General features: G+C 42.0%; 3 protein-coding genes and 1 long non-coding RNA gene across 8 annotated transcripts; 3 read left to right on the forward strand and 1 right to left on the reverse strand.

Annotated features, from left to right (window-relative positions):
• Window positions 1–35,734: 35,734 nt before the first annotated feature.
• On the forward strand, window positions 35,735–76,457 carry EFCAB14 (EF-hand calcium binding domain 14). Its single transcript, XM_020877148.2, has 11 exons — window positions 35,735–36,924; window positions 38,541–38,689; window positions 47,334–47,479; window positions 57,249–57,347; window positions 60,614–60,724; window positions 62,825–62,929; window positions 63,963–64,154; window positions 65,934–66,020; window positions 68,303–68,414; window positions 69,340–69,465; window positions 72,996–76,457. The coding sequence occupies exons 1-11, from the start codon at window positions 36,743–36,745 to the stop codon at window positions 73,169–73,171; spliced, it is 1,485 nt and encodes a 494-aa protein (XP_020732807.1). The 5' UTR covers window positions 35,735–36,742; the 3' UTR covers window positions 73,172–76,457.
• Window positions 76,458–78,073: 1,616 nt separating this feature from the next.
• Window positions 78,074–83,113, reverse strand: TEX38 (testis expressed 38). Of its 5 annotated transcripts, none has more exons than XM_070468205.1 (2): window positions 82,553–83,113; window positions 78,074–78,818 (listed from the first exon to the last, which is right to left on the reverse strand). In XM_070468205.1, exons 1-2 carry the CDS (start codon window positions 82,566–82,568, stop codon window positions 78,208–78,210), a joined length of 627 nt encoding a protein of 208 aa, XP_070324306.1. In that variant the 5' UTR covers window positions 82,569–83,113; the 3' UTR covers window positions 78,074–78,207. The 5 variants fall into 5 exon arrangements, with proteins under 5 accessions (XP_070324306.1, XP_020732783.1, XP_020732784.1 ...); XM_020877124.2 differs by lacking the exon at window positions 82,553–83,113 and adding an exon at window positions 82,243–82,546; XM_020877125.2 differs by lacking the exon at window positions 82,553–83,113 and adding an exon at window positions 79,846–79,893.
• A 121-nt stretch (window positions 83,114–83,234) lies between these two features.
• ATPAF1 (ATP synthase mitochondrial F1 complex assembly factor 1) lies at window positions 83,235–108,206 on the forward strand. The gene is made up of 9 exons (XM_020877119.2): window positions 83,235–83,657; window positions 86,949–87,057; window positions 90,383–90,427; window positions 91,060–91,122; window positions 94,747–94,797; window positions 95,943–95,990; window positions 99,124–99,219; window positions 100,757–100,864; window positions 107,122–108,206. The coding sequence occupies exons 1-9, from the start codon at window positions 83,329–83,331 to the stop codon at window positions 107,314–107,316; spliced, it is 1,044 nt and encodes a 347-aa protein (XP_020732778.1). The 5' UTR covers window positions 83,235–83,328; the 3' UTR covers window positions 107,317–108,206.
• Window positions 83,736–85,368, forward strand: LOC139035247 (uncharacterized). The gene is made up of 2 exons (XR_011487894.1): window positions 83,736–83,804; window positions 84,816–85,368. It is a non-coding gene; the product is annotated as an uncharacterized lncRNA (long non-coding RNA).
• Window positions 108,207–123,930: the final 15,724 nt, after the last annotated feature.

The raw sequence follows: 123,930 nt of genomic DNA on the forward strand, positions 1-123,930 counted from the left end.
AAGCTATAATAAAGCTAGACAGTGTATTCAAAAGCAAAGATATCACTTTGCCAACAAAGGTTTCTATAGTCAAAGCTATGGTTTTTGCAGTAGTCATGTACAGATGTGAGAGTTGGACCACAAAGAAAGCTGAGCACCAAAGAATTGATGCTTTTGAATTGTGGTGGTGGAGAAGACTCTTCAGAGTCCCTTGTACTACAAGGAGATCAAACCAGTCAATCCTGAAAGAAATCAACCCTGAGTATTCATTGGAAGGACTGATGCTGAAGTTGAAGCTCCAATACTTTGGCCACCTGATGCGAAAACCCAACTCATTTGAAAAGACCCTGATGCTGGGAAATATTGAAGGCAAAAGGAGAAGGGGGCTGAAGATGAGATCATTAGATAGCATCACTGACTCAGTGGACATGAGTCTAAGCAAAGTCCAGGAGATAGTGAAGGACAGGGGAGCCTAGAGTGCTGCGGTCCATGAGGTCACAAAGAATCAGGACTTAGAAACTGAACAACAATAACATATCAGACACAATGGGGCAAAGGCTCTTCAACACGTAGCACTGCTTGGAGATAGGAAAAGGGCAAGAGAACAAGAATTCAGTTATAAAACTCTTACCATGCATGGTCCATTACACAATCAGCCTGCCAGGCAGGTACCTGTGAACCATGAGTGGTGACCTCCTCATCACTGGAAGTGGGCAAGCAAGGCTGAGGTTTAGTAAGTAGGGAAGAGAAAGAAGAACAGTGCCTTCAGAAACTCCCGTCCCTCTAGTTCATAAAACAGGGCTCCACTTCACCAAAGGAGGCAGGATGGTGGACCTATCTCTAGCAAGAACTACCAAGGATCGCTGGGTCAGGGCAGTCAACAGACCAAGTTACCAAATTACCTGGCTCAGGTTTCAGTAATACTGTGGGTCCTGCGTCTGCCCTGTGGCAACTCAGGCAATTAAACAATGCTTGGGTTTAGGACAGCTTCCAAAACCTCGGAGAGAATATGCTAAGTACACTTGTCTCCAGCCCTGCCCTGGGAACAGCTCTCTTTTCCGTGATTAGCAAATACTGCCTAGCCCTCATTCCTGCTGATATGGTTTTAAAAAGGTTTTAAAAAGATGTGGTGCTGAGAAAGGTCCTGTGGATGGAGCAGCGAAGGAAGGGGTGTGGGGTGTTAACGACCAGTCAGGGGATTCATGGTTGTTTATTGCTAAGTCATGTTCAACTCTTTGTGACCTCATGGACTGTAGCCTGCCAGGTTCCTCTGTCCATGGGATTTCCCAGGCAAGAATAATGAAGTAGATTGCCATTTCTTTCTCCAGGGGATCTTTCTGACCCAGGGATCAAACCTGAATCTCCTGCATTGACAGGCAGATTCTTTACTGTGAGCCATAAGGGAAGCCCTAAGATAAGATATCTGAGAATTTTTTAATGCTGAAGGGAAGATACTGGGAGAGAACACAGTTGAGAATGCAGGACAGAGTTGGGGAATAAGAGACAGATCCAGATCCCAAGCAGGCAGGAGACATAAGAACCACGGGGCAGGATAGACAGCACCCAGGGGACAAAGGAGCATGAGGACAGTGTGGTGGGGTGATGATGGGGTTCTGAGGGAACCTAGAAAGACGTGGGATCCTTCGCAGAGCCAGAGGAGAAGGTTTCAGGCAGAAGGGAGGATGCCCTGAGTAAGAAGGATGAGTAGAAGATGATGGACAGCCAGAGAAGCTCGGGAACAGTCTCAGAGAAAGGACACGGGCAGAGCATGAGCTGGGGCCCAGCAAGCTGAGGGGAGCTGAGGGGGAAGAGGCCCTGCCTGGTGCAGAGTGGGCAGAGCCTGTGAGGATGGTGCTCTGACCAGGGAAGGGTGGGCACTAAGGACCTGCCCAGCTGGCTCTGCCCCCGGGGCTGCTCTTTACCCTCAGGACCCAGCATGGTGAGCTTCCCCGGTGCACCTCCACCCCAAGCAGAGAGAACCCACCCTCCTGAGAACCCCCACAAGGCCCCTCTGGAGAATTGTCCTCCCTGAAATAATGGCTAGAGCGCCAAGTTCTTTAGACACGATTCCCCCCCGCCCCCCATTTAACCCTCATCACCCACCTCCACAGGCAGGCATGATCATCCTCATTTTACTGAAGGGGCCCTGAGGCTCAGAGGCATAAAAACATTTGCCCAAGATGACTCAGCAAGTCTTGCCCAGGTCAGTCTGAGCACAAAACCCACCTTTTCCACTTTGCCACTGCATTGGAACCAGCTGAGCATGGGTCTGCCCCACACTGACAATATGCCCCATGAGGGCAGGAACAGGGTCTGCTTCATCTTATCACCAGCAGAGCCCATCCGGTACTGAAGAATACCTACTGAGAAGACCCCAGAGGCAGATCATTTCATCTGATCCTTTCATTTTATAGATGAACAAACTGAGGCTCAGGAGACAGAAAACATTCAGCAGGGTCACACAGCAAATTGGCACTGGCACTGGGTTCAGTTCAGTTCAGTCCCTCAGTCATGTCGGACTCTTTGCAACCCCATGGACTGCAGCACACCAGTCCTCCCTGTCCATCACCAACTCCCGGAGTTTACTCAGACTCATGTCCATTGAGTTGGTGATGCCATCCAACCATCTCATCCTCTGTCATCCCCTTCTCCTCCCACCTTCAATCTTTCCCAGCAATAGGGTCTTTTCAGTGAACTAGTTCTTCACATCAGGTAGCCAAAGGATTGGAGTTTCAGCTTCAACATCAGTCCTTCCAATGAATATTCAGGACTGATTTCCCTTAGAATTGACTGGTTTGATCTCCTTGCAGTCCAAGGGACTCTCAAGTGTCTTCTCCAACACCACAGTTCAAAACCATCAATTCTTCGATGCTCAGCTTTCTTTATTGCCCAATTGTCACATCCATAGATGACTACTGGAAAAACCATAGCCTTGACTAGATGGACCTTTGCTGGCAAAGTAATTTGGCACTGGGTTAGGACACACATTTTCTGATTCTGAAACTAGAGCAAGGCCCATTAAACCCAGCACAAAGTCTGGTTCTTCTCTCTGGTGCCAAAGTCTCACCCTTGTTGCTGCCTAATGATCTGCCCACTAATCCTATTTTACACTATGTGGCCCTGAAGCTTATGTCAGAATCAGTGTCCAGGGCCTGGGAACACTGTCAATCCCACCTCCTTGGAACACTGCTACCAAAGGAAGCCAGGAAGCAACTAAGTTTCACTGCCTAGATGGCCCCAGGCCCAGGTCTGGGGCTGCTGGCCAAGGAGTTAAGCTGGGACCACTTTGGAAAGTAGGGGAGACACAGATCAGAAACACTTGTGGGCAGGGACTTAGATATGATCTGGGGAGACAGCTACAGAAGCAAGACCTAAAGGATGAGTTAGAGGGAGGCAGACAGAAGTAAGGGAAGATGGAGAGAACAGCAAGGACAAAGGCCTAGGGGTAGAAGAGTAAAGGGGATAGTCACAAGTTGCACGTGACCCTGCACATTCACTGTAATGAAGGTACAATGAGATGCAAGTTTCAGTCAAGAGAAAGGAAATAGGATGCAGGCCAGGCCAGGCCAGTTATCTTCCCCATAAAAGGAAGAGAATGGCACTGGCATTTCAAGTAGGGATAGTGGAATGAGGAAACACCAGGAAAGGGTGCAGAGAGAAAACTATTTGAACCATGGCACTCGTTTGTCTGTTTCTACTTTGAGGCAGTGACAAACTTTATTTTCTTGGGCTCCAAAATCACTGCAGATTGTGACTGCAGCCATAAAATTAAAAGATGCTTGCTCCTTGGAAGAAAAGCTATGTCAAATCTGACAGCATACTAAAAAGCAGAGACATCACTTTGCTGACAGTGATCCATCTAATCAAAGCTATGGTTTTTCCAGTAGTCATGTATAGCTGTGAAAGTTGGACCATAAAGAAGGCTGCTGCTGCTGCTTCTGCTAAGTCACTTCAGTCGTGTCCAACTCTGTGCGACCCCATAGACAGCAGCCCACCAGGCTCCACCGTACCTGGGATTCTCCAGGCAAGAACACTGGAGTGGGTTGCCATTTCCTTCTCCAATGCATGAAAGTGAAAAGTGAAAGTGAAGTCGCTCAGTCGAGTCCGACTCTTAGCAACCCCATGGACTGCTGCTCACCAGGCTCCTCCATCCATGGGATTCTCCAGGCAAGAGTATTAGAATGGGGTGCCATTGCCTTCTCCAAAGAAGACTGAGCACAGTAATTAATGCTTTCAAACTGTGGTGTTGGAGAAGACTCTCAAGAGTCCCTTGGACAGCAAGGTAATCAAACCAGTCAATCCTAAAGAAAATCAACTCTAAGTATTCATTGGAAGGACTGATGCGAGATCTGAAGCTCCAATACTTTGGCCACCTGATGCAAAGAACCAACAAATTTGAAAAGATCCTGATGCTAGCAAAGATTGAAGGTGGAGGGAGAAGGACAACAGAGAATGAGATGGTTGGATGTCATCACTGATTCAATAGACATGAGCTTCAGCAAGCTCCGGGAGATGGTGAAGGACACGGACGCCTGGTGTGCTACAGTCCATGGGGTCACAAAGAGTTGGACACTTAGCAACAACTTCCCAGTCTAGAATCTTCTAAAGGGATCACACTTCTTACCTTTGAGATGGAATTCAAACACTTTGCTACCCAGGCCTGGCACAGCTGATTCCTGCAGGTCACTCTGATGTCCTCTCCCCATTGGCACCCTGCAGTTCCCTCCTCCCTCTCCTGCTCCTTGATCCCAGGATAACCTCTGTAGCTCTTCTCCTGCTTTCCGCTCTGCCTGGAATGTTCTTCCAGCTCAAATGTCACTTCCTCCAGGAAGTCAACCATACCTGACCCCTGCAACTCATCTGTCACTACTTTCTGTCTAAAGGTCCCCAGTGCTGGTCTCAATTATAGCTCTGATGACAGTTTTATAATTATGTAACAGTAAGGAGCAAGTGTCCTTTTTTAAAGTCACCTGCCATCTGGGTCAACTGGCTTAGGAAGAAGGTAGAATTGCTTTTAGGCAAAGAATGTTCTTTTGCTTTGGAGATAAATTAAATGAAGTGCCTGGTGGCTCAGATGGTAAAGAATCTGCCTGCAATGCTGGAGAAATGGGTTGGGAAGATCCCCTGGAGGAGGGTGTGGCAACCCACTCCAGTATTCTTGCCTGGAGAATCCCCATAGACAGAGAAGCCTGGCGGACTACAGTCAATAGGGTTGCAAAGAGTTGGACATGACTGAGCAACTAAGAACAGCGAAGCCCCTGGCCACAGGTTAGATGTGAGCTTAATGGACAAAGAGACTTTAAAACACTGTGTAAGATGTTTACTTCCCAGTTCTCTGCAATCTCTCTGCACTGCTCTCCCCATTCCCTTCCTAGTACCCTCTAGGTACTAGCTAGGTCTGAAATTCTTTGCAGAGTAGCATTCTTGACTTGCAGATTCAAAAGGCAAGACCTGGAGTTGCAAAAACCAGGCTTTCAAACTTCAAAAACCTAAGCCCTGAAGGATTCGGAACATGAGCTCTGTAACATAAACAGTAGATTTAAAGGAATAGTTCATGAACAATTGGTACCACCTTCCCATAGCTGAGACCAAATGCATGGGTGCTGCATGTGTTGGGGCCACTGGGAGGAGGGCAAGAGGGCTTGCATCTTGAAGACTGTCAGCTATCTTAAGGCAGGATGTGCACTGGGCCTGAACAGTGTTAACCATCATTTAAGGAAAAGCAGGAAACCCCCTCCTCACAGATGGCAAACAAAGATTGGAAGTAAAGGTCAGATTGTCTCAGTTAGATTAACGATAGCGCCTGCACCTGCATGTTGTAATTGTTAATTCTTCAGCACCTGCATGCTGTAAAACTAACTACTAATGTGTAAACAGTCATGTAGCAGAGGGTATAAAACCGAGTCCTCTGAAATCATCAGGGTCCTTGTTGTGAACCAGTTCCCCTTGGAGTGACAAACAGTCCTCCACTGTCTCGAGTGTCCTCTGAAGTGTGTTTTGGGACTCCAGATTCTACAACATTTCTGGTGCATTGGCCGGGAAACCCTCAGAGAGACAGGCCCACTGAGGCTCCCCTTGTGGCTCGCTGGGATGAGAGCCTCCAGAAGGGGAAGGAGCCTCCTCCCCTGAATCAGCTCTTGTTTAATCAACTCGTCTTTCTAGGTGGATTTCACAGGACTGTAGACAACAGAAGGGAAGCGCACACAGGTACATCCCACTGTAATAGTGGAAGAAGGGGCCTGATCAATCCCTTGGAGCTGGATGAGTCTGCAGCAGCTGTGTCCTCTTAGGCTCAGTGGGGAATTGTTTACTGAAATAAGTAAAACTCTGTTAACTGCATCTGTGCTGGTTGTTTGTCAATGTATTTTCTGGCTTCCAAGGGACCGTCCCCTTTGCCACAACACCCTCCAGTTCTCCTTAGGGATTCGGGGAACTCCTAAACGTTGTTTAGGGCCAGACTGGGAACTGTGGCGCTGGATGCATGTTTGTCTGCACCAACCCATGATAAAACAGACTTGGATTGCTCCAGGATCAGACTTAGGCAAGGAGGAGTACGTGCAAACCTTAATTGCTTGGATTTGCCTGGCTTCTGAGAGAAAAACATGAGAGGTATTACCGCTGAAACACTTAGTAAGTAAGGCCTTTTCCACCCTGGTCATAGACGAGGTAAAGTGGCATTTGTGCTTTGAGTGGAGACATCAACAGTGGCTGGGGTACATGACCGTGGCAAAGGAGCAATGAAACAGAAGTTGGACATTCTGTAAATGATTGAAGAAACGTGAAAAGTAGGATGGGTAGTGGAGAATCCACTTGGACTTGAGCTTAGTAAGCCTAATGCCCAGTATTTTACTTGTTTGGCTTTCTTTTGTATAAAAGTGGCTCCAGTTAGCCAAAGAATTTTTGCCAAGACCCCAGGACAGGTCGGAGAACTCAGCTGACTTGGACTTGGCTGCCACAAAGGATTAAAAAATTCCCCTTTGATATTTGGGGAAGCCCTGGCAACAGATCTCCTCTCCTTCCCATCAGATACTACTAAGTGTCAGGTCCTACAATATGTAGAAGACCTACTCCTGATGGCAGAGACTTGTTTTCTATGCTGGGAAGGAACTAAAACTTTCCTGGGCTTGCTGGACCAGGCTGGATATAAGGTGTCGTGGAAAAAGGCCCAAATCTGCCAGACTGAGGTAAAGTACCTGAGATTTATTATAAAAAAGGGGAAGCGTGCCTTGGGCATCGAACAAAAACAAGTGATCAGTCAGATAAACCAGCCTACTACCAAAAGGCAAGTGAGAGAATCTTTAGGAGCTGTGGGGTTTTGCCAGATCTGGATATCTGGATTTTCACAAAGAGCTAAACCCCCCCTGTATGCTGCCACTACAGATCCCGGGAATGACTCTCTAACTTGAGAGCCAGAGCAGAATCATGCTTTTGAACAATTAAAGAGAGCTGTGACAGAGGACCCCGCACTAGGCCTCCCTGATTTAACCAAACTTTCACTTTGTACGTCCATGAGAAAGAACAAGTAGCACTCGGATTGCTGACACAAGCAATAGGCTCAGGGCAACAAACTGTGGCTTATTTATGAAAGAGGCTGGATCCCATAGCCTCTGGATGGCTCCCATGTCTGAGAGAAGTAGCAGCTGTTGCCATTTTAATAAGAGACTGACAAACTGACTATGGGAGAGCTATTAAAATAAAAGCACTGCATGCCATAGTCATTCTCCTAACAAGGTGTCTGGGACAAAGTGACTTTCCACCTCTCAGATCAAGGACTTTCATGTGAAAATCCCCAAATAAAGGTGGAACACTGTTAAGCTCTAAACCCAGCAACTTATTTGTCAGTAAGCCAAGGGCCTCCCAACCATGACTATGAGGAGATGCTAAAGGAAGTCTTTTCTAGCCAGCTGGACCTCAGAGACATCGCCTTAAGTCAACCAGATTAGACTACACAGATGGGACGAGCCATCTGGATGTGGTAAGCACGAACGATACAGCAGTCGAGGCAGGATGGCCCCCCACACACTAGTCGGCTCAGCTAGCAGAGCTCTTGGCACTTATACAAGCCTTAAAATTGGCTAAAGGTAAATATATATATACTGACTCACAGTATGCCTTTGCTACCTTACATGTACACGGGGCCATATATAATGAAAGAGGGCTATTAACTGCAACGCTAGGGAGATAAAAAAAAAATAGAGGAAATTCTGCTACTGTTGGAAGCAGTGTGGGAACCTGCTGCAGTGGCAGTAATACACTGTCAGTTCAGTTCAGTTGCTCAGTCATGTCGGACTCTTTGGGACCCCATGGACTGCAGCACGCCAGGCTTCCCTGTCCATTACCAACTCCCGGAGCTTGCTCAAACTCAAGTCCATTGAGTCAGTGATGCCATCCAACCATCTCATTCTCTGTTGCCCCCTTCTCCCGCCTTCAATCTTGCCCAGCATCAGGGTCTTTTTCAATAAGTCAGTTCTTCTCATCAGCTGGCCAAAGGATTGGAGTTTCAGCTTCAGCATCTGTCCTTCCAATCAATATTCAGGACTGATTTCCTTTAGGATGGACTGGTTGGATCTCCTTGCTGTCCAAGGGACTCTCAAGAGTCTTCTCCAACACCACAGTTCAAAAGCATCAATTCTTTGGTGCTCAGCTTTCTTGACAGTCCAACCCTCACATCCATACTTGACTACTGGAAAAATCATAGCTTTGACTAGATGGATCTATACAGAGTAATACACTGTAGGGGCCACCAAATAAGGGTGGACACACCTCAGGGAAAAGGGAACTGTTTGGCCGATTGATCAACAAAACAAGCAACCACCCAGGACAATATAGCAAGCAAACTTACTATGATGCCTGTGGTGTCTAGCCTACTAACCATCCAAGCAGCCCCAGACTATAACAAGGAAGAAACCACCTGGGCACAAACTGAGCAAAGAATACAGCGGGAGGATGGATGATGGAAACTCTCAGATGGGAGACTTTTCATCCCTCTAGGGGTGGCATTTCAACTGGTTATGGATTTTCATCAATCCATCCATTTACAAAAAACAAAGACTTGAGAGATTTCAGCCATACCATGTCTAACAGCCTTGTGTGCAGATGCAAACCTATGCGTAACCTGTGCTAAAAATAACCCGGCTTCCAAGGAGACAGAGCCTCCCCAAATACAATTAAAGGGGATCACTCCATTTGAAGATCTAGAGGTGGACTTCACTGAGGTAAAACCATGCCAAGGATGCAAATATTTGCTGGTGATGATATGTACTTCTATGGATTGGGTGGAAGCTTATCCCACCAAGACTAAGAAAGCAAAGGAAGTGGCCCCGTGTATGCTAGGTTTGGGTTCCCTTTGAGAATCAGATCAGATAATGGGCCCACATTTGTGGCTGAGTTACTCCAATTGGTTTGCAAAGCAGTAAATATTAAACGGAAACTACATACAGCATATAGGTCTGTATACGTACATATATACATACAAACTACATACATACAATGTTCAGGAATGGTTGAGAGAATGAACCAGACTATCAAGGTGACTTTGGCAAAATGGGTGGACATGCTGCCATTAGCGTTAATGAGAATCAGAATGACCCCTCAGTTGCATGGATATTCCCCCTGTGAGATAATGTTTGGGAGGCCTCCCCCGGTTACTTGGGAAGTAAAGGGAAATTTACAAAGAGGAAGGATGGAGGTGTCATGGCAAATGAAATAGTTGGGGAAGGTGATCCATGACATCATCCCCTATGTTCAGGAGAGAATTCCATTTTCTCTAGGCACTACTATACACCCATACTCGCCAGGAGATTTAGTATGGGTAAAGGATTGGAAGCAGCAAACATTGCCCCCACCTGGAAAGCACCATACACAATTGTACTAACCCCTCCCACTGCAGTTAAAGTCCCAGGTATCACTCCCTGGATTCACCACACTCAGCTCAAGACAGCAGTGGAGGAAAAGGGACACTGGACTGACCATCCTAACCCAGAAGAACCACTGACCCGACTCATCTTCCGTCAACGACCGGATTCAGGATGGAGCCGCTTCAGATGATTCTGCTGTTCCTGATCGGCATGACAGTCCTGCCAGGACTGCAAGCTCAGGATAATGTGTTCCTGTCCTGGGCCCACTCATATGCGAACTTAACTGGTGGGTTTGTGGGGTCATGCCTTTGTCGGTGATGGATGGACTCTCTTGGAGGAGGGTGTCTCCCTTACACAGAGGGGAATTTAGTCTCCTCTGCTCATTCTTGAGGCAACAATGAGAAACATTTCTTTCTTTAGTAACTCACAACCTGTTGATTCTTTTTTGGTATAATCTGGAATCTAACCAAATTGATCAAGGCCGTGGGTGACATTTAAGGTAAAAGCTAAGCTATGTCTAATGATAATACTCCTTTTTTGGTCATCAGTATTTTCTTGGATCAAAGGTGATTAGTGGAAAAATCTTTTTGTAATCGTTGTATTATTTTTAGGCCTTGAATTCTCCAATGTATAACTCCATGTATAACCTTTAGACTGACAACCTTGCTACAGCTACACGGTCTCCATGTACAATACTTATCCATGAGTGATACCCATCATTAAAGATAAGATGAGCATTAAGAGGAGGGAATGTTGGAGCTACTGGGAGGAGGGCAAAAGGGCTTCCATCTTGAAGACTGTCAGCCATCTTAAGGCAGGATGTGAACACTCTTAACCATCATTAAAGAAATACCAGGAAACCCCCTCCTCACAGATGGCAAACAAAGACTAGAAGTAACAGTCAGGTTGTCTCAGATTAATGATAGTGCCTGCACCTACATGTTGTAATTGTTAATTTTTCAGCACCTGCACGTTGTAAAACTAATCACTAACGTGACATGTAGCAGAGGGTATAAAACCGAGTCCTCTGAAATCATCAGGGTCCTTGTTGTGAGCCAATTCCCCTTGGGATTGATACTGGTGTACCAATATAAACTGGTGGAATAAACTACTCCACTGTCTTGACTGTCCTCCAAGGTGTATTTTGTGACTCCAGATTCTACAACAGAGGGACGGAGAGAGCCAGTGAAGAGTGAAGAAGAGGTGTGACTCTGGCAAGTCCCTGAGAAGGTCCTCGTGTTAGCTGTGTGGGAACTCGGAGAGGGAAAAGGGACACACATCCTCCCAGGGTCAAGCCTAGGAAAGCAGCATGGCCCAGGTGGCTCCGGAAAGGTGCTGAGGAAGGGGCTGCATGGTGCTTCTAGGCTGATGGGTCTTCACAGCCTCACAGCATGGGAGCAGATGCATGCTCTGTTCTCCCAAGTGGGGTCCAGGGGCAACTGGGAGGGAGTTTGACCTGGAAAGACCTTGTGGTTGGACACAAAGGAAGATGCAGTGACCACCTTTGCTAACTGACAGAGTGAGGGTGAGGCAGAACCTTGTACGCTCAGGAGAGAGCAGGCACCCCATAGCCCAGCCTCAGCAGTACTGCAGTGACTACCGGAACTCGATTCACACCCGGAGGAAGGAGTGAGGAGACCCAGGGGTGACTGAGATCCATTTCCGCCACCTGTAGGAAGGGCATTGGGGAAAGAAAATAAGTTTACGTGTAGGGAAATAACTTTTCATGTCTTGCAGCCTTACATTTGTGGACTAACACTGTAAAATGGTTGGATGACTGCCTATGAAAATAAGAATTAATGCAACTGAAGAGGGAGAGGAGGAATGAGAGTGGAAAGAGAGCCCCACAATGAGGGCAGAAGGCCTTGCTTATAGAACCAGCAAAAATCCCCTGTGGAGTACCTGTGAATTTTCCCTAATGGGAGTATAACAGACAAATTCAAGTTCTCATTTGTGCTGATCTTTGCTGCAGCTCCCCTCTGCGGCCCCAAATCTTTGATATCATCCACCATATGTACTAACCTTGCATGAGTGATGCTTTGTGGGGATGAAGGAGAAGGAGCAATGGTGTTTGTGGGCCCAAGCAGCACAGAAAGAGGCTAGTGCTACTATGACACAGCATGGTGGCAGTCAAACTTCCTAGGGCTGGAGTCCTCTCAAAGGCTTCCTCATTCACATAACACTCACATTTGTCACCTGGGGCCCCAGTTAAGGCTGTTGGCCAGAACACCTGCACATGGCCTCTTCGTTGTGGCCTGGGCTTCCTCACAGCATGGCAGCTGGGTTCCAAAAGCAAGTGTGCAGAAAAAGAGCCTATAGATGCTCTATCATCTGGTACAATCTAGCCTCAGGAATCAAACAGCATCACCTTTGCCTCTTTCCAGCTTTTTGGTTTTTACTTTTGCTTTTTTGGCCATGCTGCATAGCATGTGGGATCTTAGCTCCTAACTAGGGATCAAACCCATGCCCCCTGGGGTGGAAGTGTGGAGTCCTAACCACTGGACTGTCAGAGAAGTCCCTCATCTCTTTTTGTTTATGAGAAATAAATCACTGAAGCCAGTCCATCATCAAGGGGAAGGAATTAGACTACGCTTTTCTGATAGGAAAAATTTGTAGACAAGTTTAAGATCACTGTAACAACCAGGAAATCACCAAGAGAAACAGAAGCTTCTGAAAATATTGTGCAGGTCATGCTAGTTTTCCACCATGTGTGGAAATGCATCTCAGATGGTTCTATTTAAGTATCAAGGGTAGTGTCACTGCACAGGCTAGAAGACTTTTGGAAACCCAGGGCAATGCTGCTAGTTGCCTGACACCCCCCAGAAGGTAGTAAGCTCACTACCCTCTGCCCTGGGCATTAACTATGTTGTTGTACATCTGGTACAACTGAAACCATTCATGGCTTGTTTCCATACCATGCACCTGTTTGCTTAAAATTTGGCAAATGTGTAAAATCTGCAGTGCTCACTACAAGCACTGCTACAAGAGAGTACAGCAATTTGCAGACTTGAGAATGAGTATCTGGGATTGACTTTGGGACTGACCAGAACTCTGTTGGACACACCCAGAGGTGGGTGATGATTCTTCTCATGATCAAAACTCGCCAACTAAAGCAGACAGTTAAAATAAGCAGAGATGGATTGAACCCTGAGCCCCTCCACAGCATGGTTAGTGTCTGAAAGTGAAAGTAAAAAAGCAAATTAGACCATAGGTATCACAAACATGTCTGTGAGAAGGAGAGGACAAGGGCAGAAAGTGTGAACCAGGTTCTGCTAAAAGGCAGCAGGCTGGCTCAGATAGCTCTGAGGACCTTCCCTCAGGGGAGACCCTGGGGTTTCTGACACTAAATCATTCATCCCATCCCTGAAAATAGGGTCAAAGAGAAGCTACTTATGCTGAATCAGCACTTGCCCTTCACTGAGAAGATAGAAGCCCTAGAACATCAAGGTATGACTCACCCGCTCTACCTTCACTCCTTCCTATCTCCAACCAAACCTGCTCCTTCTCCCTCTCTCGTGACAAATGACAACAGGGGGTGAGTAATGCCAGCAGGCAACAGGGGGTGTCAATTGCTGCACGGAGACTTACTAGGCTCTTGGCAGACTTTTGGAGAGGGAAGTGGTGGGGAGAGAAGGAAGGAGGGTATGTGTCTCAAAGCTTATGCTCCAGTGTAAGGTCTACCTCTGGCCCTGGTGGGATGTGGTGGAGAATGCTCCCTCATTGTGGAAGGGTGTCCAGAGGAAGGGGGAATCTGACCAGCAGGGACACTGAAGCTGGTTCTTTCTTCATACCACTTTGCACAACTTGAGATCAGAGCAGCAGCAGCCTGAAGTCACAGGCCTGAGCAGGGAAGCCATCTGAGGCTGAGTTCATTCATTCAACAGATACCCAGTAAGCTACTACTATGCTGTGCTACTAATACTAGTGCTAAGGGCTGGAGACACAGAGCTATCTCAGACATGGAGGAACTCCCAGAGGAGGGAGAGAGAAAAGTACAGAACAAATCAGGGAAGTCAAGTGCTTCCTGTTGCTGGAAACATGGTGAGGAATTTGTTACAGCTGGGGTAGAAAGGGAGGTCATGGAAGCATTCCCAGAAGAGGGGTCACTAGAACTGCATCTGGAAAGATAAACAAGCATTCCCTAGCAGAGAAGGTGACATGGATAGCCAAGGCCAAAGAGGCAAGGCACAGTCAACCAGCTGTCAGATAATTCCAGGGGCAAAGGGCATGAAGATTGTTCAGACTGAGGGGAGAGACTGGAGAGGCAGGCCAGACCCAGAGCATCCCCAGCCTTGCAGGTGAGGCTGAGGACCTGGAGCTTGACCCTAGAGGCTGGGGAGGACTGAAGGCCGTAAAGGGAACTGAGGCATTAGTCACTCTGGCTAATGTGGAGATTAATGTGGGGAGGTGGAAAGACTTGGAGGGTAGGAGAGCGGTGAGGAGGGCTGACAAGAGAGAGTGGAGGCTTATACTAGGGCAAAGGCCATTGAGGATCACCTGGATGTAAGACTAGCAGCATAGGTCAGCAGTCCTGTCCTGTCCATTCCAGTGTACCAGATTCTAGCCCCAAGCTTCTGTTTCCTGTCCCAGCTTTGGATGGAAACTAAGTCTTGGAGATAGATTCAGAAAGAAAAGAGCAGGCCTTCCCTGGTGATACAGTAGATAAGAATCCACCTGTCAAAGCAAGGTGCATAAGTTCAATCACTGGTCCGGGAATATTCCCCATGCCACTGAGAAACTAAGCCCATGTGCCTCAACTACTGAGCCTATGCTCCCCAACAAGAGAATACACCACAGTAAGAAGCCATGCACTGCAACGAAGAGTAGCCTCTGCTCAACACAACTAGAGCAAGCCTGTGCACAGCAACAAAGACGCAGCACAACCAAAGAAATAAAACTAAATTAATAAAAGAAAGAAAAAAGACATTATGGAAGACTTTGGGCAGTGACACAATCAGGACAGAGAAGTCAGGGAGCAGAAACATTTCCTCCTCAAGCTGGAGATCTGCTCTCAGCCCTGTGTGGTGTTCACCCCAAGAAGTAGGATGGCTGGGAGGAGTAGGGTGTCTGAGAGGGAGGAGGACCCTGCCTTGACTTCATTCAACAAGTTTGTTCGACAGACATTTGTTCGGGGCTTGTTAACGGAGACACACCAACTTTTTGGAACCAGCACACCTGGTTCACATGCCAGGTATACAATTCACCAGGTCCATGGCCACAGGCAAGCGACTTCATTTCTGAGTCAGTTTCCCCATCCAGAAAATGAAGATGGTCATCCCCTCTATGTGCAGCTGTTTTGAAGGTTCGAAATAATATATAATACTTGTGGCACATAGAAGGTGTTTGGTAAATGGCAGTCACTATTACCTGTCTAGAACTTTGCAGAGGCTCTGACCATGCAAAGGTACGGTGAACCCAGTCCTGGGCTTCAGGAATTTCTGTTTCACTGCTTCCCTCTGCTGATCAAAGGAGGCAGACTCCACTGGGGAGAGAATCGGAGGATGCTGACACCAGACAGAGCTCCCTATCACTCCACCCGGAGGGAGATTCCCCATACACCAAACGCTCTCTAGTGGGAGGACACCAACCTCCCTGCAGATATGGATCCCTCCAGAGACAGCACACATGAAGCAGCATACAGACAGAGAGACACTTAACAGCAGTTTGAAATTGAATTCACGGCTCACCTCTCTACACCTCTTGGCTATAAAATGCATGATGATCTCTGCTATGTTTCACAGAATTGTTGTGACTTTCAGGAGAATAGATTATGCCTGGATGATCTCTGTGGACAGACATGCTCTGAGCCACCACACAAATGTTAATGATCAAGTATTTTCTGATGTCCCTTCCCCACCATTCTGGGTGCTAGGGATCCCAGGAATATAGAAGAAGCTGGCCCTGCCCTTGAAGAGTGCCAGTCTGGTGGGAGAGACAGCCATGTTTCAGGCAGGTGCTGATGGAATGGGGGCTATGCCTGAAAGACCTGCTGTTATGTCAGCTTGTTCCTAGGACCCAGTTTTTCAGCCCTGAAATGGCAGAAGATAAAGCCAAACTCAGGATGACCTACTCCAGTCACTGCATCTCTTGACATAATCCTTTCTGCTCTTCAATCCCCTCCCCCTCAAAGCCATGAAAATGTGGCAGAAGGTCAACAGAGTCAGCCAGACAAAGCCACAGCTGTCTCTGAGTATAAACCCACCTTGCATTCAGGTAAGGCTCTCAAGATCTTGCCTCACTTGGTAACACTTTCACACTGGAATTTCTGGGCCAACTCCTAAAGGAGTTGCCTTCACCTTTAAAGCTTTGTTTTGACTCCACCTCACTAATCTTTGCTAAATCTCCATAGGTGGGTTTCCACCAGGCAAGCTTATCCAGGTTCCCACAACCTATAGAAATTTCTGAGGACATAGATATTGACAAAGAATCACAGGGACAGAAAGAAGTTAAGAAAACATAAAGGGACAAACTGGTAGGGAAACATACCTACTTGGCCCTTCCTTAGAATTTAGTTTCAGAACAGAAAAAAATTTGTATGACAAGGAAGCACAGGGGCTGAGAGAGTGGAAAGGAGAAACTTCAGCCCTAACAGGTGAAAAAGACATCCAGGTATGAATAATTGGAAAAGGAGAAATATAGTTGTCATTAAGTACAGATAATATGATTGCCCACATAAAATGAAATAAAACAAAAAGTTCACAAATTCTTAGAATTATTAACAGAGCAAGGCAATTGGACAAATGTTTGCGTGATTACATTTCTATACACCAGCAGAAAACATTTGCCATAGAGAACAATATTTAAAAGATTCCAACTATAATAGCAACAATATTATAAAGTAGTTAGGCATAATTGTAACCAAAGGTGTATAAGATTTACATGTAATTAAATATAATATATTACCCAGAGATACTTCCTCACCCAAATGATCACATCTAATGTCAGCAATAATTACACTACTGACATTTTACCCTCAGGTGTGATACACTGAGATAGACATATGATGATAAAGTATTCCTCCCACAAACATGTATAACCTGAATCTAATCTTGAGGGAAAAAATCACATGACAATTACAAATACATATGTATATTTATATAACCATTTTGAATCTAAATTGAAGGACATTTTTGCAAAAGATTTGGCCTGTACATTCAAAAACTTCATAAAAGACAAAAAAATCATGGGTCAGTGACAGGCTGGAAACTGATCTAGATTAAAGAGGAAAAAAAGACAAAACAATGAAATATGATGTAAGCTCTTTGCTCCCACTTTTTAAAATCAGTATGAAGGACATGAAGGGGAAAATTGAAGAATTTTTAATAAGAACTTTATTAGAAGATAATAATGCAACAACATCAGATGTCCTGAATATGATCATTACATTGTGCTCATGCAGAAGAACATCTCAGTACTTGGCAGTTATGTGCAGAAATATTTGGGAATACAATTTCATAATTTGAGAATCACTCTCAAATGATTCAAAACAAAAGAACATGCTAGTATTTATATAAATATAGAGCCCTAAAACAAATGTTGCAAGGGTATGTGGGTGTTGCTTTACTGTTTTTGTGGATATTCTATATAGTCCTGATTACTGTTCCAAAATTTAAAACTGGGGGAAAATAAGCAGAGACAATATCAGGACTTCCCTGGTGGTCCAGAGACTAAGACTCCAAGCTCCCAGTGCAAGGAGTCCAGGGAACTAGATCCCACATGCCACAACTAAGAGTTTACACGCTGAAACCAAAGATCCTACCTGCCACAACTAGGACTTGGCACAGCCAAATAAACAAACATTTTTTTTGATTGAGACAATATCTATCCCAGGTCTCCAAAGAAAAATATATATTATGGTCAATTTTAGATTCAATGCAATCTCAATCAAAATCACCATAGAGCTTTTTAAAAATTAAGCCTAACAAACTGATTGTAAATTAATATGGAAGAGGAAAGGGCCAAGAATACCCTAAATATTTCTTTTTTTATTGAAGTATAGTTACTTTACAATATTGTGTTAGTTTCTGCTGTACACAAAGTGAATCAGCTACATGTATGTGTATATATATACACACATACATGTGTATACACATATGTGTACACATATACACATGTATGTACATACACACACACACACACACACACATATATATATATATATATATTTAGGTCACCACAGAGCATTGAGTAGGGTTCCCTGTATTATACAGTCAGTTCTCATCTGTTATCTATTTTATACACACTAGCATATGTATGTTAATCCCAATCTCCCAGTCCATCCCATGTCCACTTCCCCACTTCCATATATTTGTATCCTATGTCTGTGTCTCTATTTCTGCTTTGCAAATATATCCTAGGTATTTCTGAAGAAGAAGAGGGAGGAAAGACTAGCTCTACCAGTTTTTAGAATATATTATGAAATCACTTAATCACAAACTTAAGAGCGTGTGATGGTACAAACCTAGACAGCATATGTAAAAAGCCAGAAACATTACTTTGCCAACAAAGGTCCATCTAGTCAAAGCTACAGTTTTTCCAGTAGTCATGTATGGATGTGAGAGTTGGATCATAAATAAAGCTGAGTGCTGAAGAATTGATGCTTTTGAACTGTGGTGTTGGAGAAGACTCTTGAGAGTCCCTTGGACTTCAAGGAGATTGAATCAGTCCATCCTAAAGGAAATCAATCCTGAATATTCAGTGGAAAGGACTGATGCTGAGGCTAAAACTCCAATCCTTTGGCCACCTGATGTGAAGAACTGATTCATTGGAAAAGACCCTGATGCTGGGAAAGATTGAAGGTGGGAGGAGAAGGGGATGACAGAGGATGAGATATTTGGATGGCATCACCAAATCGATGGACATGAGTTTGAGCAAGCTCTGGGAGTTGGTGGTGAACAGGAAAGCCTGGCGTGCTACAGTCCAAGGGGTCAGAAAGAGTTGGACATGACTGAGTGACTGAACTGAATTGATGGTACAAATTGGGCAATATGGATTAGCAAGATGAAAAATGTGAAATTGGATCCGTATTTTGAGTGAAAGTGAAAGCTCTCAGTCATGTCCGACTCTTTGCGACCCCATGGACTATACAGTCCGTAGGGTTCTCTTGGCCAGAATACTGGAGTGGGTAGCCTTTCCCTTCTCCAGGGGATCTTCCCAACCCAGGGATCGAACCCAGGTCTCCCGCACTACAGGCAGATTCTTTACCGGCTGAACCACAAGGGAAGCCCTCCATATTTCGCCCCATACACAAAATGTGCATTCAAGGTGAACTAAGGATCAAAATGGAAACTCTAAAACCTAAAGCATTTAGTATATACTTTAATATCTTTATAACTTCGACCTGGGAGATAATTTCTTGATAATTTACAAAAAAAGTTGTTTTAGTTGCTAAGTCATAGCCATCTCTTTTGCAACTCCATGGACTGTAGCCTGCCAGGCTCTTCTGTCCATGTGATTTTCCAGGTAAGAATACCGGAGCAGGTTCCATTTCCTTCTTCAGGCGATTTTCGGGACCCAGGGATCAAATCCACATCTCCTGCATTGGCAGGTGGGTTCTTTACCACTGAGCCACCAGAGAAGCCCTTATTTTTTTTTAAAAAAGTTAATCATAAAAGAAAAAGAATAACTTGAACTGTATTAAAATAGTTCTATTCATTAGAAAGACATTTTAAGAAAAGATAAGCAATTATTTACAAACTGGGAAAAATATAGTTGTAACAGATACCAACAAGTGATTTGTATCAAGAATATATAAAGTGCCTCAAATAATTTACAGAGGGGAAAACAATTTAAAAATGAACAAAAGTCACAATTATGCATTTCACAGAAAAGGGAACCAAATTATTAATGAACATTTGCTAAACCTCGTTAGTAATACAGTAAATAAAAATAAAGACCACATGAAATCACAATTACTCCAGTTCAATTTATGAAGATTAAAAAGTCTGACAGTATGGGACAAGAAACTATATTCAATATCTTGTAATAACCTATGAGGGAAAAGAATCTGAAAAAGAATATATATAACTGAATACATACATATATATATATATATATATATATATATATATGTATAGCTAAATCACTTTGCTAACCTGAAGCTAATACAACATTGTAAATTAACTATACTTCAATTAAAAATGGTTAAAAAATAAAGAAGTCTGGCAATAGCAAATGTTAGAGAAAATGTTGGTCAAATATTCTACTATACACTGTGGCTGGGAGTGTAAACTTACACAACCACTTTGATAAGCAATTTAGTATTAACTTATAAATCTGAATTTCCAGATGCTCTACAACTTAGTAATTCCACTTCAAAATATACACAGGTGTGTAAGTAAGTGTAAGTATGCACAAGGAGAGATGCTCCAGTATATAAATACAATAATATTTTTAGCAGTACTGTTGGAAATAGCAAAATAATAGAAACAATACCATTATTATCCATTGACAGGAAGATCAATCAATAAATTGTGATATATTTGCACAAAAGAATATTTAATATACAGCAGCAAATTTGAGTGAACTATAGCCCATGTTACAATTTGGTTGAATATTGATGATATTTACACTGAAAGAAAATAGCTAGTCTCAAAAGATTGTATACAGCATGCTATTCTTTTTGTAAATACCAAAAAAATAACTAAAACAAAACAATGTGTGTGTGTATGTTTTGAAAATCAAGGAAATGACAAATGCAAATTTCAGGATGGTGTTTACGTGGAGATGTGGAAAGAGGTTCAGTTCAGTTCAGTCACTCATTCGTGTCCAATTCTTTGAGACCCCATGGGCTCCATCACACCAGGTTTCCCTGTTCATCACCAACTCCCAGAGCTTGCTCAAACTCATGACCATTTCATCAGTGATGCCATCCAACCATCTCATCCTCTGTCATCCCATTCTCCTCCTGCCTTCAATCTTTCCCAGCATCAGGGTCTTTTCCAATGAGTCAGTTCTTCACATCAGGTGGCCAAAGGACTGGAGTTTCAGCTTCAGCATCAGTCTTTCCAATGAATATTCAAGACTGATTTCCTTTAGGATGGACTGATTTAATCTCCCTGCAGTCCAAGGGACTGTCAAGAGTCTTCAACACCACTGTTCAAAAGCATCAATTCTTCAGCACTCAGCTTTCTTTATGGTCCAACTCTCACATCCATACATGACGACTGGAAAAACAATAGCTTTGACTAGACGGACCTTTGTTGGCAAAGTAATGTCTCTGCTTTTTAATATGCTGTCTAGATTAGTCATAGCTTTTCTTCTAAGGAGCAAGTGTCTTTTAATTTCATGGCTGCAGTCACCATCTGCATTGCAGTGCACCAAGAAAATAAAGTCTGTCATGATTTCCATTGTTTCCCCATCTATTTGCCATGAAGTGAAACTGGATGCCATGATACTAGCTTTCTGAATGTTGAGTTTTAAGCCAGCTTTTTCACTCTCCTCTTTCACTTTCATCAAGAAGCTCTTTAGTTCTTCGCTTTCTGCCATAAGGGTGATGTAGCATTAGTGGTTCAGTGGTAGAATTCTCGCCTGCCATAAGGGTGATGTCATTGGCATATCTGAAGCTATTGATATTTCTTCTGGCATTCTTGATTCCAATTTGTGCTTCATCCAGCCTGGCTGGATGTACATCATTTCATATGATGTACTCTGCATATAAGTTAAATAAGCAGGGTGACAATATACAGGCTTGATGTACTCCTTTCCCAATTTGCAACCAGTCCATTGTTCCATGTCCAGTTTTAACTGTTGCTTCTTTACCTGTGTACAGATTTCTCATGAGGCAGGTAAAGTGATCTGGTATTCCCATCTCTTGAAGAATTTTCCACAGTTTGTTGTAATCCACACCGTCAAAGGCTTTGGAGTAGTCAATAAAGCAGAAGTGGATGTTTTTCTGGAACTCTCTTGCTGTTTCAATGATCCAACAGGTGCTGACAATTTGATCTCTGGTTCCTCTGCCTTTTCTAAATCCAGCTTGGCCATCTGGAAGTTCTCAGTTCACATACTGTTGAAGCCTCTCTTGGAGAATTTTGAGCATTACTTCGCTAGTACATGAGACGAGTGCAATTGTGTGGTAGTTTGATTGTTCTTTGGCATTGCCTTTTTTGGGATTGGAATGAAAACTGACCTTTCCAGTCCTGTGGCCACTGCTGAGTTTTTCAAATTTGCTGGCATATTGAGTGTAGCACTTTAACAGCATCATCTTTTAGGATTGGAAATAGCTCAGCTGGAATTCCATCACCTCCAATAGCTTTGTTCATAGTGATGCTTCCTAAGGCCCTCTTGACTTTGTACTCCAAGATGTCTGGCTCTAGGTTAGTGATCACCTAACCTGTGGTTATCTGTGGTTATCTGTGTCATGAACATCTTTTTTGTATAGTTCTTCCGTGTATTCTTGCCACCTCTTCTTAATATCTTCTGCTTCTCTTAGGTCCATACCATTTCTGTCCTTTATTGTGCCCATTTTTGCATGAAGTGTTCCCTTGGTATTTCTAATTTTCTTGAAGAGATCTCTAGTCTTTCCCATTCTATTGTTTTCTTCTAGTTCTTTGCATTGATCACTTAGAAAGACTCTCTTATCTTGCCTTACTATTCTTTGGAACTCTGCTTAGATGGGTATATGTTTTCTTTTCTCCTTTGCCTCTTTGAGGAAACAGGATGGACACTTACATGTAATTATTGCTGATGTTACTTGCTGGGCTGGTTTGCAAGTTTGTGTGTGAGAGAAAGAGGAAGGGAGACAGGGAAAGGGGTGGGGGAAGGAAAGAGGAAGGAAGGAGGGAAGGAAAAGAGGTCAGTTCAAAGACTAATGATGACAGTGTTATGAGCCAAGATTATAGATAAACTAAATTTGTGCAACTGGTGTCAGTTAAGAAGAAGAGGAAGAGGAGGATAAAGAGACACCTAAGCAACATGGGTGCCAGGGAAGGCTTTCTAGAATAAGGGACCCCTAAGTTGAGCATTGAAGAGCATCTAGGACTTATTCAGATGAAGGAGGCATGAAGAGGCTTTTCAGGGAAAGTCAACATGCAATGATAAAAGGCCAGAGAGTTTGGGCTACAGGTTGCTGATGCTTCAGGTTCTCTGATGCTGAGAACGATTGAAGTCAGGAGAAGAAGGGAGTGACAGAGGATGAGATGGTTGGATAGCATCGCCGACTCAATGGACATGAGTTTGAACAAACTCTAGGAGATAGTGAAGGACAGGGAGGCCTGGAGTGCTGCAGTCCATGGGGTCACAAAGAGTGTGACATGACTTATCAGCTTACAGGTTGCTAAGGATAATTGCTGAGCAGAATGGGAAATGCTAAGGAACTGTGCCTGTAAGAAACAAGACTAGGGAACTATGTAGGTCCAACAACTTCAACCATATGGATGGGGTAGGACCTAGGAAACTGACTGGGTCGGGGCACTCCATTCTCTAGGTATGAAGCCTTTCTTAATCTGTGTGACCAGCAAGACTATCACAGCAACAGTAACCTTGGAAATCTGAATAAAGTTGGAGCCAGGCACACAACCCCAAAAATCTTTTATCAGATCTTAAGGCTCTGAGTCTCTGACCATATGTAGGGTAATGATTGGTTCTGTGATGATTGATTCAGGGCTAGCTGGTTCTGTGCCAGTCCTGAAAGCTGAGGTGGGAGCACAGATGTGCCTTTAAGAGGTGGAGAGAGGAACTTTCAGATCAGCACCATGGACAGAAGACCCAGCCATTCCTGTCTTCTCAAGGTTCAGGGCAAGCCAGGAAGACCTAGCTGGAATCTTTTGCTTTGTTTGGTTTTGTTTTGGCTGTTCTAGGTCTTTCTTGCTGTGCGAGCTTTTCTCCACTTGCAGAGAGTGAGGGCTACTCTCTACTTGCTGTGCCTGAGTTTCTCATTGCAGTGGCTTCTCTCATGAAACACGGGCTTTAGGGCACATAGGCTTCAACAGTTGCACATGTGGGCTCAGTAGTTGCAGCTCCCCAGCTCTAGAATACAGGCTCAGTAGCTGTTGCACACAGGCTTAGTTGCTCTGTGGCATGTGGAATCTTCCCAGACCAGGTATCAAACCCATATCTCCTGCACTGGCAGGCAGATTCTTTGCCACTGAACCACCAGGGAAGCCCCCTGGAACCTTCGGCAGACAAATCCTTGAGCTCCAAGAGCCCAAGGATAGAGAAATCCCAGATCAGGAGACCATCAGTCCTGATCTTCTGATTGGATGACCTCACGATTGCTTTTGCCTCCTCCCTGGCCTTCCCTGGTGACTCAGGCAGAAAAGAATCCATCTGCAATGCAGGAGACTCAGTTCAGTCCCTAGGTTGGGAAGATCCCCTAGAGAAGAGAATGGCTACCCATTCCAGTCTTCTTGTCTGGAGAATCCCATGGACAGAGGAGCCTGGTAGACTATAGTGTCTCAAAAGAGCGTGACACAACTGAGTGACTAAGCATGAATGCACACACTGGTCTTCCTACCTAAAGTCTGACCCCTTCCTAACCTCTGTTTGAATCCCACAGTGCTACCAAAGCAATCTTTCTATGACTTGAATCTGACTGTGACTCTGTCTTTTAAGATTGATATCCCCATCCTGGCATTCAAGACCCTTCAAGACTTCCCCTGCCCATATGTCTGACATTATTGGTCTCCTCTCTTTTCTAACACCTTTGCTCCTAACACAATTTTCCCTCCTATTTCTCAGATGAACCCCTTTAATCCCACAAGTGCTAAATATTGGCGGACCCACAGGGTTCAGTCTTTGGAACTTTTCTTCTATTTCCACTCATCCCATTAGTTGTCTCATCCAATCACATAGCTTTAAATACATCTCTAACCTAGACTTCATATTCAAGGGCCTACCTACTTGATAACCCCACTTGGGTATCCAATAGGCATCTCAAACTTATCATGTCTCTAACAAAATTGTTGGGAAGAAGGATGTTGAATAATATCCTCTAAATTGAGAAGGAAGTTTAAGGCTGAAAAATGCAGCAAGCAACTCCATAAGGTGCAACAATGAAGTCTATTGTGGGTAACTTACATACAGGCAGGACAGTGTGGACCACAGTCCAGACATTGATAGCTATGCTTCACACCATACTGTGGAGGGAGTACAGGAGGATTTAAAGGAGCCAAAGCTAAAAATAGAATCTGACTATCAAGTGGGAAGCATGTCAGCACGAAGGGAAACTGGGCATTTTTCATCTCCCCCGGGGGTCTCATGACCATTAACCATCTGCATCAGCAAAAGGCTTTCTTCCAGTTTTTATATGAGATGAAGGCACAGGTAAAAGTTGATAGAGAACATATATGGCTTGTGCACATTCCTTATGAGTAGGTTAAAGCTCAGTCATGCAGAAAGAGGAGGGGGTGGACTTCAGGCCTAAGATGAAGCTGATAAGATGGAGTCAGTGTGGTTCAGCCACACAAAACACTTCGTCTCATCCTCCTACCAGCTTCCCCACCATAGTAATTAGCATCTCTGTTGTCCAGTTACCCAGACCCAGACTTCTCTTTCTTTCATGCCCTATATCCAGTTCATCAGGAAATTCAGTCAGCTCCACCTTTAAAAATGTGTCCATAAACCAACCACTTCTTACCACTTGGTCCAGATCACCATCATCTCTGTATTACAGCAGTAGCCTCTAAACTACTTTTCTGCTTCTGCCCTTTCCCCTTTTTTTCTGTTCTGAATATGGAAGCCAGAGTGACCTTATTAAGACATTAAGTGGGATCATATAAGTCCCCTTATCAAAATCTTCTAATAGCTCCCTAACTGACTTAGAATGAAATCCATAATCTCTTTGCATCAAACATTCTTCTACAGTCATACAAGTATCCTCACAGTTCCTCAAATGTGCAAACATGCTCCCACCTTGTGGAAAGTTTTAGAATCAAATATTGTAAATCTTCCAACTTTGTTCTTCCTCAAAAAAATCTTTTACTATTATAGGTTTTTGCATTTTTATGTATATTTTAGAATCAGCTTGTCAATTTTTATCCAAAAAAAAAGCCTGCTGGTATTTTTGCTTATGGCTGCATTGAATCTGTAGATGAATCTAGGAATAACTGACATCATAACAATGTTGTCTTTCAATCCATGAACATGAAACATTTATTTATTTAGATCTTACTTTGGTCTCAGCAGTATTTTGTGGTTTTAGTGTACCAGTTTTACACATAATTTGCTGAACTTATCCATAAATATTCCATGTTTTTAAGTCATTGTAAATGGTTCTAAGTTTTTATTTTCCAGTTGTTCAGTTCTAGTATACAAAACTATAAATAACTTTTGTACATTGACCTTTTATCTTGTGATTTTGCTAAATTAATATATTAGTTCTAATAGCTCTTTTATAGATTCCTTAGGACTTTTTATTTATATGATTATATCATCTGATCTGTAAATAAAGACAGTTTACTTCTTCATATCTAAATATGTGACCTTTTTTCTTTTTTACTGTGGCAGTGATTAGGACCTCAGTACAGTATTGAACAGAAATAATGAGAGCAGACATCCCTGTCCTGTTCTTAATGTAAAAGTATTCTCTTTCAGCATTAAGTATGATATTAGCTGTAGAACTTTCATAGATGCTCTTTACCACATTTTACTCTTAATTTTAATAGAGCTTTTCTTATAAATAGATGGTGAATGTTATCAATGCTCTTTTTTGTATATATTGTGACAAATTATGTTTTTCTCCTTTATTTTATAATATGGTGATTTTCAAACATTAAACTAATCCTGCATTTCTAAGATGAAACCCACTTGGTCATGATATATGCTTTTTATTTGGAGTTGTTTATGATTTGGTAACATTTGTTAAATGTTTTTATATCTATTTTCATAAGAGAAAGACAGTTAATTTTCTTTGTACTGTCTTGTTTTCCTTCTCTCAAGGATAATAGTTCTGCGCTAATTGTTGTCCAATGCCTAAAAAGCTATTCCATATATTTGTACAGTTTTCTATTTATTTATGGGCTTCCCCCATGAGACAGCAGTAAAGAATCCATCTGCAATTCAGGAGACTCAGGAGAGGCAGGTGTGGTCCCTGGGCAGGGAAGATCCCCTGGAGGAGGAAATGGCATCCCACTCCAGTATTCTTGCCTGAAAAATTCTCCTCCAGGACAGAGAAGCCTGGTGAGCTACAGTTTGTGGGGTCACAAAAAGTTGGACATGACTTAGTATGCACACACTTACACACACTAGTTAGTTATGCAGGACAGCACAATTTTAATCATGTACAGAAGCTAAAATTCCTCTCCCTTGAATCTTTTTATTCAAATTTCACTTCAAAAGCTGTAATCACTACAACAATACTCTTCCTTTACTGCTTAATTTTTCTCCTTAGTACTCATTATCTAACACAGTATATATTTATCACCTCATTTGTGAATTTTTTCCTTTCATTAGAATGTAAGTTCCATGCAGGCATGGATTTCTGTGTATTTTGTTCCTTGTTATAATTCCAGCACAAAGAATAGGGCTTAGAATACATTAAGTGTTCAATAAATATATGATGGGTGGGTGATTGAATGGGTGAAATCTTACTTCATTTCAAAACCTTTCCCTAATGCCATCCCTACCCTTTCTGCATTTTGTACCATGGTGCTGATCACATCTTTACTGTTCATCTTTATTGTTCTCTGTCTCTGTCTGTTGATCTGTCTCTCTCTCTCTCTCTCTCTCTGTCACGCACACACACACTCACACACACCAGAAGCTCTTACACAGCAGGAGTATGATCTTGTCTATCTTGTGTTTCCCCATCTCCCGACACAGGAGAGTTATTTGCGGTGAAGAGAAATTGTCCCCATCTAAGAGGTGCAGTTGTGCAGGAAACCTGCAGAGGGCAGCATGAGGTAATATATGTCTATTGTCTCCTAGTGCCAGTCTCCGTAAGTAGACTGGTCTCAGATGGAGCTCAACTGTAGTCTCAGGCTGATTTAGACACACAAAGTCAGTGCTATTCCCTTAGAAAAGAACTCAGGATGGCCCAGACAGTCTCTCCATGTTGTCCCCCACTCCTACACCTTGCTGATTCAGCATCACCTGCCATTTACTCCTTTATCCACCGCCAGCATTGATGGAGGGAGCGCATACACACACACACACACACACACACACACACACACACACACACACACACAGCCCTTTCTCAATTAGAGGAGCCTTCCCATCACGACCCCATCACCTTCTTTCCCAGCCTGCGCTAAGTCCCCTGCTCCAAATAGGTATCTCAGAAGTCTGTTTCCTGGTCTCCCTATCCACTTGATGCATTTAACAATTCCCTTGAAGCCCTTTAATGCCCACCATTTAAATTTAATCCTCAAGCACTGCCAGGAGGTACATATAGTTAGTTCCAGTTTACAGAAGAGAAAACAGACTCAGAGAGGAAAAGGAACTCATCTAAGATCACACATTCAGTAGGAGAAGAGGCTGAGACTCAAACACATACAATACTGTACCCAGACTCAGGGCTCCCTCTGATCCAGTCCACTTCCAGCTCAAGCCCCTGGAAAGGAGAGCAAGAACTAGTGGTCTGAAGGCCATTGTATGTTCTTTCCTCCCAGGATTATTGTTCTCATCCTAAAATAAACTCAATCATTCCAGACTTTCTTTTTGTTGCACAGTATAAACCCTGGGGACCACTGCCTGCTTCCTGGGAACTCTGGCAGTGCAGAACCTGGATATTACTGGTGTATTCCAGGGCCACACACAGGACTTGGCACGTGGAAGTAGCTTCCTTAGGGCAGGATTGTTGGATGGATGGATGGATGGATGGATGGATGGATGGATGGAATGAATGGGTGGGACCACCAAGATGAAGAACAATGCCTAGAAATTCTTCCAATAGCTCTCTTCTGCTCTCCCAATAATTTAATTCAGCAAACAGTGCCCAAGGTCCTTCCAGCACTGGATGCTGTTCTGGGTGCTAGGATAGTCAGTAGATGGGGAAACTGAGGCTACTACACAGCCAAGGGGAAAAAGCTTCAGCAACGCAAAGGAGACTGTGCCAGGAATAGAAGAAGGATCCCGGTGGGGGCAGTCCTTACCCCTGCCCACAATAATGCTGGGAACCGGTGCTGCTTCCTGTTGCCTGGGACCCACCAGGAGAAAAATCATTGTTTAGCTTGGAGCTTGGCTCCTCTCCTACCACCCAGTCCTTCCTCTTCCCATTGTCTTTAGGGTACCGGATGCAGCTGCCGACACAGCAGCAAAAAGAATGGGGAAGGGACTGGGAAAGCAGATGAAGCCACCCCGGGAGAGGTAAGATGCTTCAGCTTGTGGTCCCTTTCCAGATGAGCTGCAGACAAAGGCCCAGGCATCAGGTCTGCCAGCATGGCACTGGGCACCAGGGGCAGAACTCAGGCTTCCAAGGCTAAGATCCAGATTCAAGTCCCAGTTTCTGACACTGATGTGCTGTGTGTCCCTGGGCAAGACTCTTGCAATCCCTGGACATCCATTTTCTTCTCAGCTAGAGCAAGGACAAGATGCTTACCTTGGGAGGACTAATTTATCACAATGATGATTAACACAAAAAATGCCTAATACATGAATATTTTTTTTTTAATTTTTATTAGTTGGAGGCTAATTACTTTACATCATTACAGTAGTTTTTGTTATACATTGATATGAATTAGCCATGGATTTACATGTATTCCCCACCCCAGTCCCCCCTCCCACCTCCCTCTCCACCCGATCCCTCTGGGTCTTCCCAGTGCACCAGGCCCGAGCACTTGTCTCATGTACCCAACCTGAGCTGGTTATCCGTTTCACCCTAGACAATATACATGTTTCAATGCTGTTCTCCTGAAACATCCCACCCTCTCCTTCTCCCAGAGTCCACAAGTCTGTTCCATACATCTGAGTCTCTTTTTCTGTTTTGCATATAGGGTTATCGTTACCATCTTTCTAAAGTCCATATATATGTGTTAGTATACTGTAATGGTCTTTATCTTTCTGGCTTACTTCGCTCTGCACAATGGGCTCCAGTTTCATCCATCTCATTAGAACTGATTCAAATGAATTCTTTTTAATGGCTGAGTAGTATTCCATGGTGTATATGTACCACAGCTTCCTCATCCATTCGTCTGCTGATGGGCATCTGGGTTGCTTCCATGTCCTGGCTATTATAAACAGTGCTGCGATGAACATTGGGGTGCATGTGGCTCTTTCAGATCTGGTTTCCTTGGTGTGTATGCCCAGAAGTGGGATTGCTGGGTCATATGGCAGTTCTATTTCCAGCTTTTTAAGAAATCTCCACACTGTTTTCCATAGTGGCTGTACTAATTTGCATTCCCACCAACAGTGTAAGAGGGTTCCCTTTTCTCCACACCCTCTCCAGCATTTATTGCTTGTAGACTTTTGGATAGCAGCCATCCTGACTGGCGTGTAATGGTACCTCATTGTGGTTTTGATTTGCATTTCTCTGATAATGAGTGATGTTGAGCATCTTTACATGAATATTTTTAAAAGTTCATTTCTGTTCCTTCCTTCCAACTTTAACCATAGAAAAACAACAAGAAAAATGATGGGAAAGGGAATTCTTGTAGCAGATGGAAGCAGCATTTTCTATTAGGTAAATGAAAATGAATTATCCAACTGGGTCACCATGAAAATTATACTTAATAAATCACATTGAATAATTAATAATCACATTGATGGAACAGGTACATTTACTGAGCATTTACTATGAGTCAGGCACATTGCTTCTTCACACAGCTATTCTGTGGGTTACATATTATCAGGGTCAGTTTCACAAGTATGTGATGCAGAACCCCCAACTCAGAAGGGTGCCCTACAGCTGGGGCTTAATGCTCTGTGGTTACCATCTTGAAATTCTTAATCATTTTATTTCTGAATTTGTGTTTTGAAAGTGAAGTCTGATAGAGCAAAGGAGCCTACACTGGGGACTTGGAGGCTCTGTTCATACGTAGTCCTGCCTCGCCCCACCTGCCTCTCCCCTTCCCCAGGGTAGGTTCTCAACAGCCTGTTCTCCTGCACCATCTCATCCTTGGCCTGAGTACAGACACAGGGAGGGCTGAGTTGGGGTGCCTGGGGAAGGACCCCTCACCCCTGTGAGTGTCCCCATGCCCAAGGAAGCACAGGGCTAACTAATGAGCAATGAATAGCATGACAAGCTAGGTAAGAAATCATGAGAGAAAGGGGGAAAAAAGCTTTTTTCCTGATTTTTGAACAAGGGATATTGCATTTCCATTTGCACTGACCCCCACATTACATGGCTAGTCCTAGGTACTATTATTACCACCACTTCACAAAAGTGGAGACTCGGAGAAGCTCAGTAATTTGCCCAAGGTCACACAGCTGCCAACTGGCAGAGCTCAGATGTGGACTTAGATCCCGAAGAAGAGAGGATTATGAGATCTTAAATAGGAATCAGAAGTCCTGGATCACATCTGATCATTGGCCCTGAGCCAGTTTGCCCCCACTCTCTGCCTCAGTTTTCCCACTCTCTGCATCAGTTTTCCCAAGTGAAAGCATTCTGTAGGTCTTCTAAGGTAGCACAGCATCTCAAGATGTGACTTCATCACTCACACAGAATGGGATTTTGAGCTTTAGGAACTCAACTTTGCTTACCCTCTGCACATTGTTGTATGAGAATTCAGCCCATATCATTCACCCTATATAAACACTATGATGTTGCTCCCTTCCCAAAAAAGCATGGAGCAGAAAGCTGGGCAGGGAATATGCTTATTCCTGTTGTACACACGGAAAAGCTGGAATACCAGAACTGGAAAGTGACTCCAGTTCAGTTCAGTTCAGTTCAGTTGCTCAGTCATGTCCGACTCTTTGCAACCCCATGGACTGCAGCACGCCAGGCCTCCCCGTCCATCACCAACGAGTTTATTCAAACTCATGTCCATCTAGTCGGTGATGCCATCAAACCATCTTATCCTCTGTTGTCCCCTTCTCCTCCCGCCTTCAATCTTTCCCAGCATCAGGGTCTTTTCCAATGTGTCAGTTTTCATCAGGTGGCCAAAGGATTGGAGTTTCAACTTCAGCATCAGTCCTTTCCACTGAATATTCAGGACTGATTTCCTTTAGGATGGAGTGGTTGGATCTCCTTGCAGTCCAAGGGACTCTCAAGAGTCTTCTCCAACACCACAGTTCAAAAGCGTCAATTCTTCTGTGCTCAGCTTTCTTTATAGTCCAACTCTCACGTTCATACACGACTACTGGAAAAACTGTAGCCTTGACTAGATGGACCTTTATTGGCAAAGTAATGTCTCTGTTTTTTAATATGCTGTCTAGGTTGCTCATAACTTTTCTTCCAAGGAGCAAGCGTCTTTTAATTTCATGGCTGCAGTCACCATCTGCAGTGATTTTGAAGCCCCCCACACACACACATAAAAAATTCTGTCACTGTTTCCACTGTTTCCCCATCTATTTGCCATGAAGTGATGGGATCAGATGCCATGATCTTAGTTCTCTGAATGCTTAGTTTTAAGCCAACTTTTTCACCCTCTTCTTTCACTTTCATCAAGAAACTCTTTAGTTCTTCGCTTTCTGCCATAAGGGTGGTGTCATCTGTATATCTGAGGTTATTGATATTTCTCCCAGCAATCTTGATTCCAGCTTGCACTTCATCCAGCCCAGCATTTCTCATGATGTACTCTGCATATAAGTTAAATAAGCTGGGTCACTTGGGAAAGTGACTTATCCAAGATCTTAGTACATTCCAGACAAGTTTTGAATGGGTAACAGGGCTGCACAGACACAGAATCATAATGTGAACATCCCCAAATGAACAGATGGGTCACAACCTTTAGAGGTCCTGGTGTGGGAAGGCACGTGGCTCCTCAATGCAGGAGCCCTTGCTTTGAGAGGGTTGGCTTAATTTCTGGCCTTGAGGGCCCAGGTTTGAGGGAGGAAGCTAGAGAGTACCAAGAGCTCCTGAGAGAAGAAAGACACCTGGCCAGCAGTTTTCAAAGGTTCAGTATCTCATGGGATACCCAACACCAAAAGTCATGTTATCTAAAGACCAATAGACCAAAAAAAAAAAAAAAAAGACAAAAAGGTGGACAGTGGGACTGAATCACAGATCCTTCCTCCTCCAACCTCCCCACCTATGACTGGTCCACTGCATGAGAGGGCAGGGCCTGGCTAGCCAGATGTCATTGAAGCTGGGTGAAACAGCTTTGGCCCCACCTCACTCCCTTGGGTTCCTCAGCCCCAGGTTCCCTTGGTGTATATGTAACATCTACAACACAGGAAGGCCATGAGAAGGGCTATCCTGGGCCCTTCTTATGCCCAGGCCCATTCCTTATGCCTGGGCTTCTCATGACGACAGCACGTGTTTGTGAAATGGTTCTAGAAGTCAAGACCTTTTCCTGTGCAGTACCACACCTTCAAGGAAATGCTAGTGCAAAGCTGTCCAACAAAACTTTCTATAATGTTGGAAATGTACTGTTCTGTTGCTGCCCAATAGCCACTCACCACATATGGTTATGGAGCACAGTGGCCAGTGAGACTGGGGAACTAATTTAAGCTTTTAATTTTAATTAAGTAAAATGTAAATTTAAATTGTCATAGGTGGCTAGTGACTACTGACTACCATATTGTGTAGCACAGCTCTAGAAACAAAAGGAAATGAAAAACCAAAATAACCGCATCATGTTTGGGAGGCATCAAAAGCACTTTCACAAGTATCTTCTCGTGTGTCTGTCCTGTGAAATAGATGCTAATCCTCACTTTGCAGAGAGGGAAACTGAAGCTCAGATTTAAATGGCTTCCATGTTAACAGAGCTAGTAATTATTCTAACTGATTTCATCCCAGATCTCTTGATTCTAAACCTCCACTCATACCTCTACATAACTCTGCCCACCTACAGAGGTGTCACATATATATCGGATCTTCTACCTCTGGACTTGACACATAAAGATAAATAAGAGACAGGCCCAGACTTTGGGTGGGTATCCCTAGACAAAGCCAGTGTGACTGACACAGTAACAAGTGTCAATATATAAAAAATTATGTTAGGGCTATATTTTAGGATATAAAAATTACTTTAGGGCTTCCTGGTGGTTCAGTGGTAAAGAATCTGCCTGCCAGTGCAGAAAACATGGGTTCAGTCCCTGATCTAGGAAGATCTCACATGCCATGGAGCAACTAAGCCCCTGCGCTACAACTATTGAGCCTGTGCTCTAGAGCCCGGGAGCTGCAACTAGTAAGTCCACATGCCACAACTACGGAAGCCTGCACGTGTACTCTGCAACAAGAGAAGCCACAGCAAGGAGAAGCCCGTGTACCACAATGAGAGAGCAGCCCCGCCCGACACAACTAGAGAAAAGCCTGCACAACAAAAAGTACAGCCAAAAATAAATAAATTTTAAAGTTATATTTTAAAAATTACTTTAAATGACTTTTTTTCTGAGGAGTTCAAAGCACTTTGCTTTAAATACTATCTACATGGGAGACTCTCAAATTTATATATCATGACCCAACCTCTGCCCAGAATACCAAATAGATATACCAAACAGTCCATCTGAGTATTGAATTGGCCTATCAAGTTTGCCCCAAATCTGCTCTTTCCTATCTCAGTAAACAGCAATTCCTTTGTTCCAGCTGTTCCAACCTGACTCTGGAGTTATCTATGACTCCTTGTTTTGCACACACCTGCTCTGTAAACCATCAGCAAATATTGTTAGCTCAATGGTCAGGAAGCATCCAGAACGCTCACCATCTCCACTATTGCCATCATATTTACTTGTTCTTTTCTCTCCTAATTCTCTTTTCCACACAGTAACTAGAGTGATCTTTTTAAAAATCTAAGCCAGAGCTTAAAGCACTAATGGTTTCCCAAAGTCCTCACAGTAGTCCCTCAAGCCCTACAAGATGCTCCTGATGCTTGTCCGACCTCATTTCTTATAGCTCTCCTCTGGCTCTTCGGTGGAGAAGGAAATGGCAACCCGCTCCAGTGTTCTTGCCTGGAAAACCCTGGGGACAGAGGAGCCTGGTGGGCTGCCGTCTGTGGAATCACAGAGTTGGACACGACTGAAGCGATTTAGCAGCAGCAGCAGCAGCTGGCTCTTCAGGTCCAGCCACACCACATTTTCCACATCACTCCTTCCTTGGGGTCATTGCACAACTCATTCCCTCACTGCCCCCCAATCTTTACCCAAAGTTTCCCTTATCACAGAGGCACTCCCTGTCCTTATCATGTTTCAGTTTTCCCCATAATATTTATCACCTCCTGACATTTAACATGTCATCGTTCTCCTTCCACTCAAGTATAAACTGCAGGAACAGGGTTGGCAGATAAAACACAGGAGGTCCAGTTAAAATTGAATTTCAAATAAAATAACTTTTAAGTATGAAGATGTCCCAGACGTTACATGAGATATACTTACATTTTAAAAAAAAATCGTTGTTTATCTGAAATTTAAACTTTCCTAAGTGTCCTGTATTTTTATTCACTAAATCAGGCAACCCTACGCTGGAAGACAGGGATAGTGGTTATTTTGTTTATTGCTGTATCCTCAGCGGTAGAACTGTTTCTGACACGTGGTAATCAATATTTACAGAATGAATGAATGAATGTGTTCAACTGGGTCATTAACCTGTAACACGCCTAAACCTTTAATAAACAGCTGGAGAGTCAGAGGGCTGGCACCTCTAAACTGGGTTAGTCACAACCGGGGGCCGGTGCGGTGATGAACTTTCCAAGCAAGTTCATCCAGCTGAGTGCTTTGCCTGGCTCATCCCTGCTCCTCTGGAAAACTCACACGGCCCAGAACAGGTGAGAGACAGGTGCCCTGGGACCCTCCTGGGGGCGGGGCCTCCTCGATGGGGCAGAAGGACTAGCCTGCGCCAGAGCCTGCGCCTTTTAACGCCTCACCTCCCCGACTCCCTTGCGTGACGTCATCGAACAGGCGGCCAATGGGAGTGCGCCTTACTGGCAGGCGGTGCCGGTGGCCGCTGCCAAAGGGGAAGTGAACTGGGGCTGAAGCTATGGCCCGGGTCTGGAGCCTGCGGCCACAGCCGCCGCCGCCACCAGCGACTTCGGAGCAGCTGCGGCCGCAGCCGGAGCGGGGGCCAGAGTCGCGGCTGGAGTGGAGGCGGCGTGTGTGAGTTGCCGAGAGTCGCCCGTATCGGAACACCTCAAACTCTGGGCGGGAGCGCTTCAGGTGGGCTGAGCCGCGGTCACCCCTCCTCACCGCGCCCCCAGGCCCAGACATCAGGGCTGGGGGCTTCCCAGGCGCGGGACTGGCTCCTCTCAGGCCGAATCCTCCAGACTGGGCTCTGGGTCTTCCTTGGCCTCTGACTCCCTTCAAACTCAGGACGAAGGCCGGAGGACGGTGATCTCGGACTCGGGCATTTTCTCTGTCAGGGTTGTAGTGGCTGGGAGCCCCCTCCTGCTACCATCTAGGGAGGGACCAGCGCGTTCCCCCCGTCTTGCTTTGCATCTCCCCGTCTCTTCCCATTCAAGAACCAAGTTTTCTTGTTTTTCTCTCCATTGGACATCCTGACCCGGAAGTCCGAAACACCTATCTGTGTGTCCTTTCCAGCTCTTGGAGTACCCTTAGAAATACTGTCTGCTGACCAGGGTTCAGAATCTCTCATTCTTGACTTGACTTTTTATCCTGAGAGACAAAAGTTGCTCCCCTCCCCAGTACCCTCTTAAGTAACTGGCACTCCATGCATAGGCCTTTACCCATTTGGATCACCAGCTCCCTGGCCATCTTTAAGTGACTTCCCCCATTCATCTGAGTTTCAGTTTCCTCTGGAGTCCAATCTCCAGCCCTTAGTGTATCTGGTCACTCCCACCCCTGGGTGGGAGTGACCAGAGGGCTCTGGCCCAGGATTCCTCACCCTGGAAGGCAGCTCCAAAGCAGGGAGAGAATTGGGCGTCGGGTACGAACCTGGCAGCTCAGGAGTGGGTGCTCCACTTACCCCACACAAGAAGATGAAAAAGCGCAAAGAGCTTAATGCACTGATCGGCTTGGCTGGGGACAGCCGGAGAAAGAAACCCAAGAAAGGCTCAGGCCACCGCCTGCTTCGCACGGAGCCTCCTGACTCAGACTCGGAGTCCAGCTCAGAGGAGGAAGAGGAATTTGGTGTAGCTGGAAATCGCTCTCGCTTTGTCAAGTGAGTAAAAAGAAGTGCTGAGGCTGGGATGGGAAAAGACATCTGCTTGCACTACCAAGGGGGCGAATGAAAGGGAAGGAGAGGGGAGTTCTTAGGAAGAAAAAAGTGTGTAGTTCCTGTAAGGCACAAGGGAGGAAGAATGTTAGGGAGAAGATGAGTTCAGGTTCTGAATAAAGTATAAGTTAGAGATCTGTCTGTAAGTGTACAAAGAGCTCTGAATCTAGGGTAGAAGTATGGACTTGGGGAATGTGCCAAGAGCCCGGTGAGAGTAGCAAAGAAGCTAAGAATAGGGACATAGGGAGAGAGAAATTTGAGAGACAAGGCCTTGTTGTTAAATTCAGGAGACACAGGGACCTTAAGACTGCAGGGTTTTTTATTTGTTTGTTTAGGGGTTTTTTTCCCCCACTGTTGATGGGTCTGAATCCGGTAATGGGGGAATATGATGAAGGCCGTTCTGTAAAAACTATGAACCTTGAGAGAAATGGAGTGTGGGAGACAGAAAGAAGAGTCAGCTTTTTTCAAGCCACTTTTAGATCGTAACACCCTCCAGTAGTGAGCACAAGTGAAAGTGTTACTCACTCAGTTGTGTCTGACTCTTTGTGACTCCCGGACTGTAGCCTGCTAGGCTTCTCTGTCCATAGGATTCTCCAGGGAAGAATACTGGAGGGGATTGCCGTGCCCTCCTCTAGTAAACACAAAGACATTGGAAATTGTGGGTTAGGGTAGAAAGGGGCTGAAGGGAATCTTTAAAGTGCCCTTGGACTCCCTTAAGGAGCACATTAAAAGAGTATGCTGCTGAGGATGTGAAAGCAAGAGCTAGACTGAAGCTTAGGATGCTAAAAGAAATCAAATCCTTTGAGATTTGTTTGTTTGGAATGCCTTTGTCCTTTTATATTAAAGGAAGAGATTGGTTTCTAATAAGCTTTGCCAGGTGAAGTAGTTCAGGGCAGTCCTGGGCTTCAGCTGAAGATCTGATGAAGTGGAATAGTTAACTGGAACAGTTACCCTGTTGGTTTAGTTTAGACCTTGAGTGCTGGTTGACGTTTGATGTGAAATCTAACTCCTTCCTATGTTTCCTTCCTTCGAGCCAACCAGCTGGAGTGTATGAGGTGTCCACTTTAACCTACCGTTATAGTTTTTTTCATTCCATTTTCAATAAAGCTTACTCAAAAGTTTATAAAGGTTCAATAAAGTGAAACAGGGTCCTCTGGAATGACTGTATATTTGAGAGAACTAGATAGATAAGTGAATTACAGTACAGTAATAAATGGCAGAGAAAACTCTGATCTTTACACTTCCCTAACCTGAGTCAGTTTCCAGAGACCTGAATTGACGATGATGGCAGTGAGCTGCAGTGCTCACAGGTGCTCCCTGTAACTCAGAAACTCCCCCATTTCATGAGAAGTTTGTCCCCGATAGACGAACTCTTCCTGGGTCATATTATCTTGACATATTCAACCTGCTGTTCAGATTTAAGTGTGTTACCCTATGTTCCCTGGTAAATGGGTTGATTATTCATTAGAGATGCTAATTGCATGCCCACACATGTGCTATTGGAATCAAACTGTATTCATAATCCCTTTCATACTCCTGGTTGAATTTGTTCTTATGATCAGGGGAGACTATTTACGATGCTGCAGGATCTGTTATCCCCTCTGTGCGTTTGTCATCCTTGCCGCCTGTGTCGTGGCCTGCGTTGGTCTGGTGTGGATGCAAGTCGCTCTGAAGGAGGATCTGGATTCCCTCAAGGAAAAGTTCCGAACAAGTAAGTGGTCACCCTTTTCAGAGTATAACTTTGGACTCTCCCAGGTTCTAGGACAAAGTGAACTACACTGAGTTAAGATTTTTGCTCACTCTGATGAAGCAATTACTTGTTCCTTTCAACATTTTTTAAACTCTTTCTTAGCTGTCGGCTTGAATGCAGTAACATTTATTTTTAAATGCACAAACAAAACATAGTGCTTATGCATCATTGGGACAAATAGCATCTGAAATAATGACATTGCAGTCAGCGTTTATAGCACAAAAGGGAAGGGCTGAGATCCAGGATCCTAGAACTTTGGTTAATTTCCACCTGTTGCCACTTCATGTTTCCCAACTGTAAAGTGGCTGTAGCAACACTAGGCTATTTCCTTCCTCTTCACAGGGCCATTTGAGAAAGAATGTGGGCGTGTCTATCAGACAATATCCTCCTCAAGAAAAGCCTAGGGAAGCATAGTACTGAGCAGTAATAATAATACCCAGCATGTACAGCGTGCTTACTGAGTGCTGAGTCACAGATAAATATTTGTCTCATGAGTCAGTGTCTCTTAAGAAACTTTTGAAGTTGAAGAGTTTTATATATTCTAAATTGTTAAGTTGTATTTTATGCATCCAACATCCTTTTTGAGAGATGTGCTTGCATGATATCTTCAACCCTTTTTAGCCTAGAGATCTTTCTTTAGCAACACTGAGATCTTTGGTTCTAGGTTACAAGGGTTAATTTTCTAAGCTAATAAAAATCTTAAAACAACAGCAAATTACAAAAAAAGGAAAGAAAGTTATACCCAAAAGATGCTTTACTTAGTCTTTGTTTTAACTAACAAATAATCCATACCTATAATTACAACCTGAATTTTATTATAAGTAATAAAATTAGCTTTTTTTAAAAAAATTTCTAAACTAAGGAGCCAGTTTCAGGTTAATCACAAAATCACAAATACCCTAACTTTAGCAGCTTTAACATTCCAGGAAACTGACCCCTAGGCTTTCTCAAAGTCATAAAGAAATCTATCCCTAGAACTAGAATTAGAATTGTTTCCTTACTTCCTAGAAGTAAGCCCTCGATAATCACAACATCCTAGCTTTCCTTCACCCCAGTTTCTCTTTGTTGCCTGCAGTAAGTTAAGTTCCAAACCTAACCTAGGGACAGCTAATTCTTAGTGTATTAATGAGGTTCCTAGTGATGTTGCTTAAAAAAAATATATTGAAGTATTAACTTTAGTTTTTTTCGGAGCTGATTCAGGGAATGGGATTAGATAGACTACAAATCTCTGCCAGGGTCATCCTGATTTCTGTATTATAAATTGGTGGAATCAGAGTACGGTGTAAGAAAGAATGAGCTTTGTATTCTAGTTATTTTCCCTCCTTAATTTTGTACTTAGCAGAATTACATGGTGTTTTTTTGGTAAGTAATAATAATAACTTAGAAAGGAGGTTCTGAGAAGCAGTGTTTTAACTATCCACTGACGATACCTGTCTATGCCGATATCTCTTCGTAACTAGTTGGGCCTCCTACGTTTGTACTGCAACTTATTTGGGTCACATATTTGTTGTTGTTGTTCAGTCACTGAGTCGCGTCTGACTCTTTGGGCCACATAAAGCAGTTATTTATTTATACTTTTCAAAACATTGCTCAATTCTGCCTTCCAGGGATTTATTTCTCTGACTGCTCTGTGCCTATGTTTTCAGGACACCAGTGTAATGTGTACCTTAGCTGAGCTTTTCATTCTCAGGAAATTTCTTTGTTTAGAAAGGTATGTTTGAAGTGTGTACATACAGTAGACCTAACAATCAGGCCACGAATATGTTTTGAGCACTTGTTAATACCAATTCCTGGAAATTCAGGAGATGCCAGGGGTTGTGCCCTGGACTGTGAGACCTGCTTTCTACCACTGAGCAGCATTCCCCTGGGACCCTGGCTGTACTTGTCAGCGAGCTGAATGAAGCAGATTTGGAATTGTCAGTCCAGCTGCTCTGCGGGCTTTGGTTTGCTGCAATAGATATGCTAGCACCTGTACTATCTAAAGCAGAACTTCCTAAGAGAACAGACTTGGGGCCTGGGGCTCTATAAGTCAGTCTATAGGCTGAACCTTAGTGGACCACTTGGCAAGAGGCTTTTTGGGAAAACCATTCTCTTAGCTAAATGACGTTAATCTTGTTAAACTTATATAATTTTTCTTTGAATTATGTTGCTACTTTAAATATATTTCAATAAGTTTATTTTTATTCTTGTTTTTCAAGAGGATAGTGGAAATAAGACTACCTGCTGGTCTGGCTTAAATACCTTTTTTAAAAATTCAGAGCACCTTGTCATTTATTTCATTATCTCCCAAGACACTAGTGAGGAAAGGAGACAGGATTGCTGAGATATCTGGAGCAGAAAGCAGAGCAGGTAGGCTAGGTATTTTTTCTTTGGGGCCAACGAGTAATTTGATCCTTAAGCTAAAAGTGCTACCCGGCCTTGAAACTCTTCACTCAGTTTTCTTTTTCTAGAACCAGGTATTCCAGAAGACCTCCACAGTTATTCTAAGGAAGATTCTATACCCAGCCATTCCACTCTATCACTCAAAGCTAGACGGAGGGGAAAGAATTTGGAAGAGATGGACAGTATTGATAAGTCAAACATGTCTGTTTCTGGTCATACAGAAGAGTAGCAGTTCAGTCATTTCATGCAGAACTTAAAAATGGTCTTATGCTAATAAGGGTGCTAGGATGTAAGCATCTGTGACAGCTGAAGTGTTCTAGAAAGAGTGCTGGTCCTTTCTAGCACTTTCCTTTCCAAAATTTCTAGAATCAGAAAGTTTGACTGTTGAATCCTGACTTGCTCATTACAAGCTATGAAACACAGACAAGTCACTTATTCTTTCTGAGCCTACATTTTCCCATCCATAAAACATAACTTTGTGCTACAAGAGCACTTTGGGCATTCCTGTGTCATAACAGCCGTCACACTCTACAGTAATTCTGGGCTAATGCCTCATTCCCCACCAGACTCAGAATTTCATGTTCTTTTGTATGCAGTAGTGCCAGGTACATGGCCGGGCACATAGTAGGGGCTCAATTACAAGATGAGTAATTACATAAAAGTATCTTGTAAACGTAAAGATGCACAAATATAAAATATTACTATTGGCATTATGTGTTGTATCTAAAGGGCATGTCCAGAAATCTTCATTTCCTCTTCTTAAAGATCAGGAAAAGAGCTAAGTAAGTTCCTTTGAGTAGGGTTATCATCAGTTCAGTTCAGTCGCTCAGTCGTGTCCAACTCTTTGCAACCCCATGAATCGCAGCACACCAGGCCTCCCTGTCCATCACCAACTCCCAGAGTTTACTCAAACTCATGCCCATCAAGTCGGTGATGCCATCCAGCCATCTCATCCTCTGTTGTACCTTTCTCCTCCTGCCCCCAATCCCTCCTAGCATCAGGGTCTTTTCCAGTGAGTCAACTCTTCGCATGAGGTGGCCAAAGTACTGGAGTTTCAGCTTCAGCATCAGTCCTTCCAGTGAACACCCAGGACTGATCTCCTTTGGGATGGACTGGTTGGATCTCCTTGGCAGTCCAAGGGACTCTCAAGAGTCTTCTCCAACACCACAGTTCAAAAGCATCAATTTTTCGTGCTCAGCTTTCTTCACAGTCCAACTCACACATCCATACATGACCAGTGGAAAAACCATAGCCTTGACCAGATGAACCTTTGTTGGCAAAGTAATGTCTCTGCTTTTTAATATGCTATCTAGGTTGGTCATAACTTTCCTTCCAAGGAGTAAGCGTCTTTTAATTTCATGGCTGCAGTCACCATCTGCAGTGATTTTGGAGCCCAAAAAAATAAAGTCTGACACTGTTTCCACTGTCTCCCCATCTATTTCCCATGAGGTGATGGGACCAGATGCCATGATCTTAGTTTTCTGAATGTTAAGCTTTAAGTCAACTTTTTCACTCTCCTCTTTCACTTTCATCCAGAGGCTTTTTAGTTCCTCTTCACTCTCTGCCATAAGGGTGGTGTCATCTGCATATCTGAGGTTACTGCTATTTCTCCTGGCCATCTTGATTCCAGCTTGTGTATCTTCCAGCCCAGTGTTTCTCATGATGTATTCTGCATATAAGTTAAATAAGCAGGGTGACAATATATAGCCTTGACCTACTCCTTTTCCTATTTGGAACCAGTCTTGTTCCATGTCCAGTTCTAACTGTTGCTTCCTGACCTGCATACAAGTTTCTCAAGAGGCAGGTCAGGTGGTCTGGTATTCCCATCTCTTTCAGAATTTTCCACAGTTTATTGTGATCCACTTGGTCGAAGGCTTTCGCATAGTCAATGAAGCAGAAATAGATGTTTTTCTGGAACTCTCTTGCTTTTTCGATGATCCAGCGGATATTGGCAATTTGATCTCTGGTTCCTCTGCCTTTTCTAAAACCAGCTTGAACATCTGGAAGTTCTCCATTCATGTATTCCTGAAGCCTGGCTTGAGGAATTTTGAACATTACTTTACTAGCATGTGAGATGAGTGCAATTGTGCGGTAGTTTGAGCATTCTTTGGCATTGCCTTTCTTAGGGATTGTAATGAAAACAGACCTTTTCCAGTCCTGTGGCCACTGCTGAGTTTTCCAAATTTGCTAGCATATTGAGTGCAGCACTTTCACAGCATCATCTTTCAGGATTTGAAATAGCTCAACTGGAATTCCATCACATCCACTAGCTTTGTTCGTAGTGATGCTTTCTAAGGCCCACTTGACTTCACATTCCAGGATGTCTGGCTCTAGGTCAGTGATCACACCATTGTGATTATCTGGGTCATGAAGATCTTTTTTGTACAATTCTTCTGTGTATTCTTGCCACCTCTTCTTAATATCTTCTGCTTCTGTTAGGTCCATACCATTTCAGTCCTTTATCAAACCCATCTTTGCCTGAGATGTTCCCTTGATATCTCTAATTTTCTTGAAGAGATCTCTAGTATTTCCTATTCTGTTGTTTTCCTCTATTTCTTTGCATTGATCACTGAGGAAGGCTTTCTTATTTCTCCTGGCTATTCTTTGGAACTCTGCATTCAAATGGGAATATCTTTCCTTTTCTCCTTTGCTTTTCGCTTCTCTTCTTTTCACAGCTATTTGTAAGGCCTCCTCAGACAACCATTTTCCCTTTTTGCATTTCTTTTCCTTGGGGATGGTCTTGATCCCTGTCTCCTGTACAATGTCACAAACCTCCGTCCATAGTTCATCAGGTTCTCTGTCTATTAGATCTAGTTCCTTAAATCTATTTCCTACTTCCACTGTATAGTCGTAAGGGATTTGATTTAGGTCATACCTGAATGGTCTAGTGGTTTTCCCTATTTTCTTCAGTTTAAGTCTAAATTTGGCAATAAGGAGTTCATGATCTGAGCCACAGTCAGCTCCTGGTCTTGTTTTTGCTGACTGTATAGAGCTTCTCCATCTTGGGCTGCAAAGAATATAATCAATCTGATTTCGGTGTTGACCATCTGGTGATATCCATGTGTAGAGTCTTCTCTTGTGTTGTTGGAAGAGGGTGTTTGCTATGACCAGTGCGTTCTCTTGGCAAAACTCTATTAGCCTTTGCCCTCCTTCATTCTGTACTCCAAGACCAAATTTGCCTATTACTCCAGGTGTTTCTTGACTTCCTGCTTTTGCATTCCAGTCCCCTGTAATGAAAAGGACATCTATTTTGGGTGTTAGTTCTGAAAGGTCTTGTAGGTCTTCATAGAACCGTTCAACTTCAGCTTCTTCAGCGTTACTGGTGAAGAAGCCTGGGGCATAGGCTTGGATTACTGTGATATTGAATGGTTTGCCTTTGAAACGAACAGAGGTCATTCTGTCGTTTTTGAGATTGCATCCAAGTACTGCATTTCGGACTCTCTTGTTGACCATGATGGCTACTCCATTTCTTCTACGGGATTCCTGCCCACAGTAGTAGATATAATATAATGGTCATCTGAGTTAAATTCTGACAGAATGTGGTCCACTGGAGAAGGGAATGGCAAACCACTTCAGTATTCTTGCCTTGAGAACCCCATGAACAGTATGAGAAGGCAAAATGATAGGATACTGAAAGGGGAACTCCCCAGGTCGGTAGGTGCCCAATACGCTACTGGAGATCAGAGGAGAAATAACTCCAGAAAGAATGAAGGGATAGAGCCAAAGCAAAAACAACACCCAGTTGTGGATGTGACTGGTGATAGAAGCAAGGTCCGATGCTGTAAAGAGCAATATTGCATAGGAACCTGGAATGTTAAGTCCATGAATCAAGGCAAATTGGAAGTGGTCAAACAGGAGATGGCAAGAGTGAATGTCGACATTCTAGGAATCAGCGAACTAAAATGGACTGGAATGAGTAGGATTATACTAAATTTTAAATGAGTTGCTTCCAGTTGAAAGAACATGAATTTGTAATCATAAGTTTTTTTTATGGTTAAACTTAATCATAAGTTTGTTTACTGTATTTCATTCCATGTATGTAATCAGAGTACCCTTACTTGTCTTCTCTCTCCTAAAAATCCCCAAATCAGATAATGAATATTAATCCCTTCTTGGCTCACACAGTCCTCAGGATTTAAACCATTTACAGGGCTTGTCAGATTTATATGTTTATTAGTTAATAATTTTAATCCAAGTTACTTACGTGTTTGTCTTCCTCTTCTACTTAATTCATATAGATTGCAGGAAAGAGAGAGACTTCCCCAGCCTTGGGATGTTTTACCATGTGAGAATGGCAGATATGTGTGGGATAAGCTTTTCTTTATAACCTAACTGAATTCAAAATTCAGTTGGGTGCTAAGTGCTATGTTAATTTAGACTGACTGGTAAAATATTCCTACTACATGAGATGAATGTATCCTGCAAACTGGGTGTAAATCAAGTGTTACATTAAAAGCACTTAGCCAAGGCTACTATTTATAAAGAACTCCTTCACATATTTTTGAAAAGTGAATAAAAATATCTAATTTCTTTTAATAATACTGAATTTTCAGATAGTGGGTTTGTTTACAGTGAGGACACCACCACCACCCCCTGGTTTTTGTGGGGATTTTTTGTTGTTGAATTTATTTGTAGAGTTTTCCTTGTTTAACTTAATTAAGATAATATTAACTTTATTTTATACCCTATAGTCATTTCACTGGACAAGCATTTAAATGCTTCTGTGTACCTGGGACTGTGCTGGTCCCTGGGATTACATGACCAAGCAAGACCTGATCGCTGTCCTGGGCAGCTCTCTTCAGCCTGGTGGAGGAGAACAGATAAATAATTACAGCACAGCATATTCAGTGCTCAGTAGAGTTTGGAGTTGTAAAGAAGTAACAGTGGCCTCAGGTAGGGGCCAGCTATCTCTGCTGAATCTTGAAAGGAATCAACTAGGCTAAGGTGGAGGAAATGAAGGGGCAGAAGTCAACCAGGCAGAGGCTAGTGTGTGCAGTCACTGAGGCTTAAAGAGGTTGGTGTGCCAGGAAAATCAACTTGGCTGGAAAGTAGACGTGTGGCTAAGGTGATGAGAAATATGGTTGAGAGGTAAGCAAAGGCCAGATTCATTCAGTCATTAACACTTACTGAGTACCTGAAGTGTGCCAAGTGTATTCTCAGTGCCGACCATACAGAAACAAAAAAGTTTGAGAACTTAAGATTTTAATAAATAGTTTTATATCTGTCCCTTTATGCCAGTTTTTTATTTTAAAAAGAGCACATAATAACTAATCAAGCAGTCTATGGCTTTAAAAGAAAGACATAGGTTTTATTCTGGAGGACCAGCCATTATCAATATTTTATTTTCCATGAAAAGGAAAGAATAAAGATTGAAGTTTCAGAAAGCACTCTTTCAGGCCTCTGCCATCAGGCTGGCGAATCTCTAAACCATCCAGAAGATGCTGTTTCTCAAAAGAAAGACCAAATTCACCTAACATTTTTCTTTATCTTCTATTTCACTTTGAGCTTTTGGGTTGATTTAAGATTTAAGAAAGCACTGTTTGCTGTTTATGAAAAAGATTTAAAATCTTAGTTGTCAAAGCAGCACTTGAAAGGTAGTAAGAATCTATCTTGCATTTGACTGATTTGAGGTAGAAAAAATAAATTTAAACATTTAGAGATAGAACTTAGGCTGTCACCTTGAGCATTAATGGAGTAAAGTTTATAAATCTTTGTTGACCAATCAGAAAGTTTCTTAATTGAGCAGGTCAATACTTAACATTTATTTATCGCTTATTGTATGCCTGGCCAGCTGTGTTTAGTGCTTTACAGCCCTCCTTTCACTTAAAATATTTTCACAGGATGGTTAGAATTATCACTGTATTACACATGAAGAAAGTGAGCTCAAAGAATTTTAGTAATTTGCTCAAGATCACAGTAAGTTACCAAGTTGCAATTCAAGTCTAACTCTTTCTGCTGATGTTTGTTATCGTTTTTAGCCACCTGGCTTTAAAAATGTTGTACTGCCAGTAGTGAGATAGCCCCAGTTAAATGAAGCTTTAGTGTTAAAGCTTTACAGAAGTAAAAAGAAAGTAAAAAGTGGAGTTGATAGATAAGATTTGTCATTATCCTCCTAGAATTAACTTTCATTAATCTGTCTTTCCTGCTGTATGATCATTTTTTCATCTTGGAGCCATGAGGGAACTTTATGGCTATTTATGATTGTTCTTATGTTTGCTTTTAGTGGAATCTAATCAGAAAAGCTCATTCCAAGAAATTCCCAAACTTAATGAAGAACTACTCAGCAAACAAAAACAGCTTGAGAAGATTGAAGCTGGAGAGCTCGGGTTGAACAAAGTCTGGATAAACATCACAGAAATGAATAAGCAGGTAGCAAAAGTGTGATTGTCTTTCTGTATAAGCTATGAATGTTTCATTTTGTCTGTCTAGTATGTATCAGTAAGTGTAGGGAACTCACTTCAGATTGTTTTACGTTTTGAAATGGTGCTTTGCATACTGTGATCCCAACACATTAAAGTCAGGTAAGATAGATAATGGTTATGCATTTACCAAATATTTAAAATGTTAACCCTTTCTACAGAGGAGCAGAGTTTTACCAAGTAGAGCAGCTTAGAAGGAGTTAGAAATTCATGAATCAGCTTTTCCTAAGGAGCAGTGTAGATATTAAATGTAAGAACGTATCACCTAACCTCCCTAAGAAAATTGGATAACTGGTTTTTATCAGATAATGAGAGCTTATTTTGCTTAATAGAATTTGAGTAATTTGCTCAAGATCACAGTAAGATACTGAGTTGCAATTAAAGTCTAACTCTTATGAACTTATAGACAGCCTTGGGGTGTAATGCTGTATGCCTCACTGGAAACTTATCAGCAGCTAATGATAATTATTATTCTAGAATAGCATTAGAGGAAATGGCAGAGTTGGTTAAATACCTTGACCACGCAAGTAGGCTTAGAGCCAAAACTTTTCAAGTCCCTAAATTGGCCAGATCTCACATTAATTCCGAAAGAGGGACTGCCAGAGGAAAAAGGAGTGTTCAGAGGATGTTGATGGAGCATCTTATATACATAAGGTGCTACAGCTGCAACTTGGTGGCTCTAGCCCTTGTTCTCAGTTTGTGTGCTTTAGTTAAGAAAGACATGCATTGACTGAAAAGAAAACTCAAGTGTCAAGTGAATGGTCCACCCACAATAGTCCTTAAAAATAGCTTGTCATTCCTGTTGTGGCTAAAAGGATGTTCTGTTCTTCGGAGTGGAGTCACAAAGTTCAGAATCAGTCAGGGCAGAGAGCACTGTGCTAGAACAAAGTGCTTGCCAGTGTTTCTGAAGCTACCTGCTTCTTTCAGCAGTAGTTTGGGAGTGGCGCAGGCCAGCGCTTGTGACCACAGATCAGTGACCTAGGGCAGTGGCTTTTAGACTTTCGCCTGGAACCCAGAGTAAGAAATATTTTCCATAATTACCCAGTAAATGCATACATGTGTATGTGTGCACGCGCACATGCACACACTTGGTCACATCCAACTCTTTGTGACCCCATGGACTGTAGCCCACCAGGCTCCTCTGAAAATGGGATTTCCCTGGCAAGAATACTGAATGGGATGCCATTTCCCTCTCCAGGGGATCTTCCCCACCCAGGGATTGAAACCTTGTCTCCTGTATCTTCTGCATTGGCACTTGGATTCTTTACCACTAGCGCCACCTGGGTGTGACTGAAATAAAAGTTTCTGAAAACAATCACTTGCTTTAATATAATGCTACCTTATGATATTTTATTTTTATTTAGTTCTCTTTCATTTTTATAAGTATCATGAAATAATTGATGGGTTAGAGCACCTACTATTGACTAGTTATTTATCATTTAGACTTGGACTCTCAGTAATAAGGGAAAAGCAGGGATTCACTCCTTTTTTACAAGAAATATAGGATAGATTCTGACCTTGCTTGTATTCACAGAACAAATGAGCAGTTTGGCCAGAGAGTACAAGTGAAAGTAAACTACCATGAAGCACTGAGAAATAATTAGCATCTCTTTCTGGGGCAAAGCATGGGTTCTTTTGCAGTTCTGAGGCATCTAATTATACCAGAAGGTTGTCCATTATGTTCTGAGCTTTGAGCACAGTAATAATGATGATGACACTTAAGATGGTAACTGCCACCCATTAAATTCCTTCTTTATGCAGGCCCCTATTAGATGCACTACATATGAGATATCCTGTTTTGCTTCTGTAGCTCTATGAAGTAGGAGGTACTGTCTCTGTTTTACAGATCAGAAAACCAAGGCTCATTGAGGTTAAGAGGTTTACCCAAGGTCAACTGCTGTGTAGCAGTGCTAACAAAATATTCAAGTTGTAGAAACCTATTTTCTTTCCAATTTTTTATTCTACCTTCCATCTTTATAGCCTCTAAAGGATGCAGTAGGTGCTTAGTGGATAAAGCTGAAAGAATGTGTTGTCAAGTCCATCAGGGCTTATAATCGATGATTATCTGTTTTAGAAACTTTTTTACTTACTATTTAAAGAGCACTTAATTTTAACCCCAAAGCAAAAAAGCAACATTTCAGACTTTATAGTATAAAATGGTCTAATAAGTAAATGGTCTACAGTAGCTATTTTTAATTTCACTAATGAAAAGTCATGTATTATCCGTGAAAGTCATGACTCATCTTTTGGCTGGAATGTAGGGGCTTTTTTTCTTAATGGTTTGTATTTAATTCAACTTTTTTAAGACTCTTTGAATTGCATTGTGTGACGTTAGAGATAAGTTTTATAATGCTCAAATCCAACCTAACATTCTAGAATGTGCCTATCAGAGACCTAAGCAGCCTCTGATGTCAGTCATGGGAGAGTGTCCCTTGCCTTTCATTCTAGTTACACATGTAGCTTTGCAGTAGTTTTCCACAGATGTGGGCATTATTCCACCCAAGAGAGGAGTGCTGAAAAACAGAATCCAGCTTTGTGGTTTCTGGGACTGTGGCTGAATGCTGGTGACCAGTGTATGATCCAGGTCATATAAGTGAGTACGAAGTTCTCTAAGTCCTCTAACATTTAGAGGACTTGAATGGTCCTCTAAGAGAGCACTTAGAGGAACATGAATGGTCAGCTCTCCAGAGCGTACTCTTTCTGTGAGTCAGCTGATAGCCCAGGCCTAGAGCACTTGGGGCATGGGGAGAAGTGGACAGCACCTCATCTTTCATTGCCTTGGCTTTCAGCTGTTCCTCTGGTTTGGGCGAAATGGTAGCTGCCAACTAGCCACACTGGCCATTTGTGAGGCCATGACCATTCTCCAGATACTTGTGATCAGGATAGTGCAGTACCTGGGAGAGTAGCTCTACCCAGATTGCTTCACCCAGAACACAGCTTGTTGTCTGTTTAAAATCTGGCCAGTTGTCAGTGAAAGGAGTTGTTCCCTCAGGTGGGAAAAAGGTAACCACACAATTGATACAGTATTTGGAATAATCATATCCTTGCTTGTCAAGTTGGTATAGAGCCAGTTGTGTACATGCTCTGGGGCATTGAATAAAAGAGATGTGGGAGAGACCCCTTTCCAGTACTTCAGGGTTGAGCATGTTAAAATAGTCTTAGAAGGCCCAGTGGAGGGCGTGGGGAAAGGGTTGGGAAAGGGCTAGCCAAGGAGATCTGTCATGCCCCTCCCAAAACTTTGTGATATGTTTTTCCTATGTGTCTATTTCCTTCCCATCTTTTGTCTTTAAAATTTCACAAGTAATATGTGAACATATTCTTATATAAGATTTAATAGTAAGATACACATAAAACTCTTTAGAAAATTCTTCACTGCCATCTCTGTATGTGCCCCCATCATACACAGATACACACATTCCCTGTTCCCATAGTTGTTGTCAATAGTCTGGGCTACATTTTTACAGTTCACTTTATATACATTTACAAAATCATAATAGCTTTTAATATGAATTAGTTTATAGGCTATTGTATACACGTGCACACATATGTGTGACTTTATAAATGGAGTCATTAGGTACATATTCTACAGCTTTCTCTGTTTACTCAGTATATCTATATCCTTGTGATAGACATTTAGATTGTTTTCTAATGTTTTGCTGTTGCAAATAAGAAACCAGTGAATAGTCTTGAGCACACATCTTTATGCTTGTGAGCATAATCTTTTTTTAAATTTATGTTTTCTTTCAGCTTTATTGAGATATAATTAACACTAAGCACTGTATAAGTTGAAGGTGTACAGCATAATGATTTGATTTACATCATAAAATGATTATCACAGTACGTTAACTGAGCATTCATCATCTCATACAGATACAAAATTAAAGGAGTAGAAAAAAGTATTTCTCCTTGTGATGAGAACTCAGGATTTACTGTTTTAACAACTTTCATGTATAACATACAGCAGTGTTAATTATCTTCATCATGTTGTACATTACATCTCTAGTACTTATTTATCTTATAACAAGAGGTTTGTATGTGTTGACTATCTTCCTCCAAATTCCCCTCCCCTCCCCACCACCACCACCGCCATCCCCACCCCCCACTTATGGTAACCAACCACAAATTTGGTCTCTTTTTATGACTTTGTTTTTGAAGTATAATTAACCTGTAACACTGTTAGTTTCTGTTACACAACAAATGATTTAATATTTATTTTCATTTCAAAGTGATCACCAGTGTTACTTATGTCACCGTACAAAGATATTGCGTAGTTATTGACTGCCTTCCCCACGTTGCTCATTTCATGCCTATAACTCATTTATTTTGCAACTGGAAGTTTGTACCTCTTTATCTCCCTCACTTAGTTCTTTCCTTCCCCCACACCCCTCCCCTCTGGCAGACACCTGTTTGTCCCCTGTATCTGTTTCTGTTATGTTTGTTCATTTGTTCTTTAGATTCCACATATAAGTGATTTCCTACAGTGTTTGTCTTCTCCGTCTAATTTATTTCACATAGCATAATGTCCTTTGGGTTCATCTGTATTGTCACAAGTGGCAAGATTTTATTCCTTTCTATGGCTGAGTAATATTCTTTTGTATGTATATGTGTATGTATGTGTATAGCACACACCACAACTTCTTAATCAATTCGTCTGTTGATGGGTACTTAGGTTGCTTGTATATCTTTTCTGTTGTAAATAATGCTACAGTGAACATAGAGGTGCATATTTCTTTTTTTTTTTTCCTCTTTTTGGTGTGGACTGATTTAGTTTTTAAAAAATTAATTTCCTGACTTAAAGCAGGAACTTTTATTTAAGCTAAACCATTTCATGCATAGTCATTTTTTATCATTTTATACAGTGATTTGAAACTTATTAGGGTACTCTCTGGCTGCTTTTATCACTTTTATTTTTGATAGTGCATCTCAACTTTATGTTGACATAAGAACTGTTTCAGGTAGTGTTTGAAACATACATCTTTTCTAATGTTTTCATTTTCTTCAGATAAGTACCCAGGAATGAAACTGCTGGATGATATGGTAGTTCTGTTTTTTATTTTTTTAGGTATCTCCATACTGTTTTCCATAGTAGCTGCACCAGTTTACATTCCCATTACATTATGTTCCCTTTTCTCCACATCTTCTTCAATACTTGTTATCTGTTGTCTTTTTGACAGTAGCCATTTTGACAGGTGGGAGGCAATGTGGTTTTCATTTGCTTTTTCCCTGATGATCAGTGATGTTGAACATCTTTTCATGTGCCTGTCTTCATTGGAAAAAAATCTGTTCAGATCTGCCCATTTTTTAATCAGGTTTTTTTTTTTAGGTGTTGAATTGTATGAGCTCTTTGTATATTTTGGGTATTAACTCCTTGTCAGATATATTGTTTGCAGATAACTTCTCCCATTCAGTAGAATCCCTTTTCACTTGGTTGATAGTTTCCCTCACTGTGTAAAAGCATTTTAGTTTGATGAAGTCCCATTTGTTTTTGCTTTTGTTTCACTTGCCTAAGGAGATAGATTGAAAAAAATATTACTAAGAGCAATGTCAAAGTGCTTACTGCCTGTGTTTTCTCGTAGAAGTTTCATGGTTTCAGATCTTTTTTGTGCATGGCATGAGAGAGTAGTCCAGTTCAGTTCTTTTGCGTGTAGCTGTCTTGTTTTCCCAGCACCATTTATCGAAGGGGCTATCTTTTCCCCATTGTATAGTCTTGCAATATTTTTTTGTAGATTAATGGCCCAGATGAGTGTGGGTTCATTTCTAGGCTCTCTGGTCTGTTCCACTGATTTATGTGTCTGTTTTTGTACCAGTCCCATTCTGTTTGATTATTGTAGCTTTATAGTATAGTTTGAAATCTGGGAGCATGATGCCTGTAGTTTTCTTCTTCTTTCTCAAGATTGTTTTGATGTTTTGAGGTCTTTTGTGTTTCCATATAAAATTATTTGTTCTAGTTTTGTGAAAAATGCCATTGGTATTTTAGTATAGATTGCATTGAATCTATAGATTGCCTTGGGTAGTATGGTAATTTTAACAATGATTTTTTTCCCACTCCATGAACAATATATGTTTCCATCTGTTTGTGTCATTTTGTTTCTTTTATTAGTGTCTGACAGTTTTCCAAGTACAGGTCCTTTACCTCCTTAGTTAGATTTATTCCTAGGTATTTTCTTCTTTTTGATTAAGCAAGTAATCTCTAGGATAGATATTTCTAGAAATGAAGTTGCTGGATTAAAGAGTATAAACATTTCAAGTTGTGACAGATACTGCTAGATAACCATCTAACAAGTGTCTCCAATTTACATTTCCATTAACAATGCATGAGAATACCTGTTTCCTTATGTGCTTTAAAAGACCTCAATATTATTCATACCTTTTTAAAGGCATGGTTAAAACCTCCTTGATGTAATTGCTGCTCTTAAGAATTTATGGTTTGCTGCAGATATCTCTCTGGGGCTGAGGTTTCTCACTCATTCTATTTTTAAATGGATAGAGTTGGAATGTTGATTATTTGTCTGAATATTTTGGAACACTTATGGAGAATTCCATGTTTAAGTGCTTATTAAATTTTGTTATTAAAGAGCTAAGATTTATTTAGTATTTTGTTTGTATCAGTTACTATGCTAAGAGTTCTAGTTATCTTATTTAATCCTCATAGCCTGCATTAGTTATCTGATGCTGTGTTACATTTGCCCCAAAACTTCATGACTTAAAACAACAAATATTTATCATCTCACAATTTTTCTGGGTCAGAAATTTGGAAGCAGCTTAGTTGAGTTGCTCTAGCGAGGATCTAAGGTTGCAGCTAAAATATAGTATCAAGGCTGCATCATCCAAAGGCTTGACTGAGACTTAAGGATCCTCAGTCACAGGGCTGTTGGCAGGAGTTCTCAGTTTGTCCCATCATGGCTTCTCCATGGGGCTGCTTGGGTATTCTTACAACATGGCAGCTGGCTTGTCCAGAGCAAGTGATCTAAGAGAGAACAGAAAGGAAGACTTACTGCTTTCTTATGACCTAGTTTCCAAAGTTGCCCATTGTCACTTGCACTTTATTCTGTGGACCAAAAATGAGTCACAGGTGCAGACCACACTCAAGGGGAAAGGAATTAGTGTCCACCTCTTAAAGGGAAGACCATCAAAGAATTTGTGGACATATTTTAAAACCATCACACATCCCTATGAAATGGTTGTTGTTATACCATACTCCCAGTGAGGAAAATTAGTTCACACTTATGTAATTTTATCTCTACTTCCTAGCCTCCACCCTCTGCTCTGCTCAGACTCACCTTCTCAGTGTCCATCTTAGCCACAGAGTGTTCATTCTTAGCCATTCATTCATTGGGTAGATACTTACTGAATGCCTGTCTTTGTGCCAGATGTGTTATGGAAAATAAAAAAGAGGTGGTCCTTGATGACATGGAGCTTACTGTCTAGTGGAGGAGAGAAACCTTCATTTAAAATCACACACATAAATAAATCATTGTCACTTTGAGAAATGCTATGAAGGAAGAGTATTCTTGCTGTTGCTTCCTACCTACTCGCTGATGCCACACTCACCCTTGTAACCTAGAAAGGAAAGCTGATTTATTTCTATATATAAAACTCTTTCTTCTCTGTCAGAGTCTGATTTGAGTCCTGCTTCAGTGAAGCTTGTCCCTTTCAACCTGCAGTAATAGTCTCTTCTCAGACTTTACTTGGTATCACATTTAGTACTTGTTTCTTTAATGATACCTTGATCTCCATCCCTCTTCCCAACCTCTGCCTCTCTGCCCTCCCCTCGCTTCCCCTCTGTGCTCCCCATCCTTTTCTCACTCATCTTTTGATCCTGCCCCCAGGCCTTCTTTCTATCCTCCAAATATGCCAAGCTCTTCCCCACACCGGGACCTAGCAGTTCCCTCTGAAATGTACTTCTTTTGATCTGGCTGGTTAATTCCTTATTACTTGGATCTCATCTTAAATTTCATCTTCTAATAGAGGCTTTCTCTGATAGTCCAGTCTGAAGTAGCTACCCAGTCATTCATCAAGTCACCTTATTTTAATTTTCCTCTAATGCATCCCACTATCTAAATATTTTTCTTACATGAAATTCTGTGTCTCTTTGCACTAAAATGTAAACACAAATGATCATTGACATCTGTGTTGTTCACCACTGGAATAAAATAGGGCTCAATAAATATTTGTTGCAGGAATGAATGAATGAGAAGGCTTCCCTAGTGACTCATTGGTAAAGAATCAACCTGCTAATGCAGAAAGCACAGGAGATCCAGCTTTGAACCCTGGGTCAGGAGGATCCCCTGGAGTAGGAAATGGCAACCTACTCCAATATTCTTGCCTGGAAAATCCAATGGACAGAGGAGCCTGGCAGGCTGCAGTCCATGGGGTCACAAATAGTTGGACACGACTGTGACTCAGCACACATGAATAAATGAGAGGATGAATGAAAGGAAAATGGTCTACCACCCCTGAACATATCCCTCCTAAAAGGAAAGAGGGAGAAAAGTTCCAGGGCTCCCCACTGTACTCCCTTGTTCAGAACATGCTGCTGCTCACTCCAGGAGCTCTCTTTAAATACTTTACATAGTACTTGTTACTATTTAATACTTTTTTTCTTTGTTCTTCTATCACCTTTCTACCAGGATGTAAGCTCCATGAGAGCAAAACCTCATGATCTTGTTTGCTTCTTTCTCCGCAGTGTTGGGCACAGAGAAGGTGCCAGATATGTGTTGAAGAAAAGAATAAGGGGTCAGGTTTACGCCTACCACAGGGTTAGGCATGTCACAAGTGCCCTGAACCTTCCTTGATTACTCTGTGAGGCCACTCTGAATATAATTGCTATTGGTAGGTCTGTGTCCTCATCCTCGAATATGGGTCAGGAAAGCAGTGTGGAACTGCATCTTCAGCCACACTGCAGTTGTTGGAGTATAATCTCTGCAACCTGAAATGGCATATTACACAGATTCCCCCAGTCCTCATTCAACAGAAAAGTCCAGCTATTTAGAATTTTATCCCTAAATCGCAGAAGGGAAGATACATTTTATTTTGATTCAACTCCTGTTTTAATACATTCAGTCTATCAGTCAGCCAGCAAGTTAGTGGGTATTTATTGAGCCCCTCCAGGGTCCAAAGTAGTGCTTTGGTTGAGCAATTGAGTTTGAAATATTAATCACATTGTTAAACCAAAACTAAGTCCCCAAGTAGTTGAAAGTGCCATTCAGGTTGTCAGGTTCAGTTCCTGTTAACTATATTTTGTGATGATGGGCTTTTACTTTATAATATATTTTCCCACTTGGGTAGGAACAAAAGTTCAGTAAGTAACTGAGGTGGTATTTTTTATCAAAATGAAATCTTTTAGAGGTCCTTGATCATTAGCTTTCTTCCTGTACAGTTGTTTAAGGGTTGTATTATAATCACTGCATCTTTTGGGCAATTTAAGATTTTTGGATCTTGTAGCTGCCAAGAATGGGGTAAAGAATAATACCTGCCTTTCCCTCTTTGGCCTGGCCAGGAGAGAAGGGGTATTATTGCTGCCTTCCACACCTCAGGTCTATCCAAGGTACTCCACAGAGTTCCTCTGTTCCTGTGAGCTGACGGGGCAGGATGTCTGGATTGCAGAATCACATGGCGTCCAAAGGTGCCTTGACAATCCTCATCAACTGCAGTGTGTGTGAAGCGATCATTTGTTCTACAGATTCTGTTTTCATTGTTTATTACTCACTTCCTTTCAGATTTCTCTGCTGACTTCTGCAGTAAACCACCTCAAAGCCAACGTCAAGTCAGCTGCAGACTTAATTAGCCTGCCTGCCACTGTAGAGGGACTTCAGAAGGTAAGCGCTGTGTGTAGATACTGAAATTAACCAACTGTAATCCTACCTTCTCGCAAATTTTCTTTGAAAGGCTGGTATTTGAAATCAGCTACTCCAAGAAGACAGTAGCAGAGTTCAAGACGTCTCTGTTTTGGTGTGGTTAGTTGGGCTTTTTATTTGCAACAAGTGACTTTAGCTGTGGTTTATATGGATTCACACCATTTTATTTGGCTTTCCAAATCCCAGGAGTGCTTTGCTGGGACTCATGTTAACATGTGTGGGTTTGCTTTTCATTACTTGCCTTTTCAGTTCAACATCCACAGTGTCTTTATGAAAGCAGAGCAGTTGTACATGAGAGTTGCCCTAAATTGCTCTTATTTTCCATAATTGAGAAAGAGAGGTGTTTTTGGTGAGTGTGTTTTTATTGGTTTTGGTTTAAAAAAAAAAAGATTTGGAGAAGTACAAATAAAATTCCGGGATATGATAAATGTTGACAAAGATGTGGTGCAAAGAAAACTTTCAAACACTCCTGCTGAGAGTATAAATTGGTAAAAAGCACTTTAGAAAACAGTATATATTATTTTATAAAGGTGAAGGGGCACACCCTCTAAGCAAATCACTCTTCAGTATGTACTCTAGACTCTAGGCCCTAGGCAAACAGTACTTTAGAATTTCTGTTTACTTGATCCCTAGGATTCAGGTCAAGAGCAAGAGGCAGTGACCAGCCAAATGAAGAGTATGTGAGGATCTCTAGACCTGGGTGGGGAGAATGGGTTGGGAATGGAAGGAAAAGAGGGCACACAAGCAACACGAGGCCCTGGGGCAGGAAATGAAAGAAGAGATTCTGAAGCAGAGAACCCCAGACAATGGGTATCAAATCTAGAATCTTTGACTTTTAAAAGTCAACATGTGACAAGTTTGATTTGATTATGTACCAGGCTCTTGTTTTTGTCGTTGTTGCTATTGTTTAGTCGCTAAGTTGTATCTGACTATTTTGCAACCCCATGGACTGTAGCCCACCAGGCTGCTCTGTCCATGGGATTTCCCAGGCAAGAATACTGGAATAGGTTGCCATTTTCTTCTCCAGGGGATCTTCCCGACCCAGGGATCAAACCTGTGTCTCCTGCGTTGGCAGGTGGATTCTTTACCACTGAGCCACCAGAGAAGCCCCACACCACCCTCTATAAACGTATAAATTGTTTGCACCAGGGAATGAGAAATTCATAAGCCAGAAACAAAACTTTTACAGCCACACCACTGTGTGTGCGCAGTCTCTATAGTCTGCTATTTGTCCAATATGGTCATCTGCTTACAACTTTTAAAAAAATATAGGGACCAGATGAGACCAGATTCTTTTTGCTATTGTTCCAAAGGCCAAGTGGGGAAAAGGTAGGCCTCTGTACCTGCAATACAGAAGCAACTCTGGCAGTCTTGCATTCGAAGAGGAAATTGGTTTATTCTCACATTCATTCATTCAATAAATATTTGTGGGGCTTCCTCCAGTATGTGCCAGGCACTTTGCAGTTGGTGAGAATACTAGTTTCAGGGTTTTGCTGTAGAGTTCACATGCTGTCAGCTGCTTCCTTAAAAAAAAGTCTTAAACAAGAGCTTACTATCTTTTTGCATCCTGATGGGCTCATACATGCAGTCAGTGAGGATTCTCTAACAGTGGATGTCTTTGAATGCTTGTAGCTTCTGTAACAACAAAGCTTGTATAGATAACAACCCTGCTTAGAGACTTCTGCCCAGCGTGTTGTCTCCTTGCAATCCTGTGCATTTCTAATGCACTACTTTTATTACAAGTGGCTCAGTTTTGAAGTGGTAGGTCATCTCAAAAACCTAACTTCAATGTATCTCCTTAATTTTTTTTTTTTTTTATGTTGAAAATGACATTTCTTTTTCTCTTGGATTCCTGGCTGGTTATCAGTGTAATAGAAATACCCTTGGTTAAAAATACTAATGGGACACTATAAAATTGTCAGTATATCTTAATGAAAGGCCAAAACCTACCAAATTAGTAACACTCTTTTGTATGATCCCTTAGAACAAGCCATTTTTAAAAAGACAGTTTCTGAATTATATTCCTAAATCCTCAATCCACTTGGGCTCCATACACACAATAAAAGCAAATAAGCTACTACCCATGTCAAACTCTACTCAGTAGTTGCCGATGGGATTCTAAAGCAGAAGAACACATGCTGCCAAATGAAATTTTCCCTTCATCTCTGCGATGTTGGATTTCCCAAAGCCAAAAATAGCTCCACCTATTTTTACTCAGAAGTCATCATTTTCTTCTGAGAGTGGCAATCTACCGTGTTACCTCTGGTCATCTGCCTTCAGGGCCTGATAGAGACAGTTTGTGGGAGAACTTTACCTACGGGTCCCAGGTTTATAAACTAGTACTTTTTAGGAAAGCTCTAGCTTTCCTCTATGAAAAGTGTGTGTGTGTGTATGTGTGTGTAGTTTCTGGTTAATTGTGTCAGCACAAGGTACATGGAATTCATAGTTTGAAGATATTTGAAATAATCCTCCATTAGGTCAGTGTTTAATGTAAAATCACAATGATATACCACTGCAATCCCACTAGAATGACTAACAGAGAACAGACTGAGGATACTAGTATTGATGAGGAGATGGAATAAACAAGTTAAGCATACATACCATATGATCAGGCATTCACTCCTAAGTATTGTGTTGACAAGAAGACATATGATGAAGGGAAATGAAAACATATGCCCACATGAAGACTTGTATGTGGATGTTCATAGCAACTTTATTTGTAATAATCAAATGTTGAAAACAACCTAAGTGGCCATCAACAGGTCAGGAGATAAACTGTGATGTATCCATACAGTAGAATGCTACTCAACAACGTGCTGAGTAGCTACAGCGTATGTAAATCTCAGAATAATTATACTGTGTGAAAGAAGCCATATCAGAACAAAAACAAAGTACATGCTCACTCACTGTTCTATTTATATAAAATTCTAGCAAATGCAAACTGACACATAGAGGTATATAGATAAATAGGTAGTGATAGAAAGTGTATCAGTGGTTGCCTGGCAGTGGGGAGGAATGAATTACAAAGGGGTATGAGGAAACTTGGGGGTGATTGATGTTTATTATCTTGATTGCAGTAATGGTTTCACAGATGTGTGTGTGTGAAAATTTAGCAAGTTATACATTTTAAATATGTTCAGTTTATTGTTTATCAGTTGTGTCTTAATAAAGCTATTAAAAATTTCAAAAAGGAAAAACCACCGACCCTACTCCATGTTTCTGTTCAGAGTGTAGCTTCCATTGGCAACACTTTAAATAGTGTCCATCTTGCTGTGGAGGCAATACAGAAGACTGTGGATGAACACAAGAAAACCGTGGAGCTACTACAGAGTGACATGGTAAGGAAATCTACAAATGCTACCGAAAGTCAGCACACTCCCACCTGCCCTCTTCTGTGTTATCATGCAATACTAACTTTCCACTTAACCTAAACAGACCACACTAGGCACCTTTTTAAAAGATACAGTAGGCAATGTTCATTGACTCTTCCACAATCTGTTAACTAAGATAGGAAAAGCTGGGTCTTTTGCAAATGTGGTGAAGGAGGTACAGCACTGAGATACCGTTCTCAGAGGGGAATCCGTCAGAACTGAAATGGAAAAGAAGGCAAGGGGTGAGGAAGTGTCTTATTTATCACTACATAACAAACCACCCTGAAACTTAGTGGCTTAAAACAACACTGGATTATTTTTCACTCTTCTGTGGATCAGGAGTTGGGGCAGGGCTCTCAGACTGTGGAATGATTAGAGGCCAAGCAAAGAGGAGCTCTAGAGGGTGAAAGGCCAGCTTGGGTGTTCCAGCTTTAGCCAGTCTCCCAGTCAGATTACAGCTGCATGGATGACCTCAGCCTATGCCATGTGAAGCGGGATGCTACCCCACCCCCTCTGAGCCCAGTCAACGCACAGAATCATGAGAAATATTGTTTTAAGCCGCCAAGTTTGGGGATGATTTGTTATGCAGCAACAGATAACTGAGACAACAGCAAAACCCCTGCAGTGTTCAGGAATTGCTTTCAAATTTCTCTTAATGCTGTGCCAATACAAACTGTCTCAGTCCTTCAAAGGCTTTAATTTATCTCCTAATGGATACTCAGCTCCACGAAAGGTTTATGAAGGATGAAAAAGAATGGCACAGCCCTCACTGTCCTGCCAGAGAGAAGAGGTATCCATACGTGAAATCAGGAGGGTACAAGGCACACAAAAATTCCCTAGATTCTCCACCAATTTGTAGATCTCCCCTGCATGTTGTTTTCAAGCTTTGGAGTTTCAAGTTTAAACTGAGCAGTTTGTACCAAGGAGACCTGGACTATATTAGAGCTCTGGAAAGAAGGGTTTTTCATTTTCTTCAGAACAAGTACTCTCATTTTCATTTAGTGGGGCTGACCCAGAAGAAAAAGCCCTGATCTGGGTGTCCAGACACCCTGGATTCTAATTCTAGCTCTACCCTGTAACTGTTTGATCCATGATAATAAAGACTTCTCTAGCCTAACAGCTCTTTTATTATTATTATTATTCTCATTATTTTAATAGCTTGAGCATTTTCGCAAAGTAATTATTTTCTAAAATACTTTTTCCTAACTCAAAAATTCATACTTTATAGAACCATGGGATTTTTTTTTTCTCCTCCTCCCCTTTTCTTTATTTTACCATTTGATTATTATAGAAGCAGAGTTGACAATGTCTAGGATTTCAGATTTCAAGGAAAACAATTTATTTTGGCCAATTCCATACTCTTATCATTTTATTTGCATCTTTTAAACTTCTGTGGTTGCCAGTGGTAATCCTACTACTGAATAAGCCATACAGACTTTCTGTTAGAGGGAAAAGTGTATATAAACATGTCATACTTCAGTCTCTTCAGAGTTTTGAGCAGTGGGAATGGGATGAGAAAGGAAGGGTAACCTTCAGACATAACTCTTGGCATGTGCTGTACAAACTGAAAAGTTAATAATGTACATGGTTGATTATGTTGCTCAATGCCCAAAGCCAGTGGTTCCATGACTGGCTGTTCTTTGAATGTGCAGATCTCTTTAATCCTGGAAAAATGGTAACACTAACCAGGTTCAGACCAAGTTGGTCCTGGGAGATACAGGGGTTCTGTAGTTTCTCTGAGGATAAAGGGAACTGGGAGAGAAGACCTAGTTTTTAGGGAGTTCATTCTCAGTTTCTCATTCTGAGGCTAAGAAACAGGACCTCAGTTCCCTGACGTAGTCTGGGTGCTGCTGGTCCAGTCCAGGCTTTAGGCCAGGCCTCCCCAGAAGTACCTGGTGCCCTCAGGCCTAGCCCAGGACTGGTCACACTAAGGCTTTCAGGAAATGATTGTTGATTAGTGAATGCCTTTGTGAGAAGCTGGAATGTTCCAGGCCATCCCTGATGAATAAGTGGTTGTAGTTATTATTAGTACTTATTGCCTATTCCAACCTCTGTTCCTGTTAACAGAATCAGCACACCTTGAAGGAAACCAATGGAAGCAACCAGATCATTCCATCACCTTCCACTCTATCTGAACTTGACAATAAAACCCACAGTGAGAATTTGAAACAGGTACTTTTGACTCTGGTTTAACTCCCTTGAGACGACACTATAATCTGAAGGTGACCTGCGTAGTATGGGCTCCGTGTTGTGGTCCCTCAGCAGGCATCTCTTGCACACATTTGCCTGCCTGAGAGCTAAACAGAGAGGGTACGTGTGGCTCTGTCAGGGATCCAACATGCAGCCTGTCTCCTCCTTGGCACATTGCTTTTTTTTCCCTTGCATGTCCATCAGTGGAGTAAATTCCTTTTCACATCTTGAAAGTCATAGAGTAACCAGATTATCCTGAAACTGTTTTTGAAAAGTAGCAGTCTGGACAAATTAAAGATGGATGAATAGTAAATTAAAATGATAGCTGTTTTGAGTCACAGTTCAGAACAGTAGAAAGCGTATCCTTGAAAATGAAGAGTTTCTAAAGACTAAAGACCAGAGGAGGGAAAAGGATATTGAGTTCAGAATCACATTAAAGAGAATAAAAGAAATCTTCACCAAGAATTCCTATACTGAGTTTAATGCCCTGTAAAACCTGTAGTCATCATTCCTTTTTAAATAGCAATCCGTACTGGAGAATGTCAATAAAAAAAAATTGAATCTTATACTAAATAATGCACTACCTGTTATAGTTTTGCTACATGAGCCAATTCAGTAATTGGTATTGTTCCAATGGTGGTTTCACTCTTGACAAATTAGGTTAATGAGCATTTCAGTTAATAACCCAGCAAGCTTTCTCACCAGCAGGTGAGGTAAACATTGAGAAATCAATTTCCAAGCTCTCAGCTTTCTAGGACCAGAGAGTGAAGCATGTGGGTAGTCTCTTCCCTCTTTCCCCCTCCTGTCTAACTGAGGTCAGATAATTCCAGAGGGAGTCAACTGGGAGCAATTCAGAGTGGAGGGACAAAGCAGAGACAGGCGATCGATGGTCTAGAGCAGGGAAAGGAGTTTACTTCAGTAACTTGACAAAGTAAGGGTTGTTCACTACTGCTTCCCTGCTTTTCTAGTACATGTCTTTAGCTGGATTCCATAACTTGATTTATTTCCACTCTAGGATATCCTGTACCTCCACAGCTTTTTAGAGGAAGTAAACAGTGCCCAAGTTGGGTACCAGAGACAGAATGATCTTAAACTCGAGGGGATGAATGAGACCATCAGTAATCTTACCCAAAGAGTCAACTTGATAGAAAGAGATCTGGTTGCTATGAGCAAGGTAGAAAAGCAAGCGAACCTGTCCTCCAGCATGGTAAGCCTCTTCCCCTCTTTTTGACGTGTTCTGTGTGTTTTGTCTGTACATGGATGACATTCCACCACCTTTTCAGACACTGACCTCTGGCATACTTGAGAGGCTCCACATTTGTGTTGTGCTTAATCCTGTCTCCTTTAATCCTTACACTAGCTCTGTGATGTGAATGGCACAGGCGGTGTTAGTCCTGATTTGGAAGGGAGATGTGGAGAGGTTCAGTTACTTGCCAAGGCCTCCCCACAAGTTATTGGCAAAGATGACAAGCCTCCTTTTGTGTTGCCGGTGACTCATCTGGTAGGGAATCTATCGCATATATTTCCAAGGAAAGTCTTATTGATCTTTTCTTTTTTAAGTTACTAAGGATGGAAAAAAGTCTGAAAAAAAAATATACATACATGAAATGGAATCACTTTGTTGTACATTGAAAACTAATGCAACACTGTAAATCAACTGTACTTCAGTTTGAGACTTCCCTGGTGGTCTAGTGGCTAAGATTCCATGTTCCCAATGCAGGGGGCCCTGGTTCAATCCCTGGTCAGGGAACTAGATCCCACATACCACAAGTAAGACTTGGCACAGCCAAATTAAAAAAAAAGAAATCAGGAGTTTAAAAAAACTTATTAAGGGTGGGAACAATGACAGTGACAGTAACTAGAGAATCTTGTTTTTTTAAACCCAAACTAGGCTTTTAGACTTGTCCTGTTTCAGTCTTCATCTGACTTTGCAGAAAATGTCAGGAAATGACATTGCAGGAAAGCTAAGTTTAAGACACGTCATGTCAGACCAGCTCCTCCCCTAAAGAGATCGTTGAGTCCATCCTTTCATTTTATACAAGAGGAGCCCGAATGATGTACTGAGTCACTGATGCTGACAGATTGTATGGTTTACTGATTTTTATGTTATTGCAAATAAAATGTGATGGGGTTTTTTTTCTTTTCTTTTCTTTTTTAAAAAATCACCTTTCACATATTCACTGTTTGAAATCCATGTGGATTATTTTTTAATAGCTGCAAGCCCCACCCTTAAAAATTTCATACAGCAAAGACATAGGCATATGTAGAAATAGAAACCAAATATAGGACATTGCACTGTAAATCAAGTAACTGCCAAAGCTGGAAGCAAGCCCACAAGTAACGTCAAGCTCTGGCACGTAGGAAACAACCTTTGAACTGGCTCTGCCACAGTGCAGCCTTGGCAAGTTGCCTGGCCTTGGCTTTGAGATTAGAGGAGGAGAACCCGTTCCTCCTCCTTTCCAGGGGTATGTAATTTACTACAAAGCTGCGAAGATTAAAGGAGCCTTCTTTCAAAAAGTCCTTTTGAACTTAGCTAAACTAAGGATGGTAGAGGCTAGGAATTTGGGGTGATTTGATGAGTATTAGGCCTTGAAGGTTGGTTTTCAAGGCTTATTGTGAAAACTCACCGGCCCTAAAGCTCCCCATACTGTCCCTCCCCTCCCCACTCTATTTTTTTCCAGAAGAGGAAATTGCTATTAGTACCATCTGTCCTACTGTTTTTTCCAAAAGTATCATACCCAGCATGGTTTTGGGTTAAAGTTCTCTCGTTTTTTAAAGTTTGTGATGGAAACAACTAGAAACACGAGTTTCAGCTTTGTCTCTCTAAAACCTTTCTCCTGCTCTTATTCTCCTGCTGGTATTTCTGTTGAGTGTTCTGAGATCCTTCAAATAAGTTTGGCAAGTTTGTTTAAAAAGTCCTAAACATTGCTTAAGTTTTCATGTTTTCCTTTAATCTACTTTTGTTTTGTTCCTTTTACCCTTTAAGGTGAATGATAGAGCTGCCACTCTGAAGAGAGAGTCTTTGCATCAAGTGACCAACAGAATAGAGTCAGTAAAATCCCAGGGCATAAAGGTAAATAATAAGAGGCTTTCTCTGAAGTAAGAGTAAATGCATAGGCATCTGCTTCTTTCTCAAAGGGAGCACGTCAGTCCTTTTTGCTGAAAACTTCAAGACACAGTAATTAGTATATTAGTAAATAAGTAAATACTTTATCAGGCACCTGTCCCATGCCCAGCTCTCTGCTAGAAGCTGGGGTGACCACAGTGAGCAGGATAAACATGTGACTGCTCCTGTGGTGGAGCTCAAAGTCCATCAGTCAAAAGATCATTAACACATAATTGAGTGGAATATAAGTGCTACAGAGGAAAAGTATAGGATATCACAGAGTGTTAATAGAACAGGAAAACTTCCCTAAGGAAGGAACTTTTAAGCTAAGACAGTAAGTTCTCTGTACTGTTGATGGGAAACAGAGGTATAAATTATCTAAAAATGGTATCTAAACTAAAAATTATTTCTTGTTAAGATTACAGTCTTTGGGGGAATGGAAGAGGGGAGAAAAGATTGTAGTCTCAGTACATACAGAGTCCCTTTAACCTTTAGCCAGTTCCCTTCACCTTGTACCTTCCCTTTTTTCCTTTCTCCCAGATATATTGTCTAAATAAGACAATCTGATAAGTTTTGATATCCCCGGAAAGAAAAGGTGTTTTCAACATTCTCTGTGATTAGAGTATTGTGTAGTATTAGTATTATAAGACCTGGGTTAAGATAAAGGAAAAGCCAGGAAGATCGTGACTGAGTGACTGAAATATCATTTCATATGCACATTGCATTTGATAAGCTCAAGGATGTGAGTTCACAGGAAATAAACTTGGAAATGAACCATATGTCAGACAGTTTTCAGTGTAATGCTTTCCATCTATACCTGTTCTTAACAGTTTTGTGTATTATCTAGATAAAAATCACATATATTAAGATTTTAGTGCTTTATAAGCTAGGTTTTTGTTGAGTTTTCTAACTGCTACTACCAAAAAAATATTTGAACTTCACCTAGAGAATAACAAGAGAAATTTAAGATCCAGATAAAAATGTTGAGCACAAAAAAAGTTAACAGGTGATTACTATTGGAAAGTAGTAGTGATTTCAACAACAGTTCAGATTTTGATAGTAAATATCAGAATAAAATAGAGCTAGTACACATTTTTTGCCTGGATTTTTTGGCTGTACTTTCTGACACTTTGTGATTTTTAACTGTTACCCCGATGTCTTAGTGCTGCCTTATCTAAGCATCCTAGCAAAGTGCAATTTCTCCTTGCTATAAATTATTCAAGCATTTAGTACCTAGTTTTAGCTATATAGATCCATATTTTGACTCCCTAAACAAACTAAGAGTGATCCATGGTGGTGGTTTAGTTGCTAAGTAGTGTCTGACTCTTGTGACCCCATGGACTATAGCCTGCCAGACTCCTCTGTCCATGGGATTTCCCAGGCAAGATTATTGGAGTGGGTTGCCATTTCCTTCTACTATACAGTAACTGTTAGTGTAGAATAAGGATAGGAGAGAAATAAGTAAATATACGTTGAATGAAAGAAACACATAGTGGTCAGTATTGTAATTAGACATAGGATCAGGACCTTTCATACTAGCCTATGCAGTTAGAAACTGACCTCACAGAAATCAGACTTCTCTCTTTTTATAATTGTATTTTTATATGCCACTATATCATCCTGGAATGAGGCAGAGGAAGGGGAAAAAATTTTTTAAAGATACAAGTAAAGCCTTGAATTAGAAATACTATAATTCTTTCATGTTCCTAACAGTTCCTGCCACCAGTTGAATAGTTATCATGGGGGACAAGAAGGAAGATCAAGGGAATACTTATGGTCTGGTTGCTTTTTTTTTTTAAGGTAATAAGAGCATGAAATCTACCTAAAGTGGTATAGTCACAAGGTGAAGTAAGCTACTCAGGAAAATTATTTAGTTAGTATGAAATAGTTCCTAGACAACAGGATCCTGCCCATTTAGGAAATGGGTGTCATGAAGGCACCTGAGCAAGTGTGCATTCCTTTACTGCTGGCATATGCATGCCTTCCCCAGCTGCCAAGTGCACACAGTGAATCGGATCATCTGTGGCATAATGTTCCCTGAATGGTCTAGGCTCAAATCCAGCCCAGCCCTCATCAACACTGAGTACTAAAGATGTCTCTAGTAATTACTGAATCATTCCTTCATTGCCCTCAGAGGGAGCCTATTTGGGGTCAAGAACTACAGGCTAACTAGGCTTTGGGAATATCATGAAGAATCAGATGAGGTCCTGCTTCTGCCTTAAATCTTTTATGATCTTTGTTTTGGACAGAAAGAAGATAGTTCAGATTCTCAGGTATCTAAGCTTAGAGAGAAACTGCAGCTGATAAGTGCTCTCACAAACAAACCTGAGAGCAGCAGGCCTCCAGAGACTGCCAATGAAGGTAAGATATTCAGGATTGGCTTCTGAATATTTCACGCAGGCTTGGGCATCGCCTCCCACACGGGGAATGGAGAAAGGTGTTCTGACAGGACTGATGGCATGGAGTGAATGATGCCCGAGCGCACCGAGTTGAAGCTGCTACACTTTGCTTTCATTTAGAAAAAGCCCATTTTGCACATGATTTGTACTGCAGTCTATTAAGGGAAGAATGGGTAATGTTTAGCTGGAAATAGACTTTTCCATGCTGTCTGCATCCAATTATAGGCAGAAACATTACTGTCATGGTGTGTATTAAACCAGCCCTAAATGTTGTTTATGGGAGTCTTCATTTCTGTAAGTGCATAAAATTTACTTAAAAATAAATATTAGTCCTCCTGAAAAGCCATTAACAAGTAATAATGTGGGATCATTGAATTGGAAGGGCCTTTGACTTTAGGCAGGGACATAACCTAATCGATATTAGCAGTTGCATCAACCTCTACTGGTGCTGCTTAATGATGTAACCAAGGCACTAGATTATGTTCGTTTTGACCTCTACCCACCCACAAGTACTTTGCATTTTGGGGAAAGCAATACAACTTCTGTTACTCTCTTTTACTTGGGAGACAAAAGTACAGTGGGAGCCTTACCCAGACATTGTGCTACATAATTGTATGGTAGCGTTATTTCAGCACAGCTGGTCTGGTGACACATACACTCAAATCAGGCTCTTAGCAGAATTCCTATGATGTCAAATCCCCAGTGCTTTTCTCATTGCAGCTTGAACTCTCAACCTCTAAACACATATAATGCTAACTTGAACTGTTAGAGCATCCAGTTGGGACCACAGCTTCAAACTTAAATATTGAAGTTTGAAGGTGGCCTTCAATATTGGTTTAATTTTATGTCAGACTGGTAATACTAAAACTGTATATTGTTTGTTACAGAGGAAGTACAGAATTTCACATCAAAGCCATCAACATTGCCAAAATTCCCACGGTCTCTTGGAGACCACATTAAGAAAGCTGTCCAGCTAAGACCTGCTTCCCTTCCAGGAATTTCTAGCATCGAAGGTAAAATTTTTATATTATGGAATGATTGAGGAAATAGCTCAAAGTTGTAGCTTTCTAACTCTTTTAATTTGTAAGATAAAGGTTGATATCTAACACTGTTGAGAACTTCCTGTGGGCCAGATACTTGATATGCATTATATCATATAATCCTGGTAACAATCCTGGGACCATCAGTAGTGATGTATTATACCCATTTTACTGATAGGGAATTGCCTGAAGTCCATACAGCCAATAACTGATGAGGCAAAATTCACACCAAGGCAATTTGACAACGAAACTTTTACTCTTAACCACACTGCATTATGTTATCTCTCTGTGAATGTTTTTAGAGTCTTCAGTCATTCAATGAGTACCTAGTTAGACCCAGTGTAAGCAGTATGAATACAGTATAAGAAGATACAGTCTCACTTTCCCCACGGATATAACAGTCCAGTGAAAAAGACAAGCAAACGTAATACTTCGAGACTAGCAAAATAAAGTAAAAGTTGACCCTGTTTGTCAGAAGTCCTCCAAAAATGAGGGGTCTTTGGCTGAAAATCGGCAAGATAAATGTTAGTAGGAAGGATCTGATTCACAGAGAAATGTGTTTGCCTTGCTTCCAGCAGTGTGTGTTCCATCCCTCTTTGTGGTGTTTGGTCTCCTGATTTTGCACTTGCTAACTGCCTGGAAAATCACCCATTCCTATCACCCTCTCTGCCTGACTCTTCACCTCACTTTAGAAACCTTTCCACCAGGAAACATTTTCTTAACCTCCCAGGACGGGACTAGGCTCCTCCTGTGTGTGTACTCACAGTATCTTATGTTTGCGCAGGTCACACTGTTGTAATTTCCTGGGGAGTTATAATACTTAACTTCACTCCCAGCCCCTGTCCTCATGCCTGGGACATGTGAATATTTGTTAAGTGAATAAGTTATCTACAGGTTACAATTAATTCTTAAAGCATAGAAGACTTAAATTTACATTGCCATTTAATTTGAGTTCTAATGAGGTGGATGAACCTAGAGCCTATTGTACAGAGTGAAGTAAGTCAGAAAGAGAAAGATAAGTATTGTATACTAACATATATATATATGGAATCTGGAAAGATGGTACTGATGAATTTATTTGCAGGGCAGCAATGGAGAAGCAGACACAGAGAACAGACTTACGGACATGGCGGGAGGAGGAGAGAGAGGGTGAGACGTATGGAGAAAGTAACATGGAAACTTTCATTACCATATGCAAAATAGATAGCCAGTGGGAATTTGCTGTATGACTCGGGAAACTCAAACCAGGGCTCTGTGACGACCTAGAGGGGTGGGAAGGGGTGAGAGGCAGGAGGAAGGTTCAGAATGAGGGGACATATGTGTACCTGTGGCTGATTCATGTTGATATTCGACAGGAAACAACCTAATTTTGTAAAGCAATTATCATTCAATTAAAAAAAATTTTTTTTAATTTATATTGCCATTTAAATACTTCCTTCCCTATCCCCATTTTTTTTCTTTCTGTTTTCTGGGGAGACAGGAGAGTGTTAAGTTGTGTTTGTTGGTAACACAAGTTGCCTCCTCCTCCTCTTCATTTTTACATCAAGAATTGATGAAATAAAAGGAAGAAAGACTGTTAGAGCAGATTAAGAAATAGCCATCTTAACGTTTATACTTTAATCCCTAATATAAGTGGTGCACACTTTTGAATGACTACATTTTTTAAATGACCTGAGGCAATAATCTGATTTTTATTAGAATACTCTTGCAGAGTGCTTAGCACATTCTATAAACTCATGCCCCGTGTATACACACACAAAAAAAACATTTTCCAGTTGACCACTTGGTGGCAGGAATTGGGAACAAGTGTCTCATTGCTTTCCTGGTTTTCAGAGAGCTTTATATAGCTGCTTTGCTGGGGCTCTTAGGACTGAAAGTAGGGACTTACACAAAAGGTTGTCTACAAAATTGCTTGGCAGTACTGTTCTCTGGTATTAGAGACTGAATCTATTTTTTTCCTATTGTTTATGTTTAATTGAAGGATAACTGCTTTACAATATTGTGTTGGTTTCTGCCATGCATCAACATGACTCAGCCATCAGTATACAGATGTCCCCTCCTTCTTGAACCTCCCTCCTGCCTCTCACCCCTTCCCACCCCTCTAGGTTGTCAGAGAGCCCTGGTTGGAGTTTCCTGAGTCATACAGCAAATTCCCACTGGCTATCTATATGTTCCCATGCTACTATCTCCATTTGTCACCCTCTCTTTCCTCGCTCCCCCATGTCCATAAGTCTGTTCTAGAGACTGAGTGAGTAATACTAACTCATTCCATGGGGACACAGTCAAGCCCTTGTTTAACATTATATAAACAGTTGGCCCTCCTAGGTATTCGTTACAGAGCCCGCTCCTGGGCAGGGTGGGAGAGTGGGGAAGGTCAGTCTCAGAAAGAGAATAGTCACATCCTATTATCCCCCTTCCCCCAACCCCTGGCAACCACTAATCTCTCAACCACTTTCTCTTTGGATTTGCCAATTCCGGGTGTTTCATGTAAGTGGAACCATGTAATACATGGTCTTATGTATGCTTCTTTCTTTCAATATGCTTCTTTCACTTAGCACAATGTTTTCAAGGTTTATCTATTTTGTGGCGTGCAACAATATTGCATTCCTTTTTTGACTGAATAATATTCCATCCTATGGATATACTACATTTTGACTACTAGGAACAATGAAGCTATGAACACTCGTTTACAACTTTTTGTGTAGACACACATTTTCATTTCTCTTGAGTTAATACCCTAGGAATGGAACTACTGGATTATATAATAACTATTGAATTGACAGTATGCCATAGTCTGTTTTATAGGCCATCAGAGCTCCTATCAGTTAGCTCTTTAGGCTTCTGCAGTCCCTTCCACCCCTTCAACATAAGAGTAAAGTCTGGAAAATCTTAAAGAAAGGCCCTGAATAGAGAGAAAATTAGTCCATTCACTTCTCCTGTGATTGTCTGTCACTGCTTCTATTTTGGAAGGATGGTGCCCTACAGTATCCTCTCATCCTTAAAGGATCAAGAATTAGTCTTTCAGGGACTTCTCTGGTGGCTCAGCAGATAGGACTCCACCTGCAGTGCTGGGGCACAGGTTTGATCCCTGGTCCAGGAAGATCCCACATGCCACGGAGCAACTAAGCCCCGTGTGCCACAGCTACTACAACTACTGAAGGCTGCTCACCGGGAGCCGGTGCTCCACAACAAGAGAAGCCACCTCAGTGAGAAGCCCACTCACCACAACCAAGAGCAGCCTCCACTCACCGCAAGTGGGAGAGGTCTGCACAAGGCAGCAAAGACCCAGCATGGCCAAAAATAAATAAATAAAAATTTAAAAAGCAAAGAGAATTCCTCTTTGAGATTTAGTAATACCTTAAACTTTACCTTTGGGGAACAAAGTCTGCAAAGTAGCTTTTCTTTTAGTGCTTTAAATTCAGTTGAGACTACTTTTTAAACTGTTAACTAAATTTAGCTATGCATATAGGTATATATGTGTTTCTGTGATTCCTTTTTAACAGATCTTCAGGGCTTATTCCGTAAGACTGGCCAGGATGTGGATGGGAAACTGACCTACCAGGAAATCGAGGACTCCTTAGAGTCTATTGGGCCAGAACCAGAGCATTTGAGAGAGTTTGATTCTGATGGAGATGGAAGATACTCATTCTTGGAGCTGAGAGCAGCTTTAGGTGTCTAGTCTCATCAAGCTCATTTCAGAAGTGGATGTATGCTGTGGACTACCTATTATCTGCTCAGCTAACAAAAACAACCCTTTACCTACCCATCAATCCTCCAGTCCTCCAAACTACAATAGCAGACACATTGTCACCTTTTAACTTGTTTGAAAAAGCTATATAAAAGTTATTTTTTTAAAAAAAAGACCATTTTACTTATAATATTCAGAAATCTATGATTTCCTGAAACCAGTAAGATCTTAATTTTAAAATTGCCAGAAAAAAAGTCAAGCCCTCTTTTTTTTCTCTTTCCTTTTTCTGACGGGAGGAGACCTTATCTTTTAAAACTGGAAAATGTGTATATAGAGAGAGTAAGCCACCTTTTATATTTCACATAAATTTGCCTTAAATTAGCTGCACTTTATACAGACTCAGAAAATGTCTTTCCTTCAGCAGATAGACCTTTTCTGTTTGTAAATATTTAAAATGAAAGAGTCGTGCATATTTTGTGAGAAGTGGGAAGAATGGTTTGAAACAGGATGTGAACAAATGACTTGTTATTAAAAATTGCTAATCTTACCTGGTAGCAGCTTGAAGCTATGTCCCCGTCTCCTTAAGACATCTTTAGGTGCTGCCATGGGGTGTGGCCTGGTGCTGGGGGGATAGATTTAGGGAGCGGACACTGTGGGGACAGGGCTGCCTCTAGACTCAGGAAGGTAAGATCTGGCTATTTGTTCTGTCCTCTCAGCTAATCCCAGCCTGTGAACCAGAAGTCTTGTTGGGGATTTTCTCATTTTAATCCTGTTTCAGGGTTTATATGCATAAAAAGTTAATCCAGTAGGAGCCACATTCCCCCCCCCCCCCCCCCCCCCCGCAAGTGAACTAGATTATCTTCCCCCACCCATCCACTCAAGTCTACCTTTAAGCTCTAACTGACTTTCACCTCTGATACTATCTCCATTCTGAATGGCAGGGCCGCAGTCCCTTGGCCACTGTCTCAGCCTGGCAACTCAGGAACTGTAGAAGAAAGCACTGCCTCTAATTCTGATCCAGGAAACTTCTTGAGATTTTTACCTGGGGGCTAACCAAGAACCTAATGTGTTCCTCTGTGGGCCGACTAAGGCCAAAAAGGTTGTAAAATGAAACGCCTGAAATCATATTACATTTCCTTACAACTGCAGTGCAGAAATAACTAGAGGCTTTCTGTCCAGAGAACATGGCAGGCAGGCCTGGAGTAGGGGCTTCACATGGTGGCAGCAAGTTTTTTCAAATCTAATACAAGCAAGTATAATCCTCCCGTTAAATACTTTTGTAGCCCTGGTACTAAAGGTCCCTGGACTAGAAGGAATTGTTTCTCCTTGTCACCTATGTTTGTGCTGTGTTGATCTTAGAAGCAACATACACAAAAGGGAAACTGAAGAATTTAACTGTGCTGTTGGCCAGGTCAGGGAGAAACTAGAGAAGCCTTCAGACTTCTTTAGTAGAGCTAGTTTCCATTTTCACTTTGTCCAAGTTTCCCTGTTAGCCATGGATATAGTTGAGCACCTTTAAATGTTTAAGGGCTGGTTTTTTCCTTCATATGATGTTCAGCTTGGTGTTGGCTAACCTTTCTTTTTCCCTGGAGATGTTAAAATTTAGAGTTAAGGCAGGATGAAGTCTTTTCCCATGAATGTGTCTGCTTACCTCATATGGCTCATGTTTCTAATTCCTTCGCCTCTCTGTGCTATTTTATGTTCTTGGAAAGGTTTAAATATAGTATAAAATTAGTCTGGCACTTTAGGTAACTTGAAGATACTTAGTCTTCTGGCTGCCTTTCATGCCCCCCCCTTTTTTTTAATATATATACCCTTGCAAATTTTGTAACAACCAAATAAAATTCTAGCAATAAACTGTACTGCTATATCTGTATATATTGTACCATAAATAATATGTCCATACCTGGAAGGTATTTTTTGAAAATTGATTTATATGAAATATACTTGAGGGTAATGTAGCTTATCCTTTTTAGTTTCAAATTCTTATTCATAGGCTAACACTTTGAGGACAACTTTACTCTTTGTATGTATTTTTCTTTTGCATCAGCTGTGCTTTTTAGCTTATCCTCTGTTCTTCCCACCTCAAGGTGGATGGTACCATCCTCTCCCCTATCAAATTTGGCAGAGGTGTTCCTCTACACTCTTAGACCTGTGAATACCCTTGTCATACCACCTGGGAAAGTGCTATATCTCCCAGGTAGAACTAGGATATCTTGAACTTCTTTGTTCTAAGTTAAGCATGTTTGTTGGCTTAAAAAAAGAATCCCCATAAGCCTGTATTGTTCATTATTTTTTTATTTTTAATTGAAGGATAATTACTTTACAATATTGTGTTTGTTTTTACCATACATCAGCATGAATCAGTATCGTTCAGTATTAATTTGGGATTTTTATTTGAAAGTTGTCTTAACTTACCCAACGTGTGTTGATCTGTGTTGATCAAGCCTAACCTGCCACATCTCAATCCTGAGAGGAAGGCTGAGTAGAATTAGTAGTTTTGGTTTCGGTTTTCATTTCAAATGCTTTTTTATCTCTTCATTCTGGCAGCTCCTACTGCTTTCCTAAGTTACCCAAAGCATGACTTCTTGGTCCTGTTTTTCTTTTGCCTTCTATCTGGTATAATGTTTACCTAGAGAGACTCCCCATAAATCGAGGGGCAGTATATTGAAGAGAAGACTCGAAGAGAGAAACTGGGTTAAATCCCTAAATAAGTAGTGTCATCTTACAGGCAGAGAAGGGCCTGGCTCTTAGGGTTGTGTCTGTTACAGCACAGCTGAAGAGTGGACATTGTCCACCTGCTGCTAGCTGCTTTCCCTGCCTTCGGCATTCCCCCACTTTGTTGCTGGACAGAGCCCCATTTGCCCCCCTTCCCGCTCTGGTCTCAGCGGTCACAGTTGAAGATTTTGACTGAGATGAGCTTATACTCATAATGGCCTGCTGTTGAGTTGTTTTTAGTGACAGCTTTTGTTTGCTACACACCTCATTGGCTTGCTTACCAACACAACACCAGTTAGATGTGGGTCCTCTCTCATATCCAAACCAGAACACATTTGGGTGTTCCTGAGACTTTATAGAGCGTATATTGTTTGTTATACGAACCTAACCTACCTTGTTGTTTTCTCATATTAAGAAATGTAAATCTACTTTGCTTTAGTGGAGCTATTTTGGTAATGTTTAAGCAGTTTCGGTTCTGTTTAGGGAGTAAATTCAAGATTTCCATCACTTAATTTTGGCTTTGCTAATTTCATATCAGTAATAAAACCATTGTAATTTATCTAAATTAAACATTGCTTTTTTTCTTCCACTGTGTCCATGATTAAAGGCTCACGCACGCGCTGCCCCCCCCCATTAATAAGAAAAAAAAATCTACTTTGATCCATTTTTATGGACTCCTTCCTCCTTTTGAATGCAAAGCCTAACAGATGGTGGACAGAAAGTAACACTGAAGAATCTGCATTTTTGCCCAATTTGGCCTGAAGAAATGAAGGCGTTTTGGCAACTGTGGTGATGTGGGCAGGGTGAGGGAAGAGTAAAGCCCCTGACTCTGCATCAACCAGGGAAGTTCCTCTTAGCCCTGCTTTTTATTTTGAGGTTCACTATAGGAGCATGTTTACAGGAAATACTTCATGTCTTCAGGAAAAACGAAGGAAGAAGGCTTGAAATCCATTGCAATATAAGGGTCATAGAGGAAGAGGCTGGTGTTTTTTTCACACTAAAGAAAAAATTTTTAATTAGCTCTACATGGTTGCTAGATTCTGGGATTACACACACACACAATCTGGGAGGCCTTTCCTCTCAAGAAAAACCATACATAAAGCCTAGCTCATAAATACAGTAAGGGGATTTTCTTATTTCCAAAGTGAAGGAAAATTTTATATCCTGGAGCAGAACTAGGTTTTCTTAGATTTGAACTGGGATCAAATAGCCAGTATTATCTTTGTCTTTCCCTTTAGAATAGTTTCCAGAAGATGCAAAAAATAATATTCACATGCACTGGATCTTAACTTTGGGAGAAGCCACGAATCCCTTTTAAGATTTAAAAAAAAAAGGGATACTTTTAGGAGGTTCATTGGCCAGCCCTCTGCCAAGTCAATCTGTGAACCAAGTTAATCATGCCCTACACACACAAATCATTTTCCAAGAAGTTTTCAAAGAAGACATTAGGGAATGGAGACCATGGTGAATGGTGGAAAAATCAGGAACTTTTGATGCCAGGCAGACATAAATTTGAGACTTTGCAATGTGATATGACGGACTTCCCTGGTGGTCCGATGGCTTAAGACTCTGTGCTCCCAATGCAGAGGGTCTGGGTTTGAACCCTGATCAGGGAACTAGATACCACATGCCACTACTAAGAGTTCACATGCCTCAAATAAAGATCCCATGTGCCACAACCAAGACCCAGCACAGCCAAAATAAATATTTTTTAAATGATATGTGAAATGCCCTTGGAAACTCCTGATCTGAAAGAGAAAGGTGGTGATATGTTTGACAGTGTTCTTGTATTAGAAATAATGTAGAGACAACACATCATAGATGTTAACAAAGAATGCAATTGAAGCAGCAGTGCAGTGTGGTTCATAGATTTCATACTGACTTGTTTTGGCCACTACGAATCACCATGGCTCATGCATCCTCAGTGACTGTCACTCCTGTGGCTGTGCTCAGTGTCCCACAGAACAGCAGTGCCTTTGGGCACCTAACCCAGGGTCTGGCACATGGTTTTGTTCTGAAATAACAGAGGGATGTTGAGCCCATCACAAGTACTGGCTCAATGTGTCTCCCCACAGCCATTCCCACTGGTGTTGGTGAGACTGACCTTTAGCTCGGTTTGCAAAATGCCCCCCATCAGACACTGCCCTCCTAACAACAAATGAGACACATGGAGCCTTGGACTTTTTAAATCTTTCATTATGTGACATCCACATGGGCCCTGGCCTTGTGTCAATACCACCTCCCTGAGGTCAGCTCTATTTCCTGTTCTGCCCCCGATACCTCCAGCTCCCATCCTCAGTGAGAGGAGGCTACAGTTCTGAAGCAAAGGGCTTGGCATTCAAGCAGTGGTCCCCCTGGGCCATTGTGGGGAGGGAACTGAAGTGGACATTCCTTTGAGGACAGGTGGCCAAAGGGTAGGAGACCGAGTGGTTCAGCATCGGGGGTAGGTTACACAGGGAGAGGGCAAAGGGCACCTCCTGAAAGATGGGAATTGGGAATGGGGAGCTGGCCTGGGGCCGCAGCATTGGGGAAGAAGGTAGGGGCTGCTGTGGGGGAGGCTGCACTGCAGGTTGCAGGGGGCCAAGGGCCTCCACCTTGGGGCTGCCGTCTTGAGCAGCATAGCTCCTGCTCTCAGGAACATTCAGCTCCCAGGGGCGATCTGAACTCTGGACATCAGTCGCAGTCTTGGTGTCAGCAGGGGTAGGGCCAGTATTGATGGCTGCGTTCATGCCATAGTGCCGTCGCTTGTTAATCCAGTACAACAGCGGACTGTAGGTGAATGTGGCTGCTCTCATCACCTCCACCCACTCCTGGGCACGCTCTTCCCGCCGCAGGTTCTTCCTCCAGTGCAGAAAGAGAATGCAGCTGCCAGTTACCACAGAACACAGCCCCAGGAATCCAAAGTACAGTGACACCCACACTAAAGGCAATAAGAAAAAAAGAATAAGCTGGCTGAAAGGTGTAGTTTGGGGAGTCTCAGCTGTTTCTCATTCCTCTCCTTATCCCTTTCACCAATCGTCCCCTCCACTTATCAAAGCAGTCAATCCTAAAGGAAATCAATTCTGAATACTCAATGGAAGAACTGATGCTAAAGCTGAAGCTCCTATACTTTGGCCACTTGATGTGAAGAGACCACTCATTGGAAAAGACGCTGATGCTGGGAAAAACTGAAGGCAGGAGAAGGGGATGACTGAGGATGAGATGGTTGGATGGCATCATTGACTCAATGGACATGAGTTTGAGCAAACTCTGGGAGACAGTGAAGGACAGGAAAGCCTGGTGTGCTGTAAATCCATGGGGTTGCAAAGTCAGATACGACTTAGCAACTGAACAACTCCTCTATTTAACCACTCTCTCCATTCCTTCCTTTTCTTCTTATTAACTTGCCTTATCATTCTTTTATTCAGTCAAAACAATTTTCAGAGAGCTTAAGAGGCCACCTTTAGCCCTTCACAGATAAGGGAAGTAAGGTCTAGAGAAGCATGCTGCCCAGGCTTACTCAAGCCTCTGGATCCCAACCCTGGCCCATCCAAAACATCAGTATTAAGAAGCTTCACTTCAGGCAAAGCCTATCAAGAAAGTAGCAGTTTACCAGTGGATGGACACCAGTATCCCATCCCATTTCACCAAACCCTAACCATTCAATTGAGACGGTCCTGGGATATTCTCTGGGTGGGCAGAGATACATGGCCTCTGCCCTCAAGAAATCTGTAGTTTTCTAGAGTAAACCCTGTCCCAACTCTAATACTCTTCCATGCAGGCAGTCATCACTCCCATCCAGGCAAAAGGTCTTCCCTGAGTGCCCCCAAGCCTAAGGGCACAAAGCAAGCAGCGGGGGGTTGGGGAGGGAGCACATTTACCACCAGGGAGACTGAGGTCCTCCCTTTGGGAATCCATACAGTCAAATCTTGGTACCTCACTGGCGGCCCTGCGGAGAGGGAGCTCACCTACTCATCTGTTTAGCCAATAGGAGTCCCCAGAATGCCCAGACCCCATTGTTCCTTAAAGGCGGGTCACTGAGTTCCGAACACTGAGCATCCAGGGGCAGCATTTGTAAAGTCTAATGGAAGGAAGGAACTCCACCAGTGGTGTTTTCTGGACATTGTGCACCTCTACTGCTTCTACCAGGGCCTGACCCACGCTCTGAATTGTTGGTCCTCTACCCCTGACCCACAGAGCAGCCTCCAGGACTGGGTCCTAGGGCCCTCAGCGGCTTTTTGTGTCCCTCGGCTTTAAGGAAAAGTTGATGGATACCTGTCCCAAATGGGGACTGGGACAGGGTACACCCAGAGCAGTGGGCAGCCCTGACCTCAAGTCTTCTATGATTGAGTTATCACCTCCTTCCTTGGCTCTTACAATCTCTTTTGTTTAATTACTTTCCTTCAGCCAAGTGTTGGCAAATGTTTCTGGGGCATCTGGCCCTATGGGAGCTTCCCACCACCTGTCCCTACATCTCTTTCCAGCCTCACCTTCCTCCCCATCCTTATACACGTTTCCCTTCTGACCAGATGACTCTTCAACAGACCCTGCCCATTCCCATCTCTGGAGCTTTGCTCACATTGCTCCTCCACCTAGGAGTGCCCCTCCCCACTCCCCCCCTCACCCCATCCTCAAACACCTGCTTATCCGTCAAGGCTCAGCTTAACACCCCATACTCTGTGACAGACAATTGTTTCCATCAGCTCCCAGAATTTCACCACGTCCAGTTTGAAGGCACTTTGAGAGCTGACTAGTCCAACTCCCAGCAGATGCTTGAGTCCTAGAAGCAGATCTCCTCTATGTACCAGTAATCCTTAGGAACTGCTTGGGTCAAGGACTTGCTCACGCCTCCTGAGGTTACGGGCAGCTCAGAAAGCTAACTAAGCCCAAGTCAGCCTCCATGTAGGTTGCACCACTAAGCTTAGATTGGCTTCTTGGCACCATCTAATTACTTCCCTCTTTAAGCCTTCAGCATGGCACCTGGGGATAATGAGCATAGATTTCTCTCCTGGTTCCACTTAATCTGGGCTCTCCTTACTGGCTCCTGCTTTTCAGTCTCCTTTGCTAGTGTGCCTTCTTTTCCCTGGTCTCTAAATGTCAGGTGCCCTAGGACTCAGTCCTCAGCCCTCTATCCACATTCATTCCCTCAGTGATCTCCCCCAGACTCACGACTTTAAATATCATAGCTACACTGTCAACTCTCACTGTTATACCTCCAGCCCAGATCATTTCTCCGAATTTGACTCATATACCCAAAAGCCTGACTGACATCCCTCCTAGCCAGTCTGTTAAGTTACCTCAAACTACCTTGTCCAAAACCAAACTCCTGATGGCCCATCTTCCAATACCTAAGCCAGCCTTCCTCCTGTCTGTAAATGGCAACTTCTTTCAGTTGTTCAAGCCAAAAACCTGACAGTCATCCTTGATGCTCTTCATTCTCTCACACCTACATTCACTCCAGTAGCAAAATCTTTAGGCTTTGCTTTTAAGACATGCCCAGAATCTGACCAGTATGCCATCACCATCACTCTAGTGCAAGCACCATCCTCTCTCACCTGGTGTCCCCCTATAGTGTGACCAGCCATCCTCAGTTGGCTGGGATTGAGGGAGTTTCCAGGATATAGGAATTTTGATGCTAAAATCAGGGAAATGCCAGGTAAACCGGGACAAATTAGTCACCCTTAGGAGAGCTTCCATCCTTATCCCCCACGGCCTATATTCCACCAGCAGTCAGAATGATCCTTTTTAAAAGTGGCGCTTATAAGCTACCCACTCCAGTATTCTTGGGCTTCCTTTGTGGCTCAGCTGGTAAAGAATCCACCTGCAATGCAGGAGACCTGGGTTCCATCCCTGGGTTGGGAAGATCCCCTGGAGAAGGGAAAGGTTACCCACTCCAGTATTCTGGCCTAGAGAATTCCATGGACTAGTCCATGGGGTTGCAAAGAGTCTGAAACCACTGAGCTACTTTCACTTTCACTACTCAGAACCCATAGTGACTCTCCATCTCACTCAGATTTAAAACCAAAGTCCTCAACCAAAGCCTACAAAGCCCTGAAAAACCAAACTGCCTCTCCCCATGCCTCCTTCGCACAGTCACTTCCTTGCTGTTCCACAAGCAGGGCAACCATGCTCCTGCATCAGGGCCTTTCCACTTGCTGTTCCATCTGGAAGGCTCTTCCCCCAGATAGCCATACAGACCATGCCTTATTTCCTTCAGGTCTCTGCTCACATGTCCCCTTATTTCTGTCTCTCTTAGCCTGTTGTGTTTTGCATAACATGTTATTATCACCTAACATTATTTATTTATTTATATTGCACCTCACCCTACTAGTATGTAAGTTCCATAAATTACTGTAAACAAATACCTAAGGATTTCAGGCAGTCAACTGCTCTGAAAATAAGATAGTGGAATAAAGAATATAAAGTGATGTGGGTGCATCAAGAAAAGTTCCCTTGAGGTGCTCTCTTGTGAACTGAGCCCTAAATGATGGGAAGACAGCCACGTGCAAAGAGAGCAGCCACTGCAAGGATGCTAAGGCAGGTACAGGCTGGCACACGTAAAGGACTTGCTGATCTCAAAGTTCACCACACTACTCCCAGCACAGGCTAGGGCCTGCGGTCCATCTCCGAAACTGAAGGTTGGGCTGAGCAGAGTTGAAAGTGCTGTCCCTGCACCTGAGAGGTCCACCATTCAAGAGGGGCTTCTATCAGGTAAGCCCCAGACAGGAGGACTTTCTTGAGGACAGACTGATTGGTGCCATCACAGGGGGGCCTGCTCCAGGTGAGACACAGGTTTTGATGTCACTGTCCAAGTCCAGGGGATGAAGGAGATGATGGCATTGGGTGGAGAGACAGCGTTCCAGGTATAAGGACTTGTCAAGAACAAACCCAGGTGTCTCTCTGGGGAGAAGAGTAGTTCAGTTTGGCTGGAGTTCAAGGTAGGTGTCAGGAAGCAGATGACCAGACCTCAGAAACAGCTGGAATCTTGAAAAGAATTCAGTTTTTGGGCAAATCTCTTAATGATTCTCAGCTTCAGTTTCCTCGTCTGTAAAATGGGGATGAAACCTGCCTCACGTGCTATGAATCAGATAGCGCCCTGCACATAGAAACGCTCAGTAAAGAGACGCTGATGCTGTGATTAACAGCTGATGAAAGGGCCTTCCATGCTGAAGGACGACGACTCCAGCGTGTGCCTAAAGAATTTAAAAGGCAGCAGGCACGGTGGGGACCAGCAGGTCTGAGCAGCTTTCTAGAGGAGACGGCGGGCAAGGGCTGCTGGTCGGGAGAAGGCGGGCGGGGGCGCTAGAGCTGCGGAACAGGCGGGGCGGGGGCCGGGGCCCGGGCAGGAGCAAGGAATCCCCTGCCCCCAACCCAGCCTTTCCCCGGCGCCCGGAACATTGAAAGCGCGGAACCTCGTTGTTGAATCGCGGGCGCGGCGGACTCGGAGGACGATGGAGCGGGCGCGCGGGCCGCGGGCCGAGGCCGACGCACCCGGGGAGGAGGAGGAGGAGGTGGGAGCGGCCATGGCTGCCGTGGTGGCGGCGGCGGGTGGCGCGGGCCCAGCCGTCTTGCAGGTGGCCGGCCTCTACCGCGGCCTATGCGCAGTGCGCACCCGCGCCCTGGGCCTGGGGCTCGTGTCAGCCGCGCAGCTGCGCGTGTTCCCGGTGCGCCGCAGCTCCGGCCGGCCCGCCGGGGGAGCCGACGGCAGCGGGGTCGGGGACGAGCTCGAGGCCAACCCCTTCTACGACCGCTACCGCGACAAGATCCAGCAGTTGCGCAGGTGCGGGCCCGGCCGGCGGCGGGCGGGGAGGAGGGGCGGCGCGCGGCCCGCACTTCTGGTGTATCTGTATCCGGCGCTCTCATTCCTTCCAGCAGCCCTGCCAGAGGACCTCTGTTTCTGTCCCCACTCCAAGATCACACAGCTAGTGTGAGAGCCGGGAGTCTCTACTCCAGTTTCTTTTTTTTTTCCCCTGCTTTAGTTCTCAGAACGCTGAGGTCGACTCTTAGGGGGCAGCCCTTAAGTGGCAGGCAGCCCCGGGAGACCTGTCCTCATTATCGAAATGGGAAAGGGGAGCTCTGCAGAGAAGAGACCTGCTCAAGATCAAACATTGAGTCAACTGAAGCTTGACCTCGAACTCGGGGTCCCGGGCTTATAGCTAAGGACCCTGACTACAAGGAAAGGAGATTGGGATGGGAGGAGGACATCAAAAAGTAATAGTGTCACAGTTGGTTCTCAGTTGGACCCTCATTAAGATGAGGAACTGAGGATCAGAGAGTTAAAAGCCTGCCAAAGGTCACGCAGCTGGTTAGGATTTGTCTGACTTGGAATCCCAGGTTCCTAAGACTACCCTCCACCTTCTAGAGGGAAGGTCCTAGACATTAGAGGTAGATATAAGGGGGCATGGTGGGTCCAAAGAGTTCAACTGGGAAGAGCTGAAGGAGATCAAAAGTGAAAATTGAAAGGACTTGGGAGAGAACTTGGCAGGGTGGGCAGGCAGTTGTCTTAGAAGGGAAAACCTAAGACTGCTCCTATAACTTCTCTGAGTTCCATCATTTCTACTTCCACAGTCTTAATGTACTGCACCATCTTCACCTAGAGAATTGCAGTCATCCTCTGACTAGTCTTCCCCTCTTCCAGTCTTGGACCCGTCTACCCCTAGTCCATGTCACTGCTATTATAGTGATCTTTCTTTGAAAGAATAACAGAATAAATGAATATTTTTGCTTTCCTTCCACAGCTTTAGATATACTCAAGTATTTGTCTTTTTAAAAATTTCTTCTTGAGCTTCATTCCCCTTCAGTCTTTCCTCACTGATCGCTTTCACAGACAAGCATCTCAGAAGAGTGGTCTACATATACCCTTGAGTACTTCACAGTTCCTGTTCATTCTTATTCATGAACAAATGAATGACTGGTTTTGCTTTCCTTCCTCACTCAGTTGTTGCCGTCAGTATTTACACTACTGTTATCTCCTGAAGAGTGGCTTTCCAAGGCACCCCAGACTTTTGGATAAAGTCCATATCCTTAGTGTTCCATACAAGGCCTTCGTGCTCTAGTACCTGCCAGTCGTCCTAGCTTTACCTCTTACCAAAACTTCCTTTGAACTTTGTGGCCTAGCACAAAGGAATAAAGGACTGGTGTTGGGAGCAGATGTTCCAGGTAAGGGGAGCAGCAGCATAAATAAAGCTACAGCAGCATAAAACCACCTCAACTATTTAGGACTATTTGAGCAAATTTTCATCATAATACCTGTAGCACTCTAATGTACATATTTACTTGTCTTTCTGTCCTACTAGGTGGTTCACTCATTGAGGTAGGTACTCTTTCTTCTGTGTTTCTGTATCTCTAGAACCCAGCAAGTTAACCAACAGGCAAGAGACAAGAAGTCAAGTTTGTTGAATGAGTGAAAGGGAGACAAGAAGGGATAAGTCCTAAAAGAAGTTGAGTGAGAGGGAAGGGAAACCTATGTGCCTACAAAAAGAAAAAGAAAACATGAAGTAGAGGGAAAGGGAGGTATGAAATGAAAGCAGGACCAAAAAAAAGAGTCAGTAGAACCTTTGCCAAACTAAGGAAAGGGGCGAGACAGAGCATAGCCATGAGGCCCAGGACCAAACAGGTAGTGTCTCTCCTGAGATAGTTTAGAAGGAATTATAGTCCTGATTGGCTAGTGCTGGAGCACGCTCACTAAACCCAGGTTCTTGGAGCACCAGCCACAAGTTCATTGTGAGCCAAGGGCAGGACAAGCCTGTGTGCCCTGCTGACCCCACTCCAGTCTAGCCCCTGGGTTTTTGCATCACACTACACTGGTGAGCTACAGGATTTCATCTAGCTTTAGGCCCAAGGTAGGTAGGACATGCACAAACGAGCAGGTCCACAGTAGGGAAAGATTTATAAAGCACATATTTGAAGAGGGGCTGGAAAAAAGTGAAGAGTTTTAACCTAGAGAAGAAAAACTTAAGAGGTGACATAAGAGCAATTTTCATGTACTCATAAAAAAACTAGATATTTTCTTTCGTTCCTGGCGGGGTGAAAGATGCAGAGGGGTAGACAGAGACTCGGAATGTTTTCACCATAAAAGATGCCCAGGGTGGAGTACACGACAGGGCACTGCTGCCTAGGCCACCCCTCATCCTCTCCATCTACTCACTGGCAACACTGACCTAGGCCCTGGTCAGGCAAGATGCCACACCCTACCAGCTGGGGCCCCTGGTGCAACTCTTCATCCAGGACGAGTTGGCCCGCCCTGGAGGGGAGGAAGATCTGCCAGAATACATGGCAGTGAAGGCAGTGGTGTTCGATGTCACCTCCAGAAATGAGTTGTACAGAGAAGGAGCACTCAGCGGTATCTTGACCAAGAAGAACTGCACCACAGGGATGACCAGGATGTTTTTAGATCCTGCAGACCTCACCCATAACACTATAGGTCTCATGGCCCAGGAGCTGGAGCCCCTGTATGACATTTTCACCAGAGTACACAGCCTGAAGAGTTCTTAACAAATGGCAGCCCCAGCCTGAACTTCAGGCCTGAAGACCAGCCCCATTTTGACACAAAGGACAAATTCTGATGTTCCATCAACATGTTCTTTGGAGAGAGGATCAGGGGAAACTCAGGGTGCTAAATCTGTAAAATAGGCTGCCTGAAGCCTCTGGATCACCAGGCTCTGAGTGGAGATTTGCCCTAGTAGGGGAGGGAAGGGAGATGGCTGAGAATTAGATGTGTTCCAGTAAAAGCTGGACAGTGGGATTCCTGTCTGAGGAGGCGACCGAGAGAGATGCCCACAGAGTACCTTTCCTGTCTTGAGGATTCAAATTCCAAGTACCTGAGAGATCAAGCCCTGTGGCACCCTAGGGAATATCCTGCAGGAGAAAAATGTTACACAGGCTCCATTAGGATTAAAAATAGTTGAATAAGTGGATTTCTTTGTCCACTTTCTTGATTTGTAGGTCTGTGCTCAGGGTAATTAAGACAAATGATGTCTATGCCCCATCTCTGAAAGTGAAACATGGTGTTTTGTTATTTCAAAATCCAGAAAGGCCCAGGTGGTTTAACCTTTTGTTTACCTTTGATCAGGTCTGACCCAGCTGCTTTTGAGTCCAGACTGGAGAAGCGCAGTGAGTTTAGGAAGCAGCCAGTGGGGCACTCCAAGCAAGGTGACTTTATCAAATGTGTGGAACAGAAGGTAAGACCTGCCCCTTTGGGTGCTGTTGGCACACCAATACTCTGCATCACCACGCCTGACCCTTATCCTGGGAATGGGCTCATTGAGGGGTCAACTGGATAAACTGAACTCACTCTATCTTTACTCAGCTCAGTCTCCATCTGTAAGTGGTATTCTGCTCTTTTTGGCAAGGTATTAGAGTCATGGTGGAGATATAAGGGGATGAAAATGATAATCTCTGCTTCCAAGGGGTATAGTTGAATGGTCAAGGCAAGATACACATGACAACAGCTGTGGGAATTAGGGAGGAAAAGGTGCTTACTATAATACTAGCTTTTATTATTTTATTAAACAAGAATCAGAGCTGGGGAAAAGCATCTTGAAAGCTGTGTACAAGTAACACTCCCTATTTGCAGGTTCTGCATCCATAGATTTCACACCTGTAGATTCAACCAACAGAGGATTGAAAATATTTGAGGGCAGGGTAGGGAACTCTAGAAAGTTCCAGAAAGCAGAACTCCAGTTTGCCACTTGCAGGCAGCTATTTACTTAGTGTTTATTGTATTTATAACTATTTATATAGAGTTTACATTGTACTAGGTATTATAAGTAATCTAGAGATGATTTAAAATGTATGGGAAGATGTGCGTAGCTTATAAGCAAATACTATACCATTTTATACAAGAGAATTGAGCGCCTACACATTCTGGTGTCTTCAGGGGTCCTGGAACCAATCCCTGACTGATACTAAGGGACACTTGTATAGGAAAATTAATCTAATGCAGTGCTTCCACACTTTTTGACCATGACCTACAGTAAAAAATATATTTTACATTGCAGTTCTTGACACACATATGTATATGATTATAACTGAAACAAAATTTATACAAAACAATACTTACTTTTATTGCATGGAATGCACTCTTAATATTATTTTCATCTTTTAAAAAATCTTTGGCCATAGTCCACTAAATTTATTTCACAACCTATGATTTGAAAAATACTAATCTAGGGTGGTACACAGAACAAATCCAAGTAGGAGAGACCAAAGCCAGGGAGAATATATCTAGATGTGGGCTGCATGGGCCTGAAATAAGGTAGTTACAATGGAAAATCGGGGTTCTACCTTGTAAAAGGATAGGTGTTTCTTTAACTTGGAAAATAACCTTTTGCCTTATTTGCTCAGTTGTGAATGACTCTTTGAGGCCCCAAAAACTATAGCCTGCCAGGCTCCTCTCTCCATGGAATTTTCCAGGCAAGAATACTGGAGTGGGTTGCCATTTCCTATTCCAAGAGATCTTCCTGACCCAGGAATCGAACTCTTGCTTCTCCTACATTGGCAGGTGGACTCTTTACCCCCAGTGCCACCTGTGAAGCACCCTTTTTTGGCTTGGTATCCCAAATTTTAAAGAGTTCATTCAGTCTTAATAATTGGTTGAGTTAATTAGAATCAGAATAGTTAATGGATTAATGATTATAAGGTTGAGGAACAAATTCAACCTCTTATGACAAACCTGGTTTACAACTTTTGTATGAACAGACAACTCTACTACAAATATTTTATCTATTGTAATTTCCTAAAACATTTATAGTGTCAAGATTACAATTTAATAGCTATTGGAAATATTACTGTGTTATAAACTTTCAATATTATATGGGAAAGCTTTTTGTCCCCTTTTGAAATAAGACTTAGAAATTCACCTTTATGATGACAAGAGTAGAATAAGTAAAGATTAAATTTAAATTATGGCAATTCTTAAGTAAATATTCACTTACTGTCTTTCTTATCTAGCTGGAGAAAGGTTAATGACTAATGAGTCTATTTCTAAAGCCTTTTCTTTGAGTCATTGGTTCCCTACCACATAACACCAAACATCCCCTTTTTGTAATAAATTGTATTTAATTCTCTCTGTTCTACCCTGAAATGAAATATAGACAATATAACCCACCTACCCATGTAATGTCAGGGAATATAATGCCTTAATTTTAATATTAGTTTTTAAAAAATGCAGATAATAGTATGTAAGTTCTTAGGCACAACTATATGCTACGACTATGCTCATCAGGTACTTTCACCTCTATGTAAAATCGCTGTGAATACTTACACAGCAAATGCCAACTGGTACGAGTTGTTATGTTCGTAATTATAAAAACTCCCAAACAATAGTAGTGTTGTTATCAGTGACTCTCATGAGATTCCACAATGTATTGGTACAATCTTCTCGCAAGTTACATATACTTGCATTTCTGAAAAATTCAATATTAAAACTTTTAAAAAAGGAAGAGGAAGAGATGGATGGATGGAGGAAGAAAAGAAGAAAGGTAGGTCTTGCTAGACATTGAAAAGTTGTATGAGATGAGGGAAAGTTCTCCATTATGTAGAACTCACCTGCAGAATTGCAGTTCATTTGGTACTACTGCCCCTCCGATAAATGCAGGTGGAATCATCCAGTCAATTATTATGACAACAACAACAACAAAAAAGTCCCCTTAGATTTCCAGAGCACCTGTAGTAGAGATGCTTTAAATGTTTCATTAATTGCTCTAGAAACTTTGGCCCATAGGGTGTATCCAGTAGGTTTTTCTATATCAGACTTTTGTCTAGTTTGTAGATACTGGTTCTACAGACATCATTTATGAAAGATTTGGATTCATTAAAGCACAGAGTAATGAAAAACAGTTTAATCCAGAAAGTATGTTTCAGTTTCAGATTTCCAGGTGTGGATTGTGCTCTCTGAAAGATAGTCATGAACTGAGAAATTGAATGGAAGACTCAGTATAACCCATCCCTACTATCAGAAACAACTCCAGATAGGATTTCCTGCTGTGGCATTTATCTGAGAGTGAGTTAGGAGAGAAAATAATCACTTTCAGTTTTTCTTGGCCTTTTGTGAGAGGGAGTCTTAATTTGAGGGTGGGAATACATTATAATATGGATTACTGGAAAAGACTCGATAGTCTGCTGAGGATGCCTGCCTTCAGAAGTGCCATCACAGATGAGAAGCAGCTTGGAAAAGACATCATTGCATTTCTCATCTCCTCTGTGGCTCACTGGGAAGTGGAGCACAGGAAACCTAAGCAGGCTTGTTCTGGGAAGGAGTCCCTCATCCAGGGATTGAATGGATTCTCAGTACCAGTAGATCGTGTTTACTGACAAAGAGGTTTCTCATCTCTGCATCTCAGAATCAGTCAAAAGTTGTCTCACAAACAATAACTCTTAGAACAGTTACTATATAGAGTGGAGAGAAGTGAGTTCTTAGGTGCAGCATTACTAAATGAGGTATTGGCAGCTCACCTAGGGAGGGTGGTCTTTTAGAGTAATATCCTGTCCCATCCTGTATTTCAGACACTGGGGAAACAGCCTGTGAGCAGAGGATTCACTAAGGACAAGGTAGGTTTCTAATTGAATAGCCAGGTCTGAAGTCATGCGGAACATTTATAACAGGAGACTGCATATTTGAACGTATGTACTGTGGTTCAGTGTTTTTGTGCTTTTCTAACTGTGGAAATTAGAGATATTTCTATGAACTTTTGTTATGACTTTGTTACGGTTTTATTATGACTCCTACATAGTGTGGGTCCTGGAGTGCTAGAGGAAATGTAGTGATACCTTTCCTGTCTATAGGAAATAGTTTTTAAAAATCAAATAAATACATGTTTACTCTGTCATTTAACTTGCAAATAAGGAACCATTTCTGATAGAATAGCAGTTAAAGGTAACAACTGAACTTTCTCCTCTTACCAGCTTCAAGCTGCAGTACTCATGAGTGAGTGTGAAACTTTTGGGAAATCCGTGCAAATAGAAATGGAAATAGAAATCCCTGAAAATAGAACTGTGAAACCTGCTTGACCCTGGTGGCTGCCTTCTCTGAGCTTGTGGGTTTTTAAATACTCATTCTCCACTTATTGAAGATCTGCTTTACTGTCCTAACATGATGCTTCCTATAAGGCTTACAGATAGAGTTAAGCTGTTTTGTTTTTTCAATTGTAGGTGTTAACTGCCTTTTATTTTTTTCCTTTCAGACTCTCAGTTCAATCTTCAACATTGAGATGGTGAAAGACAAAACTGCAGAAGAAATAAAACAGGTAATGAAAGAAAATGAATTGGCATACTTTTGAAAATAAGTGCTTTGTGAACCAAATCTGAAGGTGGAAATGAACATACGTTTCCTGATACCTCTTCCTAGCCAAAATTAAAGGCAGTCATTGAAAGCAAAAGTGATGAATAACATGAAAAATAGTGCATAAGAACACTTGGTCTCACTCCTGTATATCTAGTTAACTCACATTTCCCCTTTCTTTTTCATTCCTGTTGTCTGCATCTTATTTAAAATCATCACTGCTCTCTCCCCGGATGACTGTATTACCTTTCTAAATAGGTTTCCCTGCTCTTATTTCTTTGTCATATCCTCCCTCATTGAATCCTCCTGAAGTTCTACTCATAATGTATTGGTTAAGAACAGACTCTAGAACCAAGCTGCCAGTTTTAAGTCCAAGCTCTGCCACTTACTAGCAGAATGACTTTGATAAGTTAGTTAACCTTTCTAGGTCTCAGGTTCGCTATCTGTAAAATGGACATAATAATACTACTTACTTCATGGAGTTATTTGGGGAGTCAAATGAGTTAATATTTACAAAGTACTTGGAACAGTGCCTGGCACAGAATAAATGCTATATTTGTGCTTTTAAATAAAAGAATAAAAATAAAACATATGAAGTAACCTGCTCTCAAAAATTCAGTGACTTCCCATGTTCCTTTGTTTGACATTCAGAGTCCTCCATTATTTTAGGACCTTCTGCCGGAAGCCTTCTGGATACCTTCTATCAAAACACTTCAAGCCAGATCACCTGTTCGACTTGTTTGGTCATTCCATATACCTTGATTTGTATTGCTATTCACATTTGCATGTCTGGTTCTTTTTTCTATAATTAGAATATAATAAGCTATTTATTGGCATTCCTTATAGTTCCATAATTCTATTTTAGGTAGATTGAGAGAATCAATAATAAAAGTAGTATACTGTGTGTCAGGGGCTATACTTAGTGCTTTATATGCACTGTTTCACTATATTCTCATAACCCCCTTATAAAGTAGGTATTATTACAGGGAACTCTGCTCAATTTTATGTTCAGTTCAGTTCAGTCACTCAGTCATGTCCGACTCTTTGTGACCCCATAAACTGCAGCACTCCAGGCTTCCTTGTCCATCACCAATTCCCGGAGTCCACCCAAACCCGTGTCCATTGAGTCAGTGATGCCGTCCAACCGTCTCATCCTCTGCCGTCCCCTTCTCCTCCTGCCTTCAATCTTTCCCAGCATCAGGGTCTTTTCAGATGAGTCAGCTCTTCGCATCAGGTGGCCAAAGTATTGGAGTTTCAGCTTCAACATCAGTCCTTCCAATGAATATTCAGGACTGATTTCCTTTAGGATGGACTAGTTGGATCTCCTTGCAGTCCAAGGGACTCTCAAGAGTCTTCTCCAACACCACAGTTCAAAAGAATCAATTCTTCTGCACTCAGCTTTCTTTATAGTCCAACTCTCACATCCATACATGACCACTGGAAAAACCATAGCCTTGACTAGACGGACCTTTGTTGACAAAGTAATGTCTTTGCTTTCCAATATGCTGTCTAGATTGGTCATAACGTTCCTTCCAAGGAATAAGCGTCTTTTAATTTCATGGCTGCAATCACCATCTGCAGTGATTTTGAAGCCTAGAAAAATAAAGTCAGCCACTGTTTCCACTGTTTCCCCATCTATTTACCATGAAGTGATGGGACCGTTTATGTATAAAAATTATGTAATTATGTATAAAAACACCTAAATGGGGAAATAATTTGAAAAAGAATAGGTATATGTATATGTGTAGCTGAATCACTTTGCTGTACACCTGAAACTAACACAGCATTGCTAATCGCTATGCTCCAATATAAATAAGAAGCTAAGAAAAGAAAAAAAAACATAAAGTTTTTTTAAAAACTAAAAAAATAAAGTAGGTACTATTATCCCCAATTTACAACTGAGGAAATTAACTTGAAGTGATAAAGTAACTTACTTAGTGATAAAACTAGGATTCAAACCCATGTCTGTTTGACTCTGCATCATATTCCCTTGCAAGAAGTTGTACCAGTTGCTATGGGTGTCCTTGGGTACTGTATCATTCATTTCAGCAGGCATTTATTAAATGTCAGCCTCTGTGCCAGATATAGAAATAAATGAGGGACCCCTCCTCTCAAGGAATTTCAGCCTAGTGAAAAGACAGACGCGAAAATAAAAAGAGAACAGCATAGAGTTCTATCTTCTGCTAATTTAGGCTTAATACAAAGTCTCCAGGAAACTTCAAACTGCCTCTGGGTAGAAGTGCCAATAGAAAGTGGACACCAAGTATGTCATGTCCTTTAGGGGAGAGAGAAGCCAGGCCCAGCAGGCCTGACCATTACATGACAAATATCATTCCAACCTATATTTGTAGATACAAATTTGTGTTCATTAAAATAATTTTGAGTGCCCAAGGTCAACTATGTTAGGAAATATCTATCAGTCTCATATATTCAGTGTTGATTCATAAACTGTCTGCCAATATAAATTAAATAAAAATAAGCAGGACATGCTGTCCTTGAAATGAGGAGGCAGTATTTTGACATAAAAAAAAGAAAGGCATAGCAATCTTAGGCTGCATTGATAAGGTGATCTGCCCAGGTCCTAGGAGGTAACATTCCTTCTGTGCTTTGTGATGGTGAGATCTCACTTTGATTAGTGTCTTCAGTTACCCCCATCCCATGTTCTTGGGGATGTTGACAAAGCAGAGCAGCTCTAAAGGAAGGTGACTCATTCTTTAGCACCAGCTCACTTAGGTATCACATTGGCTCTGATGCCTTCCCTAACTTCTGTACCTTTGCTAATGCTTGTCCTTCTCTGCTTAGAATGTCTCTTATCATCTCTCCTACCTGTCTATCTTCCCAGACTCCCCATTCATCTGGCTAACTCCTGATCATTCTTCAGGACATAGCTCAAGTGTCCCTTCCTCTGGTACTTGTACTCTAAATTAGGTTAAATGCCTCTTTGTTGCCCTCAGAGCACATTGGCTGTGGTTTGCATTGTAATTCTGTTGTGCTAAGTACGAACATTATTTCAAATAATGTTTCAAATTATTTTTCCAATAATATTATTGAAATTATTATTTCAAATAATTATTTCAAATTCACAATAATCCCATGAGGTTGATGTTACTGGTATTTTATCAATGATTATATTGTTGTTAATTAGTTATTTTCAGTAGTTTGCCCAAAGTAGCATAGCCAGCAAATGACAGGAGCTGGGATTTGCACCCATATCTGCCTGACCTTGAGACTCTGGGTTCTCTGAGAGGGCCCACAGATGGCTGGTCATTGTGGGTTTGGGGACAGAAAATATGGAAAAAAGAATGTGTCTGTTATACACAAAGCACGTCTTAGAAGAAATGATTAACAAGGTCATAGAATCTGTTTCTCTGACAGGAATTTGCTACTAAGAGTTACAGTTTAATCATCTAGAAGAGTAGATGCTATTAAATCTTTTTTGTAATTATGTACAAGTAATAAAAGTATTACGTTGGATTTTCTTCCCTGTTATCAAATAACGTATTACTCTGAGCAATGAAAGCTGTCACTGCTTCTTGGTGCAGATTGAAAAGATGACCGACGGGTCACAGACACTCTCTTTTTTGTACAGATTTGGCAGCAGTATTTTGCAGCAAAAGATACAGTCTACGCAGTTATTCCTGTAAGTAGTTTGGAGGGGAAAATGAAAGTGTTACAACATGAGGGGCAGGGCTCTAACCTCAGTAGGCAGTTGCTTTCACTGTTCTGTGTTTATTGCCTCTTGAGAACCTACATTTATAGCTCTGAGGGTTTTTATTATGCCCTGAGCACTGAAGATTGGGAGCTCCATACGGTGTATTTATGGCTCTTGTTTTTCCTCCTTCTGGTTTAGAAATATCTCTTTGAGTCAAGTCCCTGACAAGGGAGTATGGTGTAAGTTTACGTTGCTGAGCAATTTCCAAGTGTCTTTTATTTCTTTTTTCGTGTTTTCCAATCAGGCTGTTGGAATTTAGGACAGGTCCTCAAGCATACCTTCCTTCCCTTCCTGTCTATAAGTGACCTATCCCTGAGCTGAGTTGGAGCTTCCCAAGCTTTTGAGGCGTCTCCCTCCTCAAAACTGCTGCCTTGGAGATAGTCACGGGCCACTGCTTGACCATTGAAGATCTGTGACTCAGAAGGAATGCTGCTGACTTCTGGTTTAGTGTCCTGCCGCCTTCTCCCAGAAGAAAGCATTTAATGTTCTCAGTTATCAGCTAGTTCATTAATTGTTCTTCTCAGAAGAGGAAGTAGCTTTCGGTTAAGTTTATATCAAGTACACAAATATACACCTAGCTTACACGTGTTAAGTTTCCTTTTAAGGAGGAAAATGTACAGATGGAAAAATAAAGCCAGGCCTTTTGGTTGTTGTTGAGAGTATTGCTATTTTTTTTTTCTTCCTCTTTTACATATATACCCTTTCTTTTCATGAGTTCAACAGCCAAAAGAAACTGTGCTTTTCATGTTATTTTAAATCTCTGACTCATTGTTTGAACAGGCTTTCTTAGCTCTCCCTCATACAGACTCGGTGGCTTATTGTCTGACACTTGGCAGAGTCCCCTGAGAGTTTAGAGCATTTGGAGTATCCACTCCTCACACATAATTCTGATACTGAATAAGAAAGTGTACATCTGGTTTTTCCTCTCTGTTGTAAGAGGGGTTTGTAAATGATGCAACTTAAGATTGTTTTAGTTGTATTTTAGTTCTGGAGTTCAGTCTTGGTGACTTTAAATGTGATTATGGCCTTTTTTATTTTCTTGTCTCTGAATTTTATTCTTTTCTAACCTACAGAAAGAAAAGTTTGATTTGATTTGGAACCGGGCTCAGTCCTGCCCAACAGTAAGTTTCCAATGAGTATATGAGGATTGCTTCTCAGTGCTGCCAGACAAGGATGTTTTCTAACCATTCTCATCATGCTACACGCTATCACACATTTTATAGTTATTTAACAAAGATGCTTACATGTTGATTTTACTGATAAATGAGATTTTTAACCTTACCCCTAACTAACCTTATGGGTTTGCCCAACAAGTCTGTGGCTGTTTAGCTCTCTGAAACATCTCAGCCCTTATTGATATGGATCTTAATCTATTAATATAAGTGGAAAAAAAGAGTATAAGTGAATGTTGGAAGCAACACCTGAGACCTTAATCTTTTCAACCTCCTCTAAGTTTCTCTTCTCTTGGCAGTTTCTTTTCAGTTTTGGCTATGCTATTTTGATTATATATGTCTGAAAGGAATTATGAAATTGTTGCTGGAGTAGTGAGCTGCCAGAAGACCTAAGAGAAAGGGAATAGGTGAGGTGCGTCAGCTGACTTGGTGTCTGTACTGATTTCTAAGATTCTCAGAAAATGCTTCTTAAACATTGCTGAGAGAAAATAAAAAACATCTACGTAAATGGAGAGATATACTGTGTTTGATGACTCAGTACTGTTCGCATTTCTCTCCAAATTGATCTCTAGATAAAATATAATCCCAATCAAAATCTTTATAAGCTTTTTTTTTTTTTTAAAGAAATTGACACACACATACACACACAGAATTGACAAGTCAATTTAAAAAATTTGTTTGGATATCCAAAGGATCTAGAGTAACAAAACAGTTTTTAAGAAAAAGAGCAAAGTTAGAGAACTTACATTACCTGATTTCTAGACTGTGATTTCATAAAACTACAGTATGAAGACAGTGTAATAATAACATAAAAACAGACACATAGATCAGTGGAGCAGAGTAGACAATTCGGAAATAAACCAATATATGCATGGTCAGTTGTTTTTCAGCAGAGTTGCCAAGGTAATTGGGGAAACAATCTTTTCAACACATGTCCAACAAATTGTGCAAAACAATTTGAGTATCCATACACACACAAAAGATGAACCCTTACCTCACACAGTATCCAAAATTAACTCAAGATCTAGGAAAAAAAAGCTTAGATTGACTATTAGTCACAATAGCCAAAGGGTACAAATAACCCAAGAGTCCAGTGATAGATGAATGGATAAATAAAATGTGGTATATACATGTAGCAGAACATTATTCAGCCTTGTAAAGGAAGGAAATTCTGACACATGCTACAGCATTCATGAACCTTAAAGACATAATGTGAAGTGAAATAAGCCAGTCACAAAAGGACAAATACTGTATGATTCCACTTATGTGAGGTACCTAAGATAGAATGCAAATTAAAACCACAGTGAAGGCTTCCCTGGTGGCTCAGTGATGAAGAGTCCACCTTCCAATGCAGGGGACACAGGTTTGACCCCTGGTTCAGGAAGATCCCTGGGCTACGGGATAACTAAACCACTGCACTACAACTACTGAGCTTGTGCTCTGGAGCCTGGGAACCACAACTACTGAGCCCCCTGAGCAGCCAGGCTGTGTGCCCTAGAGCCCATGCTCTGCAACAAGAGAAGCCTGCAGGTCACAACTAGAGAGTAGCCCCCACTCCCTGCAACATGAGAAAGCCTATGCAGCAGGGAAGACCCAGCACAGCCAAAAATAAATTAATAAATTAAAAAACCACAGTGAGATACCGCTAAGATGACTAAAATTAAAAAGACTGACAATACCAGGTGTCGGTGAAGATATGAAACAACTGGAACTCTAAGATATTGCTGATAATAGTACAAAATGGTGCTACCACTTTAGAAAGCAGTCTGGCAGTTTCTTTGTAAGTTAAGCGTATACCTGCCATACTACCTAGCCATTCTAATCCTACATATTTTCCCAAAGGAACTGAAAGCTTACATCCATTCAGTGACATACATATGTATAAGCTGTTCATGGCAGCTTTATTTGTATTAAGAGATGCTGAAGATATCCAAATCTATCACAGGTGAAAGAAAAAAGAAACTGTACAAAGAAGTATAGATTCTGTGGTTCCATTTCTATGAAATTCTGGGAAGCCTGACCAGTAGTGACAGAAACCAAGTCAGTGGTTGCTTAGGAATAGTTCGAGAGAGGGAGGGATGAATTACAAAGGGATTTTTGGACATGATAGATACCTTCATTATGTTGGTTGTGGTAATCATGTTGACTGTGGTTTCACAGTATTCATATGTCAAAACTATTTTAATTGTACACTTTAAATATGTGCAACTTATACCTCAAATACACCTCAAGAAAGCTTAAAAACATTTTTTTCTCCATTAGGTAGGCACTATGGTTATCTCATCTAATATTAGTAATAACAAAACGGAACCTTAGTGGTTGGCGGTAAGGAGACAGTTCCATGACTAATGCATATTAGGCTGATTATACTTTGTTTTGTTCTGGAATCAGTCTCTTTACCACTCCTCCCCAGTTCATCTTGAGCATAAAATTAATCATCTCGGTGGTTAGAGCCATACTTCAGTATCAGTCTCAGATAGTAGAATATGAAGTGATTATAATAATTGTAGCAAAAATTAATTCAGCAACATGAGGAAGTTTAGAAATTGAAAAAGACCAAAAAGTTTATCAAAAGAAGGATGGGTAAAATTGTGGTAAATATCTATTGTCAATTTCCATATAACAGTGAAAATAATGAATTAGTAATATTTACCAACATCAATAGATCTCAGAAGTATGATGTGAAGTAAAAAAAGCAAGTAGCAAAAGTATACATATAGTTTGGTAAGATTTAAGTTTTTAAACATGCAAACAGTACTGTTTCTTGTTTTTGGATGTATACTTACACACTAAAAGTATAAAAACCTGGAAGGGAATGACAGGCACCAAATTCAGGTTAGCTGTCATTCTAGAATGGAATTAAAATGGGTTTACATAGACAGCTTCAGTGAATCTCTAATACTTTCTTTCTTAGGTGGGTTGGGAAGTTTAAGAGTGTTATATTATCACAGATGAATTTCAAAATACAACAGAAGTTTAAAAACCAAATGTTGAAGAAATGGAGTGAATGACACAGGTGGTTGGACATAGAGCAAGTGGTTTTATTTATCCATCTGTCTACTTGTGTATTCATTTCCCACAGTTTCTCTGTGCACTACCAAGAAGGGAAGGTTATGAGTTTTTTGTCGGGCAATGGACAGGTACTGAACTCCACTTCACTGCACTTATAAATATTCAGGTAGGTGTCCTGTGTTCATCTCTTCCGGGAAAGAGGCCTACCCCTCTGTGGGACTAAGAGCCCTTGCTAAGACTTTTAAAACACAGAATATATACTGACTGCCAGCAGCATTTGCTGTAGCATTGATGAACTGTCATACTTAGAAGGCCCCACCCAGTACCTATGAGTCATAACCTTAAGGTAGGTTCTGTGTCTTACATGTGTTTTATTAACAGATCAGCACTATCTAAAGTGCTCGATGCATATTTTTCATTTCATAGATGTTATTTTGTTTGCTTCCACCCTTCCTTCCTTTTTCTTTGTTTTATTCCCAAATACTAGATTAAGAAGTTTGAAGCATTTAAAGCTTTTAAATTAAAAGTATTTCAAATAAGAATAATCACTAGGATTGTCGGTCTTTATTTGTAGGCCAGACTGGGAAAAACAAGAATGGATTATAACAGCTTTGCAGTTGGGATGAAGAGAGCACACAACAGAATGAGAATTTTCTTATAACTTTATCCCTTGTGATTGTATCAAAAAATTGTGTCATGTTTATTCTTTAAAAAAAGAAAAGAAAAAAAAATAGCAAGCTTAGAGAAGTTAGTTCACACTGCTAATAAGTCGTAGAGCTAGGTTTGCTTGACTCCATGTTGTTGACTCCAAAGTCTGTGAACTTAACCATTATACTGTTTTGGAAACTATGTTAGGACTACCCTCCTGCAGTTCATATACAGGTATAGGAAAAAGATCCAGAAACATAATTATGATCAAAATGATAGTATATCTATAGAAATAATGTTCGGGAGAATTGAGAGGCTACACTATTACTAAGAGAGCCCTAGCAGTAATTAGGTATTGATAATTAAAAGGACTTTTCCTGAAATTTTAAAGGTGAAACCCAGAGATCTTTTGAATGTATGGTTGTTTCCTCCTACACTATATGAGGGCTTAGTCTTTGAACCCAGCCTCTCTTCCTAGTCTGAACTGAGGTCTGGTAACCACTGCCCTGTCCATTCTTCATGAAATTATGATGTTCCAATTCTTTTTCCCCCTTTCTCCCACCCAGATTATATTTTAAAACTGCACATTACAAATCTGGCCCATGTGCAAACTCTCCAGCTGTTTGCTACAGCTTAAAAGAGCTCAGTCCTCAGAGCCAGCCAAGGGGAGTAGATTTCAACTGTGAAATGCACTAGTCCATAAAAGTGGCAATTACACAGGCATATTGCTTTCTTTAGAACTTGATTTGGTAGCTGCTCGTGTCCTTTTGTTTTTAAATATATGGCCATGATGAAGGATTCACTGCCTACTGTAAACATTTTCTGGGAAAAAAGCCAAACCTTTTTCAATTGAAGACACAAATTACACTGTGCAAACTGTCAGTTTTGCTGTGACTTGGCAAACCTGACCATCCCCACGTACCAATCCTCCAACTCACTAGCCACTCAAGGGACTGTTAAGAGCCAGAATTTCCTCCAGACTCTCCATTGCTGTGAAATTGCAGTTTTGTTGTGGTGGTACCTTATTGAGTCTTGATAAGTGTTCCTCCTTACAGACCCGAGGGGAAGCTGCGGCCAGCCAGCTGATTTTATATCACTACCCTGAACTTAAGGAAGAAAAGGGCATAGTGCTGATGACAGCAGAAATGGATTCCACGTTTCTGGTAAGAATCAACTTTTACCTTTTGGCATTTATCTGGTGGCCCTAAAGATATTCTTCTGCCAAACCTCATGAGAAGTAAAATTGCAAAGACAAACATGAGAAACATACTTGTTTCTTACGTAAATCGACAGTAATTTTGTCTTGCTCAAGCTCTTCCAATTGAAGTTAATACAGATTCTCACTCATTTATTCACAATTTGAAAGTCCAAAAGCTCTGACCACAAAATTTTTTCATAACTCCTTTGATCACCAAACCTTATCTAATACGAACTTATCTGATAGCTGTATCTTCACTGTAACTTCACTTTGATGTGAGGCCACACTGATAGTCCTTATTAATCCTACTCGGTGTGGAATATTCATGCATTTTACAAGGGAAATATTAATGGATTATGAGTGTTACATAATACAGTTATATGGTATCTGCATTTGTTATGTTACTAAAATCCAATAATTCTAACTAAAACACATCTGGCCCATGGGGTTTCAGGTAAGAGGCTCTGGACAAGTAAATGGCTTCTTAAGTGTACAGAAGAGTTCAAAGTTTAGAATAGTTCTTAATCTTTTATCTTTCTCCACACTGTTCACATGTACAGCTTTCGTCATACATAGTGTTTTTCCTTCCTCCTTTTCCCATTTCTTGGGATAGAGCATTGACCATGTGCCTGTAGGTAATGATGTCTGTTGTGTTTGTTCTCTGTATGTCCAGGGCCAGGAACAGTTTTATGATTGCTGTTCAGCCTGTTTGTCTAGTCCTTGTTCATTTCAGTCTCATTTATCCAGCAGTGTTTTTAAGTTCAGGATGTGCTCAAGATAGTGGGCCCTTTAGTGCCTTTTCCTCCTGAGGTTCTTTATTATAACACCCACTGATTTTTCCTCTCTCTTTTACCAGCTGCATACAAGGAAGGGGAAAGTGATGATACTCAGCTAGTATCACATAGTCATAGTAAGCCCCAAGTCTAGGGCGTAATTGATGTCTCCTTCACTGTCTGTTACTCCTGTCTCTTATCAGTCTCGTTTCTCCCATTCTTCCTTCTACTCATCACACTCAACTGGAAGTCACCCAAAATCCTATCCAGAAGAATGGAGTTGCCATTAACTGAGACAGACAAGACTGCAGGCGGAACAGGTTTGGGGGGAAGATCAGGAACTGAATTTTGGACACATTAAGTTTGAGGTGCCTATTAGATAATCCAAGTAATAGGCAATTAGGTGTATGAGTCTGAAGTTCAGGGGAGAGGTCTAAGCTCTTCTGAAGAGATGAAAATAGGAGTTGTCAGCATAAGATTGTTATTTACAGCCATGAGACTGAATGAAATCACCAAGGAAGTTAATGAAGGTAGAAAAGAGAAGAGGTCTAAGAACTGAGCCCTGGAGCAATGAGGAAGCATTAGCAAAGAAGATGTAAAAGAAAGAGTGAGGTAGGAGGAAAACTAAGATGGTAGAATCCCCTGGAGGCTAAGATAAAATGTTTCAGGGAATAGGGGTGGTGAGCCAGCAGCTCACATGCTGGTAGGGCAAGTGAGATGAGGACTGAGAATTTATTAGAAGTCACTGGGGACCTCTATGGGGGCAGTTTCAAAGGAGGGATAGGACACCAGTGTATTAGGAGTACATTTAGGGAAGGTTTGGGAGAGAAATTAGAAAAAGTAAGCATAAATTTGTCTTTGAAGGAGTGTTTCTGAGAAGAAAAAGAATGAGGTGTAAGAAGTGGGGATGAGAGTGGGTTTTTTGTTTTGTTTTAAATGAGAGCCTTGTATGTATAAGCTGATGGAAAGGTCAGGTAAAGAGGAACATATTGAAAATGCAGGAGAAAGAGAGTTGCTTAAGTGGTGTTTTGAATGGGTAAATCTTGGGACTGAGGGGTTAATCTTTGCCAGAAATGTAGCAAGAGAGAAGCCAGGATATAAGGACACATTCAGTTAAGTGGATAGAGGTAATGGTAGCTTATAAGATGTTCTCTCCAGACTGCTTAGTGAAAAGAAAAATCATTAGCTGAGAGTGGAGATGGAAGAATAGATGTTGGATATTTGAGTAGAAAAGAGAAAGTGTGAAATTGTTGTCTAGAACATGAAGTGAGAATGTGTTCTATATCTTTAAGTAGTTGAAGAAACAAAAACTAAAAAAATAATATTTCATGGCCTGTGAAAATTACATGAAGTTCAGATTTCAATGTGTATAAATAAAATCTTATTGGAACACAGCCATGCTTATCTTTACATGTGATCTGTGGCTGCTTTACATCTACAACAGAGAGTTGAGTAGCTGCAACAAGAGACTGTAGGGCCGTAAAACCTAAAATATTAATGGTCTCTCCCTTTCCAGAAGGTGTTTGCCGACCTGTGATCTAGGAAAAAGGAAGAGAGAATGGCTGTGTGGGAATGACAAGCACAGAGATAAAGGACTGAGAGTTGGATTTACCTAGGGTTATGGTTTAGCCAAGTGATGTAATGAAGTAAGACAGGGACCAGGAAGTTAAAGGTGAATGCAAAGAAATGACTGTAATTATTGACAGTGGAGTGCAAGCTGGGTAAAGAGAGAAGTGGAAACATAAGAAAGATGAAGAGACAGTAGGGACTGTGAGTCCTGCTTGAGGTAAAAGGGTTTTTTGTGGGTTTTTTTGACTTGCAGAATTTTTATTGCTGTATTTAGTTGTGATCTGTTCTCTTTTTTTAATTTATTGAAGTATACTTATTTTACAGTCTTGTGTAGTTGAAGGATTTTTGAAGTTGGGAGTGAGTGTTAAATATGGGAAATAGACAGTGTGAATTTTAAAATTGAGACTTGGAGGGGATGTAGTTACCAATAATGATAAAATTTAAAACTTGACCACAGACAGGAGTGAGTGACACAGAGATGGTTTTGTATTTTCTGATCTTCAACAAAGCATAACATCTAACCATCTTAAACATGGTTCCCATATTTAGTAAAATTTGCTTCCTAGTCTTAGAACATTCAATAGCATACAAGACAACATACATTTGCCTTGTATAAATCAACCTCTGAGTTTCTAGTGTAGTACAGAATTAGACATGTTAAAATTTAGTGTAGAAATACATGATTCAGAGATGGGAAACCTAGAAATGTAATATAAATATATGATCCCCTGCATACTCATGCATACATTTATATTTTAGGTATTATGTTTCCAAATACAGTAAAGCAAATAGATAGAAATACATGGAATCTTTAGATTTCTTCTAAACTGATTAGTTTTGATGATGAAAATTTAGTATAGCATTTAAAAACCTTATTTGGTTCCACATGTGTGTGTGTCAGCAGATGATTTCATTGGAATGTAGTAAATGCTAGGAGAAAGACATGCACAGCTTTGGAGGGGTCAGGGGGAATGTTCCTGACGCAGAAGAAGGAAGAAATGACACCTGAACTGAACCTCAAAGATTAGCAGTTTAGCAGTATAAAGTGGGGAGGGCAAAGGGGGAGGGGAATGTCCCAGACAGTGGGAATGGGATACGGAAATGCTAGGAAGCATAAAATGACTTGGGGTATTACAGTTTGCTATCACTGATATATTAAAAAAGGAAATTTGGTGGATTGTGTTCAGAGGATTGACTTTATCCTGTGAGCACAGAAAGATGAGGAGTTGACCCATAGAGTGTTGGATTTTGAGACCATTAACCTTAAGTATTTGCTTCCTAAACATTTTTTAGTTCTAGCCTGGTCAGTGTGATTATTTAAAATGCAGTTGCATTAGTCTGGACAAGAGGTGGTAAAGACCTTAGCAGAGTAGGGAAGGAAGAAAGAGAATAACCTCAGAAATGTATAGGGAATAAAATGGGCAAGACTTGGTACTTTGTAGCTATTAGGATTGAAAGAGAGGGAGGAATCAGGTCTGTTAATATACCTCCTTGTTGAGCAGCATAGGGAATTAATATGTTTATCTTCTTGGGTCTTGGAAGAGACTACTTTTTCATGTCGAGAATTAAGGGAATAAAAGACAAGGGGTGAACGAGTCGGCAGCGGCTGGGGTGTAGGGGAGCTTTCCATAATCCTCCATGAGAAACATTTCTCCATGTCCTAACTCTCTTCCCATCATTCTAGTGGTCTTCAAACAAGTGGTCAGAGTCCTTTATCCACACAAAATCTTATTATGTATAATCCCAGGATATGAAAGAGAGGTGAAGGGACTGAGGCACCTCCACAGAGGCCCTAGGACTCTGCAGCTTGAGCAGCACTGTTCTAGAATGAACACAGCTGAAATTACCCTTACCTCCACCATCCTAAGCCTCAAATAAAAGTTAACTGTCACAGTCCCTACAGTTCAGGGCCTCAGAGAGTGATGACATCTGCCTCAGATTATGCACTTGCTTAAAAAATGGTCTGTCCTTGAGACATGTTTGAATTTAAAAGGTAAAAATGATGAAGTAGAGTTATCGACCTTAATTATTTTGCCCCACCAGAAATAGTATCAGGGTGACATGGAGGGAGTACCAGCCTGGGAGTCCAGAGATCTAGTCCTTGCTCTGCCACTTGCATGTCGCATGACCTTGAGTCCATCCTTGACCCTCATCTGCTTTGGTTTCCTGGTCCATTAAATGAGGACTGGATGATCTCTAAGGCCCCTTCCTGGTCTAAAATGCTATTAATTTGAAATAGCCAGCGATTTGGAAAATGGCTTTTGATTGAAGATCCAGTCTCAGAGATCAGTGCCTGCTTATGAGAAATGACCTGCACCCCATGGGAGGGAATGGAGGTGAAGCAGCCTGTGGTATTTATAAACCCATTTTCATCACTCTGTAGCTAGACATAGCACACTTTTGACAGTTTTAGTAGGAATTTTCCATTATCATTTGGGGTTGGATTTTGGCTGTGTGAACATTATAATGATGAATAAATGCCTCTGATCAGCTAGCACTAGAGAATGTATAGGAAGCAAAGTAAGAGTTTTTGAGGTAATTCTTTTGTAAGATTTCAAGAGTGTAGCCTGTATTTTGATCCCGCTTGTGTTACAGTGGTCAGATCACCATTTTCCTGCTCCTGAGCTTTAGAGAAGGTGGCCTCTTCTCTTTCCTGGGGCTTTGCTGTGGATTAGTTAGAAATGACTGCATAGCAAATTACTACTCCAAAACTTTGTGACATAAAAAAATAAATATTGATTACCTCACAGTTTCTTTGTGTCAGGAGTTCAGGCACAGCGTAGCTGGGTGGTCCTGGCTCAGAGTCTCGTGAAGTTGCTGTCAGGATATTGGAAAGGGCTACTGTCATTTGAAGGTTGATTGGGCTTGATGATCCACCTCTGACCCCACTTGCATGGCTATTGGCAGGAGGCCTCATTTTCTTGCCATGTTGGCTTCTCCATAGGTTACTTGAATGTCCTCATGACATGGAAACTGATTTTCCCCAAAGCAAGTGATTTGAGATAGCAAGATGGAAACCATGATGTCTTCTGTGACTGAATGCCAGAAGTCCTTTTTCATCATTCCACTTTAGTCCGTTTGTTAGAAAGCAAGTCACTAAGTACAACCATCACTCACGGAAAGAGAAACAAGGCTCTAGCACAGGGAGAAAAAGTGTCATGGGGAATTCCTTGGTGGTCCAGTGGTTAGGACTTAATGCTTTCACTGCTGATGGCTTGGGTTCATTCCCTGGTTGGGGAACTAATCCCACAAGTTGTGTGGCCCAAGAGAAAAAAAAAGGATGTCATAGACTTTGTGAACAATTTGTTAAACTACAGCTGGCTTTGGCACCACTTTTTTGACCGAGGTGGTATGAGGAATAGGTTTTATTCAAGAGTATGTCTAGTTAGTCAAAACCTTAGTACCAGCTCACAAACAGTTCTTAGAGCTGGAGAGCTAGTTAACTATTGCTCTTTTTTTTCCCCTTGAGATATACTTAACAGTTACTAAGGAACTGAATGAAAATGGAATTTTTTTTAAGAGGGAAATTTTTAACATATGCATTGTTTATCAGCAAGCATTCACCAGATTTCACTATATGCAGGGATGTAAAACAGGCTCGTACTGTGAGGAATTCACATAAGGGTAGACAGACAAAAAAGAAAAAGAGGAAACAAAGGACAGATACAATATTGTCTGATACATGCAATGCTAGAGGAAGAGTAGACTAATTTGGGTACACAGAAAAGGGGCACCTCACCAAGACTTGAGATGTCAGGGAGTCAGGAAGCTTTCTGGAAGCAGTGACTCGTGGGCGAGAGCCCCGACCTGCCACAGGCCTTAGACACAGAGCTGTGTGGCCCTGTGCTGGAAGGGACTCACTGTTCTTTCTACCTTTCAGAATGTTGCTGAGGCACAGTGCATGGCCAACCAAGTTCAGCTCTTCTATGCCACGGATCGAAAAGAGACCTACGGGCTAGTGGAGACCTTTAACTTCAGACCGAGTGAGTTCAAGTATATGTCTGTTATTGCGGAGCTGGAGCAAAGCGGACTTGGAGCTGAACTGAGATGTTCTCAGAGCCAGGATAAGACTTAGGGATGTCAGGTTGGCTTACGGAGTTTTCTGCTCAGCCCTGGATAGTCCTGAGTCTACCCACCCCTTGAACTCTCGGAGGCTCAGTGTCTATAATGAGCCGTCTCTAAGGAGTCGCCCTGTGCGCTTATTTGCAAGAAGTAACGTGGAGGTGAGCCCTGTTACTTGATATTCAGGAACAAAGATACCCAAACATTCTGATAACTTATCTCCCGACATACTTGAAGTTTCCTTTTCAAGTGTTTGAGGTCACATCCAGAGACAATCAGGGATCCACACGATGGTTGACTTAATTTTATGCACTGTAGGAGTGTATTTGTTCTCTGGCCATTTTGACTGCACAGCTCTAATAATTAGTTCCTCACCTTTATAAACTGTGACAGGATAATAAGCTTGAAGACATGCTGTAGTCAGACGTGGTCTTTGCATACTCTTCCCACTTGGCCGACTAAAGGCATAACCCAGTTAGACCCTCGAACGACCACATATTGCCATCAGGATTAAGAGTCTATGTAGATGCTCCCAGAATTGCTGGTGGTATAGCTGGTTTGGAGTATCAGCAGTTTTCAGGTATATTAAACACACAGGTACAGTGCTTGCTGCCTGCATATTTTTAAACCATAATTTGTGACACCTGCTTCTCTAACTATTCTGCCTGTTGGAAGCTGTGTATTTGGAGGGGCTGAATTGGTGCAGTATAAATAAATCAGCTATTCTGTAAAGAGAGGATCAATCCAGATTTGCTTTTTGTCTTTTAAACAACTCTAAAACCATGCCAGTGTTATATTAATAGAAAAGGAAGCAAATGTACCCTTATTGTGTGTGGGGGGAAATGTAGCAATAAAATAAAGTCTGACTTATAATCTCTGTTACACTAAATAGTGAAATCTAAACTGTGTGCTATCCATTGTGTCTGTACTGTGGGCTGATCTCATCAAAACTCATCATGGGACTCAGCCAGTTGCTTAAAATAACAGGGAAAAAAAAAAAAAAAGAAGCTCTCCAACACTAGAAGCTCAGGTTTGGCTTACAGCATCCCTGTTGTGGCTCCAAGCTCAGTAATAGAAGAGGGTGGCAGTAACACACCAGCCTTCTGAACGCGAGGCCTCAGAGCACCCCCCTACCCCACTCTTATTGTCAGCCACCTTTATTATAATGTCTTTCCTTTTCTTCATCTAACATGTTCCACTTTGCTGCTCCTGCCTATGGTCTGGCGAACAATGCTGAGCATGGCGTGTGGGACTATAACCAGGATTTGCAGTTTATGTGTGTTTCATTTATTACTGGAGACTTTTTATAGGTTTAGCTTGTTCCCAAGTCCTTTAAATGGGATTGGACTTCCCATTATTTTCTGAGCTGGGTTTCTTTTGTTGTACTTCTGAATCTGTATGTAGAAAGAGACAGCGTTTGTTTAACCTGGAAAAATTACTGGTCTTTCACAATCTCTCCAAAGGTTAAGCTATTTCCTAATGCAGATTCAGGCCTCTTTTGCTGACATTTCTTTCTTTCTTTCTTTCTTTCTTTCTTTTTTTAAAGAAATGAGTCTCAATGTTTTGAGTCCCAAGAATGTTTGATGTTCAGTGGAATTACTTTCATAGATATGTTTCCTTTTCCCCTCCAGATGGCCCCAGTCTTTAGCCTTAGTACCTTTCATAACATCTCTACCAGAGGATGAGAAAATGATGGAGAAATAAGTCAGAACTGACTGCTCATTTTATGTTCCTCCCAGCTTTGCCCTAAGTCACCAGTTGCCAGAGAAGGGCCTGTCCATGGCCAGTTACATCAGATGTGATCAAAGTACCATCTGTTTCTTTATATTTACCTAGCAAGATCTGGCAAAGAATGACAAGAAAATTGTCAAATTAATCAGTCCCCTGGTATAGTGTGGTGTTATAGAACGTGGACAGGCTTTAGAGTTAAGTGAATCTGGGTTCAGTGTTGGGATTCATTAGCTCTAAATGTTAAACAAATTATTTAAACTCTCTAATTCTGTTTCTCCATCTGTATAATGAGAATAATAGTATCTACCTCATGGGATCATTGTGAGAATTACATTAATGTGTATAAAGATTATAGTAGAGCTTAATAAATGTCAATTCCCTTCTTCCCTATTTCACCTCTCACTAAAGACCCACACAAATTAGTATATCAAATGTGCAGATCATTCTTTATTCCAGTTTTAAGAGCAAGCCTTATCTCACAGGTTCTCAAACTTTAAGTTGCAGTGGAATTACCTAGAGCACTTTAGAATGTAGACTCCCAGGTCCCAAACTCCAACCTGCTGAAGTGCTGGGAATCTCCATTTTAATATTGCTCCAGATGATTCTGATGAAGATAATTAGCCAGTTACACGTTGAGAACCACTGCCTTATCTGTTCTTCACAAAAAATCCACATTAGCCAGGTCTCTCTTTCCTGTGGATGTTAACCATAGAATCAGCTTCTTCGGCGCTTTGCCTCCTATAATGGTCCCCTTGGCGTACCCTATGTTATATTTATTTATGTATGTGTCTTTTCCCCCCTAGACTGTGAGCTCCTTGAGGGCCAGGGGTTTAATCTCCATTTCCAACACCAAGGACATGGCTTGGAACATTAAAGATACTCAGATTTTTGTTGAATAAACAAATGACATGGATTTTAGCCAAAACATTATCTTGTTCATGTATATGCCTTATATTTAAATAGTTTGCACTTAAGAGATTCTCTTGACACAATAAGTGAAAAATTTACTGAGTAGGAATATTTGCTAATCAAGACAGCAAGGTAAACAAGCATTCTCTGTATCTCAGCTAAATCTCCTGCACTTCTGTGGTGGGCTGTCTGCTCAGTGCAATTCAGCAGTCGTTCCAGAGGACATCCTCTACAACCTCCGACATAGGTGCTGACACTGGAGGGTGAGCACGGCGATCCCTCCACTCAGGCTGTGTTCCGGCCCCCAGCTGCGTCTTGCCTGTGACTCTGCCTCAGTCCAGCGCCTGGGCAGAGTTTGTCTCGTCTTGTTCTGAGTGGGTGCTTTCCTCCTCAAGCAGCTGGGAAGCAAGAGCCACAGGCTCGGTTTTTTGCATTCTCGGCAACACTGACCTTCAGTCTTGGAGAAGAGGTACAGATGCTCAATCCACCTGTCATTTGACTTAGAATTGATTCAGCATTCATTAGTAGTTATGGAACACCTATTATATCCCAAACACAGTTATAGGAAACTGGGGAATACAGCAATGAAGGGGACAAATAAAGCCTCTATTCTCATGGAGCTTATATTATTGTGGAGAAGACAAATGAAAAAAGCAGTAAGATTATTTCAAATACTGGTAGTGCTGTGAAATTTTGAAAATGTGATAAAACATAAGAGTGGAGGCAATAACTTAATGGTCAGGAATACCATCTCTGCAGAGGTGACAGCTGCTGCTTGACCTGTGGAAAGTACCAGGTAGAGATCACCAATTGCTGAGGCCTTAAAGTGGGGCCAAGCTAAGTATGCTTAAAGGTTCATTTCAGCCACTGAGGAGCTCAGAGTTCAGCAAGGCAAGACACTGACGTGAATACTAATCACAAGACCAGAGCTGTCTTAGAAGAGGGGCAGGGAGGGTTAGAGAACACTATCAGATGCTGTGGGAAATGCAGATCTTGCTTGACCATGGTACCTGCCCTGAAGCACCTATGACTTAATAAGGAATCAAAGACTTATTAAAAGTCTCAAAGAATGTGTGTTCCATGCAAGAGACAGGACGTGCTATGGGTTCACAGTTGGTCTCAAAATATATACATGTTAACAATACCATTAACATCTATTGCTGGTGGCTTACCTACCATGTGTCAGGCATGATGCTGAGCCCTTTACCTGGATTGTATCAGTCCTTCCTACAACCCAGTGAGGTCACAGGAACCTGCTGATTGGTGGGATATGCCACTGCTCCCCTTGTGCCCCCTGCCTTGCCCCACTTCCAGCTCAGAAAAGAGGGCAGCCTCCCAGTCACCTCTCACCCTAACTTCAAGCAACCAACTCAAACCTTTAGAAGCCATGAGTGTCTTGAACCAGCCCTTGCTCTGAGAAACAGGTGTGCCAATTTTCCTGCCAACACCTTAAGAACAAAATGCACTTGTTATGTATTTTTGATTCATCCAAACTTTATTTCTAAAGACATCATATTCTACCTAAAGGAGGACTTTTTGTGCTGTGTTTTCATCCTGCATGGAGCATTTTGGTCTTGGCAGTTCTCTTAATGTGGCAGATTGACAGCAGCATTTTTACCCTATTCTGATAAAGGAGACTTGGTGCACGAAAGGGCAAGAGATGACTTGAAGGTCGCTGCATCAGGAACCAAGCCAGGAATAGGAGGCCATGCTCAGACTTAATGATATCATTTGTAATGTCCACTGAGCAGTCTCATCCCTCACATTCACAAGGCTACTTCTGAGCTCTCTGGGCCTCAGGTACTGGAAGAGCCACAAGAAAAATCAGTTCATATCACTTATGAATCTTCCCAAGCTGTCCAGAGCTTTCAGAACAAAGTCCCTTTAGATCAGCTCACAAGAGCTTTCAGAACTAGTCTCTGGTGACTTCTCCAGGCTCATCTCTTGGTAGGCCCCACCCATTCCTTTAGCTCCCATCAGTCTGGATGACTGGCAGTTTCCTGAATATACTGTTCTCCTTCCCTTGACTCCAGTCTTTGCATAGAATTTGCAAGCTTTGAATGCCTGTTCTGCCTTCAAGTTAATTCTAATTTGTCTCTCAAAGGTCCACTGAAGCATCTCTATCAGAGCTTTCCCTGGCCCTTACCCGCTCCATGCTGTCCCTGCCCAGCTGTGTGCTCCTTTATGCTTCCTCAGCATTTTGTGCTCTGCATTTACAAGGCTCTCTTTCCCATAGACTGGACACTCCTTGGAGACACACATCATGTCTTACTGGACATCATGTCCCCAGTGTCCAGCAAGAAGCTCAGCACAGACAGAGAAAGTAGCAGTGACTTGTATAAATTCCTCTTGGACGACTGCTCACCTCAGACTACCTGTGTCTATAAGCATCCCTTGCACAGTGAGACCCAGCCCTGGCAAACACTGACTGTGCCCAGCTCGAGGCAGTGGCCGCTTTGTTTGCCCTTCCTACAGAGGCTGCAATGTGAAAACAAGGGGCCATCAGAGGAGGCAGCTGGTCACTGGTTTGTAAGCAGAAAGACAGTGAACAAACTTGGGGAACAGCACAATTATTTTTACCAGCTGGACACATTTCAAGCTTCCATCTTGGCTTACCAAGTCTCAGCACTAAAAAGATCTCAGACACTGTCCAGTCACTAGTTTTCAACTGTGCTTAAAGAAATCCTTAGAGGGGGACTTCCCTGGTAGTCCGGTGGTTGAGAATCCACCTTGTGACACAAGGCATGTGGGTTTGATCCCTGTTCAGGGAACTAAGATCTCACATGCTGCAGAGCAACTAAACCCGCATGCCACAACTACTGAGCCCATGCTCTGCAAACGACATCTCCCATGATGCAGTGAAGATCTCTCGAGCAGCAACTAACATCTGATGCAGCCAAATAAATTTTAAAAATTTTTTTAAATATTTTTTAAAAAAAGAAATCCCAACATGGACTTCCTGGTGGTCCAAGCTAAGACTGCACTTCCAGTGCAGGGGGCCTGGGTTCAATCCCTGGTCAGGGAACTAGATCCTACATGCTGCAACTAAATATCCTGCTTGCTGCAATGAAGACTGAAGATCCCATGTGCCACCACTAAGACCCAGCATAGCCAAATAAATATTAAAAAAATAAAGAAATAAGTCCCAACAGTTCCTAGAGGTGGGAGCCTGGTCCTTATCCGTAAGTCAGCCAGAGAGAAGCAAACTATTTACTGGGCTTTCCCTAAGCTGTCATTTGAAGAAACAGTTTCCAAGAAATACTGAGAAGAGAAAAAAAAAAGAACCTGGTCTAGTTTAACCTCCCACTCACCACAGCAGCCCTGCCTACAGCATCTCCAAGTCATTGGGCAACTATCTGAAAACTTCCAGGGACTGGGAACTCTCCACCTGCCACCTGACCTGGCCCCTGCAGGGACAGCTCTGAGTGATTGCAAGTTCATCCCCACCCTACGCTGAAATCTCACCATCTCTCCCCACCCTCACTGGACTTTGCTCTGCCCACCATAGCTACAGCCTCCTAGAGAAGTCTCTTGGCTTTTCTATCCCCATTACATCTCCTGCTGATGTGTGAAGATAGTGCTCACGTTACCTTGGAGTCTTTTCAGCAGAGGAAACAAACTCTGTCTTTCCTTATATGACCCAAAACCCCAGCCTCTGCTTCTGGACAAACTCACCAGTGTCTGCCTCACGGTTGGGGCCTGGAGTTAAGCCAAAGATAGCCTTGTGGGGTGACCAGAGTGGATTTGAGATGGAAGTCCTTTGGGAGTTGGCCTGGCCCACTTGGCAGTGACCTCTCCACATTGCCTCTCACTAAGGTCACCTTACTGACTCATCCACCTTGTCCTCCCTCATCCTCATCCTCACTGCCATCCTCAGCTGTCTTCCCATGATCTGTCAAACATGGCTTTTCCTCCTGAGAGCTCTTTGCATTTGCTCCTATTTCATTTCATCTGACTGGTTTCAGCCTAGCATTCCATCACACTTTGACTTGAATTTTACCTGGTGCCCAGAGGCCGTGTCCCTCTCTATGGATGTGATACTTGCTTTTCCTTGGTGCTCTTCTACATCTGCCCTGGCAGTAATCAGAGGTAAGTGATGTTCCCTTAAGCATTTCACTTACCTCCCCCCTCCGCCCGCCCCAACACACACATACAAATTCTTGCCTTGGTTGAAACATCACTACTGGATCACACTTAACTTTTGGTTCACTGTGATTCCCCAAATCCCTTTTGTTGTTATTGTTCTAACATCCATGATTTGGCATGAATCTCCACCTTGCATTCTTACTTCTTCAACCTACATGTATTCTCCCCTTTTGACCTTGCCTCTGTTCATTGGAAGCACTGATGCTGAAGCTGAAACTCCAATACTTTGGCCACCTCATGCGAAGAGTTGACTCATTGGAAAAGATCTTGATGCTGGGAGGGATTGGGGGCAGGAGGTGAAGGGGACGACAGAGGATGAGATGGCTGGATGGCATCATCGACTCGATGGACATGAGTTTGAGTAAACTCCAGGAGTTGATGATGGACAGGGAGGCCTGGCGTGCTGCGATGCATGGGGTTGCAGAGTCGGGCACGACTGAGTGACTGAACGGACTTTTCAGGAGGGAAGTAGCTGACAGATCTTGCATTTTGACAGTGATTTTTCAGGGAAGAGAGGAAGCATGGAGGTGTTTTCCTGAGCCCTGCAGGGGCCAGGTCAGCTGGCAGGTGGAGAGTTCCCATCTCTGGAAGTTTTCAAACAGTTGCCCAATGACCTGGAGATGCTGTAGGCAGGGCTGCTGTGGTGGGTAGGAGGTTAAACTAGATCAGGTTCTTTTTATTTTTTTCAGTATTTCTTGGAAAGGTCCACAACTCCCAACAGACTCTGAGACATTTGCTTCCGCTATCTGTTTCTTCCATTTGATCTTTTTCAACAGTGCTATGAGGATAACATTACTCCCATCTTACAAATGACGACACTGGGGAGAGAGCATTGTAGATGTTAAAAGTAAGGACTAAATTAGACTCTCAGCTCTGCTTTTGGACAAGTTAATCTCTCTGAGCCTTTGTATTCTCACCTGTAAATTAAAAAATAATGGTCGTATCTCAAAGAAAATGATTAAATGATATATAGAGAGTACATAGCACTATAGTTCACACACAATATAAGTGCAGAGTAGTGGCTGTTAGATTAAGTTACTTGACCTTCTCAAGGCTCAGGTCTCCTATATAGAAGAGGTGGGAAACTCTGTTTCTGGAACATAGATCTACTTCTGGAACACAAGTTGGGATTTTTTTTTGGTTGTTTTTTTTTTTAATCAGAGGTTAATTGCTTTACAATGTTGTGTTGGTTACAAGTTTCTATTGTGCTATTTTTCCTGCACTATGTTTCCATTTTTAGACATTCTCTTCCAACAATTTAAAGAGGCTTGAGCAATATTAAGCATACCAGAAAGCCTGACATTAGGAACTGGGGAATCTCAAGGCTGGATTCAGAAATCAGCAGGTAGGAACAAAGATGGGAAGGCTGGGTTAAGCCCAAACAGAGCATACAGGTTGGAGAGATAACTGTTTCCCTCTCCCTAACTACCAGGTGGCTAGACTCAGTGCCCTCAAGTGGGCAAAGGAAGGGAGGTGTGAAGGCAGGACCCAGAGCCTGGGAGCTGACCTCTGGGTCAGGAGCCAGGTGGCACTTGAAGATCCAGGGCAAGGTGCAAGGCCTACCTAATTATTTGTGGATGACTTATCAGACCAAGTTACTTCTGATTACAGATTGCTACTTATTTAATTCCTTGACAACTCACTAAACATAACAGTTTACAGCTTAAAGAGACCAAAGCCTATAATTTACTCCTCTGGCTGGACATCAGAAACTCCAAAAGAACTCGTCAAAGATGTTGATTCTTGGGGCCCATCACTGAAATATGGATTATTTTGGTCTGGACGAGGTCTGGGGGTCTGTTTACTTAAAAAAATCTCCAGGTAATTCTGAGGCTCAACCTGGTTTGGGAACCCCTATGATAGATTCGTGATTTTATAGGTGAGGAAAAAGGCCCCAAACCAGGCAAGATGACTGCCCCTACATCATACACAGTTTTGGTGGCAACGTTCCTTCCATCCCTTTGTTGTAATTTTTCTCTGCACTTTCGTGCCAGGCAACACAACTGGAAAACATCTGAAAAATAAGGATTTGATTATTGTCTGCTTCTAGGGAAGATTTCTGGGAAGAGGCTAGCTGTTCCTAGCATGTCTCAGTTGAGCACCTCAAGGGACAGCAGAGGAAACCAGAGGCCCCAGAGACTCCTTAAGTCCAGATGGCTTCCTCATTTGATTGTTGAGAGCTGAGAATTCTCCAGGCCCATGACCCCTGGAGCCCAGTGCTGGATTATCTGTTGCACTGGGTTATTGTGCCTGGCCCCTGCAACTGCACAGAGAATTGTGTATTGCCTGTGTAGACTGAAGTTCTCCATCCATCGTGTGTGCCTTTGCTCTCGCCTGTGGTGAGGGAGCAGACGGAGATGATGTATAGACAGCTGGGCAGGCAGCAGTGATGGAGAATGGATGGGAACTCAGGCACAAAGCTCAGCTGGGGGACTCTCACCCCATTGAAGCTGGGATTGGCTGGAACTTTCTCACCCTTCTCAGCTTGTCTCAGAGACAGCAGCCTGCACTGTGTCCTCTGGAAAAAGGAATTGTTTTCAAGGTCGGGGAAGCTCTGGGTATCTCAGAGATGTTCTGCCATATACCTTATTCCCAGAGGCAGGTGACTCTCCACTCTAGAAACCAAGTGAGGACTTCCTTAATGGTCTAGTGGTTAAGAATTCGCCTGCCAATGCCGAGGACATCAGTTCGATCCCTGGTCCGGGAGATCCCACATACCTCAGGGTAAGTAATCCTGTGTATCACAACTATTGAAACCAACATGCTTACAGCCTGTGCTTCACAACAAGAGAAGTCACCACAATGAGAAGGCCACGCATCACAAATAGAAAGTAGCCCCCACTCTCTGCAACTAGAGAAAGCCTTCACACAGTGAAGACCCAGAAAAAGAAACAAGTGACTCTCCAGTAGCCTTCTGTTTCCTGAACCCCTTCTGTCTGTACTTGGTCTCCTTCCTATTTCCTCCTGCTTTTCTACCTTTGGCCCACAATAAATGATGTTCTTTCTTGGGTGCCGGCCATAGGTCTTATCCCCATATGTTTGGGATATGACCTGTCTAAGCAGATTTTGCAGGGGTATCAAAAAATCCAAGGTGGTGTCAAGGTTACTGAGGATGGTTGAGGATCTTAATGATGTTAATTGCATTAATCCAGATCCAGGTACATATGTCTATGTTTATCTACTTTCCCAGGAGAACATCTTTAGAAAAGAACATCTACTTTTCTGAAGAAATAAGAAATTTTCTCCTTATTTGGAGAAATAAGAAAGAGATAATAAGAAAGAAAACAAGAAAGAGAAATAAGAAATAAGAAAGTTTCTCCTTATTTGAAAGGAGAACTTTCAAATAAGTTCTCCTCACTAAGGTCGTGTGAGTACACCTGCTAAGCCCTCAGGCAGTGTGGGGCAGGGGGCTGGTACACGAATGGAGTTGGGAGGCCTGGGTTTGAGTCCTAACTCTGCCACTTTCAGGCTGTGCCCCTTGGCCAAGTCATTTCACATTTTGCTATCAGTACTTCCCAGGGTTGTTTCAGTACTCAAAAATGTCTAGCATGGTGAAAGCACTTTGTCAGCTAGAAAATTCCTTACAAATGTTAGTTGTTGCTACAGTGTTCCATGGGAGAAGGTAAAATAAGAACCCACTATTCAGGGTTTGTGATCCAATTGGAAGACAAAATCTCACAGCTTAAACAAGGAAAGTTGAAATGAAAAGTGTTAGTCACTCAGTCGTATCCAACTCTTGTGACCTCCGTGGACTGTAGTCCACTAGGCTCCTCTGTCCATGGAATTCTCCTGGCAAGAATACTGTAGTGGGTTGCCATTCCCTTCTCCGGGGGACCTTCCTGACCCAGGGATCTCCCGCACTGCAGGCAGATTCTTTACCATCTGAACCACCAAGTGTATCTGCAAATCATGAAGAACTTTCTGTGCCAAGGGCTCCCCCCTGAGGAAGGTTGGTTCCAGGCAGCTGGCGTAAGAGTGGCAGACTTTCTGGAAGAAGACAGCACACGCCCTTTGTTCCCTTAGCCTTGGGCAATGCTGCACTCTTAGAGTTGCTTCTGAAAAAGGCCCAAATGCAGCCATGACCAGCTGGAAAACAACTTCGGGAAGTCATGGGCGGTACTTGGTGTGGAATCCAGACTCCACGGGGTGCGGTGTGGGTCTCCACCAAGAAGAAGTTGCTGTTCACTGCCTGAATTTCAGCTTCCTGGAAGTGGGAGGACACCATTTTCCCACTTCCAGGAAATGAAACCAGAATGTTTCACCAAGGGATTCTCCCAGACAGAGCCCTGGGGCAGAGTTTGGGGTGTCATCCTAACACATCCAGCGCTTTCTTCCCCATTTGGGGGAATTGTGTCTTTCTATTTCATGCCCCTCCATCCCTCCCGCTGGAGGGAAGGACCAAATGGCTACAGAAAGACAAATCTCCCTCCTTTCCAGAGTTGATGAGAGGAAGAAATGAGAAAAAGCATCTCCAGCACAGGTGTAGAGAGGGTTCATGATGTCTACATCCTCACTATGTATTAATATATTTGGGCCGGTCCCTTTTGCTCCCTGCGTCTCAGTTTTCTCATGCTCTGTGGAGATTAGACTGATAGCCAAGGCCCTCCCCCTTTAAGAGCCACCCTCTCTCTGACCTGCTGCTTGTTAAGCATCTTCGGCAGCCTCAGTCTTATGAATTACGAAGTGGGACACCTGGGCCTTGTGGACATTCCTGGGAAGACTGAGACTTTGTCAGCACCCACAAATCAAGAGCAAGATCTGCAGCTGACCCCAGTACAGTGCCTGCCATCTAATGAACCCCCAGTAAATATTTATGGAAAGAATGAATGAATGAAATAGACGTACTATCTCCATCGCTTCATGCTGTCTCTATAAGATGTTAAAACTATACTAATTTACCACTGTTACTACTAGAAGACATCAACTCAGCTCTCTTGAAGGTCCCCCATTTTTACCCCACCCCACAAGTAGTATGGGGAACAGAAAGATGTTGTCTTAGCCCATTAGGCTAGTAGAATAGAATACCATAGACCAAGTGGTTTATGTGAAAGTGAAAGTTGCTCAGTCGTGTCTGACCATTGCCACCACATGGACTATACAGTCCATGGAATTCTCTAAGATAGACTACTGGAATGGGTAGCTGTTCCCTTCTCCAGGGGATCTTCCCAACCCAAGGATCTAACCTAAGTCCCCCACGTGGCAGGCAGACTGCTGGGTGGCTTATAAGCAACAGAAATTTATTCTTCATAGTTCTGGAGGGAAGTCCAAAAGAAAGGCATCCACAGATTCATTGTCTGGTGAGGACCTGCTTCCTGGTTCATAAACAGTTGTCATCTCACTGTGTCCTCATGTGGTGGAAGGGACAAGGGAATTCTCTGGGGTCTCTTATATGGGCGCTAATCCCATTTATGAGGGCTCCAACTTTATGGCTTCATCACTTCACAAAGGCCTCATCTCCAAATATCATCACATTGTGGGTTAGGTCTATCAGCACATGAATTTGAGGGGACACAAGCATTCAGTCCATAGCAGAGGTTCTCAAACCTTAGTCTTCTACATAAATATCACCGGGGAGCTTGCTAAACATCAGATTCATGGGCTCATCCCAGAGACACTTAAACAAAATCTCTATGAGAAGGACACAGACATCTACTTTTAGTGTGGTTCATCTGTTTTTTTTTATTAATTTAATGGATTATGTTGCTCTCTGTGGTTTATGCACAGAGACACACGCATGCTCATGTGAAGAGAAATCACCCTGTATTTTACCCAGGACATGGAACAGAAAGTGTCAGACTTACCCAGGAACATATTCTTTTGCCTTTTTTCACTCTATGGATTTTATAAACTTCTCTTTTAGATTTATATTAGGTTTTACAAGCATCCCAGTGAGATTGCAGGATGTCTGAAGAAACAGAAGAGCTGTGATTTTTGTAAGAATAAACAGGCAGAAACTAACCAATCTGACGGGGACAGCAAACTTAGCCAGCACTAGCTAATGAGATGATATCGTTCAAACAGTGATGAAACTAATACATTTCAACTTTCATTTCCTTAATCTGATGATGTTTTGCCTCAACGTGATGATAGAAATGATTGTCCAATCTCTTATAATGTTAGTTTCCTCCTCATCTCTGGTTTTGTAGACTCTGAATGTATTGCATTCCTTTGCAATTTAGGTTTGAAAGTCTTGAGGTTGGGCTGGTCAGACACACTGTTTCTTCAGTCTCTCTAACTTCTGGTGCTCAACTCAACAAACCTGAGTTGACTGCAGAATTTTACCATGTGTTTTATATTTTCATATGTTTTCATGTTACTAATTAGTGTCCTTTTCAGCTTGAAGATCTCCTTTTAGAATGTCTTGTAAGGCTGGTCTAGTGGCGATGAACATCCTCAGCTTTTGTTTGTTCACTTCATTTCAGAGAAACAACTTTTAAGATTCTTGGTTGGAAGTTTTTCTTCCAGCACTTTGAATATATCATCCCACTCTCTCCTGGCCTGCTGAGTTTCTGTCAAGAAATCTAGTGTGGTTCATTTTTAAACATTTTATTGTTGAAATGTCAAACACTGAGCCAATAATATCATGAACCCAAGTTCCTGTGACCCAACATTAAAAAATTTCAACACATGGCATTCTGGTTTCATTTATATCCCCACCCACTTTCCCCCTAAATCCTGGACATCATACTGTTTCATCCATACTGCTTATGTTTATATTTCTAAAATATAAATAGTACTTAAAAAAATTCCTAAAATAACAATAATTCCTTAATATTATGAAAAGTGCAACCATATTCAAATTTCCCCAATTGTCTCATAACATTTTTTAACACTATAGGAATATTTATTGAAATCAGATTAAATTTATTCATTAACATAGGGGAAATCAGTATCTTTAATAAAGACAAGTATGTCTATCTGAAAATGCAAATCTTTCCATTTGCTTATATTATTTTGTATCCATCATGCATGTGTGCTCAGTCACTCAATCTCGTCCGACTCTTTGTGACCCCATGGACTGTAGCCCACCATGTTCCTCTGTCCATGGGATTTTTCAGGCAAGAACAGTGGAGCTGGTTGCCATTTCCTCTTCCAGGGCACCTTCTCAATTCAGGGATCAAACCCAAGTTTCCTGAGTCTCCTGCATTGGCAGGCAGATTCTTAACCGCTGAACTACCTGAGTGTATCCATCAGTGTTGTCTTCAAGTTTTTTCATATAGGTTTGCATCTCTTGTTAGAGTTATTATTAGTTATTTTATCATTTTTGTTCACATTGTAAGTGGAACTTTTCTTTTTCCATTACATTTTCTAGCTAGCTATATTTTTAATATAAAAAGCTATTAATTTATGTATATTTTTGTACTCTTCTGCCTTACTGACTTCTCCTACTGTTTATAGCAAAAATTTTAGTTGACTTTTGGGTTTTCTAGAGAGACAACCATATTGTCTGCAAATAATAGACGTTTTCCTTCTTCCTTGTCAACTTTTAAACTTCTAATGTCTTTCTCTTACCTAATTGTATCAGCTATTACCTCCAATATAATGTTAAGTAACAGTGATGACATGGGCATCCTTGTCTTGTGACTTTAGTAGAAATAATGCCTGAATTCCCGCTTCACAATTAACAGTGTTGAAAAAAATAATATTAGTTCCCTAACTATTCCATTTGGATCTGAAAAAGATATATTTTTTCACATTAGGAAAAGTGAACTTGACTTCTATCTTATAGAGTTACTTTTAAAAATCAAGAGTGTTGATTTTATCAAATGTTTTTCTGACACCTATGGAGATGATAATTTGATTTTTCACTCTAGATCCATTAATAATGAATTTCATTATAGATTACCTATTTTTTTGTGTTTTTTTAAAAATTTAAGTACAGTTGATTTACCATGTTGTGCCAGTTTTAGGTGTATAGTAAAGTGATTCAGATTTTTTTTTTCCAGCTTCTTTTCTTTTTTCTTTTTTTTTTTCAACTTCTTTTCCATTATAGGTTATTAGAAGATATTGAATATAGTACTCTGTGCTATACAGGGAATATAGCACAGAATATAGCACAAAAAACTGATACACAATATAAGTCCTTGATATTTATCTATTTTACGTATAGTAGCTTGTATCTGTTAATCCTACAGCTTTTCTATTTATAGTTGGCTTGTTCAAATTAGGCTCCAAATAAGATCCATACCTTGTAACTGGATATGTCTTTTAAGTCTGTTTTTTTACCTTTTATTTATTAATAATTTTAGACACACATAGAAGTTGCGAAAATGATACAGAATTCCCATGTACCCTTTGCCCAGCTTCCCTTAATAATAACATGTTACATAGCCATAGGAGAATTGTCAAAACCAGGAAATTGGTATTAGAACAATACTATTAAAAGTATATACTTTATTTGGATTTTACCAGTTTTCATATGCACTCATTTTTCATTTGTTTCCTTTTGTGTATGTAAGTCTATGAAATTTTATCATATGCATAGGTTTGTGGAACCATTGTCTGGATACAGAACTGTCACCCAGAGAAAGTTCTTCATGTTACATCTTTTTTTAAATTTACTTTATTAAAGTATAGTGATTTGCAATGCAGCATTGTGTTAATGTGTGATTCACTCATACACACACACACACACACACACACACACTTTCTTTTTCATATTGTTTTCGTATGGTTTATGTGCTATGTCTTTATTATTGCATGTTTCTCCCCAACTCTAATTCCTGGCAACCACTGATCTGATCTCCATCACTATAATTTTGTTATTTTGAGAATTTATATAAATTAAATAATATAGTATGTTACCTTTTAAGAGTGAAGTTTTTTTTTTTTAGAATGCTTTTTTTTTTTTTGCAGTGCTGTGCAGCTTTTGGGATTTTAGTTCCCAGACCAGGGATTGAACCCAGGTGGCAGTGAAAGTGCCAAGTCCTAATCATTGTACCACAAGAGAATTCCCTAAGACTGAATTTTTCACTCAGCATAATGCCATTGAAAACATCCAAGTTGTCACAAAAATCAATAGTTGATTTATTTTTATTGCTGAGTAGCACTCCATAGTGTCACTTTTAACTAAGAGTTTCCCCACTCGTCTCTTGTTTTCTTGCCATTTATTTATTGAGAATCTGTCTTATAGAATTTTCCTCATTCTGGATTTTGCTGATTTCAACCCCCCCAGTGTCATTTCACTTGTTCCTCCATTCCCAGTCCTTCCTATAACTGACAGTTAGATTCCTGGTCAGAATCAGATGGGTTTTTTGTAAGGAACCCCCATCCCCACTGGCAACTCTGAGGCAGGTGTTACTGAACACACTTGGAGAAAGGATGCTGTGGAGGAAGGAAGAAAATGCCATGGGGACTGGAGCAGGTGGAGGAGGCTTTCCTATAGTAGAAGGGCCTTGAACTGGTATCATACTCCAGGCAGGCAGCCTTGGAGGCTCAATGTGAAGCTCCACTGTGGCAGAGGATCAGATCGGCTTAGACAGAACTTCCTGTGCCATCTTCATGGTGGGCTCTATGGAAGACTGAGCCTGGGATACTGGTGAACCTCCCCCCCAACCCCAAATATCACCTCCACTCCTGAAACACTCCTGAGCTGAGAACTAACCCAAGTGACTGGAGGGTGTGCAGCTGGAGGATGGGGCAATGCCTAGCAGGGCCATGTTGGAAGTCAGGTTCAGGGGGGAGGGAAGGGAGCTGTGAAATTGTCCTAAGGCCCCTATGCACCCTAGGCTTCTGCCACAGCCTCTAGAGCTCTCCTTCCCAAGATGAAAGACCTGAAATCCAGAGAGGTGAGGGAGATGCCTCCAATTCAAGAGGTGGGTGGAGAGCTGGGAAGGAGGAG

This window comes from Odocoileus virginianus, chromosome 5 (genome assembly GCF_023699985.2).
Source record: "Odocoileus virginianus isolate 20LAN1187 ecotype Illinois chromosome 5, Ovbor_1.2, whole genome shotgun sequence".
NCBI classification, from domain to species: domain Eukaryota; kingdom Metazoa; phylum Chordata; class Mammalia; order Artiodactyla; family Cervidae; genus Odocoileus; species Odocoileus virginianus.

Excerpts from the sequence above, each read along its gene's own strand:
- TEX38 (XM_020877121.2), bottom strand. The coding sequence starts at position 79,795 with ATGGATTCCCAAAGGGAGGACCTCAGTCTCCCTGGTG. Across the intron at positions 78,819-79,758 it reads GGACCTCAGTCTCCCTGGTG|TGTGGGTGTCACTGTACTTT; the intron begins GTAAATGTGCTC and ends TATTGCCTTTAG.
- EFCAB14 (XM_020877148.2), top strand. The coding sequence starts at position 36,743 with ATGAAAAAGCGCAAAGAGCTTAATGCACTGATCGGCTTGGCTGGGGAC. Across the intron at positions 60,725-62,824 it reads AGCTACTACAGAGTGACATG|AATCAGCACACCTTGAAGGA; the intron begins GTAAGGAAATCT and ends TCCTGTTAACAG. Across the intron at positions 64,155-65,933 it reads CGAACCTGTCCTCCAGCATG|GTGAATGATAGAGCTGCCAC; the intron begins GTAAGCCTCTTC and ends TTACCCTTTAAG.
- ATPAF1 (XM_020877119.2), top strand. The coding sequence starts at position 83,329 with ATGGAGCGGGCGCGCGGGCCGCGGGCCGAGGCCGACGCACCCGGGGAG. Across the intron at positions 90,428-91,059 it reads GAGGATTCACTAAGGACAAG|ACTCTCAGTTCAATCTTCAA; the intron begins GTAGGTTTCTAA and ends TTTTCCTTTCAG. Across the intron at positions 100,865-107,121 it reads AAATGGATTCCACGTTTCTG|AATGTTGCTGAGGCACAGTG; the intron begins GTAAGAATCAAC and ends TCTACCTTTCAG.